The sequence below is a fragment of the Dermacentor albipictus genome, chromosome 9 (assembly GCF_038994185.2).
Source record: "Dermacentor albipictus isolate Rhodes 1998 colony chromosome 9, USDA_Dalb.pri_finalv2, whole genome shotgun sequence".
In the NCBI taxonomy this organism is placed as follows: domain Eukaryota; kingdom Metazoa; phylum Arthropoda; class Arachnida; order Ixodida; family Ixodidae; genus Dermacentor; species Dermacentor albipictus.
The window spans coordinates 36,665,311-36,809,489 of record NC_091829.1 but is presented as its reverse complement, the minus strand read 5'-3'; the positions used below and the strand labels follow the sequence as shown (position 1 = coordinate 36,809,489).

The following is a 144,179-nucleotide window of genomic DNA, read 5'->3' as shown; positions in this document are numbered from 1 at the left end:
TGAGAAGGAAGGCTGCTTGTTTTGGCAAGGGTCATGATACGAAATGTACTAATCACTACAATCATTTTGTCAATAGTGGATGCAATGTAGTTTACTGTGTTTTTATCTGTCGCTAAACGTGTACATTGGGCATACTTGGTGATACGTCGATGTATAACTGCAAAATTCGGTGTTATGCTGTTATGCCATTTCCTGATTGGAAATTAACGCACTTTCCCGTCTTGGCAACTTCTTTTTAGGCCTAGCAGCGTCAAACAACCAATCTCAATAATGACAAGTTATTGATAAACCTTTGTGAAATGAGACTAAACAATGGCTGATTTAGTCATTTATTTCTTGCTATTGCAATGAAGAGCAAGTAACGTGAAAAAATTAGGATCGAACTGGACAGCCTGGGCACGTTCGTGTCATTATGCAACTACAGTAACCGACAGTAGCTGTGCTGGTAAACTTGCCGGAGCCCAGTAAAGATGCATGCTTAGTCATGGAAGTTGGTAACAGTAATGCTAGGAGAAAGCTTTCGTACCATGAAACATTTATTTATTTATTTATTTATTTATTTATTTATTTATTTATTTATTTACTTACTTACTTATTGTACCCTCAAGGCATACAAGCATTATAGAGGGGAGGGGGTCAATCATTCAACATAAGTTCAGTTATCTGCACATACACAATCAAAAATTTCAAAAAATGGGAATGAACGTAATTTCTAATAACAAAAATTCACGCTGTCATGCACGGCTTATACAATGATTACGGCAAGAACATACCATTGCAACCGATTGAGACACTAAAGATGAAGTTTCCAACCAACATAGAGAAAAAAAAAATGTTGGAATGCGTTAAAATTTCGCTGGAAAGAGCTTCACGAAAATGGTCACAGTTGGTAATGTTAGCTAATGAGGCGGGAAGATTGTTCCAGTCGAGGCTGGTTTTGGGCAGGAAAGAGTGCAAGTATGTTGCAGTGTTTTGGTGAGGGACATGGACTTTATGGTTGTGATCAAGTCGAGATGAAACAAAATTAGGCGGTTTAATCAGATGGGTCCTAAGAACATGATTATGATGATAGATCTTATGAAACAATGCAAGTCGAGATAGTTTCCGTCTATTTGCAAGGGGGGCAGATTAAGTATCGATTTCATGTTAGTTACGCTGGAAGTTCGATGATAGTTACTTAGGATAAAACGTGCTGAGCGATTCTGCATTGCCTCCAAGTTATTGGTAAGAGTTGCAAGGCCAGGGTCCCAGATTGACGATGCATATTCGAGATTAGATCGGACATAAGTGATATACAACTGTCGCTTGAGTGATGAAGGTGCGAGAGAGAAATTTCTTTTCAGGTAACCAAGCATGCGATTGGCCTTTGATGTTACGTGCTCGATGTGGTACTTCCATGAAAGGTCATTAGTAATATGTACACCGAGGTATTTATAGGTAGTTACAGATTCTAACGCCGTGCTGTGAAGAAGGTAGTTTGGGCAAGGCATGTTATTACGCAATATTCTCATTGATCTACATTTAAGAATGTTAAGCTTCATTTTCCACGTTTGACACCAAGCAGAAATATTATTTAGGTCACTTTGCAGGATTATTGTGTCAGTTTAATTAGAAATGTTGCGGTAGATAACACAATCATCAGCAAAAAGACAGACAGAAGAAGCTATGCTAGTAGGTAAATCATTAATATAAATCAAAAATAGTAATGGGCCTAAAACTGAACCCTGTGGCACTCCGGCGGAAACAGGTGCCTCCAGGGAATCGGTTCCATTCACCGTGACGAATTGAGTCCAGTTAGAAAGAAAATCGCGTATCCAGTGCAGTACTAAAGGGTCAATGTTTAGGCTGGTTAGTTTTAGTATAAGGAGCTCATGGTTTACACTATCAAAGGCTTTCGCAAAATCCAAGTATATGCAATCAGTGATGAGGCCGGCATCAAGGAACGCGTGAAGGTCATTAGTAAATGTAAGTAGCTGTGTTTCACAAGAAAAATGTTTACGAAAACCATGCTGGGATGGATGAAAAAAGTTATTCGACTCCAAGAAGTTAACTAAGTGAGTAAATATGACATGTTCTAATATTTTGCAGGGAACAGATGTTAGTGATATCGCACGATAATTGCTTGGGTTGTGGTGTGTGTAAACATTGATGAACCTGCCATCCTTTCAATGATGCAGCCAACAAGACCTCGCACTCTACCACCACTGCTACCGACTGGACCTCCAGTGACATCGGGGGCAACTACACAAGGAGTATATGCTCCATTCCCAGGAACAACTCCAGCTCCAGTTGCACCGCCGCAAGTGTACACTCTGGTTCCAGGTGCAGCTCCAGTGATGTTGTATCCACAACAGACTTACTATCTGCAGACAAATGTGCCACACCCACAGGGCGGTGTCAACGCAAGTAACACCATGGCATCTCCGGCACAGCTGCCGTCTGCTACACCGCTGCCATCACAGCCTGCACCACGTGAGCCACCTTATGCCAATCAAACTGCCCTCTCTAGAACCCATTTCAAGGGCTTGTAGATGAGCACAGCTGTGAATGGTGATCAGACACACATTAAAACATTGTCATGATAAGGGGATGCTCCCTTAAATTCACTCACCAATATATTTGCAGGTATTTTACTCGCATTTGTCAGTACTTGCTCATGTTTTTACTCGGCAACACCTGCTCGTGTTCACAGTCACTTCCTTCACATTTGCCAGCATGGACTCATGCTCATATGTTTGCATCCAGTCACTGGAACTCACTCGCATAGTAACTTGATTGATTGATTGGCGACTGTGCTTATTTACATAAAAGGTCGAATTTCAGTGGTACAAGATTTCGATATAATGAAACAAATAGCTGATTTTACCAACATTTTTCTGATATAGTCACTGGGCCAATTTTAATGAAATTTGTTGCATTGAGCGAGGCAGTTAAATTTCTCGTGACTGTTTGGAGCGGAATTTTGATTCTGGGCCTAAATTTTTTTAAATAAATTTTTTACAAATTTGTACGTTTGAAAAAATTGAAGGACGAAGTTTACAAATTCATAGCTTTGCACCAAGAATGGATATTGCTGCTCTGTAAACTGAATCTGTTAGAGCACACAAACTTTATTATCAATTTATATCTTATGTGAATTTGTTACATTGTTTAAAAGGGTTTTGCAACGGGCCTACTTGCATATTAGTGGTTTATCTGAGAGTCATGTATTATACATCAATATTGTCTGCTTTAGTTGTACTATCAGATGCAATTTGCAGAACTGTGATATGATTAGTCATTGCTGAGTTAGAGCTGTAAGCTTTATAGTAGTTTTGTTATAGGCGGCCCGATCTGAGCGTCACGTTTCGCTCTGGCGGCATCGTAGGCATCTTGTTCCGATGTCGCCCACCAGTTCGACTTCGTTTCGGTTTCCTGTCACAGTCTCAAAACACTAAAACTAAATGCATAGGCCACCGAAGCCTCACCAGCTCGACGTGTGTTGTCTCGTGCTACAACCATTTGTGTGTAGAGACGCATCCGCGCATTACGTAGAGGCAACTAATGTTGAGTCTGTCAGATATTTTAGTTACTTCGAATCATATGTTTTCCGGGTTAGTACGATTTTCTTGTGTTTTTTTATTTTTATTTTATTTCATCATTCATCATTAGTACAGAAGGAGGTCCCGGAGTTACAAGAACTGTCAGGGGGACCTCCTATTAGTAATTTAACATTGCATGATTTAATACATTTTGGCAACATAGCAACGACAGACATCAGAAAACATATGAAAAAACATATGAACAAGGTTCTACTGTATTTTGCTCCCATGCAGCTTGCATTCTTATGGATGGTTATCTTTCTGCAGGCTCTCGTTACGGACACGCAAATTCCAAGGATATCTCCAAGGTGCCGCTGTGCCATGACTGGTGAAGCTGCGAAGCTCTTTCGTGGCTTTGCTCTTTACCCTTGCATTACCTTTGCACAGAAGTGCTTGGTATTGTTATCACATGTCGGACCTGCCACAGTGAACCAGTTGCCATGGATTTGTGCTGCTGAGCTCGAGATTGCGGGTTCAATACGGGCCACGGCGGCTACATTTCAATAGGGGCTAAATGCGAAAACATTTGATCATTTAGATTTAGGTGCGCGTTAAAGAACCCCAGGTTGTCAAAAATCAATCCAGAGTGCCCCACTACAGCACACCTTTTAATCATATTGTGCATTTTGCACGTAAAGCTCCAGCATCTAATTTATTTTTAATTACATGTCTGGCAAAAGTTTGCTTTTTGCAATGTGGATATATCAAAGTTCAATTTGCAGGCAAAGTGCAAGACAATGCCGGGGCTGTTATAGCATTGTGACTTGCCTATATTGGCAGGAATTGTAGCAACCTTGTTTTGAAGTTGGAGGAGGACAAATGGTTTTAATAACAAGCATGGATATAACAAATTAAATCTAAAATGTTTCTCGCCAATATCAGTGTATAATGAATATACGCTTATACAGTGGATATTGGACATAATGAACATATTTATCTTCATGTCATTTGTGAGATTATAACTATGTTCATTTGTATTTCTCTGTAGATCAGCTGCTCCATGCTGTTGTTGCTTTTATCAGAGAATGGAATCTCTTTTCAGTGTCACCAGACCCATATACATTTCACTGGCCAGGTTTATGAGTTTGTCGCCATGTGTCATCAAGCTTTAGTAATTAAGTCGCATACTATATACCACGATATATCAAACCCACATATAACAAATCATTGTGTAGAACGAATAGCTGTTAAATCCTGTTGAAAATTTTTGTGTATGTTTACTTTGTATATCGAACTACCTATATACAAAATTTTTTGTGATGTCCTTCAGATTCGATATATCCGGTATCGACTGTATATCCATAAGTTTGTTGCTGTGTGTCGCTAAGCTTCAGTAACCTTGGGTCACATACTATATAGTAGTGTATCCGAGATATATACAACACTTTTTTTTTTCAGGTTGCTGTTCTACAACTACAGTCCTGTTAGCATACTTGGGAGTTTCAGTGCCAAATAATATTGTGAGCACTGTTAATAACTTTCATATCACAATTGGGTGTGTTGGCTTCCTCTCTTTCTCTGGAAGGTTTCATAATAAAATGGTTACCACGCATGTGATGGAAGTGCGAATTAGTAACTGTACTAAGTAACTTATGACATTGTACCTGTATGTTGTACCATCATCCCAGTTATGGACTGAGTTGCCAAGTGAACTTATGTGATTGCTCACAACTTACTGTTGTTATTTTACCATGAACAAGCTCGGTTTTTGTCATTCACAGTGGGAACCACAGTGCTTCTTCAGTGTGGCTCTTTCGAACATTTACCGCCCAAAAGTGTTTGCTTCACATCTGTGTTTAATGCAGTAATTCACTGGGATCAACTTGATCTGCGTCTCTTCCAGTGATGGGACATATAGAGCACACTGTATTAAGGAAAAATAAGGAATGCGTAACACAAAATTGCGTGTTTCTTATTCTTTGTCCTCATTTTAATACTCTCTTGGTCATTTCCTAATGCAGCTGTGGTTAGAAGCACCACTTCTATTTTTTTGCATTTCACTTTTTAAATGTTAGTGTAAACCATGCGACAGAGGTGTACATGATATTATGGTAAAATGAGGGGTTGAGTACAAGAGGGGGCTGGAGGGGTTGAGAGGATGCCATTTCATGTACCCTTCAGCAAACCATTTATGAAAAGCAGATCCCGCACCACCTTCTTTGAACAAGGCCCGGTCTTCAATCTGTCCGTTGACATCTGCGTTGTGTGGGTGTTCATCTCAGCTGGCCTCCAGACTTTCTCAACTCTCATGGATCTCATTTTCACTCTTTCTTGAACTTTACATTAAAAACAGTGTTTTACAATTATGCCTTGTAAAATTTTTGATGCCACAAGACAAATTAATGTTAAAAGCAGTATCAAACATTATAATCTGTCCCGATTGTCTTGTACTGACAGGAAGGTATCTATTCCTTCGCTGAATAATTCCTTCGATGTGCGTGTCAACCACAGTCAGTCCTTTTGCAGGTTGCAGAGTGTTGAACTTGCTACTATACAATAAGCAACATTTTTATTGCCCTGTTTATCTTCAGGCTTTTAAGACAAGTGTGTATGTGTCAGTGCTTTTACCTGTGCCTTTTTTTTACACTGTGATATGTCAAGACTTTTGCATCACCATCTCACTTGACTCTTACACAATGTGCCTTTGTTCACCAAACTGTGCATGCCGACCTGTACACCGGTATCTCAGTTGTTCCCGAGTGATCAATAAAGATAATTTACCATTACGTACTATCATTCTTTGTGAGTGTTTTCATTGCTTTGTAGGTGCCTCAACCTATGCTGAATGAGCATTAGGTACATGACCATGAGATAGTTGGTCACCTAAGCTACATTTGAAGTTGACTATCATACTGCAAGATTAATACCGCTTGTCTTTCACATCCAAGAGGAAGGGAGAGGGTAGTCGTAACTCAGGGTGGGAGTAATCTCTTGCCTTGTACATCATAACTGACTTGCTTAATGTAGGTACCTGAACAATTCCGCAGCAAGAGAGATGCCACCAGCACTTGGTACTGCTATTTCACTGTGCATATAGGAAACCTAGTGGCCTCATAAAATGTGAAAACAAGCTAAAAAAATGGCTGTGGCTTAGGTAAGGTTAAGGTTAAGGTTAAGCCCAGGATGCGAAGCATACTAGCCTTTATTTTAGTTGTTGAACCACTGTTTAGCTTGGTGAACTGCTGTTGCTTGGCTATATTTGGTTCGGCTAGACGAAGAAACAACTCATGCGTTACTCTGCTTCGCCTTGGACGCCCCGCATTGGACGCGGTGAGCGTCGAGCAACGCAGCGTTCGGCGCGGCAACGAAATGTGCGCCTGAGCAAGCGACGCACGCCTGAGCCTTAGAAACAGCTCGTTTCTAAGGCAACACCGCATTCACTAGAGGCGCTTTTGTACCGCTTTGAAGCATCGTACTCGTGGCTCAGTGGTAGCGTCTCCGTCTCACACTCCGGAGACCCTGGTTCGATTCCCACCCAGCCCATCTTGCAAGAGTTGAGCCAAAGCCACTTCTCCTCTGTCGTGACGTCACGGTGTCACGTGGTTTCAAGGCGACACCGCCGCGCCTGAGGAGCTGGGTTGAGCTCTCGTAATATGCTTCGCATAAAAACCAGTATACAGCTTGGAGTACCATGATGCTGAGTGAACAACTGCATCACTTGTTGCTCTGTGTGCCAGATTTTCAAAGTGTGCGTGTGTGTCAATTATTCTGGGTTGTTCGTGCGTAGTACCTTTTGTACTAGGCTTTTTATTTTCAAAATTTAAACTTGCTATAAGGTATCACTGGCAAATGTTTCTAAGTTGGTGCCATAGTGCAATAGTGAGAGGGTGTGTAATGTACACTGTGCAATTCAACTTGAAGTGCACTCAAATGCCTTCGTACCAAAGCAATGGGGACCTCCAAAATCCTTTGTCGTGCAGGTCACGTTATTGTAAAGATTGTGCACCATACTATGTTCAGTAAAAAATATATATATATATAAAAAGAATTCAAGAGATGCCTATAGTCGGTGACAATTTAAGAATTACAGATGTGCTCCACCCATAAAAACACCATACCTTCACCTCATCTCTCAAAAAGAGCTGAGCCAGCTGGAGTTTGCTCACAGCTTAATGACATTGCCCTGCTAATGTGAATGCCAGGCTAATTGAAAAATAAAAGCTAGTTGTCTGAAGCTAAAATGTTACCTTTGGCTGAGCACTGATACTATATAGGATCAATCGTAGAGCTTGCTGTAGACATTTCATTGTGAAACCAGTGACACAAAAACTAATCTGTACGGAGATAACAGCCGTTTTAAAGACTCGAAACCACTTGACGTGAGCTAAATAAGCAAACCTAATTAACTAGCCTATCTATGCAAAATTTTAAGTAACCTTTTGATTCTTAGGTTGCTGCCAACTATAGTTTAAAAAGTAGCTAATTTTCCTCTGTGCTTCCTCTCCAATTTTCCTCTCCAATGAAACATACATTTGATCAACTTTATGGCATCGAGCTTGATGGCATGCTCTGTGTCTTTGATGTGGTGTCGACCAGTGCTGCCTATGAGCACTGTGGCTTAGTGGTGGCTGCAGAAGGCAGTGGTGGCGCCACTATGCATGTTCATTGTAATGTAACAAACTAGCTGCTGGGGGACACCTAAATTCCTTGTTGGGCAGGCAGTTTCGTTGTAGTGGTCTTCGCTGAAGAGGTGCCCCAGATACAGTAGACTTCTGTTAATTTGACTTTGATTCATTCAATCTTGACTGAAAGTTCTGGTCAGCATCCATGCATTTCTATGGGCCAAAACTTTCGTTATTTCAATCCTAAAGTTAGCCTTTGCCAGATAATTTGAACTTGACCAGTCAACACGCACACGTCTGACCTCTATGGTGACCCAATTAATGCACCCCTTTGGTGGCAGCGTCTGTCTTGGCGGAGCTTGGGGGGACAGTGAATGCGTCGAGCTTATGTCACCTCCCATTGAAATTGCCTATTCTCAGCTTGCCCTAAAAGCATTTTCAAGCGATAACTGCAGCTCACAATAACTGATTATGGTATTTACCTTATTCTAATGAGTGAATTTTTTTCAATGTTGTTAGCATTATTGGGATATTTCAGGCACTTTCTGGGGGCTATCTGTCTGGTGACGTGTCCGACCATTTTCCCGCCAACTTGGGTCTCTCGGTAGTCATTGTCTAGTCGTTGGAGCATAGCACTGCTTTGATGAGGGAGCTGGGTTCAAAACCAATTGTCGGGCCAATTTGTCTCATGGATATGCGACAGTGAATATGTGTGCATCACCAGTTAACCCGTTTCAAGTCAACCGGTGCTTCTGGGAGTGGGTAGCCCATGGTCTTATGGGTAGTGCATCGGGCTGCTGGGTTGATGGAACAGGGTTATAACCCAGCTGTCAGAACAACTTGGTTCATTGGGCATGTGGCACTGGCTATATATATGCCGCTGTTCAGTGAACCCCTTTGATGCCAACTTGGAGGTGCTGAGAATGTACTGCTAGGTCTGTGCCGCTCTTCAATGAACCTGATACTAAGTTGGGCCACTAGGTATGTAGCATTTAGTTAGGTTGTACAGGTCTTTAATATGACATAAAATATCATTTAAAATATCCCCGGTGCTGGGCTGTATCAAACCTGCGTCATATATAATCAGACAAACGTGTCTGAATGTTATATTCACCCAAATGGCAAGCGCAGGCTTCGCGGCACCTCCGCTAAATGACGCAGTATACAGATTGAGGAAAGCTCCAGCTAGATAGGAGAGCCCCGGCTGCATACAGGCCCCATACGCATGGCGCGTCTCCGCGGTGACAATACGGTGTGCAATGTCATTGCTAATCGCATTAATCCGTCTTGAGATGGGTTCTGTAACAATATTTTTTTTCAAGAAAACTTGGGCGAAAATTGCTTACGTGGTGCAATCGAATATGAAACCGCAGTCGCGACGTTCGTATGCTTTACTGCACAACACCTATGTATTGCAGCGAAGCTGACTAGAAAAAAAAAAGCCCATTTAAAACATCTTCCTCTAGGTCCGTTACTGCTTCAGGAAACCCGCCGTGGTTGCTCAGTGGCTATGGTGCTGGGCTGCTGAGCACGAGGTCGCGGGATCGAATCCCGGCCACGGCGGCCGCATTTCGATGGGGGCGAAATGCGAAAACACCCGTGTGCTTAGATTTAGGTGCACGTTAAAGAACCCCAGGTGGTCAAAATTTCCGGAGTCCTCCACTACGGCGTGCCTCATAATCAGAAAGTGGTTTTGGCACGTAAAACCCCAAATATTATTATGCTTCAGGAAATTAAGGGTGCTTCCTTTGGGAAGCATATTTACGATGTAAATTTATCGAATCTAGTTCGAGCTATCGAAACAACTTGGTGCTTTCATGTTTGATTATCTGAGCGCAGTAGGCAAGATTCCAGAAATAGCGAACTTACAACAAATTAATTTTCTGTCCCACCCTCCGTGGTTCCACCTATTCGCCAACGGCGGGCGAGAGCCAACCCTAAGGCCAAGGTTCATTCATGAACGTGAACGTGTGGGTGCAGGACGATACATTCTCGAAGGTAGTCGCCACAGGCGCGCTGGAGACAAATTTCCTGCGCTCAAAGGCATAGTGATGTGGTCTTCTAGTTCTCCGTACGTCGATTTTTGCCAAAACAGTAAAGGCAGAACGCGATGTTGAAGTACAAGCATAGAATATGGTACAAGTACCTGAATCTTGGTTTCGCATTCGGCAGAAGATGCCCCTAAAGTCTTTAGGTATCCTAGGGACTATTCTAGGGACTCTAGGTGCCCCAAGATGAAAGCAGCAGTCACCACGCACGCCAGCGCCAGAGAGGCGATTGGACCGGCGGCCATCGTCGATAACCGGTGAAAAACGAACTTTGTAACTGTTTTGGGCATGGTTTTAGGTGTCGTGTTGACGCTTTCTTTACAGTGACTAAGCATGCGATATATGTAACCGCTGCGCAGGTCGTCATTTGCCAATGTTAATTGCTCTAATACGGCTGGTGCCTGTTTAAAGTCGCGGCTTTCGCTTTGCCGTCCCGTTCATTTGGGACCTTCTCTGAGTGTTTGGGCGATGCTCTGACCTCTGGCAGAAACCAACAGCAGCGCTACTGGGCCGCTTTGCTTTCGACGTAGTTGGGCGCCATTAAGTATTACGGTAGTTTACAAACTTTTATTCTGCGTTCCTAGCAGTCAGGCGCGCTGCACGACATACTTTCAAGCAAACGTGCGTTATTTCTGTTTGTGCAAAACATTACTGAAGTTTCGTTTGAGCTAAACTTGTTAGGTGTTAATTTCGATGACACCCGTTGATATGCGGCGTACGACGAGTTTGTTTATTGCTGCTTGCGCTTGCAAATTGACAGTTTAGCTGCTTGGGACGTACTTGTTCTTAACGCTCGAGAGATTGTGGTAGCACCAGCTCTAGCGACATTTCGGGATGCGCATCTGTGCTTATAACGTGGTGTACTCGGTGCATGCTGTAGGCACTGGACAGTTGTAGGTGCACTATGGATCGCGACACACCCACTCGCGATAGACTCCTTTCCTCTTTTTTTAGAAAGTTCAGTTCGATGATTCTCAAAGCCCATTCAGCGCGACTGCTTTGAAAGTGCGCAGAAGGTCAGAGAATCTTAACATGCTATTTTACTGTGGGCGTGTCGACGCGGGAAAGCGACCTAAGTCATAAAACTTTTTCATGGTTTAGGCGTTTGGGTGGCTGCCTTTCTTTCTTTTTTTCATTTTTTCATTCTGCATTTTATCGCTAACGTTAGGACGGGAACAAACATCACTTAGACGGGACGAAATGAGGGCGCCGACAAGAGATTTATCTGCATAGCTGTGAGATTCACTATTTGTTAAAAACGTGACAGCATGACGATGCACGTGATGTGATGATTTCATTTCTTTGCCGGCGCAGATACCGGGTTTTCGGTCTTCTGCGTTGAGCCTGTACTTTTGTATATATTAATTGCATTCTCCATAATAAACCAGTAGTTGTTTGTTCAGCTCCTTGTCTCGTCCTCGCTTCGTCCTGTCCAAGTGCTGTTTGTTCCCGTCCGAATGATGTACCAACCAGCCCCGATCAGCACACATCCTATCACTGACGTCTTTTTTTCAGATGTGTATCTGTGATATATGTCACATTTTCCTTTATGCGCAGATCGGCCTTAATAAATAAAACGATCAGAGGAGGGGCAGATAGTTGCGCATCCTCTAGCCACCTTCTGGCTACAGAAATTTTGTCCATCTCACAACGACATCGCTGCTGTGATGGCTATTCTCTGGCATGAGGCATCATTTGTCAGCTAACCGCCTGTGCTGCACTCCTGTGACTACGGGCAGTAACGCATTGATTACCATATTGAGAACAATTTGAAGTTGGGCTAGTTTATGCAGGAATGTCTTTAGAAGCAAATGTGCAAAGCTCAGACTCGGTCCTTGTTCATAACCAAAGCACAAATATTTTTAGTCATTGTGCTCATGCTATATCTCCCTGCATAGAGTAGTATGCTTGGTTTGAAACAAAATCCTGTACAGTAATGCTGGATTTCTCGAACCATCAGCCTCCAAGGGTTTTTTTAGCACATGCATTGGTGCGAAGAGCCAAAATATGCTTGTTGATGTTCTTTGTATTGCCATAAGCACAAACTGGGGTTTAAATAAAACATAGTGGGCATCCAGTTGTGTTTTGGGCTAGAACCAAAAGATGTGCTAGTGCTGAATTCAGTTGATTTTGAGAACTTCTGGTTATGTGGGAAATATGGTGTGAAGGCAATTATGGTAAGCCCTCGAGTTGAGACTGGGCCCTTTCTAGGGTGAGTGAGCTGTGGCAGACCTTTCAAGTAGCGCATATTAAGTATACCTGTACCACATGGGGAAGAATAATTCCATTTAAATGGCCGAGGCCTTTGAAGTCTCGTAATGACCCTACATCTAAGATTGGTGCAATATGCACATTTTTAATGATCTTATATGCTGTGATAATTGGCAGCTGGCAGTGATGCAGGTTGTATCAAACATTAGGAGGGAGAGCACTATTCGGTGGCTGAATGAGTTGTGAAAACTTTTCATGTTGCAAGTGGTGATAAGTTTGAGTGTCATTAGGTATGTTTGGGTGGCACCATGCAAATGACATTAAAACTTGGGGCATGAATACCATTTTTTGTGTGTGTGTGTGTGTGTGTTTATGAGTGTTTGTGAACTAAGGTGCATGGAAATTTGCTCAAATGGAAGCACACCAGTGCCATTTAAGGCGTTAACCACTTAATGTCAGTTTTTAAAATTTTCATGCCTTTGTGGTACTGGTGTTATAAAAAGTTTGACCTGTGTGAATTGTACCTGTACAAGAATCTCTGCACTATCCAGTTAGCAAATTTAGCCGGGCAGATTTTTTGTTAACAGATTTATTCCAACAGAGTCTGTCCTGTGGTTGTGAAGGAGGCTTTTAGTTTCAAAACCAAATATGTTGGTGATTGCTTGTGGTATGCAGGCTCAAGCAGCTGTTTAACTCTACTGCAATATGGACCGTCTTGCACATGCCACTGGAAGCATTTGCTTCATTCTCCTAACGAATATGGTGAATGGAGATGACTTTCTTGAAAAAAGTAAGTTTTCTTTTTTCTTTTTTTTGGTGGCTGTTGTTGTGAACTAGTGTGCAAGCTTTTGAAGTCCTCTGATGCAACACACCTCATTTGACTGTACACCATTGCAGCAAATAGGGTGGGACAAAGATGCATGATGATCTTTTTACTTTTCTTTAATTTCATGTGTATGCATGATTTATACAGAGATATATTACAAGATTATGAAGACCCTGTTTGCTGTGCCAGCGTACGGTTCAAACATGGTATAAACTTGGTCAGTTTGCGAAGTACACCATAATGGTTAACTGCATTGAAATTTTGGACCACGTAAAAAGTTTAGGTTCCGGTAGTGTAGATTAAAGCAGCCTCCATGCAAAATGTTACTTTTGAAATACAAGTGTATGATGCATCACAAAAAGCTAGCAAAAATGGACATTTCATATACTGAATCTAGAAAAAAAAGAAGTTAATATTGTTCAACAGAAATGACACACCACTCAGAATGTTGAGAACCAGAACAGTTGCAACATGGCCTTTGATATTAGGTGGTGCCCACAGCATGCTGAAAATCTTGGAGGATGCTGGAATTTGTGTCATATCCGCTAACCACCAGGTGCCTGCATTGTCTGCTGAAAGGGAAGCTGAAGGGTTTTCCAGAAAAAATGAGTGAACATCTGTACATAATGGTTTTCAACCCTCCGAATTCGAATATCGTATCGAAATTGAGTGAAAGAAAGCGCAAATATATTTTATTTCGACGAAAAGTGCAGCAGCAGACACGCCCAGCTCGCGCGTCTCGTTTCCGCCTGTAATTGGTCAGTGCGCCTCGTGACGTCAACTCTAGTAACCGACCGCTACCGCTACACATGAAGCGTGGTGCCAGGTAGTTTGGTGCTGTTTTTCTGAGACGGTAATGGAAAATTTAGAGAGACTGCGTTTTTCTGAGGAGTTCGGCGTTACTCCCTACATGTACGCGCCGATTGCGAAGAGCCGGCCTCTCGAAGAAGCAAACGATGCTGGTGCAAGCAGTGCTTTCGACGCGAACGAAAGCAAAGTCTTGGGATCTCCTCGTGTTGGAAATGCTCTTTGGTGAGTATGTTTTTTGCAAAGCGATTTAGTGATCTCGCCGATCTTTCGCCGATCTAGTGAGCTCGTTTCCGGTCAAACAACTGTAGTGTTCCTGCATGCCTCCTCGTGGAACGTAAGCGGGGATGCGATCGTCAGCATTTGTGTGCTGTCCAAAGCTGTCGGCAATCTACAAAAACAGTTTAAACCCGTGAAAAGCTTCCTGGTTCATGCAGTACATGTGGTGACCTTCATCTGTTGACTACCACTCACGTTGACTACCACGCACGTGGACTACCACTCTACTTACACGTAGACGCACCAACAAAGGTATGCAGGGTCGATCGAAGCAGATTACGATCGCACGCACGCAGAAACAAGCGCGGTCAGGCACGGTCGCGGACGCTGCGAAGGAACGAAACAGTAGAGTTGACGTCACAACACCGCGGTTTCCGGTCTCCGCTCCACTCGCTCACTCAACGGGAGGCGGAGCTACGGTGCAATTTCAACCGACGATTACGTCGCTCCTAATTGAAAAAAAAAACCCAAATTTTACCTACATCGTTTATAAGGTTCCCGCATCTGTATATGAGCGTCTCATTGAATTCGACAGACTCTTCAGCTTCCCTTTAAGTGCTATTTGAAGGCTTCTAACAAGAGAATTAGACAATAAACTGCCCAACACCTTTGCAAACATTGCTTCACTAGTATATATATATTCTATTGCTTGCTGCACCTGCAAACAAGGCGTTTCACATGTGCCGCCTTGCAGTAGACAATGCAGAGAAGCTGTGTAGCAATGGCCTTTGAGATTGCTACCACTATTAAAATGATCTCCGTCTCTTGCACCCATGAGGTGGCACTGCAGCCATAGCCAACATGCAGCCTGGGAACACGTGCAGAATCTTGGAGGCTATGTGTTGCGACTCTTTGTTTCGGCCATAAGGTTGTGCGAGCTGCCGATCATCCCGGCAGTCATGACAGGCTAGAGAAGAAAGCCAAATGCGATGCAGAAGTTAACCGACTGACAGTAAACCTAAAGCATTGATTCCTACATAATAGAAGCTTTGTATAACAAATTATTGGATACAACAAAGCTAAACCTGAAACTTGGTTGACCATGTCTTATGTAGGCATTAAACTGCTAAAATGAAACCACACATGCAGGGCCTGATGCAGTGTCTCTTTCTTTCAAGCTAAAGTTTTGCAGAAAGCTCAAGGTATGTAGGTAGGAGCAAAAAGCACCGGATTTACAAAAGTAGCATTTAGATTGCCTGATGCACTAAAGTTGCATTCTTTATCTGTCTGCACCATTTATGTATGAACAGAGAAAGAAGAAGCTTGTTTGAGCAAGTGCTTGGCTTGGCCTTGCTTGACCTGCGCATTGCAAAGGACAGCAGTGGCTACCCAAGGCCCTTTGTGGTGCAAAGCGAATAAGTAACTTGCATGCTTCCTAGCTCATATTTGTGTGCACCAATCTTTGTGTGAAGTTGTCTAATTAATCTGAGACATAGAGAAATGGAAGTTTGCTTTGTAGCGACTTCATAACCTCGAGGATTGGCTGCATTTCAGTAGTTTGTTGACAAAGAACCTAATTCTATTATACATTTTATGGCTTGGCTACAGATGCTGTCATTGGTTGTGGCTTTTAGGATATCAAGTGACAGCCTTATTCGTAAGCGCTTGACTTGTTGGCTCACACACTTATCTCTTTCTCATGTTCTTTATACAGTAGAATCTCGTTAATTCGAACACGCTTAATTTCAACTTCTGGTTTATTCGACCTGATGCTGCAGTCCTGTCAAAATTATGTGTATTTCAATGTGCGAAAATATCCAGTAATTTGAACACACAAGCATTTGCAACGGACAATCAGAACATACTGTGCTGTGCTGGCGACCATGTTCTCTTCAGCATGCCAACTTATGCAGCAGCGTCCCTGACCTGGCAGTGCGTTTGAATTCCAGCTGCTGCTCCCATTTCTCATTGCAAATACCATGCTTTGGCGCGTATAAACCTGGGACATGTTATTTTTCAGAAATTAGCAGTTGGGGTGTGGGTTATATGTAAATCCATTCTTGAGGTGTGGCTTCACAGCAGCAAGAACTTTGCCTAAATACGTGGCTTCACGATCAGATGCGTCACGCTGCCGTGAAGCTACACTTTTGGAGCTTGTCATTCTTGTGTAAGTTCAGTGCACACGTACTGCCGAACGCAGCATTGCGTGTAAGTTCTCCATTCAGTTAGCTTCCTTTAATTTTATTTCTGTTTAGTACAAACAAATTTTTTGAGTCCCTTCAAGTTCAAAGTATTGACATTTGATTGTATATTACATTTAAAAAATTATTCTCTTAAAACATTGAGTAACCTGCACTGAGAGGTCGAAACAAACAAAAGGATGCACCAATGTACTCCGTTTCATACTTAGCAGGCTATGCTGGGGAACCTGTGCAAGTCGTGCAGTCATTGAAGCCTCACTTCATGTTTCCCATTGCAATCGTTTTTGATTTGTGATTCTTAATGCAAAAAGCTGCTTAATATGGGGTGATAAATTTTAAGTTTTGCAGAACTTTTAAAAGTCGCCTGTGGCAAATAGCATAATTTTAGTCCTTGAGGTGGACACGCACACACACTATAAAATGCAGTATATATGTTGATACAGCTTGGATAGCATAACCAGTGCCACGGTGTAAGCGGTGACTGTGTGCTTGTAGCATGGTAAAATTAATGTTACTTTTTTGGGGGGCCCATCCATAATATTATTTTGCATTAGATTAAAAAGGACCTGCTGCTGTTATGCAGTTTCTAGCATTGGGAAATGAAGAAACAGTGACTTGGAAAATGAAAACAGTGATTTGGAAACAAAGATAGCGAGGTATATTATGAGCAAGATATTGCACGGTGCAAACCATATGAGCTCCTTCCCTTGCGACCAACGTTGGTCACGAACTGTCGATTGTTCTCTGGAGAATGCAGCAGGCCTATTTAAGACCAATCAGGCCCATTGTTAAAGAAAGACTACCTAAACTGCTAACTTTTAACAATGTCTCTTACCTGTATTACCATACTTCACTTGGCTGTTATCTTCATGTTTCTGTGGTGAAACCCAACTTATCCAGCTGAGTTGTATCATTGGAGCTAATGTTTCAGTGAGAGGACTTGCAATCTCCTTGTCGAAACAATGGCTTCAATCAGAGTGTTCTCTTTATTGCCCTCTTTTAATCAAGCCTTTATCTTCCTGCAACCCTCTTGTTCTGTATTTGCATATTAATAATGTTTCTTAATAAAATATTGCTAACTGCCATGTTGCTGATTTCAGCTAGCATTTGCATATCCAGCCAGAAATGAATAGCACTATAAAAACTTTTGCATTGCTTTTTTATGCAGTGAGGAAGAAGCATGCTAAGCCTGCACTCCCTTTTTGGGCTATCATCACTATAATCCTAATTTTATCCGTATTTGTGACAAGCTGTATCATGTTTTGCTGTTTCTTCTACCTAAGAAGACGACAGGCACTGGTGAGTGCAAGTTGATTGAGCAGTGTTCACATCGCAGGTGCACATTTAAAGCTATACATGTGCCCGGTACTGCAACCACTTGAAGATTATCTTCAAGTCATGGCTGTGAAGCACTGTCTTTGAAACCTTTTACGGCACATATTTTTTTTTATGAAGTGTACTGACAGGTTTTAGAGGCAGTGAAGCTCTTCTGCATGAGGTCACCTCGTTGTCCTTCTTCCTCAACGCCGAGTGATAGTAGCAGGCCTCCTTATTTTTCCAGTGCTGTGTGAAAGTATGTCCGAAATCTTTCTTCAGTACATTCTTCAGATATCTCTTACATGTTATGTAAATGTTTCATCAATGTTCATAGCAGTCGTAAAGCTCCAGCACCTGTGATAAAAAGTTCTAGAGCTAGCACATTTCTTTTTATTATATACCCATTATTGCAAAAGCCGGCTTTTATGTTCGATAAATGAGGTTGACATAGTAATAGTAATCATAGCTACAAGTCCTAGCAATTAGTGATATTATTTATTTATTATTTATTTTCAAATACTGTTGGCCGTCTTGGCCGTAACAGGGTGGGTACAGCAGGTTTGCACATAGCGTAAAAAATGTAAACACTTTACAAACGTAAATAGGACATGAAGCAATGAGTGTTGGAAATACAATGCAAAACAAATAACGAAATACAAATACAATAGTTTGGCTAAGAAATACTTGTTTCTAACATTGTGACAGTGATATTGGAAGGAGCATAAAAGAAATACTATTGCATGTATTTGTAGAATAGTGTGACAATGTTTGCACGGCACCACTGAGATTAAATTTCATAAAAGGTTTTTGACGCGTTCCTGAAAGATTTTAATACTACTCAACTGCAAAACAGACGCTGGCAAACTGTTCCATTCCGTAATCATTCGCGGAAAAAATGAATAAGCGTACATGTCCAGATATGCTTTTGGAATTGAGAACATGCAATGATTGCTTGACCTGACGTTTCTAGCCTGCCTGGGAGCAAGATAGGGTGTGGTTTTTTTATATTGAAACATAAATTTAAGTCTAGCCAACTTCCGCTGTTGAGCCTGTGGAGGCAAATCAAGCAACCGAAGCATTTTGGAAACAGAGTCAGTATGATAATACCGGGAAAGAATGAACCTTGCAGATTTTCTCTGTATCTTCTCATTGCGGTTTATTAATCCTGATTGAAACGGATCCCAAATGACACTGGCATACTCTAACGTTGGTCTAATGTAAGTCAAATATGCTAGTAGTTTGACGGGTGTTGTTGCTAGCTTTAATTTTCGGCGAAGGAGCCATAACTTTTTTTCTGCAGCTCCACAAATTCTGTCTGTGTGATTTCCAACTTAAGTCTCGAAATTGTTAAACCTAGGTATTTTATCGTTTCAGCTTCGGTTAGAATTATTGAGTTCATCTCATAATTACACTCAATAACATGCTTTGTTTTGTTTGTAACTCTGAGCATGACTGATTTAGAATCGTTAATTTTCATTTTACATTTTGTGGCCCAGCTTTAAGGGCTTGACTAAGTGACGCCTGATCGTTTTCGTTATTGATTTCACTATATAATAAACCATCGTCTGCAAATAACCAGATGGTTATGTCGTTACTTATGTTATGAGCAATATCATTTATGTAAACGAGAAAAAGAAGTGGTCCTAAAACGGATCCCTATGGAACGCCTGAGGTTATTTTTAATTGGTTAGATTTGTTACCATTTATTTCAGCGTATTGTGCCTGATCTGTAAGATATGAGCGGATCCACATAACAGCATCATAATTTATATTCATTTCCATAAGTTTTTTAATTAATTCATTATGTACGACCAGAGCGAAAGCCTTCAAGTAATCTAAAAATATAGCATCGACCTGCTTTCTATTGTTCAAGGAAGCTGAAAAATTGTTCATGGTTTCTATCAACTGTGTGACAGTCGAAAGGTGCTGTCGAAATCCGTGCTGGTTGGGAAAGAAAGCTTTCTTGTCTTCAAGGTAGGTGTAGATTGACCTTGAAACTATGTGTTCAAGTAGCTTGCAGCATACACACGTGAGTGAAATTGGCCGACAGTTTCCAATATGTTGCCTTTCACCAGACTTGTGAACCGGAACCACTTTTGCGACCAGCCAGTCATCTGGGACTCGTTTTTGTTTCAGTGAAGAAATAAAAATGATCTCTAGATAGTGAGCTACCCATTCTGCATATCTGCGCAGAAAGGCATTTGGTATGCCGTCTGGACATACAGATTTCTTATCGTTAATTTTAAGCAAAAGAGCTACAATGCCTTCATGTGAAACCTGAATATTAGGCATTGGTGATGTGTACGGGGATTATAGAGAGAGGGAGAAAGACCATCTGCAGAAATGTCAGTAAAGAGAGATTGAAAAAAATCATTAAAACATACTGCCATACACCATTCGCCATTAGCGACAATGACGCTTAGACCTTCGTTATTACGCGACAAATGGCGCCAAAAACGGTGCGGATCGTGCTTCATAAAATTAGTTAATGTTACGTCATAGTAATTTGTTCGATATCATGACGTTAACAACATAGTAATAGTAACCACAGCTACAAGACTTCGTGCTGTCATAAAACAAGCCATTAAAAAAAGCTAAGCCAAGTGACAGCTATCATTGTTAAATATAACACCAATGTTCTGCTCTCTCTCTCTCTCTCCCTCTCCTTTTTTTCTCTTGTGTTCCTTTGCTCCACTGGTACCCATCGTAGCAATTTTTTCTGCTATCTTGATCCTGTTCAGAGTAACAGAACAGCAGAGCAGTTGGTATTGGGCTGATCTTTCTACCATTTCCCTTTGCATGTCCCCCCTTTCTATTCAACTTTAAAGCTAAATTTTAATAGTATATTCAACCATTGTGTCAGGCTTTGCAGGTAATGACGCAACCACCGTCGTTGGGTCCAGCTTCAGGTCCAACGGTGTCAGGTGCACCTGCCCATTCCTACCTAGAAGCATATCCTCTCATACCAGGTGCAACCACATCTCTGACTTCACTGAATACACAGCGGAGGGGCTTTCAAGAAGAGAGAAGTCCTCCATATCCCAAGAGTGGACTCTACTCCGATCACAGCAGTGTATCCCTGCCCCAGCTACCAACAGCATCAATGCCATCTTTGCCGTCTGCGCCACCTCAGCCATTACCCCCTTATGGCAACTGAACATACATGGAATTGCCATGGTGGCTTAGAGGCTATGCCAAACTCTGCTGCTGTGTTGGAAGTTGCAAGATTTGACCCAGATGGGAGCACAATGCAAGAATGCTGCTGTGGTCGTAGCAGAATGTCCCTGCCACAGCCACCTACAGCACCAATGCCATCTGCCATTCACAATTCTGACAAAAATTGTGCAGATCCATCCAACGCATATGTTAGAATCTATGTGAAGCGAAGATTTAGTGAAGCGGTTATTGGTGTGTCATACGGCTAAGTGTGGTTCATTCTCATTAATGCTTATGCACCGCACAGGCCACAAGCCGTTCCGATATGCAAACACCAAATGAAGCAGATGCAGTGTGAGACATCGACCCAGCGATGGCCCGATGACGAAGGCAATTTATACTTGTGGACGACATGTTTCGAAATACGTTTAGGGTTTCTATACTCCTTGTGCAACAGTGGTACATACCTGTTGCAGAAGATTGCCCAAGAATTCGGGCATGCCTCGTGATGCATAACCAGTGGTACATACCAATGGCCCAGGAACGGGGTAGTACAAATGTAAGAATAAGAAACTCAAAGGAAGCCATTAAATACTGTGCGCTATTCCATTAAGATGTCTGTGTGCTTTAGAGATGCCTATGAGCTGACATCATATGTGCAGATTTTGTGCTGCGATTTATTGTTTTGTTATGTAGAACCGAGATCCATTCGCTGGCGTTACTTTGTCAGTCAACAGGCAGTGCTATATAAGCCAGTTTTCTAGATCCTAGTTCTCATGCCTATCATGTGAGAAACTGATGACCGATCGATGACTCACGCCAAACAGCACTGTGGCAGGGAAAATAGTTGTGCTTTGAAAATTCCTTACATATTTCTAAGCCGCATTGCTCAAAACCATGCCAAATGTTGTTTTAAGGCAGGCCATTGAAAGCACCTCTGCATTCCTGTTGAGCACTCTTTATCACCATGAAGTTTGCTCATCGTCAATCATCCCCACAAATTGGGTCCTTGGAAGTGACACAAAGTAGCCTCAAATCAGGATCCTTCAAATTGCCCTAGACCACATATGCAAGCAGTATTAGTGGGTGACCCATATTTTCACGGGTGGTCATCTTGTCAGAGTTGCTTGCGTGGTCTTTTTCTACCCTTTTCATGCCAGCAGTCTTTTTACCAGCTTGGACAGGTGATGTCATTTTTATTAGAACTTTGCCAAATCAAAACTTTTTTGTATCCATTGGCAGCCATTGTTACATTGAGTGAGACACTGCTTTTTTTCTTTTCACAGCTGTTTTTGTTCTTATCTCCAATGCCGTCACCACCCAGGCACATCTCTTAGCTTTTTGATGAAAAAAAAAAAAAACCCTCTCTCTATCTCTGTGCCTGGACTGGAAGGGTAGGGGCTATACACTGAAACAATCCTTTGTGACAATGATTTCACTTTCCCGAGTTGCTTGGTTCAGCACTGTTACGGTGACAACTACCTGATGACTTAGGTTTCTGCCATCCTCCTAATCAGCACATTCATACAATATGCCAAAATAACAGTGATAGAAAGGCAGTAAGCACACCCACATGCTTTGTTTTCATCACTTACAGTTTTAGATAATTTGCACACACATAAGACACCTAGAATTCTAGAATCATTCTTGAATGCACTCCCAATGCCCAAGATTTTTGTCTGTGCACTAAAGTGATGCTGACATTGTAGCGACAATCATACTGCAGCAGCACCAATAGTAATGTACAAGTCCCAAAGCAATGTCTGACATTACAAGAAAGAAAAGAGTGGTGCAGTTACAGCAGTTGTTCCCACGGGCAATGAATATGTCTGCTTTTGCATGCGCTCTTGGTTGGCGATGTAATAATGTGATCGTAACAGTTGTCCCTTGATATGCACCCTACACTTCCAAACATTCCAGAAACTTTTAAAGCAGCTGGATTGACATGGAATAATGTGGTGCTTTCCAGTTCCATTATTTTCTCGCACTGCAAAATTAACTGTTACGTTTTAATATCTTGAAGCTCCACCATAGGCTATGAAGAATGCCATAGCAAGCAGCAAGTGAACACCAATGATCAATGCGGAACATCTAGCTCACTTCTGGTTGGTCTCTAAAGCAAAAGACAGTTCCAGAAGCTGAGGACTGATAAGTTTGTAAATGTGAAAGTGATGCAGCAACCTTTTTTCCAAGAATGAGATAACGACACGACATTGGAAGCCTGTAGGGCAGAAGTGGGCACAGTAATTTCTTGCAAAGGGGCCACATACCAGTCGTCTATTATTGATAAAGGAATCCTGCACTGCTGTTACCACCTGGCTATAGATAAAACGTTTCCACAGGCAGTGGTTCCAAAAGGTGCGTGTGACAAAGTTTTGACTTTGGACAAGAAACTGCGATTTTGGCAGCTTGGCATTCTCTCCTAAAACTGAAATAGTGTGCGAGCATTTTCGTATTATGGCCCCCATCAGGATGCCAGCCCATGATTTACTTCTTGGCAACAGTGGTGTGGCCTCTGAGCCCATGACAAGTCAATTGCTTTCCTGATGTTTTAGGTGATGTCAGTATTTGTTCAGTTTTTGTAAGTGGGAGATAGTGCAGATAATAGGGTTTCCTAATGAACTTATGGGAGAGAACTCCGATGCTGTGATTTTTCGGCTACCATGGGAAGGATGGTTAGTGCATGGATTTGTCTTGTGTTTGTTCTTGCGGCTTGAAACGTTCTTGCGGCTTAATTTACACTTTGTCTGCCTTTATAGGTACTGTCTGAAACCTGGCGTTGATGACATATTTACAGCTCCGCAATCGCTTCCGGTGTATGCACTTAGCTAGGGCATAGCCTTTAAGATCTGCTTTTGTTACTGCAGAGAGCAGTCACTGGGGCATATATTTGAGCCCCACCTATTAGCCTGAATTACAAATCATTCATATTTTTATAAGTGCAGAATGCAATAAGACACTTTGTGCATGCGTAATCATTGCAAAGTGTTGCATTTATAGCACAATATTTCGTTGCGAATTATCAATTTTGCAATATTGTAAAGCCATTTGAAGTGAGGAAGGTGAAGTTTAGGCATATCCATGTACAGTTAAACCTTGATATACCGAAGTAGGTAAAATCGGCGATTTGCTCCGTTATATTGAAAATTCATTGTATTGAAATCCGACCTTTTATGCATGTAAGTACAGTCACCGATCGATTTTTCTTACTCGGAAAGGGGCCACAGAATTTTATGAATTATCGGGCGATAAAAAAAAAAAGGAAAACTTGAGTGAGAAAACAATTTATTTTGGTGAATTTGGGAGTCTGCAATGAACGATATAGTTTAATGCCATGCCAATGATATATTCACATCAGCGTTGTGAGTTAAGTGAAGCCAGCCACAGTTTCGCGTGCACTCTGCTCCCATGGTGGATAACATCATCCGCACTGGGATCACGCTATCAGGAAAAGCGTCGGCAGCGGCGAGCGGATGCTTGCTCTGCCTCTTGCTCCAACAGGTCACCGAAACTCGAGATTACACAACCTCCAATACTAAATGCGCATGAAGACAGCTTACATGATGCCACGTTATCTCGGCACGCCGACTCTCTGCACGCGTGGTAAATTCTCCAAAGCGGAGTGCGCTGCTGCGTTTGCGCTCAGCCGCGTTTACAGCCATGCGTTACCACGGCCGAGACGCGTGCCAGAAATTGCAACGCATGCAACCTTAACCTAACTTAACCGCCCCTAGTGCGCGCTTGATCGCGCTACCGCGAGCCTGTTCCCCTCCTCCTCTTTCCCTTTGCTTGTGCGGGAAGGCAGCACTCCTGGAGCCACCATATTTCCCACTCGCCAACACTTCCATTCACACCTATAGCACAAAGTGTGCGCGTGGCATGATAGGATCTTATGGCACTTGGTCTTTATAGGAACATGATGCGGCTCTACTTTGGCAGTCGCTCTCATCGCGCCGCGCGCAATTTGAGAGGTGCGTTTGCATGCAGCCTCTTGTAATTCAGTCATTTGACCATCTGCATCCGTGGAAGCTTCCATTGTCTCGGCATTCCTTTCCGGCGGAAGCGAAATTTCGTTTTACTGAAATCGCTTACAAACACTTCGTTACGTTCAGGTTCTAAATACATGGTGTTCTATGACAAAAGGTTATGAAAAATTAAATACTTTGCTATATTGAGAATTTTTCTATATTGAAGTTCGTTATATTGAGGTTTAACTGTACCAACCATCATTCCCATGCCCTTTGAACTACCATGCTTGCAGATCCTGTAGACACTAGTGCCACAGTTATCTTTAGCAGTTTTTGCAAGAGACTCAATGGTGCAGATAACACTGGCAGTACTGTGGGCAGCTGTGACAGGGACATACTGCTATAACTAGAGTAGAGTCCATCATCTGAAAATGGAGGACTCCTCTGTTTCTGAATGTCCTGTTGTGATGCAATGCAATCGCACCCTGTATGAGAAGATGTGGTTCTTGGGAGAGCAGGGGCGTAGGCAAGTGCACCAAACGTAGCTGGACCTGACGAAGGCACACAGGTATGTGGTTGTAGCATTGCCTGCAAAGTACGACATGACGACCGAGTAGTCTTGCGAACTAGCTCTGTGGTTGTTGAGAAAGAGGGATATGTAAACTCAAAGGATAGAAAGATCAGCCTGTTGCGAACTGCTTGGTCCTATTTTGCACGGGAAGAAAAGGAAAGAGCAGACAAAGTTGCTACCATTTGATGATGGAAACAATGAGCACTAAAGGAAGGAAAAGGTGTGATTAAATTTTACCGCCTGTATTGAACCTCAGTACCACAGCTAACAGCAGTAGCCTCCTCTGCTCAGCTGCTTGAAAGAGTTCCTTTTTTTTGTGGCTCATTGCTGCGACTTTTCAGAACAATTGCATTGCTACAACATTAGCCTTATGCATAGCTTGAAGCCAGGCTGAGGTTGATGCTGTTAATTGTGTAACCTAGGCTCTGCCTTATTGGTTCCTTATATTTGTGTTTTTTTCCAAACTGCCTTTCAGCAGTGTCTGAGGTATAGTTAGCGTGACTTTCCAGTTCACTGTATATAACAGTTGCTATGTCTACAAAACTAGCGCATGTTCGTTTATGTTAAAGTCATCCATGCCAGGCCCCATCACAAATTTTGATTATGTACACTGGAAGTTTTAAACAGCTGTTCAGGAAGCCTTGTGCCACAAGAAAACAAAAGAGTGCGTATGGGCAGACAGTTCAGATCGTTCTCGTGAAAATGACGCGGAGACTTCGCCGTGCAGACCCTTCAATACGTGCTGCTGAAAATGTAACTCCTGTGGAGCCGCTTCTACAGCTTGCGAACAATTTTTCTGCTCTCTTCTTTCTTTTCTTGCTGCATCATGCATTTCAGCTAGCTGTTTTGCATTCTCTGCATTTCCCAGGAATCCCTGAGATTACATTGCTGCTGGCTATCTGTTTGCCTCAGGCAGCACTTTTGGTGCAGAGGGAATGCTAGTGACACTTATCCTGGCAAGGGAGGGGAGAGTGGTTCCTCTGCAGAAGTGCATGCTGGCCTTTCATTCTTGTTTTCAGATTTTAAAGCCTATAGCTTTCTTTGGCCACCATGAATGTTGGGCTCTGGTCACGTAGCTTGTTGAGACAAAGGGCAGCATGTGAGCTATCCGACCGAGTTGGAGAGTGCATTCCTCGCTGAACGAAAACTGGCTCTTTGAGATGGATGTTCTTCTGCGCGAGAGCTGTGTGAAATCTGAAGACTTACATGCGGTGTTGCGTTACTCCACTACCTGGGCACGAGACATTTGTTAGAGCTGCGTGTCTCTTGTTGAGATGAGCTGTTTCGTCCTGCTGGCTCACCAATGTTTCGCTTGAATCTTTTCCCACAGTGCATGGGATCTGCGGTATTTTAAAGTGAATGGTGGGAGTAGCATCCGGGTTCTGTGAAGTAAACGAGCAGAGAAGGAAGTGCAAGTGCACAGCTGTTGTCATGCTGTAGTCGCAATGTCGTCATTCAGTTGCCACCATGCTGGTGCGGTCGTGCTTACAGTGGCAGTTGCAGTGCTTTGCAATTGCTGCTTGAAGTGGTTTTAAGTGGTTGTAGTACTGGGCTCATCAAAAATGTGATTTTCACTTGCGAATAGTACACTGCTGACCCAACTTATGTATGCACATTATCTAACACAGTACCATGCACCAAAATATGGCACAGCCTGTTGCAAAACTATGAAGGTTATTATGATGAGACTCCAGGGGTATAGAAAACTTGATGTACTTGTTCCTAGCTGTGTAAAAAGTATATGAAAAGTTTTCTAGCGCTCTTTATTTGCGACTGCAAGCACAAACTTTAGCAAAAATCAGCAGAACTGCAGCTAACTGAAAACATATTTATAAGGTTTGTGTATAAGCACGCAAATTAAGAACGGAGGGATCTCGAAAAGATGAAGACTTGATTAAACATGGGCAAGTAACTCGGCTTGAAGCCAGTGTATTGTCAAGAGGACTTGGAAGTCCCTACGTTGAAACATTAGGTCTGGACTAAAGTGTCCATGTTGTGGATTAGAAAGCAAAGGGGATAGTTGATATTACAATTCATATTAAGGGGAAAAATTGCTATAATAATTATGAGAATTGCCTACTTATGCATAAGCATTCTTTGGCTTGGCTGTTACTTAGCATTTGCTTTTGTTTCCCTATTTCATTTTACCTAGTTTATGCTTTTCTACCCACTGCTGTTTAGTTTATCCCAAATTTAAGTTGTGCCACCCCCAAATTTATGTTGGCCCACCCTCAAATTCCATTTGGGCCACCCTTAAACTTCAATTTAGCCCAAACCCAAATTTCAAGTTGGCCCACCTTTACCATAGGTTTTGTGCATCTGCTGTGGAGCCCTATGTATCCCTATGGGTAAGGTGTCATGCTTTTTGCGTTACAGACATGATTTTGCTTACCAAATTGCCAAGCTACTTGTCAAAGAATGCTTACACATTAACATGAAGCTTCGGCAAGCAGTGTGATGTGTAGGGCAAACAACTGGTGGTCTATTTAGAGTTGCACGTTGGGTTCCAAAGGAAGGCAACTGCAGTTAACGGCAGAGAATCTGGCGATGTGATGAAGATTCGCAGGCACAACTTGGAATTGACTAGCGCAGGAGAGATGTAATTGAAGATTGCTGGGAGAGACCTTCGTCCTGCACTGAACATAACAGGCTGATGATTATTATGAAGGTGTCCAAAGGGCCGCTTTTACAGGAAGCACTGCTATCGCAAACAAATACAGCAAATTTAGAACAAGATTGACACCGCTGCTGAGAATATTCTACGAACTTCCATGGGGAAGCACATTGCGAAAAAGCATGTTATGTTTCAACTTGTGAGAAAATGCAGTTTGGACAATTTACAATTTTACAATGGAACCCACTGATGCTGCATTGTCACACCAGTCTGATGACTCTTCTATAATTAAGTCATCTCTTGGCAGAAAAATGTTACAAGCTTTCTAGAAGTGCAATCTAACAATAGAGCTGCTTCAGTAGATCTGATTCAGTGTTTAACACGTCACCAGCGGACGTTGCGTTTGCACTAGACTTCTGGCGCTCCTCACGTGAAGAGATTTGGTATAGTGTGGAAAAAAAAAACAGGTTTTCTAAAGCCCTGCAAGGCTGTAGAAAATGACTTTATTTCTTTTAAAACTGATGTGACATCGTCTTCTTCATGGCTACAAATTTGCCATTGACAATAACCTCCAAACTTTGCTATTTAAGAAGTGAATTAGTAAATTTAAATAAGCTAGCTAACTAATTAGCATGTCTAACACTTACTAACATCCACCGCAGCCACCCATTTCTTTCTGAAGAGGTTTTCCTTTTTTCTCGAAGAGCCTATCTTTAAGAATTTTTGAAAGTGTTTGCTGAAACACCTGGTATTTAATCATTAATTAACAATGGGCGAACAAGAGAAGCCTTAGCTCAACCTACCATAGGGGCTTTGGTGTTACACTGCTAAGCCTGTAAGTGCAGGATCAAATCCCGGCTGGGGCAGCCACATTTCAATGGGGGCGAAATGCAAACATGCCTCCCATGCACTGAGTGCATGTTAAAAAACCCCAGGCGGTCAAAATTAATCTGTAGTCCCCAGACACCGCGGCATTCCTCATAACAATGTCATGGTTTCGGCATGTGAAACCATAGAATCTTTTAAGCCTTATCTCAGAGATAATGTTTCATTGAAAGGACTTGTAATTTCCATGCCAAAACATTAGCTTCAAGCTGAAGCTGCCCTTATATTCCCTGTTTTAAGTGAAGCATCTTTCTGCAGCCCCTTCTTCATAATTTGCATGTTTAATCACATTAGGCTGATTTTAAGTGAACTTCTCTCTTGCTGATTGCTGCTAAAGCTTACATCTGCACTTGCGAATGAATAGCACTTTAACATCTTTTGTATATTCTCTATGCAGCGAGGAAGAAGTATTCTAAGACTCCTATGAGTGTGACAACTGTCGTCGTATTAGCTGTCGGTCTGCCACTGACCATACTTGTAGCATGTTGCGCCATTTTTGGGGCTCTCTGGTACTATGGAAGACAGCGCGCACTGGTAAGTTGATGCAGCGGTACACTTTGCAAATGCAGATATCATTTTTTAATGTGTCCAGAACTTAGCCACTTGAATGGCTTGCCTTCAAGTGGCTTCAAGCTAATAATTGTGAGAGCACACCTTACATTACATTGTGAGAGCACACCTATATTTTGAGTGATCCTTTCTGTCTTTTTCATACTTTATACCATCTCTACATTGTGGCCCATCATGATATTTTTACAACAGCAGCTGTTTATGGTTCGTTCAGCTCCCAACGTATTCATGCATCCATAAGTCATACTGACTACCTTGCACAATCTAGGCACATGCTTAAGGTATTTGCCAGGAGGTTGAGTAAATATTTACTCAATGCTTCTATAACAGTTGTAAAGCTACAATGATAGAAGTCGAGAATTAAAGTGCTAGGATATTTCTTTTAATCCAATATAGTCATCAACAAGAAGCTGGTCTATAATGTAGCAGTACTATTCCAATGCTATTTCTCTGTGTGTTTTGCCAGTGGTCAGTCAGAGCAGCACTCTGCCCACTTATTCCTGGTGATCAATTGGTCATGAACAATGGATGATAAGAAACATAATTGTACAAAAGAAATCCTTAAATTATGATGCTGGCACTGCTTTCTGTGCTCAATATTGTCAGCATTATCATCACATTAAAAGCGATCCCACACATGTACCACAATGTGACCTCAAGGTAATAGGAGCAAAAAGTGATCATAAGGGGCCCTATTTGGGGAATGTAAACAAACCAATTGTCTAGGTCTGACATTCATGTCTGCAAAACATTGCCTAATGTATGCTGCAAGGGCAGCTGAATATGCAAGCTAAAGCCCACGCACAGTTCTTGGAAGATCCACTTTCCCTCTCCTTACCAGTAGAGAAGTCACTGGCGCAGCCTCTGCATCGCATTCACTGCCGAAAGTGTGCAGATATCCAGCAGCAACATAACTTTTGGATCCCTAGGAAACGCAGAATGTGCAAAACTGCCAGTGTAAAAGTGATGCTGCAAGAAAAGAATAGACAGAAATAAATTTGGCTGTTTCGCTCAAAGGCTGAAGCATGGCAGCAATATCAAGGTTTAATGTGCTTGAACCCCTCAGATGATGTTCTAACTATATGTGGATGCAACGTGTTGGTGCGACGTGTTGGAACAATGCCCTGGCAGCTACCAGGCGTCTTGCAACGCTGGCATGGTGAAGAGCACTGCGAGTGGCGTTGCAGGCATTGCACGCTGATGGTGCAAGATTTGAGATTGATGGGAAACCGTCGACAATAGTCAGCTTCCATTGTAGTATCAGATGATGTTAGTCTGACATTCGCTGCTCATTCCGCTCAAACCAGCACATACGCGCAGCAGCAGCTCAACAGGAACGCCAGTATGCTAAATAATGTGTGCGTGCACAATGCTCATGCCAGCAGTGGAAGGCAGCATGCTGTCCTGGCTTCACCTTCAAAGCAATTGAGTGCACCGTTGAGGGTGCATCTACTTTGCATCATATTTTTTGCAGTCAAATGCGCACCATGCTTCTGGTGGCCCTCTAATCCTCTGTGTTCATGGTGCGCATGCGCCGTTGATGAAGAGCACACAACAACCCCCATGTCAACGGTGTGCTTTGAGTGTCCCTATAATTGCTATTGCTGTAAAAAGGGACTAGGGGTTGTGACATAAATCTAACATGGCCGCTTGACTGATTCGGAAGAAAGTAAGGAAAGGATGTCCCTTATGGGTGCTGATCGAGGTAATGGGAGAGAGCCCCCTATGCTGCAGGGTGTGCAGTTCACTTCTTCGCGCCAACACCTCACATCATTTCGTTTGCTTCTATCTTCACTGTTACTAAAACCTTTTTAAAAAACATTCTTGCTGTAGAATGTTTCCTGGACGACTGTTTTAACTTCCAGTGTTTAACCAAAATTGAAAATGAAGCCTGGTGAGGGGCCCTTTAATGTATACAAATGTGCATTCATCTCGTAGACAGAGCAACTATACTATGGTATAATAAACTGTGAAAAACTCGCTAACTGTACCTCAGCCATCATTGAAAGCCAGCATGAAAAAAAAATGGCTGATCCCATGCTTATATGGGAATCTGTATTAGGTGAACCTTTCTTTAATGTTTAGCGAAATGTCTTGCAAAACTAATGCTAATGATGCAATTGCTTGTACAAAATGATACAAATGCAATACAATGTTGCGGAAAAAAAAGAAGATGCGGACAAAGAAAGGGGGTACAGGACACACGATGTGCTTTCAGTGCAACATAAATGCAAATAAGTTTATTGCATGCAAAAGACGTGTCTGTTGGTTTTTTATTGCGATAGCAATTATATGGACACTCCAAGCGTATTTGTCCCGTTGGTGTCGCCGAGAGGTTCCCTATAAAGTCTGAGGGCGATTACAGCAGCACTGCGTGCCGTAAGCTATATGTACGAGTAAAAGTGTGCAAGGGGAGCCAATGAGCATGGCTGAATCTAGCCCGTGCGAGAGGGACGAAAGCAGAGAGGAAGTGCACCGTCTTCCGTCGCACACAAGGCACCCAACGTTGCGAGACACTGGGGAGGGAGGGGGGTGCGGTGTTCTACTCCGGCTGCAGCTGTGCATGTGGTGGCTGCGCACAGTTGCATGGCCATATTTTGAGAGCGATTTGCGTTGGCGGCAGAGTCTAGGTGCTTTGGCGGCTCATAGCTTTGTGTGTGCTGTGTGTTCTCGGCACCCACTTTGGATTGAAGAGATAGACAGCACGAAGATCACTTTGCTCGGTGCTGCTGCTGCTGCGTTTCCTCACGCCAACGAGTGTCTGCAGGTGTCTGTGGTCATCGAGTGTGATGTGCTCATGTTTGCTGTGGGTGTTGTTGACACCATGCTTGTTAATTTAGCGAATGTTTACAAGTTGTTACAGCTGATAAAAGTACTGTCCTTAGTCTTTATGGCTGTCTCCTAATTTGCTACCGCAATCGATGCTTTGCCTTTCCGGCGAAACTGTGACTCTTTTATCACTGCACATCACTACCATAATTCACAAGGCAGTTTCTTCACACTGCGTATCTTGAGGAATGTCTGTGTTTGTAATCGCCAATGCATGTTCAATTAGCACCATTTCACATGGTTGCAGGGGTGTCATGCTGTGACTGCAGGCGATGCAGCGAGCTAGCTTGTGCTTTGCACCTTCTGTACTGTGTTCTTGTTTTTGGTGTTGTGGAAATTGCACAATGATGAAAAGAAGAGTGTGCACTGAGAAATACAGGTTGCAACAAGTAACACTCAGTCTCAATTGCTCTGGCGAACATGTGGTCAATCGCACCAACAGTTCTCGATGTGTGGAGTGACAACAGGGTGGGGTGACAGCTGCAAAACGAAGATGCAGCTGTCAGATGCAAAACGAAGATGTCTTCCATGAAGCTCGGTAACTGCTTGTTCTCCAGTTTTCACAGGTTGATGTAAATGTCTTTGGTAAAAGACCTACCGCACTTTCAAGTCATGGCAGTTATAGCTAGGGGTCATTACCCCGGGTGCCTACACAAGGAAGCACAAAGCAAGAAAGTACAGTAAACCCTCATTTTAATAAAATCGCTTTATTTAAAATATCGCTTTGTTCAGAGTTTCTCGTGTTTCCACGTTGCTATGGCTCTCTTATAACTTCTCCGCTTTTAAGGAAATGCCGCTCATAACGAAGTAAATTTCCTGTCCCGATGAATTCGTTACAATAAGGGTTACAACTATCTTTTGCATTGCTGATGGTCTGATATAAAGGGCGACCAATGTGGCATCCACATCCCCACAACTCATGAAACTCGTGCATCAACCACGTCGTCTAATAGGATGCACTCGGTGTCTGTGTCAGGTAGTAGCGACAACTTCATTAGGCTAATACGAGATACATGGCACAGTCTCGTTCTTGTACATTGCCATGTTAGCACACAAATCGCACTGAGGCTTCCAGCGGTTCACTTACAGGAGACCGGCAATTGGTTGCAGAACTGCAGGTCATCTCTCCACTGTCCATGGCCTCCACATGTCATTGTTCCACTCCTGCTTCCAAGTCTAATGTTTATCGCACTACTCACTGTTTGCTCAAGGCTGGAAAGCATCATTGTTTTCTCTTGCATTCATGAGCTATCATTCACGTGCATTCTGCATGACACTTCAAAGTGTAATGAAGACATTCTTGTTCTGCTTGATGCTTCTTGCTTTTGTTTTTTGCACACTTGATGCATGCTTTGGTCTCATTCTGTACTTGACGTGTTTTGACGTGCGACAACTGACCTCCACACTCGGGTGCTTCTGTTGCTGACTTCCTTCGTGCCTCTCAATGCCCCATCGTGCAAAAAATTGAAAGCTGCGACAGCATTGTGGCACCGGTTATGGTTGCCCAGCCTTGCACAGAGGCAAGACTAGTGGGTAGTAGCCTAGAGAGTAGTATGGTAGTGGCTAGTGGCCTGGTTGGTAGTCAGGTGTGTAGTAATGGTCTTGTTGCTACTTGGTCAAGGTCGCAGCCATCAGTCGCAAAGTGGGAGGAAGAAGCAGAGAAAGCTTCACTTTGAGAAACAGCTATCAAGGGCTAATAAAGCAGAGCTTCATTGCCACGAGTTATAGTGCACCCTGATTTTTCAGCCTGACTTTGAGCTATGCATAAGGCTGACATTGTAACAAAGCAATCACTGCAACAAGTGACAGCAGTCGGTCATGCAAACAAATAACTGCAGAAGCTAAGCAGAGGAAGGAACAGCTACTGCGGTTAACTGTGGTACTGAGGTTTTATACCAGGGGCACTTAATCATTTTCTTTCATTTTTTCTTTCTTTTTTTGTGCCCCTGCTCTCCATCATCACCCATGGCAGCAGATTTTTTCTGCTCTTTTGCAGAGTAGCGGGGCAGAGCTGTTATCAGGCTGGTTTCCTGCCCTTTATCTCTACATATCCCTCATTCTCAACTACAGAGCTCACTCAGCCACCATGTCATGCTTTGCAGGCAGCGATGCAGTCCGGCTTCTATGTGCCACCAACGTTGGGTCCAGCTCCGATTCCAGGTCCAGTAATGTCAGGCGTACCTACTTGCAGCCACCCAGAAGCGTATCCTCTCGTACCTGGTACATCCACATCTCTGACTACCCTGAATACACAACAGAAAGGCTTTCAAGAAGAGAGAAGTCCTCTCTACCCCAAGGATGGATACTATTCTGATTATAACAGCTCGTCCCTGCCCCAGCTGCCCACAGCAACAACGCCATCTGCACCACCTCAACCACCGCCCCCTTATGGCAACTGAACGAACTAGCATCTCCTGGACCTTTGTGGATGGAATGGACTGGCCACAGTAGCGCACTCTGCTGCTTGGTTAGAAGTTGCAAGATTTTTCCCCGATGGGAGCACAATGCAAAAGCAACTGGCAGGGGCAGCATGTCTCTGCCAGTCACCCACTGCACCAGTATGCCATCTGCTATTTGCTTATAACAACAACAAAAAAAAAGTGTCTGATAAGCGCATTTGCTTATAACAGACCGCAAGCTATGCTGAAATGCAAACACCAAATGAGGGAAATGCACATTGTGAGACAATGATGCAGCAATGTCATGAGGACAGAAGCAATGTATGATGCTTCCTTGACTTAGGCAATGTGAAATAACATAGACAGAGGGAAAGAGAACGCAGATGCAGCGCAGTATGATGCTTGTGGACGCATACATTTAAAGATGTGATACGCCTTGGGCCACAGTTTCACATACCAATTGCGGAGGGTTTGCAAAGTATTGGCACGCACCCATTGGCACATACCCAATGACCCAAGAATGGTGTAGTGCTACAAATACAACAAATTTAGGAAAATCAAGGAAGATGTTAAATATTGCGTGGCATTAAGAAGAATTTCTGTTTTAGAGATACCTATGAGACGACTTACATGTACATGCTTTATGTCATGATTTAGTGGTTTGTTAGGTAGAACAGAGACGCATGCACTGGCACTACATTGTCAGTCAACAGGCAGTGTTCTATAATGCTGGTTTGCTATATCCTAGCTCTCGTGGCTATGCTAGCTCATGCTAGCTCTTGCTTAGCTCTTGTGACTGATGAACGACAACCCTCGCCAAGTGATGCTGTTATAAGCAAAGAAAGCTTCCTTTAATTATTGCTTATTCACTTAGGACATGTTCTTCAAACCAAGAGACATTTGTTAAGCCACATTGCTCAAACCCATGCTAAATGTGGCTTAAGGGCACCCTGAAACACTTTTTGAACATAGTAAAAAAATGTGGCCGATACTTTAACGAAGCTCCTGTGAACACGTGAGCCAAATAATATTGCACTGCATACAGCAGAAAATTTACAATCTCTTGTCAAAAGCAGGGAACAGTTGCTTGCTCTTGCATCTGCAATGTCGTCATCAAAAGCAGTTGGCACACCAATGCTATTGGTTGATTTCATGATCGCGAGAGCATTCTCAGTAGTGCACAGTCACTGACTTTGAGTTAAATAAATTCAAAATATGTCTCCCTTCTCAAAATGGCAGAAATATTATTTCATCTTTGCACTGCATGCGTCTGCGTCTGTTGTGCGTAGCTTTCAAGATGGCAACGGCGTGCTGCATAGCGTAGTTTACTGCAGCTGCCAGGAGGTGCAAGCTGCAGCTGCAACAAGTACTTTTGCTGCTGCAACTCGACCTTTAGGCCGGGCATTGCCTTCTTGGCTTTTCCACTGTATAGCTTCCAGTGTGGTAGTGAAGACAAAAAGAGGGAGAAAGCCGCGTATCGGTGCGATAACACCAATTATAGTTGAAGGTTTTGAAAAGATTGTGCGGCTTGAGATTTGTGAGACAATGTACCTTAATAGTGAGGCCATTCCATGATTATTTAAAAAAGTGTATTGGGGCCCCTTTAAGGCAGACCATTGAAAGCTTCTTGCTCAAGCACATTGTATATACCATCAAACTAGCCTCGTGGTCGATGACCCATACAATTTGGATCCCTGGCCAATAATAGTCATTGTCAATAGTCATTAATAGTCATTGTGAAGAAGGCTCCCGTGCGAAAGCTGAAATGTATTTTATTTGAATATACTGTACCTTGGTCGGCATTGTGCGTTTTATCGACCATGGGTCCCTGAAACTGACAAGAACTAGCCTCAAATGAACATCCTTCAAATTGCCCTAAACCACACAAGCGAAGTGTATTGTTGTAGTCTGTTTTCCTGTTGCGTCATCTCATCAGAGTTCCCCATATGGTCTTTTCCTACCCTTTACATGCCAGCAGTTCTCGTACCAACTTCAGCAGGTGATGTCACTTCTATTATACAACCTTGCAGAATCAGCAAAGCTCCTTATTATAACTGCTGGCAGCCATCATAACATTGGGTGAGACACTGCCTTCTTCTTTTCACCTCTATTCTGCTCTTGGTGCCTACGGTCCGTCAGTCGTGTCACCATGTGAAGTAACGTGCAAGTTGTTCTACGCATGTTGGCAAACTTCTCAGCTCTTCAAATTTCCCCTCTCCCTTCTGCCCAAGAAAGTATTGGGGCTATGCTCTGGGACAGTGTTCTTTATGACGATGCTTTCAATTTTGTATGGCATGCAGTTCAGTACGATATTTCACGTAGACAACCTCTTGATGATTTAAATGGCAAATCTGGTGATTTTTCTATATCCACTGATCTTAATAAAATTCTGAATGTATTATCTTTTTTGCTCTGATTATCTATGCCAAACAGTATGGCTGCAAGTCATTTAGTTTTCCTGAAAATGAATTTTAAAGATTGGTTGCGTTCCCTACTCATGACTTTTTACTGGCCACCCTGTGTTTGTGACATCAGAGACTACGCTGCCACTGTCGCTGAAATCGCTGCTGTCTAGTTAGGAAAATCTGTAAAAACTCCCTGTATTGTCAGGAGACATCGTCAGCGTCACTTGTTTGGCGTTAGTGCTACATGTACTGTGTAGCATGCATTCTGTGTGTTTACATTATAGTAGTGTACTGTAGGCTTCAGTATCTTGTTTATTGGTTATTTAAAATTATTGATGAATTTATAAGCAAATTGAACCGCCCTACTGGTGACAGGACTGTCAATGCCATTTGAAAATCTCAATCTCCTAATATGATAAAAAAAAATGCCGGAGTTCCCCTTTAAGGTTTCAGATATCCACACGATCAAAGCATTCGCACAGTATGTCAAAATAATGGTGATGAAATTACAGCATGCTCAAGCACTTTTTTTGTCACTGCTGCTGTTTTAGTGAATTGGGATGCATTTAAGACCCCTGGGGTTGTCATTCTAGAACGCAGCACAAACTCTCAAGCTTCATGTCTTCTCTGCGCACCAAAGTGACACCGGCAGTGCGGTGACAGTGATGCTGCAATTGCAGCAACAGTGACATACCAATCCCACAGCAAAGTGTGTCTTTACAAGAGAGAAGGGTGTTCAGAGAGGTTCAGGTATAGCACTTGCTTTCACAAGTGATGATTATGGTTGCTCTTGCATGCGATCTTAGTGGGCTGTGTAGTAATGGAAGCATAACAGTTGGCTCTTGACACCCTCTTCTCTTCCAAGCACTTCCAAAGTAGCTGAATGAATGTAAAATACTCTGGCAGAACAGTCGTTGTCCATCACTCTACAAGTTAACTTTTACATTTTATTGTGCCAAAGCTGCACCATGGCTATGAACAATGCGCATGGTGCAGCTTCTGACTAATTCTTGTAGCAACCTAACGTTCTTTACTAAAGCATACATAGCACATGAAGGTAGTTGCATTGTGCCCTCATTAGGATTTGATTGTGTGACTTCCTGCTTCTCAACAGGGTGGTGTGATCTCTGAGCTGCTGTGGCAAGTCTATCGCTTCCACAGTGTTTTAGGGGATTGCAGTACGTTTCATTTAGTTTGTGCAAAGGGAAGTAGCTTAGGGGATGCAGATGTCATTGATACTGAAGGCAGCTGTGGCAGGGGCTGCTATGACGAGTTGAATCCATCTTCAGGGTACGGAGGACTCCTCCGTTTCTGGAGGCCCTTCTGTTGTACATACAACTGCAATGTGGGTGCACCTGGTGTGAGAGGATGCAGTTCTGGAGCGAGGGTTGTGTGTGTAGGTAGATGCATCAGACATCACTGGACCCAACAATGAAGACACAGAGGGGTGGGGTTGCAGCATTGCCTGCAAAGCACAACGTGATGGTTGAAAGACGTTACAAATGAGCACTGTGTTTGATGAGTAGGAAGGATATGTAAAGGGAAAGGGCAGAAAGGTCAGCTTAATGCTTACTACTCTGTCCTGTTATTCTGCATAGGGAGAAAAAGGAAAGAGCAGAAAAAGATTGCTACCATGAGTGATGACGACGACAAGGAGCAATAAAAAGCAAATGATTAGGTGCCACTGTGACAGAACGTCATTTCTACAGTAAGCAGCATTAACTGTTTGTCTGCTTAATGTCTTCAATGATTTGCTTTTATGCTCACTGGTATGACCTTTAACTATCATTGTGTTGTTACATTCTTAGTTTTAAGTTTTACACATAGCTTGAAGCCAAACAGACAAACAGCTTTTGATATCAGTGGTGGCGTCAAGGCATTGCTTTATCGGCCCCATGTTGTTTTAGTTTTCCAAACCAGGTTTCAACAAAGTGCTATGTTTTAGGTATATAGTTAGTCGGCTTTCCAGTTTTTTATATAGCATGATTGCTTTGCCTATGTGAGAAACCTATGTGCATTTATGTTAAAGGGCCCCTTACCACGAGCCTTATCAGTGGTTTTGGTTATATATACATTGGAAGTTGTAAACAGTTGTCTAGGAAGCGTGCTACAGAGAAGTTTTAGATAGGGTTTAGTAATAGCATATAATGGACACACCATATGCTGTTGCTGATGATGGATGCATTGATATGTTGAGGTCTGAAGGGACCCAAAACAGCTACTGCTGTAAATTTTATATTAGATAACAATGGAGAGATGGAATACAATAAGGAAAACACAGGAAGCAGCACTGTCATGATGTAGGCCTCCAGTGTACTCTCACAATGCACTGAAAACATAAGGAGGCTATGCTGCTATCACTCTGTGCTACGCTATAGGACGAGTGCCAGTGTTGTGGAAAGGGTCAAGGGGGACAGCACGTGGAAGGTTAGCTCCTTCTCAAGCCTGTTCTGCTCTAGAAAAAAACGTGCTAGAAGGTTCCACAGACAGTGCTTTGCTGTTGCCACTCGGACAAACTTTTCAAGCGATTATGTACTGGGCACTTTTAAAAATCTAATCTGCACTTGTGAAATGTGCACTGCTGCACCACCTTAGCAGTGCACCTCGTCTTCTATGGTACCACGCATACCATATGATGACACAGCTTCTTGCAAGCATGGCCACCATGAACGCCATTATGGTGATGGCTGGCAAAGGCAAAGATTTAGCATACTTCTTGATTGTGTGTAAAGTATACAAACGGCTTTACAGTGACATTTTATTTGTGACTGCAAGTGCAAACATTAGCAGCAATGAGTTATGGTGGTAAACAAATATTTTGTCATGAACGTGATTATAGCATATATGCGAATTCAGAACAGAGGGGTCACAGAAAGATGAAGGCTTGACCAAAAGTGGGATAACAAAGGAAGCCACAGCTTGAAGGTAGTGTTTCAATAAAGGGATTACAAGTCCTGTTGTTGAAACATTAGCTCTGTGCAGAAGTTCCTCTTGTTCACCAACTGGTTAATAAAGGATTAAATATGCACTGTATTGACTGCCATGACGTTTGAAGGACTTGCAAGAGATCAAGTTCTTTTTCTTTTGTCGATTGTTTAGTAAGTGCTAAACAGCATTCTTTAGAGAACCTAGAAACGCTCAACTCATTTTGAGAACATTGAGATGGTGGCATATGGACATCATATCACCCAGTTTCTTTATCGTGTGAAAAATAATTCTGACGACGTGTACTGTCAATTAGCAGGTCACTCGACTGTTTATAAGTGTGAAAATATAGCATCCAGGTGTTATAGACATGCCAAATCGACCATCGAATAGAATCTATATTGTTAGATTGCCCTTCTGAAAAGCTTGCGGCATTTGTTTTATGCCAAGAGTTTTGGGGAAAGCCATGTTATGAAAAAATCACAATTGACAGGGCTTCATTGTTCTTCGAAAATACAAATTTTGCCGTGACGAATTGGATCTCTCAAGTACAGTTGTGCGTGGCAATGTCAGAGTCCATGGCCTATATGCAGAGAGTACCACATGACCTTAAGAATTGCCAACAGAGTGGTGTCGTTGTCCAAGCTTCATTTCCTCCTATACCAAAATCAAACACAAAACATTTTTTCACAATGACTGGCTGACTACAATTTACTGTTTGTTAATGGGATATGCTATGCCTTGATTGTTGATAGCGTATATTCAGAGGCGGTGCCAAAGTTTTTCTATGTTTCTATCACTTATTGGCATGCGAAGGCCATGCTCTTCATAAAAGTAGTACTTTAGATGCCTTAGAATGCTGTTACTTCTGATTAACTTAATGTTTGCCTTCATTATTCCATCTGCATGATTTATTCATCACTCTCCATAGCAGTGTTGTTTACATTTTAAGTTCAGTGCCTTCTTTTTGTGTCTCTCACTTAGTTATGAGTGCCAGTATATATATATTATTGTACTCATATTTTTGTTTCTGGTCTCAAGTTATTTTTCTATCATGGTTGTAGTTATGATTATGACGTGTGTAGGTTATGCTTTGTTATATAATATTTTACAAGACCAAAGCTCTGTACCTGTCGCGAATAGATAAATTGTGACCTTGACTAGCCATGTTACCACCACCACCATCATCATCATCATATTTTGTTTTTTCACATGTCCTTGGTTGTTCACCTAATTAATGTAGCTTTACTCTTTGTTACTAAAGATGTTGCATTTGTTACCTTGTGTTTCTATTCCTTTCCCCTCTGTAATGGGAAAACCAAGAGGGTAATAAAATTTTTAGATTCAGGAAACAGTTTGTGCAGTTAATTGTGCCGCACACTATGCTGGTTTTCACTTAAAGCTAGGTAACAACAGAGCAGCAGCAGCAGCAGGCGTTAACGCGATAGCGTTAAGAGCTCCATGTCGCAGAATATGCGACGTCTGGGGTCCTGCGTCTGGTGTCCTGTGTCAACGGTCGTTTCAGCAAAAATGCTTCCGAACCACGCGGACCCTCCGTCTAGCATAAACAAGTTACTGAACTGATTTTTCTCAAAGTAACATACCTAAGATAAATCGTAAGGTATGACTTACACGCAACCTACAGACATAATAGCGTCGGATTGTAATTTGAGTATACAAGAAAACATACTTCAGTTATACACAAAAAAAAACTTTTTCCACCGCTTCTACCATTCATAGACAGGGCCACGGCATCTGAGATTTGCCTGTGTCAATGAGCACAAACCTCTGACGCCACGGAGTGGTGCACCTGGTTCCTTGCAACACCTCCAGATGGCGCTTGCCTCCGCTGCATCGCAGCCCATGCAACAGGCTACATTTCTACCAGAAAGCTTGCCTTCGTGCGTAGCATTCGCTGCCAGCGCTTCCCAGTAAACATTGCAGTTACATTAGCTGCAGTTGCCGGGAAGCGTGAGAAGTTGGAGATATTTTAATGCTGTCACATTCTACTCTTAAAGGTGAAGCTTAAGCGTCCTCCAAATTTTGTTTTATACCCAGTGCAAAATAATATTGCAGATGAGTCAATGAAATAATGAGCAAATTTCACCATTCTCGTAGCATACAGTCGTTGCCAGAGAGCCCGATGGAGTAGAGTGTCGCTCTGATCACTCATGAATGCCAGAAGCATGAGAAGACATTAGCATTGTAAAAGGCATTGTTACAAAATAGCGGCCCAAGTCTTTACTGACTCCAGTACACCATTGTGGTCATACTTACAAGGCTGAACTGTGCTGATTGTGAATTGCAAAGGCTCACTTACAAAGGTGGTTAACCATTTTATCATTTTGTGCATTCTTGGAAGTTCTGGGCATAATTTCTTAATTAGTAAATGATGTATAGTAGAAATGTGAGAGGGGCAAGTACACCAGTTGGCAACTGCCAAGTGAGGTTGTTATTTGGCATCCTACAGTATACAACTACCATGGTCTATCACCTAGCCTGGCAGAATTCTATTGCCACTCAGCATCGTACTCAAGTTCAGTTAAATCTTTATGCAATTTAGTCACCTATGGAAGGAAATTTCAGTCTTTGTCTCATGTTCAGTGCATAAAATATATGCATTTTTTGCAAGTTGTCGACACCATGGCAATTACTGCAGTCTATATTTAATCATTGGCTAACAGTGAGCAAACAAAGGAAGCCTTAGCCCTGAGCTAATACTTGAACAAAGGGCTTGTGATCCTCTTATCGAAATGTTGACTTCGCGCTGAGGCTTCCCTTGTTAGCCCACCTTAATCAAGTTGTCCCCATCTTCCTGCGATTACATTTTTTTTCCTAAATTTTCATGTTTAATCATGTTGTTTACAAAAATTTTCTTTAACTGTCGAATTACTCATTGCTCCTAGTCTTTGCATCTGCATCCACAAATGAATTGTTCTCTAAAGCCTTTTGTATACTTTCTATGCAGTGAGGGATGATTCTTGGCCCCTGCCAGCTACACTCATAATAGCCTTCATGGTGGTCTTATCTTTATTATTCTGTGTCATCTCTTTGTGTGCCTGCTACCGCAGAAGACAACGTTTATGGGTAAGTTGGTGTAGCAGTGCACACTTTACAAATGCAAATGACTTATTTAAATGTGCCCTCAACTGCAACCACTTGGAAGTTTCATCTTCAAGTGGCAACCGCACACCACTGCCTGTGGAACTTTCTCCTGCGCAAAATGTTCTTAAGAGTCCAGTAACAGGCTTCAGATGCCGCCAGATTTTCCCGCACTGTCTCTTCCGTGCCCCTTTTCTTAACACTGGAGCTCGTGCTAGCACGGCACTGACCGATAGCAGCATGGTCTCCTTAAGTTTGGAGTGCATTGTGGGAGTACACCGGAGGCCTAGATCATGACAGTGATCCTCCCTGTCTTTTCCTTATTGTGTCCCATTTCTCCATTACCACCTATGTCACATTTTTGCAGCAGTAGCTGTATTGAGCTCCTTCTGCCCTCAACATATTGATGCATCCGTCATATGCAGCATGCACCACAACACCAGCTACCTTACACAATCTGCACACTTGCTTCAGGTATCTCGTGGAAGTTGCCGTAAATGTTTCTACAATACTCTTAACAATCTGAAAGCTCTAACAGTATTGATAGCGAATGCTAGTGTAAGTGTATTTCGATTCTGAGTTCAATATCATGAACAATGTGATCACAGTTCTAAAGGAGCACCACGAGGTGACTCCAAGCTAATGGCAGTCAAAAGTGATCCTTAAGGGCCCCTCTATTGGTTTGGGCATTGTATACAGGCAAGCCCAGTGTCTAGGTCTGGCAGTCATGTTTACAAAGTATTGCACTGATGTGAGTGGCAAGAACAGCTAAATATTGGAAGGGAAGCATGCAGCACTACTTCTGCAGAGTAGCCACTCTCCCGTCTCTCCGCCAGCAGAAGTGTAAGTGCCATTGCCTCTGTCTCATACACGTCACTTGCAATGCGCAGACAGCCAGGAGTAATGTGAGGTTGGGGATTTCGGGGAAATGCATTGTTGGTAAAACTGCCAGTGGAAATGTGCGCCACAGCAAATAAACAAGCGAGAGAGAAAAAAATGGCGCTAATTACATAAATGTCACATGGGTGCCCACCGAGGAAATGGGAAAGAGCCACTGTTGTGGGGTTAGTGGTGCAACTCGTTGCACCACCACCTCGCAACATTTCACTTGCCTCTATCTCTGCCATTAGCAAACGCTTTTTAATAGAACGCTTCCTGAATGGCTGTTTTCAACTTCCAATCTACACTATAACCAAAATTTCTGACAGCCTGGTTAGTGAGGAGCCCTCCAACATGAAAAAAAAAAAATGTCGTAGCATTATAGAAAAAGCATTTATGCTATGTACTGAAGTAGAAAGGCACCCTAACTATGCCTCAGACATATCTTATTGAAAGCCATTATGAAAAAGAAAAAAGAAAAACAACAACACTGTGATGCACCAATACAGCAGAGCCTCAATGCCACTATTAACAGCACAAGCTTACTCTCTGCCTTGTTTCAAGCTATGCGTAATGGTAACATTTACTAGGGTAGGGTAAACACACAGGTAATCATTGCCATAGGTCGAGGCCGTAAGCAGTAAGCTACAAAAAACAAATCTTCAGAGAAAATAAGCAGAGGAACAGGTCCTGTTGTTAAATATAGTACTCAGGTTCTGTGTCAGTAGTACTTAATCATGTTATTTTTGTTGCTCTTTCTCTTCATCATCACCTATGGTTGCAATTCTTTATCTGCTCTTTCCTTTTGTCCCCATGCGGAATAACAAGCCAGAGTAGTCAGCAGCAAGCTGACCTTCTTGTCCTTTCCCTTTACATGCATCTTCCGTCAACAATCACAAAACTTATTTTTAACGCTGTATTCAGCTGTCATGTCGTGCTTTGCAGGCAGTGACACAATCCAGCCCATATGTGGCACCATCATTGAGTCCAGGTCCAGTTCCAGGTCCAGTGATGTCAGGTGCAGCTTCCCACACCCACCCAGAAGCGCGTCCTCTCATACCGGGTGCATCCACATATCTGAGTACACCCAATACAGAACAGAGGGGCTTCCCAGAAGAGAGGAGTCCTCCCTACTCCAAGGATGGATTCTACTCTGATCATGTTTACCGGCAGCTGCCCAAAGCACCAGTGCCATCTGCACCGCATCCGCCCTTGCCTCCTTATAACCACTGTTGAAACTGGCATGACCTAAAGCTTTGTGGACGCGATGGGCTTGCTACAGTGACTCGGAGGTTGTGCTACTTCGCTGTTGAGTCGGAAGTCGCAGGATTTCACCTTGATGGCGGGCACAGTGCAAAAGGGTTACTGTGGTCATTGCACTGTATCCCTACCACAGCCACTCATAGCTACAATGCTTGATTGATTGATGGATATTGTTTCTTGGCGCAAGGGCCAGCTACAATGCTATCTATAGCACATGAACCACTGCCGTGTTACGGAAACTGAAACAAAACAAAATGGTATGACCTAGGCTTTTGTGGAAGCAATAGATTTGCCATATGGTCCCTGTGTGGGAGATGCCCGCTGCGCGCTGACGCGCGTCCTGCTGGCCCTTTGATACAGCTTATCCAATACAGTAGATTTGCCAAAGTGGCTCAGAGCCTATGCAACTCTGCTGTTGTTTGGGAAGCCAGAGGATCACATCTCGTTATGGGCTCAAAGCGGAAATTTGTGCTGGTGTGCTAAGGTGAAAAAAAAAAAATCCCAGGTTTTCAAAATTAATCACGAGCTTCCTGCCATATGGCATGCCTAATAGTATAATAGCCCATGTTGCAGCTTTGGCACAGTGATAGACAACAATGACACTGGATAGTGGCTAATTATTCTATGCCCGTCCAGTTGCTTTGGAAGTGCCTAAAAGATTTGGAATTGTAGAAGGCATGAAGGGGCAGTTCTTATTACTGCACTGCCAACCAGAAATGCAAACTATATTCACTGCCTTGGGGAGCAAATTCTATACCTGAACCTCTCTGAGTCCCTTTCCTGTATGGTTGTGTAATGCCACACATTAGCACTTGTACATCGTTGTCGCTGCTCCTGCGGTATTATTGTCACTGCAGTATCACTCTCTCTTCACTGCAGAGACAAGACATGAAGTTTGAGAGTTTGAGAGTTAGGGCTGCATTTTGGAATGATAACCGTAGAGGCCTTAAATGTGTGCCTTAAGTAAGCTGCAGTGATGAAAGGATGTGCGGGTGCGCTGGCTCTTCGTCGCAGTTTTCTTGACATACTGTATGGTTGTGTTGATTCATTGGGTGGCAGAAATATTACATCATCAAGAGATTGTCTTCGTAACAGTTAACTGTTGTGCTTAACCATGACCCACACAAAAATGAAACATTGTTTCAGAGTATAGCCATTACTCTTCCATGGACAGAGGGGACGTTCTTCATTGAAGAGCTGAAAGACGTGGCAGCACCTGTGGAATGACTTGCTACTCTGTATGGATAAGAAATTGACGGTCTGGGGGCACCAAGAGCATATGTGTGCTTGTGCCCTTGCTCTTTTTTTGTCTAGTTGCAGTGTCGTTTTTTTTTACAGCTGTTTCATGATTGTACTTCACAGTTAATTGCAGGCATAACAGCAAGATATGCAACTGTTTCTGAGCTTTGTTGCAAACGTGTGTTATACTTTCTCTGCTTCTCTACAGTAGTGTTACACAGCATGAAAGCCAGGCACATGCTTCCTATCGCCAACTGGTGTTGATTCCGAACGAAGTGCACTGGTTAAATTGAGTCAATCCTCAAATGCTAGCTGCCAGAGGAAGGAGTCGGGAAACTGGCACACTCTCACTTTTAGAAATAAATTGTCACTGCGCCACACCACGCATGTGCCAAGCATCCATCTCAAAGCACTAGCTTTCATGATAGAAGTGCTAAGCTCATTACTCTTTGTTTCATGTGTTGTTTTGTGGCCCAATGGGTAGAACATAGAAATGTTGTAGGGGACCCTGGTCGAAATCTCGCCATTGGACACATATATTATTTTATTGAGCGACAGCTTCTGTTAAACGCCTTGCTGAGCCTATCCGGCGAGATAGATGACACACTAAACCTTGCAAAAGTAGGCAAAGAAAGCTTTGCTTTAGGACAGTGTCTCACTCAATGTTGTGATGGCTGCCAATGGAGCTTGGTTCTGCTAAGTTGTAGTAAACTGACGTCACCTATCCAAGTTAGCACAAGAGCTGTTGGCATGCAAAGGGTAGGAAAAAAAAAACCACACTGGGGAACTCTGATGAGAAGACCCACCTGGGAAAACGTGGTTCATCCATAAATGCACTTTGCTTTTGTGGTCTAGAGCACTTTGAAGATCCTGATTTGAGGCTTGTTCATATCACTTCCAGGGTGATTACAGAGCTGATTGACGGGGAGTGGGCGGGGGGAGGCGAGTTTGATGGCATCAAATATGTTCAAGCAGGAGTGCAGACATGCTGTCAGTGGCCCGCCTTAAGCCAGATTTGGCAAGGGTATTAAGGGATGCAGCTTATGAAATGCCTCGGGCTTTGCCGGGTCCTTGCCTGCACTTACAGGGGGGTTCAGTATGAACTGTTAACACTTGGTTTTCATTAAAACTTTTCATTTGTCCTGTTTTTATTGCACTGAAATCGAGCATGAAAGTGCTGATGCTTTTATACAACAGCTACTTGACAAGTATTAGTGAATGAGGTTTAAGACATATTTGTTGTTTTTCGAGTACTGATTGGGTGCTTTTCCTTCAAACTGATGGGACCTGTATAAGCCGTAAGGTTGTTGCTCTGTTTAATATATATATATATATATTTTTGTGACTTGTGTGTCCTGTAAACAAATGTCCCCAGCCACAAGAATCCTAGCTTTTGTAACGCTGCTTGCTGGACAAGTAGCTATGCTATTTTTAGAAGGAACGGATGAAAATTCAGACAACCTCAGGAAGAAACAACTTAATTAGTTGTTTAGCTGTTTGACTTCCTTCCTATATGCACCTTGCTGTGAGCTGCTTTATTATTATTGTCTTTATTATTTCTTGTGAAATTTGAACTGGGGTGCTACATAAAAATTGCTGTTTTTAGCGTACGAAGTACGTTCCAAAAGTAAGTTTCATCATTTTTTGAAAGAGAAGACGGTGCACCAGGTGAAACAAACAATCTCCATAAGAATCCACACCCATTGCTGGTTCAGTGATGGAAGGAGCATCAGTGGAGGAGGAATGACGCATGTGCAAAGCGCTAAAGAAAAGAGAGTAGCAGCAGACCAGCATGCCTGAGATTATCGAGTACAAATCACAGTGGCAGACAGACGTGTACTAACAGCATGGTCAATGGAAGTGCGTGCTGTCGTCTGGTATGAATGGGCACGTGGGACTAGTGTGTCCACCATCCGTGAATGCCTAACGATCGTGTATGGTGAAGAGGTCATGTCTCGGGCCTTGCATCGCAGGGCACCGAGTTTTACTAGGGTGGTTTCTTCAAACTGATTGCATGCTACGGTAGATTTCTCAACGTAAGTGGCAACTATGTGGAAAAATAGTGCAAGGTGTATAGTTCATGATGCCATAGTGTATTTCTTTTTATCAATAAATTTTCCGTGTGAAAATAAATGACGAAACTTACTTTTGGAACGTCCCTCATAGCTTTTTATAACGTGAACAAAAAAAGGGATGTGCCAAGTGCTAGTTTTGTATTTTGTGATGCAGTTATATTGACTTGAGCGTGGGCCGGATTTCACAAGTGAAGGTTACGTTGCTGTGTCTGCTTGCTACTCATGAAATACTCATTCTGTTGTATTGATTACTACAAAACTGGGTGAGGCTAGTCTAAGAAATCTATAGTACAAGCTTTGCCCCCAATACTGTGCTACACTTACCCTCGTTGCCTCCATGCGTTTAAACAAAGTTCCAGGAATATCCCGATATTGAAAGAAGTTCATCTCTGCCGGCACATCCTGGGAATGAGCAAATGTAATTGGCTGGCCCGTATATACAAACACAAATATAAGTTGGACAGTGGTGCATTCTTAGGTTGTCGCAACCATACGAGTTCTCTGTGATGCCTGTGTATTGCATGTGGCTGAGCTCAGTGATCTAATGTAATTTTTACCTACACTTGCTTTATCCGCAGCTTGCAATTGGCCCCCTGTGTACAGCTGGATGAAAGCAGAGGCATTGTTATACATTACAACCCTGCTAATAGATTCCATGCTGATACATTTTCCAGTTGTAAAGTGTCTGAAGCCCAGTCACCGTAGTGCTAACAATGTGCTTGCACAATATGTAAACCAGCTACTAATATCCTCTTTCTTTGTCTCAAATTGAAAATGTAATGCAGTTGCTTCAGTGTATAAGGCTGCAAGAATATAAGGCCATCACAATGTTTCAACACCTCATGTTAACATTTGTGAAGTGGCTGTCGTGCATCACCAAACCAAATTTTAGGTTTATAATTTGTATGTGTTTTTCGAGACCCGAAATCATAATTCTTCAGCCACATTAGTCAATAGAGTTTGACTTTTTCTTCAGGTGTGGCACATATAATTTAGATGGGCTGTGTGGTTGTCTCATAATATGGGTGTTTCAGCATTTCACATGCATTTGAATATGGAAATTCAAGTTGCAAATGAGCTAAAGCTTTGTCCTCCTAGATGTTCTGCATCGGCTTTGCAGCAAAGTGTATCTTGCCTATTAGTACTTGCTTTAGGCATAAGAAAAAATTTCCAGCCCTTTGACATTTCCTCTAAGTCTTGTTTTATGCATTGTATCACCTTGGCATGTGTATGTATGCTGCAGTGGCTCGTGCAACATTCATTTTGCAAACTAGGTTGTTTGTACAGAATTTCCATGCTACATCTCTTGTACATGCACACCGTGTAGTAATTTGTGAGCACTAGTTTCAGTGTAGGCTGCTAAAAGCCATTTGGAAAAGTGCCTGCTTGAGCTGTCCTTGTAAGGAACTTTGTGCCAGTGTAATGTAACCTCATAAATGTTCCTTATACTGCAGGCGGCTGTGGCCTGCGAGTCTCGCTCACCACTTGTTATGGTGATTGTTATTGAACTCTTCCCACGTCATTTTATTCATAAACACCAAGTTTTTTAGCGAAGCTGCATTGGCACACATGTTGTTACATCAAGAAGGTTTGTTCACAGCCTCATAAAGAAATGAATCTCTCTTCGCGAAAATGTTGCTGTTTACTTTTAAACTTTTGCAAATGTGTGCTTCCGGTTGGCTAAGCAACAACAGTAGCTCAGCTTATGGTGGCATGCTTGACGATGGGAAATTTACCTAACTTTGTTTGCTGGGCTTTGTTTGGCACAGCATGATTGTTTTGGTGCTTAAGAAAGTTCGTTTATTTTGCTGCTACCAGATTAAAATGTATACTTTGTGGCCACAAATGTCTAGGGATGTGGCTTCTAGCAAAAGGCAACGCGACTGTCGAATGAAGCCATTTTAAAGGAATTGAGACACCTGTATTAGGAAGGGGGAGAGGGGGGAGTACTGTTCTGTCATTTGCAGCAGCTTTCCTGCAATCTGTTCATGGACCAATGGCTATCTTCATCAAACATGACTATTTATTATATCAACTTTTTCAGTGGAACAGTTTTCTTCCACTGACATTCATGCTTATTATATGTGGTTGTCATATTTTCTGCACTGCTAACTTATGCAGTAGCTACTGTTCTTTGTTCCTATGTGCAGCTGAACAAATCTAACCTCTGTTTTCAACATTTTGACACATTTCATATATGTATCTTTTTAAAATTTTTTTGCACATGCCATGCATTCACCAGTTTGTGAGCATGATAAGCTTGCTTTGAGCGAAATTTATTCCATACTACTGCTATTACTTCTGCCTTATATGCGGCAAGCTTGGTGGATATCGTAAACAACTTGTCTGCTGTAGACTCAAGTTTCCACAGTTTGGTTCCTCTCTGAAATGTGGGAGTACTTTGTGTGCATTAAATTGTTCAAAATGGCTGTCACTGAAAAATGCATGAAAGAAAGAACCAAATTTTTTGCTAATCTTGGGACATTTACGGATATTAGAATTAACTTGTTCAGAGTGGTTGTGTGTGTTAGTTAAGGGTCATCTTGAAAACGTGGTTCAAACATGTGGGAAACATGCAGGTTACTTATACAACAAGCAAACATTCATAACTCTGTCCTGCTTGTTATCTTTTTCTGGATTCAGTGTTTCTCCACGCTGTTGTCTGGATTTAAGCTGTGATACGTAATGTGACAATAGTGTTGTCAGCTTTAGATTCGGTGACAAGATTCTCGTGCCTACAGACTCTGCCTGCTCTTGTTCGCTTGCAGTTTATGCATTTTACTGTTGCATTTTTACTATGGCTGCAGAATGCTTGTTGTAAATGTTCAAGTCCAGTCAATAAAGCACATTAGTGTTATTGTAATTGGGCGAGTCAGTCTCATCGTATCACATGCTGCCTTACCAAATGGTTTAATTTTTAACATATAACTTTGCAATGGGTTTGCTCTGGGATGTATGCTATCAGGCTCAAGAGGCTAAGAAAGGCTGGATGTAGTGGAGAATCACACTAATGCAAACCAACATACTGAATACTCTGATGTCAGTCCTATTATGGCACCACCTTAGGTAAATAGCACAACACAGACACGAACAAGAGCGAAGGAAGTGATGGGACAGGCACTGCCTGTTATGTCAGTTTACACACTGTGAAGGCCCACACTCCTAGTGGCATATAAGAACTACATTTTGAACTTGGCATCACAGTGCCTCTTTATATTGCATTTGTCATGCAGCAGCTACTAGCCACAGTTGCCACGCGAGCTTTGACTACTATGGTGCTACTTAGCAAAAATATTAACCGGCTGGCAATGAATCAGCTCAACAGCTGCATTGCTCTTAAAGGGACCCTGAAATGATTTTGATGATTTTGTACAAATGTACTGAGTTGTTAGAGTAGGTCCTTCTGATCATTAATAGACACATCTAAGTGCTCTGCATAAAGCGTGTAATTTATAAGGTTTTAAACATGTACATCACTGCCGATAGCAGCACACTGCTTGGTGGAATTTTCAGCTGCCCCTACCCATATGACGTAAATCACCCAATTGACATCACTAGGGCGAGCTATCCGATTGGCTGCCCAGGGCACATCATCGATAATTTTTCCACCATTAAGGTGAACAAATGATGTTTGCAATAGTTGGAATGTTAGTTAGTTTGTTTCTATAAAAGGAAGGTAACAGAAAGAGAACGCACAAGAACAATTTCTCATTACACTTAAGCACTTCTGGCACACAGCAAGCGTCATCTGCTTGTGTTAATGTGCTCCATTTTGACGAGAGATCCGCGGTCAGAGCCGGCCTCAGTCTTTTCGTGATCACTATGATTCGACTTTGTTGTGTTGTGGACTGCAAACGTAGCGACTGGTAATATGTCAAGCTGCGACATTGTGTCCCTCTACAAGGCAGCAGACAAGCAGAATGACTGCAGTACATAGGACTGCCACTCTGATCGGCGCCAGCATTTGCGCATTTGTGGCCGTCACTTTATATCGGATGATTACTAATGCAATAGCGTTTCGAGAGTCTGGTATTAGGGTAAGTGCAAGGGGACAAGGCCTGGCCGTTTGTCCGTGTCGTTTCACGGCATGAGCAGAAGCGCAAATGTGAATGGTCTGCACGGTGCAGCCACCTGGTGGCACAAAGCTCAGCCACAAAGTAGCAGTAACAACATGTATTCTTCTTTACTGCTGGTGAAAATCTTTTGCAGGAGTGTGATCATTAACACATTGTTTTTGTAAATGCTTAAAATGTTTTACACTTGGTTAGAGCAATATTAGCTCTTTCTTTGGCTGGTTAAGCTCTGCGCCAACAGGTGGCTAGACCGTGCAGACCGATCAGGCCGCTCACATACGTCTAAAGTTCCTTCATCAGCTTGAGTTTATGCCTCCGTCGAAACCCCCAGCTCACCTGTGGTTACCGGAATACCAGACATGTTCGGCGCTGTGTCAAAATGCTCGCAACGCACGCTGCTTCGATGGCTCTTGCTTGGGGTCGACTGCTAAGCAGCTGGCGTGCCATACGACGTGCCATCATGACGCAGAGCCAGTGAAGGTGGAGCTTAGCCCTGATCACTCGGCGAACGAGTTGAGGAGAAAATGCATGACTATGGAGGAGGGTAACTTGTAATCATCTGTAGCTCTCTTAATATGAGACGTTTCACACAAATTGTGGTGTGAATTATTAACTTTAGCTGTACCCTACGCGTCTACAAAATTTGTCCAGACCGTTTCAGGGCCCGTTAAGTATGACAAGAGAGGTGACGTGTCCAATACCATGTCTAAAGAGAAAATTGTCGAAAATGTATGCCATGTTACTAGTAATATATCCTTAGTCTATAGTGCGAAGGGGTACAGATAAAGACTAGAAGCAGACAGGACGAGAGCAAACTCTCAACTTAAATCGTTATTGAAACAATCTATAAGTGATAGCAAAAATGTAAGCAAAGAAACATCACATGATCAAACGAATAACAGTAAACAGATGAACATATCAGAAGTTTACATAGAAAGAATACTGATATTCTTTAGACCATATGACGTTTCTTTGCATGGGTTTTGACAATCATATATATATATATATATATATATATATATATATATATATATATATATATATATATATATATATATATATATATATATATATATGTGTGTGTGTGTGTGTGTGTGTTGATCGTTTCAATACGTTTTTTGAGAGCTAGGGCTCATCCTAGTCTTTGTCTGTGCCCCTTCACATTATAAACTAAAGGTATGTCACTGTAACACTCCCAACTTTCCATCCTTTTGCATTATTAGTACAGAGCCACTAGAAGATCAATAGATACATGTGTTGCTTTTGGCAATTTGTACCGTAGTTATTCGTGACTATCGCTAACGCTCCATGTACAGTTAAACCTCGATATAACGAAGTCGGTAAAATCGGCAATTTGTTTCCTATTATATCAAAATTTCGTTGTATTGGAATTCGACCTTTTATGCAAGTAACTATAGTCGCCGATCGATTTTTCTTACACGGGAAGGGGCCGCAGAGTTTTCCAAGCTATCGGGCAATCGAAAAAAGCAAATTTGAATGAGAAAACGATTCATTTTGATAAATTTGGGACTCGGCGACGAATGATGCGGTTTCATGCCACGTACGTTGGCGATATCTCCTCGGCGCTGCGACTTAAACGCAGCCTGCCACGCTTTCGCGTGCACTCCGCCTCGTGGCTGATAGCGTCGCCCCCATTGGGACGACGCTATCGGGAAAAGCGCCGGCAGCGGGGAGCGAATGCTTCGTCTGCCTCTCGCTTCAACGGGTCACCGAAACTCGACACTACGCAACCTCCAATACTAAACTTACAGTAAGACAGCTTACATGGTGCCACGCCGTCTCTGCACGCCCACTCCTTGCACACGCAGCAGATTACCACTAAAGTGGGATGCGCGGCTGCGTGTGTGCTCAGCCGCGCTTACAGCCATGCGCAGGCATGGCCGAGGCGCGCCAACTTAACCCCTCCCCCGATCCGTCCGCTCGCGCGTGCTTGATCGCGTTACCACAAAGAAAGAAAATAGCGTTGCCCCCATGCATCTTGCACCCCTCTCACTCTTTCTCTTTGCTCGCGTGGGAAGGCGGAACTTGTGTGTCTTTCTTGTCTTACCCTCGCACACCTTTACTCGCACCTAAAGCACACAGTGCGTGGGGTGCTATAGGATCTTATCGCACTTGTACTTTATACGGAACATGATGCGGCTCCACTTCGGCGGTCGGTCGCTCTTGTCGCGCGGCGTGCGATTTGAGAGGTGTGTTAGCAAGCAGCCGCTTGTGATTCAATCATATGACCATCTGCGTCCGCAGAAGTTTCCGTTTCCATGTCTCGGCATTCATTTGGGACGGCGGAATTTCGTTATATTGAAATCGCACACGCACTTCGTTATATTGAGGTTAATACATGGTGTTCTATGGAAAAGAGGTTATGAAGGTAAATACTTCGTTTCATCGAGAATTTCGTTATATTTAAGTTCGTTATATCGAGGTTTAACTATTATGGCAGGTAAAGTGAAGGAGCAATTAAGTAAACAGAAGCAATTAAAGTACGAAATAACAATGGCAGTTCAGGTGTAAAATAAACTGCATACATTATGGCAATGTATGGGTTGGTAATACCTCTAGGGTTTAGAGACTGCATGCTAATACTATTAACTGCAGTAACAAAAACGAAGAAGGTATTGTAATATTTCGAAAAATGGCGCTCTTAATGAATTGTTGATTCTAAATTGTGCCTATCATTTGCAACTAATAGTAACAATATAATAATGTAGGTTTTCTGTTATTAAGAGTCATGAATGTACCACTCAGATGTGCACTAGTCTGTAGTGCTTCTCAAGCAGGTCTCAAGGTTACATATTTATTTGTGGCATAGCATATGTGCGGTCATAACTGAAAAGCTTCATATTGAAGTGAACACATGAGGTTGTATAGACTCTGTTAGTTGAAAATTATAATAATGTCATAACTCTTACACATATGGTGTTTCTAATGTCACTGGCATCACTGATGAATTAACCCAATCAATTTCTACAAATCACGTTTGATATTTAAGGTAATCTCTGACCCACTCAAAAAGTGTGTGCTGTTTCCCAGAGCAAACTCAAGATAATTCAGTTTTTCAAGATGCTTGATCGAAGGCTTCCGAAAATCCACTAAAACAGGGTTGATTTATTTCCTTTGTTGCTGCTCACGGAAATATAATGAAAATAAGTTGGAGTGCACTAGCCCATCACAGAAGCGAACAACATTGTCGTCATGCGAGATTCAAAATGGCGTCGTACTCTATACTGAGTTCCGGAGCGTCTGCTGTTCTTGAAGAGTCTTTTCATCGACGGAAGCGATGAGGTGTGCAATAGACATGGACAAAGTGTATGGAGTCTGAGCATTTCACTCTTCAAAAGTCCGCGATACAGTTCACTTCATTGCTGAAACTCCATTGCCAACGGAAGTGGAACTTGACCATCAATAGTTGCTGCGAAGCAAGCGTTTTATTCCAGTTCAATGAAGAATTAGGCTCGTTCCACTACATAATATACGAGTGAAAACATATAAAATTACGCGCTAATAATTTTATTTTTGTGGTTAGTGCCTTATTTAGGTAACAGGGAAAGTGTGAAGTACAATTTATTTGCAGCCTCGCGGAGGAACAGTGGCTGGCGGTCTGAGGACGTGGGCGAGGCTTCTCTGCATCCGATATTTATGACGTACTAAGGTGTGCCTTAAAGGGGCCCTGAACCACTTTTTATCGAAGTGGAGAAAGACATTTGAAGTGAAGATAGGCTATTTCAGAACCAGTTTGCCGCAAAAAGTACTTGCGTTCAGCAGAAGCGGGGTTATCGGCAATCAAACACGGCCTCAGCTGTGCTCCCCTTCCTCCTCCAATGCCTTGCACTGCGAAGGCTACGGCGGAGACGTCAGCGTGGCGCGCAGTTCAAGTTTCTGATTTGGTGCCTATGCCGCGCTAAACGTAAGCCAGACACGGCTGTCCTCAGAGAGCCGCAGTGCGCTTAGCCACTGGACTCGTGGCGGCACGTCGCGGAGGCCCGGGTGGGCGGCGCCGGGTGGGGCGCGGTGTAGCCGAGCGCAGCGACCAATAACAGCCGCGTATTGGAGTGTGCTTTATGACGAAATAAAGCACACAGAAGAGAGCGAGGATCGTGGAGTTTTCGAAACGACAGCGTTTGAGAGAAAGGTGACTTCGCGCTCCGCTTGCGAGCTCCACGGACCGCGTACGACAGTAGAACTTGGCTGAGATGTTCACAACAGCGTATGCTACCCGCGGACTATGTTATTTCACCAAGCCCGAGGGGTGGTTCAGGGTCCCTTTAAAAAAGAAAAAGGCTAAAGCAGTGTGATAACTCAAACTTCGCGCGCTTTTTGCGGCGCCATGGTCGCCATGGTGTTTTCCGCAAAGCTGCTGAAGTCGCGTACATCAACTGGGTTTACGGCAGTGTAAAGAGCTTTGAATGTGTAACCTATTGAGTTTCGTGGCTTTAGGTCCACAGTCGGCTGCTTTTAGTTGGTTCGAAACGCTGTTGGCGAAAATGTCGCGCACGTCGATGCCAGCAGAGGTCGTTGCGCCCATGGTACACTCTACCCATAGAGTTACTATCATAGAGTTTCCTACAAAAATTACTTTTTGTAGGAAACTATGGTTGCACCACGTGCATTTGGAAAGTTCTGACGCTTTCATTCACAGAACAATATCGGCGTTCTCGCAGGCACTTTTCGATTTGACTAATTCGATGCGCAGCACTCAGTAATCTTGCCGCTTGGAGACGACGCACGAGGCTGTGCACACACAGAGTTTCTCACTCTATGTGTGCACATTGGCGCGAGTTTCGGAGGCAGTAACGTGACGTAACATAACCCGATCGTAACGTCTAGCATTGAACGCATCGTCGTTTGCTTGAAGAAGACAAGATGGCACCAGCAGTCGCGATGAGTTTAGCCATACGAGTTTAAAGTTGTGTGAGCAGTTTGCTGTGACTTTTGTAGCAATCGATATAAATAGTGGCGGCGCCGGTCTGCATAGCGCGTTTAGTTAAGACGCGTCCAGCTTGAAGGCCTGTGTTTTTCGCTGTCGTGGCTCGTACGTGTTGTTTTGTCGATTGCTGGACCAAGTGCTGCGGCTTATCACCAGAGGTAATCAGTGCTTCTGTGGAAACCCGGCCGGTGAATTTACTCGGTGCGCGTTGGCTGTTCGTGGACAAAGTTGTGCAATGCTGCTAGAACTGGAACATAGCTGCGTTATAGCTGCATAGAAATCGGAGCAGACGCGTTTCCATAAGTATGACTGCGATCCGAAGCTGAATGCATTTCTGCTTGACTGACTCCACTGCCAGCCTCAGTATCGGGAAGTCGTGGTAAATACAAATTGCACTGCGAAGGTCACTGTTCAGCGAGACACGCCCATACGCGCCGCTCCATGGTTGTTCATACTCGGCAGCTTTTTATATCGTGCGTGTGTATGTGCGTGCGGCGGCGCGCGCGGAGTTTTGGAAGGGGAGCAGTAGCGTAGTCAAGTAGGAGGGGGGCACCCCCCCCCCCTAACGCAAATTATTTCTGGCTACGCCACCGAGTGGGGCATTGAACTGTATTATAAAATGGCATCAAGCCATAGCTGTCCATCGCGCGCAGTGCATGTTGCGATGTGGGTGTCTCAGCAACGGTGTTGTTGTAAATGCACAGTCTGCCCCGCATGTGGGAGGTATCGGGGCAGGCACTATATTGATATAGATGCTGCCGGAAAAGTGCCGTTTCGAGTGGCCAGACAGTCCATTATCCTGGTGCTCGGAAGCTAGAATTCAGCGTGAGCATATGTGCCTACATTGTGCAGGACCGGTACTGACAGAACGGATGTAGAGGGGAATATTGGCCACCAGTGTATCAAAAAAGTTTTAAATGGAGAGAGTCAGTAAATTAAATGCAAAGGATGGCAACAAAAGAAGTCCATTTACAAAGACGGAAAACACGAAATGGGGAAAAAGAATTTAAGAAAATTTTCTCGTGCTGTCGGCTCTGGTCAGCTGACACAGGAGCAAAAATTCGCAACAGGTTGATACCTGTGTCTGCTGCAGCAAAAATCATGACTAAGGACATTGTAATGGAATGTGAAGATTTTGATGGAAAAAAAACAACGCAGGGAAGGGATGAGGATGGGATCATTATAGGCATGGGTTAATTTTCAAGCTAGGTGAGATACCACCAAGGTTCTAATCACTTTTTTGTTTACCTTCAATGCTGACCAGTTGATTCTCCCATACATTTAGTTTGATGAATAAATGGCAATATGGGTTTCGCAAAGGACAATCCACTGAACTCGCTCTTTTAATGCAGAAAGAAATAATTCTAATGGCATTTAGTGAAAATTTGTTGGTCTTTCAAAAGTGCTTGATTGACTAAATTATGTTTCACTAATACTAAACAAACTTGGCTGTTATGGAATCAGAGGTACACCACAATTGCTGTGACTTTCTGCCTAAACTACCGAAGACGTTAGGTACCTTGTAGGTGTCCCTGTCTTCTCTTAATTGCTAAGACTTGTAGCTATGGTTACTATTACTATGTTAACCTCATGATATCAAACATATGACTAATTGCTATGACTTTTAGCTATTATTACTATCACTATTTCAACCTCATTTATCGGACATAGAAACCAGCATTTGCAATAATGGCTATATATTAAAAAGAAATGTGCTAGCTCTGGCACTTTGATCACAAGTGCTGGAGCTTTACAACTGCTTTGAACATTGAGGAAAAATTTACATAACATGTAAGAGATACCTGAATAAGGTAGGACGATTGTGTAATGTAGCTAGTGTTGTGGCACGGCCTACGGAGAGATGCATGGAGACATTATTGAGAGCTGATGTTTAACCTATATGTGAATGATATTGTAAAGATGAGTAGCAAGCCAAGTTATGCCATGCATTCAGGCAATATGACTTTCTTTATTTTCTAATTCCGATCTCGAAACTCTCCAGTCAGACATAAATAAATGGCTCAAAGATTTAAGCAGATGGAGTGAGCTAACTTAATTGCAAATTAATGTAATTGAAACAAAAGCCATATCATTCTTAACAGAAGTGTCACATGCGGTAATAAAGCATAATATTATTCTTGGTCATTCAACTACCGAGGTTGCAGATTCTATAAAAACATTGTGTGTATATTTCCACAAACATGTTCTGGGGCACGCATGTCAACCATGTAATCTGGCAGCTTTTGAAAACTGTTTGTGTCATGGTGAAACTGCATTCGTTAGTACAGCCAAATATAAGAATGAAAATTTATAACACATTGTTTATGTGCAACTTAGACTACTGTTCTTTAGCCTGGGGCAAAACATATCATCAAGTCTAAATCAGCTGCATGTATTTCAAAAAAAGGCCATTCGATGCATAGCGCACAAGGGAACTTTCCATTCACTACAATCTAATTTAAATTCTGAATATTTACTCATGCATTGTTTATAAGGTACAAACGAAACAAAGAATGATGAGCAGATGTTACTTTATTTGGCAGAGTTAATATCTAGGGAACCTGTTCATGCCGCTCACAATAAAGAGTACTGGAAAGTGCCCTACTGCAGCAATAAATATGGTGAGCAGAATTTTAAACATATGCTCCCAGTCTTGTACAACAAGGTAGACACATTACTAACTTCGCAAAGTCTGTCTTAATCAATTTGTTTGTAATGGTACGACGGGATCGTTTTGTTTTGACTTTTAGGTGTTTTTGTGAATCTTTATTGCTTGTATCAGCATCATTGTAATGCTGCATATCTGTTGTGTGCATCAATTCCTAGAATAATGCTTTATGAGCATTTATGTATGGCATATAAATATATACATGTTCTTTGTTTAGCGCTTTTCGTGTATGCTTTTAACGTATGTGTTGTACAGACACAGTGCATACACACCATGGACTAATTTTGTGCTCTGTGTTTTAAAATGTATTGTCCCTGACATTGGTATGCTTGCTGTTTGCCTTGCAAAGGTGGGCCGAATCTCTGTCAAGTGGAAAAAAACTTCCACCTTTTGTTCGGGACTTTCTTCATTCTTTATGGAAATGAAATTGACATATGGAAATCAGCGTTGACCCCAGTGCTTCCGTAAAGTGGACGTCCCCCCACAGTCAACCCTTTTTCGCTTATCCAGTACAGGGTAGCCAACCAAAGATAGCTATCTCTAGTTAACCTCCTTACCTTCCTTTTGCTTTTTTTCTCACTTTTTCTTTCTTTTGTGTGGAGACTTGCTGCTCTGAGAAAAAGGGCATTCCAGCATTTAATTTGAAATTTCAGCCGTTTTCGTGGTGCACATAGGCACAATATTTTGTTGACAAAATCGTCACCGCATGATCTACGTGACTTGCTTGTTTGCTTGCGATACCAAAACTTGGTGAGGGCTTTTTATGTTACAGCTGCCATCCACTTGAAAGTTGCTGTGTTGGTGTTGATTACTGTTGAAAGATCTAAGTGACTTTCGTAAACCCACTTCCAGCGAAAATATGCTACTTTTTGCCTGCAGACCTGGGTGAAGCAAATTTTTTTCAATCATAGAGCAGCATGGATTCTATGACATGGTGTGCTGTTGTCTGCGTTGGCCTTCTCTTACGCATGGTACATGCTGATGATGACCGCAGTGAGTTGCTTTCATGTGTGATCTGCTTTTCCATCTCCCTCTATTTAAATAGCAGTAGCTTATATAGTCTCTTCCCGACCTTAAAATTGTGTGAGTCATCAGACTTGATATACATAAGCCACAGGTTGGAAGGTAAAATCATTCTCGCCCCACGTTGTCGGAATTCAATCCTCAGATCACTGTGTGCCAGCTTAGTGTGCCGACTGTTTGACCATGTTGCTCATGCCACAACTGCCAAGTATTTGCTAAACTGAAAGTTGTATGTCAAGTAGGGAAACTGGCAGGCAGTACATCCCCTATGAAATGTAACGATGTTACAAATGAGCACACATTTGCAAAAAAAAAAGTAACTGATTGCATTTGCACTGGGTATTTTTAAAAGATTAACTCTAGACAACGAAGAAGAGAAGAGGAAAATTGCAATTCACTAATTAGTAACTGAACTTTGGTTAATTGGTTAATTTCACAATGTGGTTAGACATGCAAGTGATGTTTGCCTCTTCAAGGAGTACAGATGAAGTGGCACTGCAATTTCCCGATTGCAGTATGGGCCCTTAGATCATTCATGCAAAGGGTGGACAAACTGCTACTTTGTGTTTAGTAACAAATGTTTACATTGTGATTTGTTGCACAATCAATGTCCATTTGTTCAAGTAGTCCAGTTCAAGTGGTGGAATCGCCCTGTATGCCGCAAGTTAATTTGAAGGAATCTGCTCGAACTCAACAAATTCAAGCAGTATTTGTGATTGAATGAAATGAAGCCATCACTGCTGTAGCCACTAACAAACACCATTATTGAACCACATATTTTTTTATTGCAACTATTTGTTTTGCTGTCATTATGCCTCATCTCCCATATGCCTCACTTTAGAACCTTTCCTACTGCATGCAGTGAGGAACCAGCATAATTTTGCTTTTTGGACCATTCGGATGCCTATCATTGTGTCAGTCTTCATGGTGTTAACGTTCCTGTTGACCTGTGGCATCTGCGGGTACTTCTGGTATCGGCGAAGGCAGTGCATGCTGGTAAGTGTGCGCAGCTGGTCTGCACAGTATAATTGGGTTAAGGATTCACACCAGTGAAAACGCTACGCTATGTGTCTATTACTACAACTATTTGTTTTGCTGTCATTATGCATCATCTCTAAATGCCTCGCTTTTATTTTATTCTTTTGTTTATTGCATAAAATGCAGATACAAATTACAGTTTTACCCGTTTTCCAAGGCATAACACAGCAAATAAGTTAAATTGTGAACAGCAGAGTGCATGATTTTTGCACAGTCTAATGGCCTATGGAGTCATGTGTCACGAGTGGTGGTCATGACACAATTGGTAATACCCAGAGTTGGTCATAAATGCTGACCGTCTATTGCTTTTTTGCAAGGCTACGCAAAAAGCACATGCTGTGCTGTTTGCATTTCAGTTGGTGTCAGTGCCTAAAGTCAGGGGGGGCCCAGGGGGAGCCCTGCCCCCCCTTCATTATTTAAGGAGGGCCTCGGGCCCCCCTTGGCAGGTCAACTGTAGCACTGTGGCACCCATTCCACAACTGCTGAAGGCGATTTTATTGCCAATAGTGCCTTGTGTGGGGCAATTCTAACTCTCCAATTCTTTGATATATGATTTAATTGCTATTAATTGGTTGATGTGACACGAGCAAAAACAGGAAACCAGGTATTGTCATACTGCTGCATGCATTTTCCTGAGGCAGTGTACATGACGGTCACTACCCTTGTTGACTGAGATTCTTGGCACAGTATATGTAGGGTGTTTCACGTGACTTGAACAAAGGATTGTAAAAAAGTGGTTAACTGCAGCTGAATGAAACCAATGGCATATTGTTTGCCATCATGTGGTGCTCCTTAGAGTTTCTTTCATATTCAGCTTAATTAGTTAATTAACTAAGATGAATTATGCAAAATTTTTAATATTCACTTTAGGGCCAAGTGCATTTTGTTGTGTTTTAGAGGGGACCCAGAAAGGACTGGTCCAATTTTTTGTGGCAACGTACAAGCTGCATGGTAATTTTTTGTCAGTGTTTAAAGAAAGCTTGCGAAATATGAAATAAAGCCACATGAGTACTGCAGCACGTGAGTACTGCAGTATTGCAGCGCTTTCAACCGTGCTTCACACGAAAAAAAAATGTGCGCGCAGACCGCGGTGAAGTCAGTGGTCGCGGCTCTAGGCATTGGCTTCAAAGTGCGTCAGCATCTTTGGTGGTGGCGCACGGAAAGGAAGTGCTGTCGTCCCTGGTAAGCGATGGGCTCGACGCTCGGTTGAGGGCAACATACCATATGTCGTTGGTTTCATGCAGCTGCAGCTAACCTCTTTTTCAGAATCCTTGGTTCAAGTTACATGAAACACCTTGTGTACTGTTTCACGAGTCATATGAGCGTGAAGCTACCTGCTCATGAATTAGTGAAGGTTCACCTTGGTTTCTTTAGGTTACCAGTTAATTTTCATTAATTTAGTTGTGCATGATGAGTGCTGTGTTATGCCAAAGACACATGTATTTGTATGTAGACACAGTTTTGTTGGTAAGTAGGTGTGAAACCACAAAATATGTTATTGTAGTGTCCGGTGTTGTCAATGAAGCAAGCCCACTAATGTTTCATGTTGCAGCTAGACTTATTTGCTTTGAGTTAACATATATTTAACCCTTTACCTGTCGAGTTATTTTGGAAAAAGAAAACCATTTCTAAGGTGTCAGTTTATTCCAAGTGCTTGGAATCAGCACATTAAATAAATGACCGAAACATACACTCAGAATAATATATTTATTTGCAGAACACCCATAGAATTTTTTTTTATTCTAGAGAAAGTTGGCTTCACTACACTGCTTGAAGTTGGCTTTTTCATCACCATCAAAGTAAACATAAAGGGAACATCCCACACACTACTACTGTGGCCTGTGAGAGTTGTGACCAAACTGACTGTCACATAGTAGAGTCACATTTAGTCATGTAGGAAGGCCCTATTATCAAACCCAATATCACAAGGAGTGCCATTCCACTGTCTTCACAGCATGTATGCGGTTCCTTCTTTTTATACATTTCTTTGCCCCTAATTCTATCGCCTTCGACTCCAAGTTTAGGCTTCCTCAGAGTTTGAATAATTCCCACTGATTGCCCTTTTTTCGCAGTCTCCTCGCACACAGCTGCTGGTACATGTTCCATCCAATGACATCATTTTTCTTGTTACCAACTTTAATAGTAAATTCGGGGGGTTGATTCAGTCCTCCGAGTCAGATTGCAAGGTGCTCCACATCTGAGTCAGAGAAAGCACGCTCCTTCATAACAGTTGGCACACACACAGACACACTATTTGTTGAGTGTGTGTGAGCATGCGCATGCATTATACTGGTTGTCACCCTAGGACCCTCCCCGTCCACTGAAGGGAGACATTAAGCCTTAGTTGGTGTGTATGGTTGCTGGTATGCTATGCTGGTATGGTTGTACTGTGCTGTTGGCATTACGGCTGGTGCTGATGGTACCTACTTCAAATATAGTCTAAAGTAACAATAACCTGCAGAGGTAACTTTAAAAAGAATTTGGATTTTCACTGTGCAGAACCTCTATCAGTCTTTATATTAATTAATGTCCTGAACTGCCCTGAGCATATTAGTGCACTCTTTTTTTTTCATAAGTAAAGAAGTTTTCTTAGGATTTTTAAATTAGTCTAAAACATTCAAAACTTCTATATATAGCTAGAATAATGACGATGTGATGGACACAAAGAGTGACGAGGAAGGGTAAGAGTTTGGAACAACCACATTTTTTGTGTGGTCAGTGGGGAGAACATTACAACTGAGGCTTGGGACATAAGATCAATATGGTCAGACTACATGATGCCTAGAAACAATAACTATATAGCTAACAAAAGATGAGGCTAGAATAAGAAAAGGCAGCGAGGTGCTCTCAAGGTCTTGCCTTGAGAGGATCCAAAATACAGTGCATCAATGTGTTTCGAGCAGTGGGTGAGGAGAGGAGGGGTTCATGTGAGGGGGCAGAGTCGGTGCCAGAGAGGAGAGTGGGCGGCAGGGAGGGGACATGTGGCGACACCGTGCATCATGGTTATATGGGGAAGTGTGTCGTAGGTCATGTGGTAGAAAGTAAAAGTGAAGGTAATGGTTGAATTGTTGTACCAGCAACACGGTGCATATACAGGCTTATGAAAGTGGCTTGTAAGTGCTCGTAATTTGAATTCCGGTTAAGCTGATGAAAACAGACTGTAAATACAAGTTCCTGTAATATGAGCAAGTATGTGGCACATAAGTAAGACTGCGAGTTACATTGTTGAAGTGGGAGAAGCATTGTTTATGGGAGAAGTAAAGATACGAAAAGAAGGCTAGAAAGAAGAATACATAGGAAAGAGGAAGAAGAAAGAAGCAGATAGATAGATAGGAGGAAAGGGGAGGGAGGAAGTTTACAGGGAGCTACAGATAGGACGATGAGCATTTCTCTTTGTGTGTATTGAGCACAGTGCTCTTTCTTGTTTTTGTTGTGATCTGGCTTACTTCGTTGTTTGCCCTCTGTTGTAAACATGTATTTTTCTTATCCTAAATAGGAAAAGTTGATTCCAATTTTGTCTTCCGGATTCCACCACCTTTGAGCATAGGTGGTGCCCAAATTCAAGCCCCAGTGGTGGCTCCCTCTCAGGAACCGATATCTAAGGATGTGCTTTTGCTGACTGCATGCATATAGAGGCGTTTGCAGAGAGTTAAAAAAAAGTGGAATTCTTCTCTGTACTCATCAGGCACAGGACTTCTGAATTTACAGTGTGTACAATGTTTATGCTTTAGGGCAGTTATAAGTTCAAATGAGAACCAGTGGGGATATTTAGAGCATTTAGCACTCTACTGGAGGACGCATTTGCACATACTGCTCAAAACTAGTTTTGTAAATTGATCTACTTGGTCATGAACATTGGTTTTGTCTTTGACCACTGACCAATTGGTGGTGGACAAGAAATCATATGAACCAACATAGTTACCATGCTTGAAAACAAAGTGAAAGGATTCGTTAATGCCACTGGAGGAGCTCTGCCTCAGGGCTGACACAGGGGCAGTTATCTTTAGTGGCGGGTGAAACTTATCAGGACACGCAAGGGAAATGTCAGAAAAAGACTCATCTATAACTTGAGCATTCGAGAGGCAAAGGTCTAAGATGTTGCCACAGGAATAGGCGATCAAGTTGCTGAAGTGAACAGAAGGGCAGAAAGTCCGACAACAGGCTGCATTTGTCCTCTATCTAATGATGGTGATGAGATTGTCTAAGCCTGTTCGAATCATTTCCAGGGGTATTAATATCACCAAGAAGACTTACTCTGTGCTTGCTATGGGAAGATAAGACGCTTTCAGTAGAAGAGATTACCTCATCAAACAAGATGGGAGAAATATTCGGCGGTACACAGAAAGTTTCGATTAACAATTTTTCACAGTGCACTAGGCTGACTTCTAGCCAATTTGACTCTTGTGCACTTTCTGTGTCGTTGCACCTAACACATCTCAGTGAACTGTCAACAGCAATCAGTTCGCCATCACCTTTTTGTTTAAATCCACTGAAGTCCTGGTCACTGTGGAAGATGTTATAGTGTGGTGGAAAAAAAATCAGAAGAGGAAATTTCTCTGCAGAGCTAAGTTCAGAAATAACAAAAATAGGAAAAAAAGACGAAATGATACTGGAGAAAAATTCACGTGCTTTGGTGCTAAGTTCACAAGCGTTTTGGTAGAATATGTCCAAATTATGCACCACTTTGATCTTTGGGTGCTATCTCGGAAGCATGAAGTATGCCATCATGTAGCACCTCACGGAATGGCTTGAACAGGCATCTGATTGGCCAAACTGACAGGTTGTTCAGGCACTTAAGGGCTTCGTTATCGATGGCTTCATCAGCGCAGACATGAACTGAAGCATACAAATTATGCCTTGTCTTGAAGTGTTATTATTAATTGCCATTATTATTGCCTTTTGTGTAATTGTAACTTTCACCTATGGCACAGCTCATTTTATAACCACAATGACACATTGAACGTTGCTTCACAGGATACGCTGCAGCCAAGTCCCTGCATGACAGCACCTTGTGCTCCGATAACGTCAGGGGCAATGAACCACAGCCAGCCAGAAGTGCGCGCTCTCCTACCGGATGCAATTACACATTCAGCCTTGCCAAATCCACAACAGCTGCCTGAGCACCATCCAGAGGTTGGGTTCAACATTAACAACAAGGGCATACCTCTGTCACAGCCATCTGCAGCACCAATGCCATCAGCACCCCTTGAATCGCCACCTCCGTATGGAAACTGAACACTCTAGCCTCAAGAAAACATTCACGGAAAAAAAAAGGAGAAACGACTAAGGCAGTGGATGGTGCTGTAACATTGAGCAGTGCATTACTGCTTTGCTTGCTTTGGCCTTCTCGCCGCTTCTGCAGTTTTGTTATGCCAAGAAGTACTACTAGGGCAGGGAAAATGCCGGCATTGTGCAAAGCTATGCTGCAATCCAGTGCTCTCACACACACGAGCACACGTGTGCGTGCACACAGCTGAGTGCACGGGCAAAGTGTGTGTATTATAAGAAGTGCCTTATCTAAACAATTGTTTAGTAAGAGACATTCAATTTCAGCAGATGGACTGCTTTATGTATTTTCTTATAAAATTGTCTTGATGGAGTAAGTTTATTTCAGAAAAACGTTCAAATTACTTCAAAGCATTGTTTTTAGTGACATCTTTGGAGCCTCGTGATCAGATCGTGGTTTTGGCACATAGACCTCAGAATCTAATCTAAAAAAAAAATTTTTTTTCCACATGCATCAGTGAAACTCATTAAATGATACCATCCAACTGCGCAGGAGCTAACATGCGAGTTGTGCTTCAGAGAAATAGCAGGAATGGTTGTATAAGGTGCATTCACAAATTTACACATCTGCAGTTTTTCAGGAGTCAATTAAGCCACATGCACTTTTGTGCTCTGTGATGTGTTCTTTAGACTGTGCAAGACGTCGTGCACATAGGGTAGCACAAGCAACTGGCTCTCGTCTATGGTGTCGCATTTATGGGGATTGTCCTATTGTGAAAACCAGCTTGATCAGTCTTGTGGCTGCAGCCGACAGCAGAGTTCTTGAGTTACCAGTATCCAACAAACATCCGACCTGTATTCTAAAGATGTACTGCTCACCGTGAGGGCAAGTTTTATTGAGGGTATTAACAAAGCTATGTTTGTGATACCTCTCCTTATTAACTTTGAATCTGCCTAGTTGTAAGGCAAAATGGTTTTCTGCTTTTAAGCTCCTACATCCAACTTGAATGATTACATGAAAGGAACAGGTTCAAGTAAAAAAACCGTAAGGTGTTATCAGAGTCCATTAATGTGCAATTAACACAATTCATTGAGTTATAGAAGTGACTACAATATCAGATAGATTCTGAAAGTTGTAAGAATCACAGTTAACTAGTATTAAAGGTCACTTACAATCAAACGCACCTTAATAAATACTGATTTATTAAGCCTACGGGATGAAATCTTGATAGGCAAGATATAATATCACTGAGTGTGTTGGCCAGATAGGAATTCTAGTCTTGCACTAATTTGGTAGATTATCAACAGCTTGTTTTACTTAACCCCTTAGCCATTTTGCTTTATCAAGAAATTTCTTACCCAGAATGCTTAATTTTTTATTGCTGGTTGTGAATACCTTTGTTGTAAAAAGTAGGGTTTTCAGGCAGAAAAAGGTAACTGAGGAGTCATAGAATAAATAAATGTAGGTTACTGAATTTTATTCTATGCCATAGTATAAATGCACCAACCACCTGCGTGTAATCAACAAAAGTTATGGAACAAATATACACAGAATTGTTTTGTCATGGTCATACCAGCTGCGCATGCTAACATTGCGTTATTTGGCTAAGGGAGCTTTGGCAGTCTGTGCGTCAGCTCAAAACAAGGGATTACGCAGAGTTGCTTTCTGATTTGTATCATTGACCATCATCAAAACCAGCTCATCATCTATAAAACCCCCAATATATTCAAACAATTGACCTGGCGAGCTTACAATAACCTTCTTACAGGGTACACAGAAAGAAGGAAACAGCGGAGGCTTCGTCGGAAGGCTGTTCATGTTGATTTTAGTCCACAGATGTGCGCTTTCAACGTTGTCCTGTGAGTTTCCTTTTTGTCTTATTCGTCTGAAGAACTTCTAAATTTAGTAATCATCAAGTTTGTCTTCACTTCCTGAAACAATGTACACCTCAATGCCTGAACCATCATCGTCGGAAGGAGACAAACAAAGACCTATTTTTCTGAAAGACCGATCGGCGACACACGCCTAGCCTCTGTTGGACGCCATTTTGGAAATGCTAGTTTCAACATGAAAAACATGCTCGAGATGTAGAAGAAGAGAAAACACCGGGCACGTACTGCCATCTGCCGACCGAAACATAAGTTAAGCTGCAGACGAGTGTCTCTCGTCCAAAATGCTCAAGGAGAGAGCAAGTACAACAAGGACGAGCCACACTCATCCTAAATACTTTGGGGACACGAGGGCTTGGATGAGCAGGGCTTGTCCAGAACGGTTATGGGGTTGATGCTACCTCTGCCATTGTTTGCTTCTTTTTCACTTGTGGGTGCTTTTGTTGGAAAATGTTTGTGAAAGCACTTTGAGTTCCTGCTTCCAGTTCTTGCTTGACAAACATTTTCACTTGTGATTGCTTTTATTCCGTGAGCTTTTGTGGAAATAGCTGTAGATGCTTTCACTGGAAAAGACACTGCCTGTTGCACCTGTTGTAAAGCAGTAAACAGTGCAACGTTTTCTGTAGGTACTTTTTTCCTTGGCGCAAGCAGCCTGCTTAAATTTTCAGGTGTTCAATCTTGTCATTTGTGATGAAAAACTCAGTTCTTATTTAAAGGGACCCTGAAATGATTTTGACGATTTTCTACAAACATACTGAGTCGTTAGCGTAGGTCCTTCTGATCATTAATTTACACATCTAAGTGCTCCGCGTAAAGCGTGTAATTTATTATAAGGTTTTCAAAATGCACATTGCTGCCGATAGCAGCACACTGCTCGGATGAATTTTAAGCCACCCCTACCCATCTGACGGAAATCACTCATATGACGTCAGTGAGGCGAGCTATCTGATTGGCTGACCAGGGCGCGTCATCGATACTTTTTCCACCTTTATGGTAAACAAATGATGTTTGTAATAGTTGGAATGTTAGTTAATTTGTTTTTATGAAAAGAAAGTAACATAAAGAGAATGCATAAGAACAATTTTTCAGTACACTTAAGCACTTCCGGCACACAGCAAGTGTCGTCTGCTTGTGTTACAACGTGCTCCGTCTTTGACGAGAGCTCTGCCGTCAGTGTCGGTCTGTCTTTTCGTGAGCGCCATGATTCGACTTTGTCGCATTGTGGACTGCCAATGTAGTGACTGGCAATATGTCAAACTGCGACATCGTGTCCCTCTGCAAGCCAGTAGACGAGCTGACTGGCTGTAGCACATTGGAGTGCTGCTATCCCGTGGGCGCCAGGCTAGGATTTGCGCGATTGCGGCCGTCACTTTACACTGGAAGATTACTTACGCAATAGTGTTTCGCGAGTCCGGTATTAGGGTAAACGCAAGTGCAAGGGGACAGGGCCTGGCCGTGCCTCCTTTCGTGTCGTTTCAGCGGATGAACAGAAGTACAAATGTGAATGGTATGCGCGGTGCAGCCACCTGGTGGCATAGAGCTCAACCACTCACAGTATCGGTAACAAAATGTATTCTTCTTTGTAAATTTTTCGCAGGAGTGTAATCGTTAACACATTGTTTTTGTAAATGTTTAAAATGTTTTACGCTTGGTTAGAGAAATATGAGCTCTTTCTTTGGCTGGTTAAGCTCTGCGCCAGCGTGTGGCTGGACCGTGGAGACCGATCGATCAGGCAGCTCATGTACGTCTTCGCTAAAGTTCCTTCATCAGCTTGAGTTTATGCCTCCACCGTTACTTCGAAACGTTCTGCTAGTGTGTGATTACCGGACTACCAGACACGTTCGGTGCTACGACAGATTGCTCGCAACGCACACTGCTTCGATAGCTCTCGCTTGGGGTTGACGGCCAAGTGGCTAGCAGAGACTTTTCGCGTGGGCGGTGGCGGGGGCGGGCTCCAAAACAACCGGAAGTGGACGATGTGTTACGTCGCATCGTGACGCAGAACCAGTGAAGGCGGAGCTTAGCCCCGATCGCTCGGCGAACGAGTTGAGGAGGAGAAGCGTGGCGAGGGAGGAGGGTAGCTTGTAATTGCTTGTAGCTCCATTAATACGTAACGCTTCACTTAAATTGTGGTGTGAATGTTCTACTTAAGCTGTACTATACGCGTCTACAAAATTTGTCCGAACCGTTTCAGGGGCCCTTTAAAAATGTAAGAGTTCTGGGGGAAACCTTGACGGAGGAAAATGAAGTGCGCACCAATGATCTTTGTTCTAAAGCACATCACCTTAATCCAATTTTGTTTTTTATGCGCGAGAGTGGAAACAGTCCACAATAATTTGACAAAACTCTAGTTGATCTGACATGCTGTCTACTCAGTACATGTTAATATAACGTTGCACCATACAAGATAAGCGGCGTTGCGTTTACTCTAACCTTCTCATAATGAAGTTGAAGGGGTAGCCGAAATTACATCGTTATATTCGTTGCTTTGTTATATCTGTTATTGCCATTTACTGCAGTATACGCTCAATTGAGTGCACAACTGTAAACATGGAAATAAGAAGACGGCTTTGCGGCCCAGGGAACTGCTACACAGCCAGGCATACGATGAAATTTGAATAAAACAACAAAAGGACCTTCACCGTGTGCAACACGCGACTTAGCAGCTGACGAGACAGCCTTTACATATCTGCTTTCTACTTCATTGTGAGGGTATTTCGCGCGCGCTTTCCACTTGGCTCATCACGGTCGAGCAGCACATGTCACGCAACACAGCACTGCGCTGTATGATTGAGGAGACAAGCGAACTTTGCCTCACTGGCTTGGCTTGGCTCGGCTCGGTCGGCTCGTGGCCTGCGAGATTGCACTGATGCAATGCAATCCCGGAGGCCACGCCCAGCTGCCAGCTCGCACGGTACGCCACAGCGTGCGGGGGAAGTGAATGCACGGCCTGGGCGTTACCCCCGAGATTGCGCCGGAGAGATCTCCGAGGCCAGGCTCAGCTGTGGCTGCTTGCGCGACGTGCCATAGAGAAAGAGAGAAGTGAATGCACTAATCTTTTGCACCACCACGCTAGCCGCGCAGCTTGGCGTGACCATTGACGTCGACTCGACTCGCACTTGAGGACAGGGTTGCGCCTGACCCCCGAGATTGCGCCTGGGAGATCTTGGTTTACTCATAATGGCAAAGCCTTTAGTGCAGTTCAAAAAGACAGGGACATGACAGAGATACAGGACAGTGTTAACTTTCAACTGACGTTTATTGAAACACAAAGGCAGATATATAGCCAAGCAGGCAGGTGGAAATATACAAAAGATACAAAAGATAAATCACACTCTACGCATGCGCATGCCATTACCATCCAGGAAAGCGATTTTCTTGTTATAATGAGATTTTAAATACATGAATCTCTATGGGGATTTCCAGGGGGATATTTATTACTGCGTTATACCAATTATTCCGTTATATCCAGTTTTGTATAATGAGGTTCCAGCGTATTTCCAGTCGTTATTGGGCCTCCAAGCTTTCAAGCTATTTGTTAATAATCTCGACACTACCTAATGTATTCTGTACCCTTTTATCTTAATTACATTGAGCTAGCTACTGCATATGCACATGCTAAGGAAATTGCCAGAAACTTGAGATAGCTAGCTTACCTGTTTACCTTAATAGAACAGCCTTTAAAAATATTTAAGTGAGCAAAACCATTTTAATGCATTAACTACATTGCGCCGTGCAATGATTAGTTAATACCAGACAAATGAATGAGCAGGCGTCAGTGCCAAATTATCGCAGTGTCCTGCTCCTATGTGAACCCCTTCTGTGTCATGCTGTCATAGCACATATACAACTCCTGGGAAACGAAACGAAAACTGGTTTGCAGAAGAACTGTCATTGTAAAATATATAGGGCGCTCCGAGTCTTGTCAGTGCTATTTTTTCTGGGGTTTTGAGCTCCAGGATCTTCTCATAACGCAAAAAATGAAAAGTTAAAAAGGCAACGTCAGTGCTCCTATATTCCTGGCTAATTAAGAGAACTGTCAAAAATTTGCTTGGCCTGCCTTGTTTGAATATGCTTATTATAAACAAGACTCTCAACTAATTCAAACTTTTTGGCTTTCCAGGGCAATGCAGCGCAACCATAAACTGCTGATAATAGAGCAATCATCAGGCATGAATAGGCAAAACAGGCCCCTGTTTTTGTTCAGGCTTCTGTGTATGTTGATGGGTGCCACTATGAGATGACGCTGCTGACTCATACATATTTTCTTTGTATATGTGTTCAAATGTGATGGGATATGTGTACCTATGTATTCATGTAGTACTCAATATTCTACTATGAACTGCATGTTATTTAACCTCAGATAATTTCCAACTTCTGATAGATCAAATGAAAATATATGATCCCCGAGACTTTAGATGGAAGCCGACTACATCCATGTGTTGGATGTAGTCTATATCCATGCACTGACCAATCACTGCGGCTCCCGCAACATTGTCATCTTTGAACTCTGTCAACTGGCAAACTAAATGACATACTAAATTTGTGTTAGGAGCTATATATTTGTTATCGTATAACTATATTTTCAGTCTGTACGCACATAAGAAATCCTATTGCATTCTGTTTCCACATGCAATGACTCCCCATGCTGTCTGCTCGATAAGAGTTCTTTCAGCAAGAGTCACTGCAGACCACCACTGCTGCTTGTGCATGTCTGTGATATGTAAAGTGACGTGAAATTTTTAATTCCTGGATACTACAGTGGGTAAAGGTTGCACAACCTTGGATTGTTATGGCGTATGTATGTATGTTGTTGTGTTGCAGTTGCTGTGTTGTATAGCCACTTAGTATAATCGAACTCTAGAGAAGTGCTGCAAGTGCGATATGCAAAGTGGAAGTTTTATTTCTGGCTGCATCTGCTTGCATTCCTGCCGTGTGTGTGCCTTTGCCAATTTGCAATTTATAGATTTTGCTAATTCTGTGTACAGTATGCTTCTATAAAAGTATTGATAATTTGTGAGTGTGTTACTTAAGTGAATATCAGAGGTATCCATTTCAGCACCAGACTGCACCAGCTGTTGGTGCTTGTGGATGCATGTTTTTGTACTTGTTGAGCTGAACTATGTACATGTGCATCTTTGATACAGTGTTAATCTGTATGTGTGGTTTTAGAGAAGTGTTACAACTATAATGGGGATATTAGTACGAGATGAGTTGGCTTTAGCTCCTACTTCAACAGCTCTTGACCTCTGGAGCCACAAACGTGATTCGGTTGTGGTTCTTATTGCGCTTCTGCATTTCGTGGTCTACAGCGTGAATGCAGGAAGGCAGACGTGGGGATAGCGGTTGCCATGAATATCACGATGGGCAGCTGGCCACACAGTTGAGTAGATGAGGTAGCACGGGTTAAAAAAAAAAGATGATGAAAAAATGCAAAAAGGGTGAGGGTATAGGCTAGCACTGAGGAACACTAAATTGGACTAAAGAGAGAAACACTAAATCTGTTTAAACTAAATCTCTTTTCGTTTTTTGGGACAATGGGTTTGAATATTTGAAGATAAAATGAAGATAAAAGTTGAAGTTTTAGAATTTCACGCTGAGATCTCGGCAATGGTACCACAATGGCGATAGTGTGGCATCACGGATTTCAAAGCATATTCTCGTAATTGGGCTGCGCGGGCTCAGTGAAAGTTCCCAAAACTTGCCAAGTTCAATCTTTCACTCTTTTAGAATACAATGCCCATTTTTCCGACATGCAGTTAGCCAGGCTCTTGCGGACGCCGTAAAAATCCATGACGTCAAGGCAAGCTGGTGCAGCAACTTCAAGACGGCGGCGCCGTCTTGTGATATTTATTTTATTGTGATAGCAATTATGTGGACACACGAAGCGAATTTTCGTCATCGGGGCCACTGTGAGGTTCCGTATATGCTTAGGTATATGTAGGCTATATGCTATCCCATGCAATATGACATGCAGTATATACTGGTTATATATGTTCACACCATTCTATCACTAAAGTTGCTCACACCAGGTCTTACAGTCTTCACAAAATTATTCCCCAGAATTTTGAGAACGGTAGCCCACAAACAAATGTCATGAAACGAAACAGTGACAGTACATGTCTTTTATCTTCAGTCATCTCAGACTGAAATATTAAAAGTGTGAAACAGTGACGTAAGTCAAACCTGAAAATGGTCTAATTTTATTGCCACGGCTGTGCGCTAACTACCTCAGGGATCGGCCCAGGATAGAGGTTTGAAACATACCCAATACGTAAAAGTGGCGCTAAAGTTGCTAAGAAAGACGCTGACTTTAATTCATAAACGTAAATGAAATTGTCCAATGGCAGGATTCAAACAGGATCCCTAGCGCAACAGCTCGTTTTTACTTAGGCAGCTTATGTTTACTTCAGTTAATTCATCAAATGTAGCTTCATTGTAGCTTCATAATCATCGCTTCAATTCATTCAGCGAGCCTTACACTTCGTGTAATATTCTAACACGTTGCTATCGCGTTCATTGTTTTGGCCTTATGGCGAAACTGTGATATATTTGCTTCTTTTCTCGCATACCAAGCCTCTTCTCATGGTATGAGTTTCTTTTTTTATTGTAGAAGGGTAATTTACTAATACAGGTGAAATCATTTCTCTTTAGTATACCTTTATTGCCAACACTAAATCAGTTTACACTGTGCGACTATTCTTTCAAAAATATGGCTTGCACAAAATAAAGAATGAAAAATGGCATTAAATCAATTTATAATCGTGTGGTATTGCTTGAAGACGCTGCCTTCATTTACTTGGTGGAAATGCGTTGACTACTAGTGCAGAAAATGAAGGCCCAAATTTCACGTTTTGAGCTGCGGCGCCAATACGTCGGTGTTATGTCACGGATTTCAAGCTGTGTGCGTACGTTTGGTGCCGTTTCGGTGTAGAGAAAATTCTCGAAGCTTGAGTCTTAGCAACGTAATGCAATAATTTATTGACAAAGTGCTAATTAGTCCCGCACAGAATCTCTCAATATCCTGACGTGATCTATAATACGGGAACTTCAAGATGGTGCTGGCCGCTTGTCTTCCAAGCTTGCGTCTTTCCCAGCGTACCATCTCTCTGTGCGTGGTGGGACGTTTATAAGCTAACACAAGCGTAATTTATGAATTTAGTTCAACTTATTTTATTTTTATTGTTCATTGTGTTGTGTCCATTGTGTTTAATGTTATTGTTCCTTTAATAAACAATAAAGACCGAAAAATTTTAACTTTAGGGCTGAAGCATCTCTGGTATGCAGTTTGACGTCACAGATCTCGAACACTTTTTCTTTCTTCTATTTGGGCCATTTTGGCTCGCCAAACATCCTCTTGACTTGCTAGGTTGAGTGTTTGGTTTCTTTAGAAGTACATGAAACGTAGTCCTTGTTTGCACATATACTCAGCATGGACAATATAGGGCTTCTTTGTATTGCGAATAGGCTGCAAGGGCAAATTAAGTTGGCCATGCATTCCCGTACGTTGGGCGCTGGACACAGTGGTGATCTTGTCTGTTTAATTTTAAATAAATATTCGGTATTGCTGGCATTGCGCTGCGAGCTTACGATTGAGTGGCCTCCTACGACACTTACTTGACCCACGGGCTAGCGCTGCTCGTGCGTTCCATGCAATGAAGGGACATTTAACCTTCGTAGAAGACAGGTGTTAACAAGATAGTTTAATTAGTGTGAATGTTGCGTGTTGGGGCGTGTTTCGAATACCTTGCGTGTCTGCTGTGACGTACAATTAGCAGCAAATGTTTATGGGATTAGGTTTCCCCTGCAAATGGGAATTCCTGCACTGTAAGGCATGACACTTCTAATATAATGAATCACTGTGTAGGTAGCGAAGGCTATTCTGGAACATTTAATTCGAGGCTGTGTGACCACGCTTCACCAGAATTCAGTTTCTTGGCAGATCCTGCATCCCGGAAACATTTGATGTTGATGGTACACTGTGCGTATAATTTTATTTCTCATCATTCCAGCCTCTGCCGCCAGGCAAAGTGCTCCAGGATTCATTAAAGGGGACACCAACTTAAAATATAAAGCTGAGTTATGTCGATCGATTGTTCGCCTAGAAGCAGATCATCCTTTTCTGTGTGCCAATATGTGTGACTGTTCTGTATAAAATTGTCACCAAAGGTTGTGCTGCTGCGCCCTGATTTTAACCGCCCACGCCGAAACGGATGAATTGACGTAATCACCAAGCTCTGATGCGAGGTATCTTTGAACGTGATTTTCTTCATCCGTATGTCCATGAATCGGCCACTGTTGACGTCACATGAAATGGCGCCGCTGCGATTTTCCATTTTCGTCATTTTCTCGCTTATGAAAGCTTTGTTCTTGCTACGAACAATGATTTCTTTATAACCGAATATACACAGACTTATCCAGCTGTCAAAGCCAATGAGGTCATGGCGATTTATGCGGGGACTCGTTGACAGCATCACGCCAACCACGTACATACATGCCAACCTGTGAACATTAAAATTTGTAACTGTTTCGTGGACATCATGGAAGGGAGGTGGGTTGAAGTTTTCCAAGAGCGCAAACATTTTATGGGATGCATATGCACCTTATTAACAATAATTTATCTTTAGACTGTCGAGAAACACCTAATTTTCAGATCAGGGACATATTCAGAGAGTTTGTTGTTGCAGATTTCACCCGCTGTTTGAGGAAATTCTAAGAACAAGCTTGCTCGAAGCAAGTATTTTTCTAGTATATGGTAGAGTTGACCTGTGCTGCCACAAAATGGCGATACAGATACTATCACAATTTATTCCTTGTATGCATTTTATTTGGTCATCTGGCACCGCCCCATCCTTCGACACCTTTAAAATTTTTCGCGATCGGAACCTATCTTTATAAAACTAGACGTAGCATTTGTAAAACTGTAAAGCGAACTCAAATTCGTAAACTTTTTGAAAAATTTCGGAGAGTTAGCAGGTATGCATGTGTACCTGGTGTTTCTGCGAATACTTTAAGTAACGTTTAAAATCGCCCGTTTCAGATAGTGCAATTCTAGTTCTTGAGCTGGTCTCCTCGAAGTGGCAGCATTACTTGCCCGAGAAATTGAAATGCATAATCTACTAATTAAAAATAAGTAAGTTTTAACTAATTACTTTACGCCACATATTGCACTTTACAAATTGTAGCCTGTGAGCCTGCAATGACCACATGACCTCTTTATCGCACCACAGCATCTCGCGATGCCTCTATGTATTGCTTTGAAACTCCAAATGAAACCCCATCGTTCAGTCATTTTGTCTTCCACATATGATGACATGCAGTACATATATTCATGAAATCTTGCCCCATCGCTGAAGTCCGTATAGCATGCAGGCTTTATGCACTGAGAAAATTCATCGAGCATATTCTTCCATACCCCCCTACCATACCCCCGCGCTACCATACCCCCCTAGAAGATTAAGAAGTTTGCAGGGACAACATGACCACAATTAGTACATGACCGGGGTAGTTGGAGAAGTATGGGAGAGGCCTTTGCCCTGCAATGGGCGCAACCAGGACTAGTCCAATTAATTGTGGCAACGTAATGCTGCATGGCAATTATTTTCGGTGTTTAAAGAAAGCTTGCGAAATATGAAATAGAACCACGTGACTACACTTATGCGCTATCGTATTGCAGCGCTTTCAACCGTGCTTTACATGAAAGAACTGCGCGCGCGAACCGCGGCGAAGTGAGCGGTCACGGCTCTAGGCATCGGCTTCAGAGTGCGTTAGCATCTTGGGCGGTGGCGCAGGGAAAGGAATTGCCGTCGACCGTGGTAAGCGATAGGCTCGACGCTCGGTTGAAGGCGGCAAACCATATGTCATTGGTTTCATTCAGCTGCAGCTAACCTCTTTTTTAAAATCCTTGCTTCATGAGCCATTCGAGCTTGAAGCTACCTGCTCATGAATTAGTGAAGGTTCACCTTGGTTTCTTTAGGTTAGGTGCGTAGGGTGCCATCAAGTCTGTCATTCTGCGCTCGCTTTCACGTGCCTCTGTGCTAGGTCTTCCAGTATCTTGAGCTTTCAGGAGCTCAACCTCTAGGCGCTTCATTTCGAGTGCGTCGTGTGCAACACGGTCGCGCTCTTCTTTGGCCTCACGTGCTGCCCGCTCGCGCTCTGCTTTTTTCCTCTAGGCACTTACGCTCTTCCTCTTTCTCTGCAATGTTCTCTAGGCATCCCTTCAGTACGTCGTCGTCTGCCCCGATCGCTTCGATCGCCTCAATGACCTCCGGCTTTCGCTTTGGTTCGGCAATTTGGAGGCCCAACTCTTTGGCCAAGCTCAACAATTCCGGCTTCTTTAGTGCCTTCAAGTTCATGGCTGCCCTTAGTGCTGCTAACTCTTCACTCTATAATAACCTTGACGTACTCAAAACTTCCGTCAACAGTTGAAAAAAAATCACTGCACTGTACTTTCCAAAAATACGTAAAAGCCAAGTGATATCTCAGTGAAGAAAAGCCGTGCACTCACCATATGTAGTCATGAATCTAGACACCTTCCTTCCGAACTTTGTCGCCAGGACGAAGAAGCTACGATCTCGTAGTTGTCGTCCAAGTTGTGGTCTCCAGGGTTCCGTATCCCAACCGCTGCCAGTCAGGTTGCGTACTCCATGGTAGCGTATCGTACTGCTGCCGAGAAGCGACGCCTGCCTAACGAAGCTTGACTGACGTTGACGTTACTTATTGGGTAGCGTGGCGTTGTCGCTGGGCTGCAGGCATCCGGTAGACCATGGCGACCAAGCAAGGGCGAGACGATTTTTAGTGCGAAACTTGCATGGTTTATTCAAAGGTAGATGACCGAAAATGAGAACAGCATGAAGAGATAAAAAGTACATTCCGGAGCCCCTTAAATAGGCTCTCTACAATCGTGGGCGGGATCTTGCTTCCATCGACGTCACGTGACCGGCACAGAAAGAGCGTCCCTCCTCAGGTTATACTGAGCCCGCTGCAAGGAGGAGGTCGTCACGCCTCCTGGAATTGTAGACGCCTGTCCGTCTCTTCTGCGCGTTGTGGGTTCGTGGAAGTTCTCCTCTAGGTCCAATTCGAGGAAAGGGCCTCTCTAACCCCCCCCCCCCCCCCACACACACACGCACGCAAAAGAGGCCTGTACACTGCGGGGCTTCCGGCAGACAGGCGGACACTCGAAATGGTCATGGCGAATTAGGAAGTCACGCTTCATTTCGACGAGGCCTGGTGGAAGAAGGTCGGATGAGAAAGTTCTTTGTGCACGAGGAGCGGTACGCCAACAATAGCAGGCGAAGTCGCGCCTCATTTCGACGATGCAGGGTGAGAGATGGTCGGTTGAAATTCCTTTCATCACGTGGTGCCAGACGCCAACCCTAACACCTGATGCACATCCTATGGGATTCACCAAGTTCCCCGACGAATCTTCGACAACTACGATTCCGCCGCAACTCGCGGCTGCGACGGAATGCTACGACCACGAGATCCAAACCTGGGCTGTCCAGCAGGTTTCGGCGGCTCTTGAAAGACGAAGGCCGAGGAAACCGACGGAACGTTGCCCCTCAGGGCGACCGACCGCGGGAGTAACACGCGCTTGAGTTGAGTAGAGACGACCCGCTGAGAAGACGTCAGGGCCCGCGTCGCGGCGCCATTTAGTCATGGTGCCGTTCTGCAGGTGACTGAATAAAGTTGTTTCTCTTTCTCTCACACCTATTTCGCAGCGCTGGCAGCCAGCGTCCGAGCGTAAACAAACTCGACCCCACTACGCAATGCCGGCACGCCTAGGGACAAACGCCTACAACACGCGCTAGGAAACCCAGGTAGAGTCATATTGTTACGCGTGAGAAAAACGAAGACCGGTGAACGTGCTTGCGGTCCCAGGACAAAGAGCAAAAGCACCCAGATTTTCCCTCTCGCGCCCCTGCGCACAAACGGCTGGCGATCCCTCAAATGGATGTCTCATAGTCGCTTGGGCTGGTTCCGGCCATAGAGTTATGGTTCTGGCAGCCTGCGGGAAGCCACAAGTGTAAAATTGAAGATGCCCACTCTGAGACTCAATTTGGCGATAGGTTCACTGAAGAGCGACATATAGGCATGTGCACACATGGCGAAACTTGCTAAAATGTTGGGAGTGAAAAGCATTATGTATAGCGAAACACAACCCCACACATTCGCGGCACAGCCTACTAATGCGTCCACTTACTGCCCTTGAGGAATGTTTTTATGCGTTGCATATTGCAGTCACTCAGTTCAGCCCTTGGGCGCGGCCGGGCAGCCACTATTGAGGGTATGAGCCATTGTTCAATGCTGCGCGTTTCATATGTGGGTCTATTCTCTTTTAAGTTTGCTATGTTTGTTATTAAGTTGCTTCTATTTTTATGCGTTGCATATTGCAATCACTCAGTTCAGCCCTTGGGCGCGGCCGGGCAGCCACCACTGACCTTCAGCGCAACCACGTGACGTGACGTCACGACATCCGGAGGAAAAGCTGGGCCCCAACTCGCGCAATATGCAACGCATTCTTGGCTTAACCAAGCTAAGCCTGGCCATTCTTGACGTGGGTTCGATACGGCTCCGCATCCGAGAAATTTATTGGATCTTTTTCATCACTGTAGGGCGGCACGTAACTATAGTTACTCAAGTTGTCGTCACATACGTTCATTGAAGAGTGGCATACGCCTACTGGGAGTGACACAAGTTGGCATCAAATATGTTCCTTGAAGACCAGCACGGACCGATATGGCAGACAGCTGGTGTTCCAAGTCGGCATGAAAATATTTAACTGAAGAATGGTATATATCCAGTCCCACATTTACACTGACCCATGTCGGCGAAAAAATTAAGAGGCTCTTTGAAGAGCGGCACATAAGTACACTTTGCCTCATACTCAATGACACAAGTTCGTCCCACGGTTGGTTTAAAAGCCTGTCTTTTTAGAACAGCTGTCCGAAGCTCTAACCACTCGAGCATGGGCTACACCAGCGTTACTAGAATCTGTTCTAGTAAGGTTGGGCTGTACACGGGGACCAAGCATGGCGGCAAAATGGAGAGGTAGAAACAAACATACACATATGCATATATGGAAACGTAGGTAGCCCCGGAAACTGTGTCAGACACCCCAAAAATGCTAACGCATGAAAACACTGCTAGATAAGCACCAGTGCCGTGCGGAGGCTACATTTTAGTCGAAAAACAAAACGACCACGAATACATATATAAGAACTCATCGAGTCTTCGACAAATGACCGTGCCGTGGCCAAGCAATGCGAGTTCGACTGCGGTGTTGGTAGGCAGTGAGTTTCATGTGCCTTCACTGCCGGTGGTTCTTTGTGGCCCGAGTTGGCCGAGCTTCCTGCGGGAAATCGGCCAAGGGGGATATAACGATGAAGCTTCGAGCAGGTTGGGCGCACTTGCACCAGTAACACAGGAGGCCACGAGCCTTGAACGTACTTGGAACAAGCAGCGGCAACTACAGTGCTGCGACTCTGGTTAAAACTATAGGATTGGCGGAAAGACGCGAGTTACGTGTAACCAGAGACGTAACGAATTTTGGGGCCGATATTAATTCCCCTCCAGCTTTCTCGAGTCTGCGGGATTGTGGTTGAGAATAATGTTGGGTCCCGAAGCTGTCAGCGACACAAACCCATTTGTCTTCTTCATAATCGCATTGTTTAATTTTCGGTTTCGGTATACGTGCCGTCTAGGGAGCGTTCTCGCGCAATAATTTTTCAAACTGGTTCATTCCAGATAGAAATATTTCAGCGCCGCAAACCAATACTGGATTTTGTAAGCGAAATTCCTTTCCGGCACAGCTTGAGGATCGCGTGGCAGATACGCCAGGTGACCCGCCTTCTTGTTTCTCTCTCGCTTTTTTGCTACGCGGCGCACTTTCGCTGATGGCCTCGCGTGTGAGCTGTTTTAACTCATTCTGCGCAATGCACACGTGAACAGCTGACTGGCGGTATGAGTCAGTGCTATACGGACACTGAGGCAGAAGCAAGCGGATCACAGAGCATGATCGCGTGCTGGAACCCGGTAGAAAATGACAAGTTTCGCTCTCTGCGCGCGCAACTGTATGACATGGGAACAAGCAAACCAAAGAGAAATACATGTCTCTTGATGCGGTACCAAAGAAAACAAAGGTACACAGACATCGCGTTTTCAGGTTTTATTATTTCTCGAAACATTAGTTCCTCTATTGAAGCAACAGATTAAACAAATAACTGATGTTGCCTCAAATAGTTCGCTCAGTCACATGTAACTATGAGCGATGTCACGGCCCTGCCTATGCATTTAGGTTAAGGTGATTTGCTAGAAACGTAACACCGCGTTTTTGTAGTAGTACTGAGAGTGCGTAGCTTTGTCCATCCGTGCTTTTGTTAGGCGCTGCAAATATGTTGTGCAAGGACATATCAAGCTCTTCACTACCAGTGTAAATCATTTTGATTATGGTTAGTATGTAGGCTTTCTCCGCTTCGCCGTCTCGGCAGGATAAAATGGTGCACGAGCTTCTTGGCTCATATTGACTTGGAACTGCGTAAAGGAGGAAGTGCTCATTGATGGAAACCATTTCTATGTGTAACGTTCGTCCTGCTTTGTTCCGAAATTTAGTACAGGTTCCACTGTGATGTTTGCGCTTGAGAGCCTACCGCACCATCAAATCAAGATTTATTCAACTCCATTTGGTACAGAGGTTTTCACTTCCCGTCCAACCTAAGCACAGCGTGCTTGTTGGTTGTTCAGGCAGCACGGTGAATCACCGAATGCGTACCACAAAACAATGAAGGCATACTAGTACGTATTATGCATATTATACAAAATCATAGAGACATAATGAGTACTCATAAGTACAACTCAAGCAAAAATATAAAATAAATAAATAAATAAATAAAGGACATCATAATAGCTTGAAATCAGCCATATCACAACTCACAGAACATCTTGGGCGCAAAAGAAAGAAAGTAACCTTCAAAACGCAAGAGGCCATCAGTGATTTATGTGCAAAGATGAGCACCATTTCTTTATTGATTCAGTCATTTTTCATAACTGCGAGTCGGCCTAGTTGGAACAGATTCATCTTAAAACTTTTTGTGTGCAAACAAACAGGGAGGAATAATGGGGCAACACAAGGACGAGCGCTTTCCGTGTGTTGCCCCTAATCTTCGTCCCTGTTTGTTTGCGCACAAGAAGTTTTAAGATGAGCCATATTTCGTTTAGTTTTGAAATTTTCAAATGCTTCTCCAAGTTCATTGAATACCGGTGGCACGTAATATCGTCTTATTTTTTTTTCCATAATGTGTAAAGCATCGTGGCTTAATGTATATATTTCTGTCTTTCTTAGGGCGACGTTTTTCTTGACAGGTACTTTGAAATCCTTTCCATAATAACGACGTGTGAGCACAGTGTAATAAGATAGTTCACGCATTTCCAGTATGCCAAGCCTATTGTATTGTTCCTCCTTGTCAGCTTGTTCCAGCACAGTTCCGAAGTTTACATTGTTTACTATTATTTTATATTACGCGGTTTATGACTCCCATTTTTTGATCAGAACAAGTTCCATACAATGTAATAGCGTAGGTTATAACAGATTCAGCCAGGGCCATGTATATGGTGCGCCTCAAGTACATCGAAGTTTACCTCTTAGGTTGTACATCATCGCAGACACAGCTCTATGCCTGTTGCATATATACTGCACATGATCATTCCATGTTATATGCTCATCAAATATTATTCCGAGATACTTGATCGCATCTTCAAATGGTATTTGTCATAAATTTGTTATTTATGCGTGTTTGACCAGTTTGTCATAAAAGCGTAGGACCAGTTCCTCTGCATAAAGAGATGCCAGCATCATGAGGAAAGGACGAGGATAGCTGAGATGTTCCGCGTTGATCGCGCGTGTTTCTGCACGGTGCTCGCTTTATTCAGGCGGGTGTGTCACGCGCCTTGCGTTCAGTCATTATGGTGCTAAGATGATCAAATTATGAAGCTGCACATACGGCAGTCGATTGGGTACACGCACGTAGACACATACACACTTCGAGCAGCGCAAATGCATACAAGTTGTTGAATCGGCAGTTACATAGTGCTGCACACAAGTGAACACATCGCCTTTGGCATGTACCGGCGAAATGTTCGTCGCAGCCATTTCAGGCTGGGAAAGTGTCTTTAGAAAGCCAAATAAAGGATCTGATCAATGCAATAGAAATAACTCGCGAAGCGGGTTGAACTGTGCAAGCCGCGGCAGTGTTCTTGCTTACGAGTACAATGCATGGCAGTGGACGACATAGCATTCAAACAAATCTCGGGCATGTATATAAACAGCGTGTACATTACGTATACGTTATTGGCGAGACAAATAATTCTGATTCTTGTGCTAGTACTCGACACTGAAAGGAATTTGTCAACCAAACTACCCTCAAGAGCCTTTTAACTTGAAGCAGGCAGCCAATCCGAAGCCACAAAACAAGCGTGAAGTTACGCACTGAAAAAGGACAAAAAAACATCTGCTTCCACCTGTTTCATAACTTACCATCATCGCTGCTAGCACAGCACACAATAATCAAGCCTTTACTGCGGTAAAGATTCATGCGCAAACACCCAACAATAATTGTTAATGTCTCACCTCGTGTAACTCGAAGGGCGGCTTTTGAACGAACAGTCAAAATGCGAGCGCGGGCTACGAGAGAAAGAGCGAGCTGCGAGAAGGCGAGGAGAAGGAGATTCATTTATTCAGGGACCTTACAGTAAACTACTGCCTGTATATAGACGACCGCACGCCAAGTTTCATCCTAGACACCAGCGCTCGTTTCTCCCCTGGCGGAGCGATTTCATCTCCAACGGGTGTAGGTTTCCGCCGCCGCTTCCCTTCGCGGTCGCGCCCGCGCTCAGTACGCGCTGCGCGCGAAACGTCTCTCGTTTGCGACGGCGCCTCTTCGGATGACCGGAAATTATTATTGTGTTGTTAACTGTCACGACATCAATGTAAACACGAAAGGGATGATGCCACCAGTGAAATTCTGCCGATTCACAAGAAAATGGTACGAAAGAAGCAGACGGCAGACATGGATTACTGCGGTGCGCCGAGCGAAGAAAACAACTGGCAAACGAAGCGAACTCGTTCATTGATCGCTCCTGAGTGTATGACGGTTTTTATATGTAACCCACGTGAATTTAATAATTACTCGGTACATAATCGTTTTATTCATATAAAACCTTTAAGTTGTTCGACGAGCGCTTGTCCTGTCTTCTTTCTCGTGTTTCGTTTGTGTGTGCGCTGCCCAAGAATGGAAACCACGTCTGTCGTATGTGCTAGCAGTGGCCGAAGTTCACGCGTGCCGAGAAATTGAATATGTGCATGATGCATTGAACATGACCGGAGTTCATTCCCGCTTCACCACTGCACCGATCGATCGGGTTACTGGACGATACACACCCGCGTCTTGGTCGCGCCGGCATTGCTGAAGCATGAATGATTACTAATACTTTCAACTTCCGTCTCTTGAGCAATGTTAAAAAATGGGCAAGCTGTCTACATTGCTGCCTCTATTCCATATTGTAGGGGACGCACTAGTTAAAGTTGTGTGAGCATGTCGTACTTGTGCTATGCAGCGATGTATTTTGTTTATTTCCGCACAGTGTTGGTGGAAGTCCGTTGTCGCCATCAGAGACAACACGGATTCGTAGCAAACACATTGTGAGAAACTGCAAAAATGACTTTAGCTCGTAGGTGCCGTATGTATGTGCCGCATTGTATGTGCTGACGATTTTTCCGGCGGCACATACGATGTCGTTTCCAATTACCTGCTCAGCGTCCCTTACATGGTTAAGCAGACGCTGCCCTTTCGCCGCATTGCAGCCATAAAAATAATCGTCAAGCGTACCGATCTTCTTAAAGGCAAATATAGCGTGTGCAGTTTGTTTCACACTAAGGGGAAAACTCGGAACGTATTGCGTTGCGATGCGGCAAGCAATGGAGTCGTACGGCGGCAGCAGCTCGAGCAGGCGCACACGCTTGAGGGGCGGTGTCGTGATCTGCGTCGTCTGCTACGGCGGCGCGCGCTGGCCGCATTTTCGGGAAGCGTGGTACTGTCGGGGGCAGTGCGCCGATTTCATCGGCACTGCGGGAACTGAGCTGATATTCTTTACTAAACGTTGAGCGTCGCCACACTCTGATCCTTCATTGGCGATAATGGAGTTCCACAAACTTCTTTTGACAACATGGTTCATTTGTTCTTTCGAAAGGCCGGAGTGCTGAGCGTGTGCACGTATTTTTCTTCACTGTGTGTGCTACCGTAATAAGCAGCGACAAGAGGCACCAAGATGTGCGCGCAACGTGCTCAGTCTTTGTTTGACTCGAAAGGAAAACAAAGCACTCAACAATGATAAATGTGGGGGTCGAACACGATGAAACAAACGGATACGAATGAAGGAATGTTTTACGTTAAGACAATGAGCTGGAAGTGATTTTTCTCGACAATCATTCACTACACCAGACAGACCCTGCCCACCGGCGGGGTATTGGACACGTCACGCTCGGAACTTCAGTTAGTATCTCGTCATGTCCCCAGCGGCAGCGATGACAGCGCTCATCCTGAAAGGCAGTGGTGTAGAATGACTTGATCAGGGATGTGTTCATTCGCAGCACATCTCAGTCGCTGACGATGGTGGATCGAAGCCTATCCTCGGGCGACTGATCGAGGGGATGTGGCGCCAGCGATACTTTCAACGAGCCCCAGACATTTTAAATGATGTTGGCGCCCGGGGATTGAGGCGGCCGCTCCAAGAGAGTGACTGCGCGCTCTTCTAGCAGTTCTTGCACAGCACGAGCAGTGTGGATCGGCGTCCTATCGCGTTAGAGTATATAGTCGCCTTCCAGAAACGGGCCGTCAAGAATGTATGGAATCAGTACGTCGTCTATGACTGCCATGCAGCGATGAACTTGCATTCGAGGCGTATCAGTGGGCGTCGCGCAACGCTTAGCAAAGAATAACGGCTCATTTCACGCAGTAACGATGTGATCGGCGCCCTGCACCTGACAGTAGAACGTTTCTCGACAATGCGGCCAGCGCGCGCCGCCGTAGCAGACGACGCCGTTCAAGATCCCGTCCCTCGAGCGTCTGCGCGAGCTGCTGCCGCCGCCTGACTCAAGCGCTCGCCGCATCGCGATGCAATGCGCTTCGAGTTTTCCCCTAAATGTGAAACAGACTGTACACAGCCCTTCGAAGGAAATGTCCACGCGCACACACCGCGCGCGGCACGAAACGTGCCCAAACACGCGCTGTGCAGGAGACAATCAAGGCGGCGCGAACGAGAGATGGGAGAGGGGTACCACCCGCTAATAGAATTTTGCTTCGCATGCGGCGCTCTCAACGCCGGCGCAGCAGCGCCGCTCTCGGTGCCGTTCTTGTCTATATGCTCCCGCAGGGAGCAGAGTTCCGCGTAACTTTTCGGGCGGCGCTCGCACCGCTATTTGCCTAGCGCTATCATGTGGTGGAAAAATGACGTCAAATGTTCAACGTTGCTGCTGTAAAGCCAACTTTACGGGCGCGACGCCGACTCGTTTCCGTCAGTGCCATCGAAATTGCGATCAGCGGAGCGTCGAGCGTGCGTTGCACCGCTCGGACAGTGGTTCACTTGTGCAATTTTTGGTGTATATGTGCACCGCGACACAGACGTGACACAAAGAATGGACGACGCGTCTGTGTCGCGCTGCACATATACGCCAAGAATGTTAACTTACCAATTCGTCCAATTCAATGTGTTGCTCATACGATTGTTCTGACAATGCGGTTCTAGTACAGTGTGTTCAAAACAAAGTAAATACTAGCAGATGCACCTGCATGGCTTTCTCTACTCTCGTTTTTTTTGTCACCGTTCTGATTTTTCATATGAGGTCGATTGATGTACTGGTATTAATTATTTTGTAATACGCGAAAACATCGTGCGCTCGCGCTGATGAGACAGCTGTGATAGCTTCAGCATTTACCGCGTGCAATATGTTGCTTGTTCGATCAGCCTTACTCCATGTCAGGAATGTGAAATTATTTTTGTACCTTTAATAATCACTGTGTTAGAGTAAAGTAGCCTGACTAGAATGAAGAGATAAAGAAAAATTTGTTGTCCTATTACATTCTGGAATGTGTGAATAATTACTTTGCAAGTTTGCCATCTTAATTATGTGCTCAGTGCAATAAAAATAACTTGTTCTTACTAACTTGTTTCCTTTCCAGTGGCTTTGAATTCTGCCCCCTAAGGCTGCAAGAACGAGCACTCATCTCCTGTTGCCACCAGCCACTGCTCATCCATTCCTTTCATTCATTCAAATAACTTTATTCAGTGCCCTGCGATTTGGTAGTGTGGGCCTGGACCCCGCCTAGGCTTCAGCCAAGGGTTGTTGGCCCTTGGCAGCTTCCTCGGCTCGCTGGACGGCCCAGAGTTAGTGCTGTAGGTCCGAGCTGAGCAACGCAGACTCCCAGCGCGCGCGGAGGCGGTCGCTGTTTGAGGCTGCATCACCGTTACCATGGATTACAGCCGTACATTCCCATAGTATATGCTCCAGGGTGGCTCTAGAGTTGCAATGTCTGCACTTGTCCGTTGGGTATAAATCTGTGTATATCAGGTGCATAATAGCTGGACTCGGATAGGATCTGGTCTGTAACTGCCATTCTACAGACTGGTTTTTGCTTAATTTTGGGTGCGGAGGCGGGAATGTACGCCTCTGCAATCTATGGTGTCGTGTAATTTCGTGAAATCTGGTCATTCGATCTTCCCACTCCCACTCATCGGTAGTCGGTGAGGCGGGGCTAACCGAGGCTCGGTTCGTAAGCTCTCGCGCCACCTCATTGCTACCGACTGGTAGTGTGTGAGCGGCTGTCCAGATGAGATCGACACTCTTGTCGCGGTTATTAGCTAATTTTAGGAGTCGTAGTGCCTCTGGGGAGATTCGACCGTTGGCGAAGTTTCGTATGGCCGTCTAGGAATCACTGATGATTACGCCCGCTGGTGTTTGTGCTATGACTAGCGCAATAGTTATTTCTATGGTTTCTGCATGTGGCGTTTTGACTGTAGCGCTCGTCGTGCATTTTCCCTCGTAATTTATCACCACTGCTGTGTAGGCGCGCGTGTGTCTGCATCTAGCTGCGTCTACAAATGTGGTGTGCTAGCTGTTGCCGAATTTCTTCTGTATATTGCGTGCTCTGCTTTCCCGTCTACTCTGATGGTGCGTAGGATGCATATTCTCGGGTATTGGAGGGATGGTTATCATGTCTCTTATGTGTCTGGGCATATCTACTTTGACGCCAGGTTGAGTATGATACCTTATACCTAGGCGATCCAATATTTGCCTACCTGTTTTAGTTTTGGACAGGCGTTCGTATTGTGCTATTCGTTGTGCCTCGATTAGCTCATCCAGTGTATTGTGGAGACCTAGCTGCAGTAGTCTATCGTTGCTGGTGGTGATAGAGAGTGCGATTGCTTGCTTGTAGATTTTTCTGATTAAGCAGTCTAACTTGTATTTTTCAGATGGGTACCATCGTAGGTACAGTGCCACGTATACTATTCTGCTTATTACGAACGCTTGGACTAGTTGAATCAGATTGCCCTCTTTCATTCCACTATGTTTGTTGGCTATTCGTTTAATAGCCGCATGACTTGAGATGTTATAGTGTCTAATTTGCGTATGTCTCTCCATATTGTAGCCGTTACTTTCAACGATGAGGCCCAATACTCTGATCTTGTCAACCTTGGGTATAGGCATCCCTTCTGCCGTAGTTAGGTGAATTTCCGGATTGTTTCGTTCCTCGTAGTTGCGTGGTTTTCGGCCACGTCGCGACTGTACATAAATGAGGAGCTCAGGTATCTCTGCCGAACACGCCGGTCCGGTTCCTGCTAGGTATTGTTCAACTGCTTCTATGGCACGTTGCAATGTGTTTTCGACCTGTCCATCGTTGTCATCGCTCACCCAGAGGGTGATATCGTCAGCGTAGATGGTATGATTGAGCCCATCGATTTCCTGTAGCTTTGCTGGTTCTCCAATAAGAGCCAGGTTAAACAGCATCCGGGATATTGCTGAACCTTGGGGCGTACCTGCGCTTCCGATCTGTAGTTCTTCGGAGTTAAGGTCTCCTATCTTAATGTGTGCCTTTCTGTTGGTAAAGAAGTCTCGTATGTAACTATATATTCGCTGGCCTAGGCCTAGCTCATTTATTCTGTTTAGCATTGCTTCTGATGTCACCAATGTATTTCATGTACCACAGTGTTGAATGCCAACAGGAGCGGGGGCCATTTGTCAGGTCTTTGTAGCCTTTTGCTCCTGTTTCTGTAATAGAAACAAAAATAAACCTTTAAGTTCACCTTCACCAATGTCAGCCCCTTTAGAGTCGACTCAGCCAGCTGGATAGTCGACATTTCACAGAGGTTAGAATCCTGGGTGCTTGTACACACCAACGAAGAAAGCTATACATTCTCTAATGACTTTCTAAAATAAATGAATCTGAAAACACACCTATAGACACCCTCTGCCTTCTGTGCAAGTGAACTCTCTCCACTTGCCTCCTTTTTTTTTTCTTTTAACCCCTCTTACGCTCGCCCCCATGCAGGTTAGCCAACCGGATGTATGTCTGGTTAGCCTACCCGGCTTTCCTTGTTCCTTTATGCCTATCTCTCTCAAATGTAAACTGCCATGCAGGAAAACTAAAAACCACACAAGAGCTGGCCAGTCATACCTGTTAAAACTAAGATTCGACATGCTTAAACCATTTCAGAGGTGTACATGCACCTCAAATACAAGGACAAAAGAAAGTACAAGAGACACATAGCACATGCACTTCATCTTTCTTGTCCTTCTTTTTGTCCTTGTACCCTAGGTCCATTTACAGGTCTGCAATGCTGAACCAACTCACCCAATTAGCTACATTGCTTAAATTAACTCAATCAATCCTTTGGTTAATGTGCACTCAGGAATTTGTGCAATCATTAGGCAGATTCTTCTCTTCCAGAACTTCATCCGACCAAATGCCAGAAAAAGAAGTGATGCTGATATAGACTCACAGGTTTTGTTGGCATCGGAATACGTTAGCTGGACAAACTGCTGCACGCGTTGCAAAGCAACATGCATTAAGGCTGGTGAGCAAAGCTGAAGTGTATGACCAGCAAATTTTCTGCCAATAATTTGCATTTTCAGACATCTGTGACGAAGGTGAAGAGAGGACTGCTGACATCTGGACCAGGTTCTTCTTAAATTCGTAGCAAGTGCTATTACATTGGTGGACAAAATAAAGCAACCACTGTGCCGCCTGAAGCAGTGTTCTCGCTTGTTGCCTAATCCAGGAATTAAGGAACGAAAAAGAGTGGAGAATGCTTCCTTGCAAGCATAATCACAAGCAAAGTAAAAGCAACCTTGGAAATCGCATCAAGTGCATCATTGTTAGTAGAAATGGGAGAAATAAAAACATATGACATGCAAGAGGGCAGAAATGTCTGCACATTGGCCTAGCACACATGAACTTTATATTGTTGCTGTAAGTGCAGGAAGCCATGCTAAAGAAAACTGCAAGGCTTGGATTCGAGAAACTGCATGCTACTATCATAAGGAAAACAGCTTTTGCCGTGTCGGGCAGGCACTATGTCAACATGTACAAGCATCAAGTGTTGCGCTGTTAAGCACGAGGGCGCGGGAACAAATCCCAGCCGGATTTCGATGGGGGCAAAATGCAAGAACAACCGTTTCCCGTGCATTGGGTGCGCGCTAAAAAAAGAAAAACAGATGGTCAAAATTAACCAGAGTCCTTCTACACGTGCCTTATAATCACATCGTGGTTTTGGCACGTAAGATCCAGGAATTTATTAATAATTCATTTGAAAAAATGTGATCCTGCGCACGTTACTACATTCTGTGACTCTTACATGCACTGACTTCTTGCCTATACTTTTCATATGTATTCTGCGTGGTTCAATAGTGACGAGCAGTGTTTTTCAGCACTTGGGTATCTTATCTGAAGCACATTATTGTTAATGTTTATTTTTTCCTACCACTGAGCCAATGAAAGTGCCTGGTGTATGCAATTTTTACCACCAATTCCGTTTTCCCCAAGCTTTCTCACAGCGTGTTTACAGGAGGTATTCAGAGACCTGGATTGGGAAGAATTGGGGATATGAGTTAATGGAGAATACCTTAGTAACTTGCGATTCGCTGCTGACATTGCCTTGCTTAGTAACTCAGGGGACCAATTGCAATGCATGCTCACTGACCTGGTGAGGCAGAGCAGAAAAGTTGGTCTAAAAATTAATCTGCAGAACACTAAAGTAATGTTTAACAGTCTCGGAAGAGAACAGCAGTTTACAATAGGTAGTGAGGCACTGGAAGTGGTAAGGGAATACATCTACTTAGGACAGGTAGTGACTGCGGATCCGGATCATGAAACTGGAATAATTCGAAGAATAAGAATGGGCTGGGGTGCGTTTGGCAGGCATTCTCAGATAACGAACAGCAGGTTTTCATTATCCCTCAAGAGAAAAGTGTATAACAGCTGTGTCTCACCAGTGCTCACATACGGGGCAGAAACCTGGAGGCTTACGAAAAGGGTTCTACTTAAATTGAGGACGACGCAACGAGCTATGGGAAGAAGAATGATAGGTGTAACGTTAAGGGATAAGAAAAGAGCAGAATGGGTGAGGGAACAAACGCGAGTCAATGACACCTTACTGGAAATCAAGAAAAAGAAATGGGCATGGGCAGGACATGTCATGAGGAGGAAAGATAACCGATGGTCATTAAGGGTTACGGACTGGATTCCAAGGGAAGGGAAGCGTAGCAGGGGGCGGCAGAAAGTTAGGTAGGCGGATGAGATTAAGTTTGCAGGGACAACATGGCCACAATTAGTACATGACCGGTGTAGTTGGAAAAATATGGGAGAGGCCTTTGCCCTGCATTGGGCGTAACCGGGCTGCTGCTGATGATGATATCACATGTGTGACACTGCTGCAGCTGGATATTTTGCATCGACACGTCTCCTCTGACCTTGCTTTCAAAACACACTGAGTCGCGTGCCAAACTTCTTTCTCGCCCAGTGTTCCTGCTCTAGAGCAACAAATGACACTTGCTGCCTGTCATTCAGTGTTGGCTGAAGATATTAAGCTAGAAAGTTCGTACTCAATGTTAAAACTCGGCCAGTAAAAAATTTTTTTCTGATATGTTGCCTGTAGGCAACAGGCATCAATAAAGGGTTAATTATTAATTTACACAATTATAAGTATAAGCTCACTTACCTAATTCAATTGGTAAAATAAAGAAGAGTAATATCCGACAATGGTCTTATTGCCGCCAGCGCCAACTCTGCAAGGGCAAACACGTCACTCACTGAAATAAAACAAGAAGAAATACGATAATTTTTTCAAGAAAGTATCTCATTCACACTTGTTCATTGCCATGTAACGCTGATGTATGCAGGCACTGCACCAAGAACAGATATTGCAGTTCTGTAAACTGACCCCTTACAACAGTCAAAGCGGACAAATTTGATGTATCCATTTATATTTTATGTGAATAGTTAAGATTGTTTACAAGGGTTTTGCAAAGGTTTTACTTGTGTAGTAGTGGCCTATTTGAAAGCCATGTACAATACATCAACTTTCTCTGCTTTAGACATACTATTAGATTCAATATACAGAATTGTGACATCGTTTTTTTGTAGCCGTGTTGTACACTTGATAGTTTGTTTCTGAAAATGTGTGACTGTCAACAATTTTTATTTAAAATGTTGAGGGCATAAATGAGAAATTCGCTACCAACGGTGTCTAGATTCTAACTTGTTCTTTTAAATGCAAGAACCTTATCAAATTTAGTGCAGCTATTGCGAAGAAAAAGTTTATCCTTTGCTGAGTATTTAGATTGGAGCCCCCGAGCTAACACTTCCTTTCAATAACATGGGTCCACTTCGCCTTGTAAAGTGACGGGGTTGAACACAGCGGCTCAAGTCAAGTTGTTTTTATAAATGCATTATGTTCAGGAGTGTCAAGGTAAAACAAAAATTTAAGTGTGTGAACTCTGTCAAGTTGGAGAGGTGTGTGTGTGTGTGTGTCGCATAGAGGAAATTACTTGTACTTATTAATTGAATTAAATAAATTAATTGATGGCAATGAAATTGAATGAATAAACAACTTGCTACGGGTGAGGCACGAAACCAGAACTTCACGTCACACAGTATGTCTAACAAATGGCTTATGAAACTTAACGCTAGCAAGTGTAAGTTGATGTGCATATTCTGCATGGTCAGCAATGGCAGTAAGTGTAGATATGTACTTCGAATGACACTTTGCTTGCACCAGTTAACACAAATATCTTGGCCTTCACATAACTAATGATCTGTCTTGAAACATGCATGTTAATTATAGTACTGCTAATGCTAATTGCATGTTAAGATATCTTTGTTTTCCACAGTTCCTACTTCTATAAAACTAACACTTTACAAAATTCTAGTTCAATCAAAACCAGAATACGCATCTGCCATTTGGGATAACAATCGAGCATCACCACTAACCCTTACTCTTGAAGTCATTCAAAATTGAGCAGCTCGCTTAAATTTTTCCAATTATTCTTGACATTCCAGTGTAACATGACAAAGAAAGACGAATATAAACTGTCTAACATGTACGGTAACATGTACATGTAAAGTGTACGGTACGTAACATGTCACACGTATGTAACATTTTTTTATACAGTGCAACCTATATGAAAAAAAAAAACAGTGGACCTGCCAGAACTTTCATTACGCCGCGAATGTGCCTGCCTTTGTCTATTCCGCAATGTTTATCACTCCAACTATGTGCTGAAGAATCAACTTATCAGTCCACCTCACTAAGTTTCCTACCGATCTCCGAGTGAATGTTGAGTACTGAGTGAATGGAGTTGTATCACAGATACATCTTCATTCAAAACAGCAGTCCACCTCACAATCACTCAACATTCTTTCTTTATATAGTTGCGTGCATATTATTTTACTTTCTTACCACTCCTTTCTGCAGCGCCTTCAGGCATTGAAAGTATGAATAATAAATAAATAAATATATATATAAACAAATAATTATTGTAAAGAAATAGACAGCTGGCCGTCCACCAGAACGCCTGTTTTACCATCAATTTTTCTTCTGTTCTTGCGCTCGCTGTGTGAGCGCCGAAGCCCAACTGCACTTCGTCTTCACACTCAGCCATGCTGCAGGTTTGCAGCACGGCTTGTAACCAGGAAGCTTAACAAGGAGGCAGCTTATCCAGGGAGTGAAGTCGTCATCAACGGGGCATGCAACCAGCTCCTCTGGTGGGTGGCACTTGATGTATTGTGTTGGTCGCAGATCTCTCCAACGATTATCCCATCACAATGGGGCACGTGCAGAAGGAGATCCTGTACAATGAACAGCCATTCTGCTCACACGTCGCATACTTTGCAGTGCTGCCACTGACCGTTCAATGCTCACAGGTGCACTTGAATCAGTCGAGCTGGATGAAATACCACGTGCCTTGAATGTCTGGTCTCTTGTGCGTCTGTCGTATATGGGAAGGCCTTTGATGACAATGACCTCAGTCATGTTATAGTCTCCTTTGATTCCTTCACTGAGGCCTCCCTCAGGGCAAGGTGAACAGCAGCGAATTTGGCGAACAGCTGCAATGGCACCCAAAGATATGGCTGCGACGGGCCAGGAAACATCTCCTGCTAGGATCCATGGACAGATCGGGTTCCTGGAGTGGTAGCGCCAATGCCTCAATGCACCTGACATTAGGAGGAAGCGTCAGCTCGGGTGCTCCTATCTAAATACATGTAAAAGAAGAATTCGTTTTTCTCGGCAACCACTGTACCAAACTTGATGAGGTGTATTGCATTTAAAAGAAAAGCTTAAAATGTAGCGACTGTTGGTTTTGGATTCTTTATTTACATTGTAAATTTTTTAGTAAACATTGGAACACATCACAAATTTTCAGAAAATGAAACTATCAAGTTTACAACTCCGTAACTCAGTAATGATATCACAATTCTGTTAATTGCATCTCATAGTACAACTAAAGCACATAAAATTGATATGTTACACATGAATCTCAAAAAAATTTGTTATGTGTATATACAGCTTTTGCAGAAATCTTGTAAACGTAACGAATTCATGAAAGATACAAATTAACATATTGAATTTGCCTGCTTTGCGTGATCTAATGGACGCCGTTTGCAAAACCGCGATATTTATTCTTGATGCAGAGCTATTAATTTTTAAACTTTATGCTATTTTTCTCAAATATTTGAAAACTAGTTCATCAAGATTCAGGACCTAAATTGAAATTATGCTCCCAAGAGTCACTAGAACTTAACTTTCTCTATAAAATGACACAAATTTCATTAAAATCAATTCAGAAGTTATCTCAGAAAATAGTTTTTGGATTTTACATGTATTTTAGTTCACCACGTAGGAGTTGGGCATAAGCTAAAGCTTCCTCTTAATGAGTTAGGGAGCCACGTCACCAGCTGCAGTGGATGAAAAGAGGTTGACTATATAAGTGATGGCATGTGCAGCTTGTGCAGCTGCAGCGGCAGAATGGTGCTGCTCCCCAGCATTGCAGGGTTTTCATCGTGCTTTGTTTGGCACCACCTGGAAGCCACCCTGCTGCTGCTACCAGCCATATCGTGTTGTCTGGCCAAGCATGCTGAGCACCGAGCGCATTGGCTACTTGCAGCCACAGAATGGGATCCATAGTTCCAAGACTGCCTATGGTAGTAAGGCTGCAGGAGAGAAACTGAAGGCGGCAGAAATGACGTAGGCCAGCTGCTTCAACACCAGCGAGATGGATAGCACGATATTCGTCAAGCTGCCTACTGAACTACCCGTTGAGCAAGGAGGGGAATCTGCGCATGATGAGGCCGCAGCACTCACACCAGCCGGACCCATGGCCAAAGGGGCGAGAACAGCTGGAAGCACGACCATGGGAGCATGAACAGCCTCCCTTGCTGGCTAAGAGGCCGATGGTGTCAAGGGAAGTGTGGATGGCCTCCCCTGGGAGCAGGATACCCATGATGGTGTGGTCCCCATGAGGATTGTCCTTAAGGCTGGGTAGCTCTAGGCTGTGTTTTGTCGACTGTGCCATTGTAAATAACCAGACAGCCGGCATGCAACCTCAGAGAAAAGCGGCTGTTCAGTGTACAGGATTTCCTGCCGTACATGCCCAGCTGCTACCGGGCAATCGTAGAGATCTGTGACCAGTGTGAAGCATCCAGTGCCACCAACCAGAGGAGCTGGTTGCGTGCCGAGCAGCTCATCAATGACGACTTCACTCCTTGTAAAAGTTTTCTCCATGTTAAGTAATGTGGTTGCAAGCCGTGCCGCAAATTTGCAGCGTGGCCGAGTGTGAAGATGCAATGCACAAGGCCTCAGGTCCTTGCACAGCGAGCGCGAGAAAAGAAGAAGAAGCAACAGTAAACAAGACTGTCTGGTTCTCTCTAGCATATATATATATATATATATTGTACTGTAAAATAGGGAGGGAGCAGTGGGGTTTTGGCTAGGAGAGAGACAACGACGATGAGAAAGAACAACCTTGTTTCGGTGCTCGGTCGGCTACACTACCTCTCGCTGCTCAAACGTTCTAGTTGCGAACGCTTACTGCTCAAAGTGCTTCGCGACAATATATATATATATATATATATATATATATATATATATATATATATATATATATATATATATATATATGTATATATATATATATATATATATATATATATATATATATATATATATATAGGACAAAAGTAGTTGAGCCGATCTGGTGTTTAATAAAGTGATAGAGGTGCAGGTGCACATATAATAAGCAAAAACAAACATTTCATTTCTACGTTTCGGCTGCAGTCCAACCTTCATCAAGAGTGCAATAGCAAGCACGCATGCATTCAGTGGCGTCATGGATACCAACATGCGCACATTCACCCATGTAAAGAAAACAAAGAAACAAAAAGCATATGCCGTTTATGAATACAAACTCGCACATATGTTCAGTGGCATTACGAATGAAAAAACACTCAGGTAGCCTATGCACACCAACATGGGCAGCTTCAGTGGCATCCACAAGGGAGAATGACGAAGCGAGTGGAATGTACGAGAGAGGGGTCACACGTTGTCATAGAGCATGCAAGGGATTGCAGCTGCCTTGAGAGTTTCTTTTGTTCCTTGTTTGAAGTTACTGCAACTTCACGAAGATGGTCAATACACCCCCTCCTGGTTATACAATACTCGTACAGTGACCTTCATTGACCTCAGAGTTCCATAAACTGCATTCCATTGCATTCATTGCAAAGGTGTTATGTTTTCCATATAAGGGCAAACTGTTTTTTATACCAAATCTATGCATGTATGAAAAAAAGATAAAAGATAAATTACCTGAAGTTATATGACAACACAGCAGAAGGGTGAGAAGAATCTCAAATAAATTCTGAAAAAACTGAGATGGAATCGGTGCAACTGATCTTTTTTTATGTGAATAGCTTTCTTTGGACCTCTTGCCCATATTTTCAGTGGTCGGTGGTTGATGGTCGGCGGTCGAATGTTCGCCGCCGCCAAAAGGCACTGACGAAAAGGTAGTGTGCTCTCACGCAAGAAAGTTGTGGCAGTGAAAATTTCCCCTTTATTAATAAACTAATACAGCTCTGCGAGACACACTCACTGCACTGCAACAGCTCGGGGTGCCTGATGGTTTCGATACTTTTGGTGGAGTGCGCAGGAATGACTGCCCTCATCACCTCCTAATTGAAGTGAATAGCTTGCGAGAAGCACTCAGCTATTCAGTCCCATTGACTATCATCATCTTTGTACAGGCACACTTATTTCCATCTCTTCAATTTTTATATTTTGAGAGAATCAAAGAGTTTGCAAACAAGAAGTATTAAAAACGGTAATATCCATGTTCACTTACACACTGTTATTGCAACAGACGACCAAAGTTGCCCACTTGTGCAGCAAGCGAGCGCTTCTTTGACCAACCCTGTGATTCCAATGATAAGTTGCAGCGTGTGAGAGGTAAAATAAATTTTCTCCATGGTTTGAACCACCTGTAATAGAAAACAACAGGTAAATTTGGTCAATGTGTCATTACTTCATAATAAAATATTAAGGTTCATTATTAGCTTGTATGTCTGCATATGTTACATTCGTGCTTCAATGCAAAATACGACATTTGTTAAGAAATTAACTTCAATGCCAATGCATATCTCCACAAATTTTGGGAATTATTATCTCAAAACTAGCGTCATGCTGAGAATTCATTTCAGGCAGATCCACCTTGGAAACTTCATGCCTAGAATTTGTAAGCTGCAATATAGGCCATAATATAATTTGTTCAAAACCTAATGATGAATTTTTTTTAATTAGTTGATTATGCATTTCAATTTTTTGTGCAAGCAATATCCGCCTCTTCAAACCAGCTCATCAACTAGAATTGTGGTTTCTGCCACAGGCAACCTTTGAAAATTTTTGAAAGTGTGCACTGAAACACTCTGTATGTGCCTATATGTATATGGATATGCCTCCCCCCCCCCACACACACACGTATATATTCGTAGTTCCGGTGGTGAATTCACAGAGAAGCGGGCAAATTAAATGGGGCGCGAAAAAGGACACTTAACTGAACGCCCTGCATGCTGGTCTCAGCTCCAGAACATGGGAGCGCCAAAGTGTAACGGTTCTCACCAAAGTAACTGTTAAGGACAACGTCAAGGGTCCAAATCTCGCACAGAATATCCACAGTTTGAGATTGGTGAAATGTGGAATGCCTCTAGAGCATCATTTGTAAGTGCCTCAAAGAGCACCAGGGAGCAACTCGTGTTAGATCTCCTCTGCTGTGACCATCAACAACACTAGGAGTTCCACGTTCCACGTTTCACCTGAACTTACGGTACAATTTAGGGAGCTTGCGTCACCCCTTTACCTGTCCTTCTACAAACTGCTTTGTAAACCTTTTCGAGTATTCCTGCGGCTGCTGTGCCATCAACGACACCACCCCTTATTGACATAAGGACGGACTCCACATTTTGAAGAGCCGTTAAATGCCAAGAATCAACTATACCATCATGCTTTGCCCCTGCTGACCTTCCACGTATGGCCCCATGGGTAATGTCCAAGATATGGGTTTTGGCTCCATACTCTTGGAATTTTCAAAAAAGAAATCACGAATACCTACTGGGCCTCGGCCATCGAACACTTGAATGTAGAAAGAACACGGCTCCTCTGTGAATGCGTATATAGACTGATCAGTCTTGTCGTATGCATTTTCATCGTCGCTGTGGATAAAGTCATCTGACAGCTTTGTCTGTGTAACAAGATGACACCAACATCCACAGAACTCGTGGCAATCAGACAGGCAGTTCACTAGACTACTCAAGTATCAGCTGTCTTCAGCGATGCAAAATTGGCTCCGCAGCTAGTTACAATGAAAGAAAGCCCTTACAGAGTGCTGGCTCCTCAAACTGCTGAACTATACATGCTAGTGAAAGGGAACGGCTTCCACATTACATTTCAATGAATTCCCAGTGAATGTGGCATACAAGGCAACAAACTGCCTGATGTAGAAGCGAAGAAGGCACTTGAAGAACAAGAGCTATTGCTTGCAATTCTTTGTTCAAGAGCGGATGCCAACTACCTTCTCTCAAGCGTCATCCCAAAAGTGACAGAATAGCACGAGGATAATCCGGATAATCACCACAGACACCTTCCAAGATTGGACTCTACAAAGAAATTTAGGCTACCACCAAAAATTCAATGCAGCTGTGCCAGCCTTTAGCACAGACTAAGGCCGGAGGTAGCGTTTACACGCAGGTATGAACACGACATGTGATGCACCCGCGTCACCAGATAGCAAGGTGTGCAATGTGAATTAAGACTATAGATCACGTGCTGTGTGACTGCCTTAAGTACGTGGGAAAGAGAAAATGAGCAATGACCTTACGCGCCTCAACAGCCCACTGCTATCAGAGGACGTTCTTTTAGGCCCTTGGCAAGCCAGGCCTTACTTTTTTTTAAAAAGTATGGGCCTGAACTGTAGGCTCCAGGTAGAGCAAATTGCTTGCTTTATGTTTTACGTCCGCCTTCTCTTGTGAACGTCACCCATGATACATCTCTTCTTTTTCCTCTTCCCCAACACTAGGTGCAAAGTAGCGGGCTAGAGGAATGCATCCCGGGCCGACCTCTCTGCATTTAGTATCATTAAACTTTCTATCTTCAACAATGCTGGTATATGCCTGGCACATATGTGTTATGCTACGATATCCACAATGCCTCCTATTTCTCATTAAACTGCCAAGGTATGTGGCTACCCTGTTTGCAAGTGCCAACACACGAACCGGGTTTTATTAGAAGTATTTGAGCGCGCAGTCATTACGGTATTTCAGTTAAGTATTTCAATGAAAGCATGAGCTACAAACTTAATTTACAAGTCCCTTGCGGAGCAATATTTGCTAGTATGTCGAGTGTCTGTAGAACGTCTCTACCTCCATGTCGAGAATTAGCCTAGGAGCATGATATTATGATGATCAATCGTTTTCCTCCACATGACAATCTTTTCTTCTAACACATGTGCACTAATCTCTCACAAAATTATACACCAGGGTGTTTACCAAGTTGACATTTCCGAATTCCTCGAGTTTTAAAAGTTTTCCCCAAGTGACACAGAACTTAGTTTTATGTCAACACGGGCACACCATGTCACCCGATGCTGTCACTCTATAGAAAGCACGCTAAAAAATAAAAACTACTTCATTCAGTTTGAACAGCAAGGAGTAGTTTATCATATTCCAAAAGAAAACAGAAGGCAGGGGTTAGTAAAATGCACATCAAATAAAATATTTTCAAAAGAAATGGTAAAGCCTATTGCAAATCAAATGTCCGAAAAATTGGGCGGTTTGAAAAAATTAATGCATGTCTTTTACTGCCCTTAAGAGATCAAATCACTACAGCCACTGCCAAAAAATCTCTTAAGGCATGCCAGTACACTTCTTAGGCATATCGGTGTTCGTATTGTAACAGGTGATGGCAAGTGCATGCATGTGAAATTAAGGAATACATACTGTTCACCATGACAAATGACCCTTCTTATGGTTCACCGCAATACTTTAACGTATGCTTCACAGCGTAATAGTGCTGTATAGAGGCGAAGCTGACTTTCGGGAACCAGCATTATGCAACGCATCGTGCTTTCTGAGCTTCGAAGCCAATCGCGAGAACCACAAAGGCAGAGTCTGTGCCATTCTGACAGCGGCGAATTCTTTAAATGCAAAACATGGCACCTAATGGCAAGAAGCTTCATAGCGAATGTCGAAGCAGCTAAGCCTAGCATTGCCGCGGTGGTGGCTACAGCTGCCAGTGGATCTGTGTGCGTGAGAACCGGTTCGAGGCGGTGAGGTAATCAAAATGGCGGCAGTGGTGGCTTTGATTTAATGCCGTTTCAGACCTGCGGTACCGGCAAAAAGTCTGGAAAATCAGATCACAAAGAGTTCTTGTGTCCGAAATTTCAGACGTTGTTACACATTAACTCTATGGGGTACGTGGTAGTGCCGCGAAGCCGTCTGAATTATCGGGCATCCGGAAAGTCGGTCGTTGACTGTCCACTGGCAACTCTTCCAGCCGACAACACGGTGTCAAAGACGATTCATTATGATTCTTCTGTTACTCAAGCTAGCATTACCGCGACTTTCGTCCCCTTTCGATAAAACTACAGCTAATTTTCCCAGATAGACGCACAAATTCCCTAAGGTTTCGCAGACAACTCAAAATTCCTGAGAATTTCCAGTTTTCGCGGTTGGCATACACCATGACATTACACACAAGTTTATTGTGAAAATACGTACCAATGATTCATGCGTAAAAACGGCGACCAACAGTTGCTTCGTTTTTTGATCAAAGTCATGTGAAAACAGGCAATGCGCTGCGACAATGCCGCCGTGTGCTGCCAGGTACCGCTTTGTGTCAAGAGCCGGAAGGAATGTCAATATTAAATGGGTGTAAAACGCCCTCCATTTTAGCTCTTGACATTGGTTCTTGAATTTTGTGCGCAAGCTGACTCCCACATCTTCTTCGTGTGCTCTCAAGTTGTTAACAAACTTGAGGTCGAGAATGTGCCCTAACAAGAACACATTTAGTAAGAGCAGCGTCCAGTCCTCAATCTTCTTAAGTGGGCAGAAAGACATCTGGGAACTCAACGAGGGTAAATGTATCTGAAAATGAGAAGCAAGGAAATGGTAAGAGCAAAGGAATAAAGACACTTATTAAAAACAAAATCATGCAAAATATTGGTGTAATACTCTCGCTTTACGTGGAAGGCGTGACCACAATGAAAAAATAAAGTAGTGAAAAAAAAATTCCCACCATGGAGCTGTTTGTGTTGCAATTTACAGAGGTAACAAAAAGATTGAATGGGTTCCATCTGCAAATCTGTCCAAACGTTGTAAGACAATATTAGCACAACAATAAGCTTAATGCTTTCGTGTTCAAGATTGTGCCTCTTCGTAACAAGCTTAAGTTTCTAGGCTGAGTACGAGCACCCAAAACTGACAAATGTCCATTCATCATACTTGTAAGTCCATACATTTAATGTCTTCATACTATTTGAAATCCTCAAATTATTGGTACTGCACACAACATCCATAAGCAGTTCTTTTCAATCGAACTGCAGCAGCTGCAAAAACAAATGAGCAGAAGAGCCTAAGACAGCTGCCACTTGAGATGGCAGTGTTCTTTGTGAACAATGCCCACAAGCAACCTACAGTTCACACTGCACCTTCTAAATATTGCTGCATCACGTTCGTCCTGTCCAAATCCTCCATAGACGCTCCTCACCAACACAAACCTAATTGAAGTAGACATAGATGGCGTTCCATTGACGGCATTAATTGATACTGGAGCCCAAGTGCCCATAATGAGCGCTAACCTATGTCGACGCCTCAAAAAAGTTCTTACGCCTGCCATCACTTGAGCCATACGTGTCACCAATGGTGCCACTGTTGCCGTCAGGGGAATTCGCATCGCTCGCATAGGAATTGCTGGCCGCCAAGTTCCAGTCCTGTTCACCGTGCTGACCAGTTGCCCTCGTGACTTAATCTTTGGGCTCGACTTTCTGACGACGCATTCTGCTCTCGTCAACTGTTCCACCGGTACGCTGTGCCTCGAGCTTCCTCTTCTTTCAGACGTTCGCCTCGAACAACCGAACACCCTCTGCACTACAGTGTTTGTTCGCTTACCTCCAAAAGCCCTCACCTTCGTCGAATTGGCCTCAACGGCAACTGCGCCTAATGGCGACTATATCGTCGCACCTATTCGTGATGTCCTCCTGGCGTGCGATATCTCTGTGTCACACTCCGTCGTAACCCTTGCCGCTAATCGGATGTGTCTCCCCGTTATCAATTTTGGCTTGATGAAGCAAGCGTTACGTGAAGGCATAGTGGTGGCCACGCTGCGGTCCGTGACAGATGACCACGTCACTACTTTTGCAGCCGACGCGTCTCCAGATCGTCCCGATTACCCACAGGATGCCTTGAACCTTGACGAACCATTACGTCCCATGGTCGCTCTGGACCTCGCACCTGACCAAGCAGCCGCCCTACATCGCCCTTTGCTTTCCTACCGCGACATATTTGACACTGACAATTGACCACTTGGTCAGACGCCCCTTGTTAAGCATCAGATAAACACTGGTGATGCTGTTCTTATTCACTGCTGACATTACCGTGTCCACGGCAGAGCGGCAAGTTATTCAACAGGAAGTAAACAAGATGCTCGCCAGAGGCATTGTTAAGCCCTCGTCAAGTCCTTGGGAGTCACCGGTCGTGCTTGTCAAAAAGAAAGATGGCATGTGGCGTTTCTGTGTTAATTACCGCAACCTAAACCGAATTACTAAAAAGGACGTCTACCCTTTACCATGAATCGACGATGCTCTTGTCTTCACAGCGCCAAATACTTTTCTTCCATCAACCTTCGATCTGGATATTGGCAGATTTCTGTTGATGAGCAAGACCAAGAAAAGACTGCTTTCGTCACTCCAGATGGCCTCTACCAATTCAAGGTTATGCCGTTTGGTTTATGCAATGCCCCTGCCCTGTATGGACAAATGATTGACTCTCTGCTTCAAGGTTTCAAATGGTCAACCTGCCTTTGTTACCTCGACGACGTCCTTGTGTTTTCTCCTACATTTTATACGCAGCATGAGCGCGTTGCAGCTATCCTTGATGTCTTCAGCAAGGCTGGGCTCCAGTTAAACTCATCGAAGTGCCACTTTGGGTGCCGACAGATTACAGTGTAGATCATCTCGTTTATACTTCCAGAGTACAACCCGACCCGAAGAAGGTTCAAGCAGTAACGGCTTTTCCTGTACCTCAGTCTGTCAAGGACGTCCGGAGTTTTGTGGCGCTCTGTTCTTATTTCCGACGGTTGGTGACAGATTTCGCAGCAATCACTCGACCACTCACTGAACTTCTGAAGAGAACGTGCCTTTTACGTGGGGTTCCCCTCAGGCTGCTGCATTTTCCCACCTTATCACGATTCTCACCAATCCACTGGTCTTGGCCCACTTTGACCCATCCACACCTAGGTCCAAACCGATGCCAGTGGTTATGGGATCGGCGCCATCTTATCACAACGCCAACATGGACACGACCGCATTATAGCCTACGCTAGCCGGCTCCTGGCAACTGTAGAGTGCAAGTATTCGATTACCGAGTGCAAATGTCTTGCTCTCGTTTGGGCTGTTTCCAAGTTCCGCCCATATTTATATGGCAAGCCCTTCTCAGTAATCACAGACCATCATGAGCTGTGTTGGCTTTCGTCACTGAAGGATCCTACTGACCTGCTCGGTCGTTGGGCCCTCTGACTACAAGACTATCTCTACACAGTTACTTACAAGTCGCGACGCCAACACCAGGACACAGACTGCCTCTCTCCCTACCCAGTCGAAGATGCGACCTCTACGTCTGATACTGACACTGACGCCTGTGTTCTCCATTTTTTCACTGCTCCACGTTGCCGACGGGCAGCGCCATGACCTGTCCTTGCGTATCATCATTGACTGCCTGGAATCGTCACTTGCCAACAGTTCCCTCTGCTTATTCACACTTCAAGATGGCATACTCTACCACCACAACGCTCACCCCGACGGCCCTGCATTACTCCTTGTGATCCCTAAACACCTCTGCTCGGCTGTTCTCCACGAACTTCACAGTCCCCGTCGCGTCAGTTCAGCCTGATGAAAAACTGCTGTCTCGTTACACAGGCCCATAGCGAGTGCTTCATGCCGTGACTCCTGTCACCCATGAGATCACCACTGACGCCCCATCTGCTTCCCAGTCCAGTGATATTGCGCACATTACATGACTGAAGCAGTATCACCTTCCCAGTGATGACATTTAGACGCTCCGGGATGTCGCTTCTGCTGCCGGGGGATTATGCTACAGGCGCATGGTATTTGATTGCTTGAACGACATGCGTGGTCGCCATCTCTCGAGAAAAGAGGAGGAAAAACAAACTGGGCTCGTGCCGTGAACCTAATCGGTCAGCGCTGCAACCGCTGTTGTAAATATAATCTGTAAATAGTTGCTCATCTTACTGACTCGTCCTTTGCGTAACAATATGCTATGATCAGGCACATGCTTCAACAGGCATGCACAGCCACCTAAAGAAGACTTTTACGACATCATGAGCTGGCCTCTGTCCAATCTGATAGCTTGTCCTCCACATTTAACCATAAGAAAGATAGCACTGTTTAAATCGCATGGTTTAAAGTATTTGCTTAGAAACTCCCCGCTGAGACACCATTAATCACAATTATAATCCATAATACACTTTTTCATTCAAATGGTCCTCTTTCAGGCAGGTCCAGGCTATAATACGTGAATACACTGTGTTGTAAGGAGTGGCTGTTACAACATTCTGCACATACTAAAGAGTGAGCTGCATGCTGCAGTAAAGATAGATGTAGATATGAGATGTCAATCAATTTTTGTTCAGCAATGCTAACTTGCATAATACTTGCGTGGGCCACATATACAAGCTCATTTACCATTGACTGTGGAAAGAGCATTATTGCGAGATCACACTGTCATGTGACACGCTTCATTCAATGAAAAACTTCATTTAGGAATGCTGCAATGTTGCTTGACTCCAAGCAGAAGTGGGCACAAAGAAAGTACATCTGAAGAAGACATCAATGGTAATAAGAACCAAATACAGGAAACCAAGGCATGAAGCACTGCAATTCAAACATTACAAGAATACAAGTACACCTTCACCCATGCATTTTCTTCAAGTTTGTAATAAACACTTCAACACCGCGACTATCAACAATATGACCTGGCAATTTGTTCTATGTGTTTATGGTTCTGGGAAAAAATGAGCATTTAAAAGCATCATTAGAGCACTGCATTCCTGGATCACTTTCCCATGATTAAAACATGAGCTTGTATACGGAGTGTGGCGGGTAATGAAATTGTGATTGTTGATTTGTGTTAAGTTAATCTGCATTCAGCATGCCTAGCTTTAAGTGTACCAAGACAAAAATAATCATTTCTGTCACACTATCAATGTGTTTATATTCACTGCAAATGAATGTGACCACTGATCTTTGAACTTTTTCTAACTTGACGTTTTTCTGTCTATAAGGGCCCCATAGGCATGAAGCATACTCCAGATATGGCCGGACCAACGCTTTATATGCTGCTAGTTTCACTTTCATAGGGGCTTTTGAAAGCCTGCTTTGAAAGAACTGGAGAGATTTAAAAGCGTTGGTGCAGATTGTATTAACAAGAAGATCTCAACTCAAATTATGTGTAATAGATATTTAACAGGTGGCCATTCCTTAAGTACAATGCCGTTTACTGAATAAGTATGTTGCAAAACAGTTTTGTTCATGCATATATACAGAGCACAACATCTACAGGCTTGGAGTGGCACTTGACACAGGCAAAAGACGCCAAGAGCGAGTGGGACTATACTAATCCAGGTACAACCAAATTAGGAAGGCTCACTAAGCTTCTACAAAGACACTCCCACACCAGAACAGGAATTGTCCTCCCTGGTGCAGTATTCGGCCACCACCTCCCAAATGATCCCTACAATTCACCCACAGCCCTTAGTCCCCAGCAGCTGCGGAGCACCTGACCAAGGCACCAGTCAGACCTGTAATGCAGCAGAAGGCATAGAGTTTCTCACTATAACACCCAGAGGGAAATCTGGCACCACCATCTATGGGAGTTTCCTAAGGGGTGTTGTGCCGTCATGGGAATGGCGGTATATGTGTCTGCGAGGCTTCTGTTGGCTGGTGTTGTAAGAGGCTTTGTCTAAAATGTGGTTATGGCTAAACAAATAATGCATTCTTAAAGTAAAATCTTCATAAAATGTTTCCATTCACGCACATTACATCTTTACTCACCTACTTATGCACGACCAAGCGAAGAAAAGCAAGAAAAGACGACAAACTGTTTCAAAGCGAGCGCAAATTTTGTTGTCTGTCCTCATGTAACTTTAGCAGCCCACTCATACTTTTTACATATCATATAACGTACATGCAATACAAGTTCTCATAGTTAAGCAAAACATGTTCTTGCGTAATAATAAAGCTAAAACAGCTTTTTACGTGCCTGTTTTAGTAGAAAATGAATCATTGTGACAGACAGAACGGTACTTGCCAGGCGTTCAAGGTGTCCTGGCTCTCTGACAACGACGCCAATCCGAAGTCAAATATACCAGCATTCTCATGCATACCACAGCAAAGCAGTGCCAGATTTCCCTCTAGGTAATATAGTGAGAAACTCTACGGCAGAGGGTGCTAAGATTCTCTGGATTCGGACAGGCTGCCAATGGAAACTGATCCTGTCAACCTTTAATTGCCGAACTCTGTCGAGTGAGGCTAGCATAGCAGGTCTCTTTGGCGAACTATCAGACATTGTTTGGGATATTATCAGCCTTGGTGAGATTAGAACTGGTGAGGCTTATACATTGCTGAATTCTTCGGCGTAAGCAGCCGCCCTAGAAACAGTCATCTACTCTAAAGCCTCTGGCCGGTAAGGTAGAATCGTGTCCATAGTGCATGAAGGTTCGTGTCTTTAAAGGAGAAAGAAAGTGGAGAACCCAGTGGCGCTTTGTGTGGCAGTACTGTAAGCGTAGGTGACAAAAGGCAGAATGCGATCCTAATTCGAGTGGTCAGATGAAACGTATATGACCAACATGTCGCCAAGGGTGCAGTTGAAACGTTCTGTTATCCCATTAGTTTGAGGATGATATGCCATGGTAGCGTGGTGAATGATGCGACACTCCTTTAGTAATGCTGAAATGGCGTCGGAGAGGAAAGCATGACCGCGGTCGCTCAGTAATTCTCAAGGTGCTCCATGGCGTAAAAAAATCAGGTTTTGAAGGATAAAACTGGCGACGTCTTTTGCTGTGGCAGATGCTAGTGCCGAAGTTTCAGCGTACCGAATGAGGTGGTTGATAGCAACAATAACCCAACGGTTGTGACTAGGAGTGTTGGGAAGTGGACCGTAAAGGGGCATGGTAAAGGTTGCAAGGGGCCGGTAATAGGTTGAGGCGGCGCGTTGCGTCATTGGCATATGTGGCATGTCCAGACATACTGGCGAACGAAACGGTATATACCGCGCCAGTAGTACCGAAGCTGGAGGCGAGAGTATGTCTTTAATACATCAGCGTGGCTGTATTGTGGGTCGTCGTGGAACGTGGCACAGATGCCAGAGCGGAGGTGTCGGGGTATAACAAGCAACCACTTGCAGCCGCTTGCATTGTAGTTGTGGCGGTACAGCAGGTTATCCCGAATTATGAAGTGCGCGGCTTGACGAAGGAGCATCCGTGAGATCGGCGCTGGCGACTGACTAGACAGGAAGTCAAGTGAAGAGATCCATGTGTATTTGCGCTGCTTTGATGGCATGTCGGAAATGTTGAGGACAAAGGCACCGCAGGTGGAAACAGACGAGTGAACAGGACCAGAGGGCAGGGGTGACCGGGATAGAGCGCTTGCAACTGAATGCTTTCGGCCTGAGCGATGAATAACGCAGTAATTCACCAGGTGCTTCTTTGATCATGTTGAGGCGCAGCCTGGCTCTCATTATTTTGTGCTATGCCACCGTCTGAATCTCTAATGGACTCCACAAGCCTGAGTCTTTCATTCTTGTCCATCCCACACGTACATTACCAGGTAGAAAACTAGCTTACCGTACTTTAGATACACAATTTTCTGTCATACAACTGTGTTTAACGGTTGACCATAGTTGCTTTCCTATTTTCTGAATTCTGAATGAAAAGTCCACTGACAATGAGTAGTCTGTGTTCTTTAGTTTATTTACCTTTCTCTGAAGCTGCATTTTTTCATTCAAATAAAAGAAGCAAATTATCACTGGGCACATTTTGTTTGTTCCCTTTCCGCACAAACGGTATATGCACTAAAGGCTGCTTACATTTATTCCTTTTTTTTTCTCAAATATTTCTCTCAAAACAGCACCCCTGAGCGAATCCACCATTTCAGTTTCAAATTCATTGATTCCTTAAATAAATTATTGCGCCGATTTCTACATTTAAGGCCATCCTTTTTCTTGAGGAATGCAGCCTGGTCCTGCAACTTAAAAAAAATATTATATTATGGGGCTTTACGTGCCAAAACCACTTTCTGATTATGAGGCACGCCGTAGTGGAGGACTCTGGGAATTTTGACCACCTGGGGTTCTTTAACGTGCACCGAAACCTAAGTACACGGGCGTATGCGGCCGCCGAGGCCGGGATTCGATCCCGTGTCCTCGTGCTCAGCAGCCCAACACCATAGCCACTGAGCAACCACAGCGGGTCATTCAACTTTGAAAGAAGACACCCTTCTAATCTCTATACAATTTCCTGGGAATGACAGCAGGTTCTGCTCAATTGAAGCCAGCCTTCTGTTAGGTTCAGCAATGCAACATTCTAAGCTTTACTGCATGGACTCAAGCTCATTTGAGGACACCTTTTGATTATCTAGAATAGCTACCAATTGCTCAGTAAACGTGGGGCCACGGTTCTTGCGACAGTAAAGGTTCAAGGGCCAAGGGGCTTGGCACACAGCGAGGAGAGCGTGGAGCACAGACATTGTCTTTATCTTGTTCAGGTTCCCGTCACATATCACACAGTGACACACAATAAAACAATAGAACACTTAAGCCTGTAAGAGAAAGCTCCATTACCCTCGCCTAACCATCAATGCATACACGGTATAGTTCGCTAACATATGTGTCCATTCTCACTTAATAGTTGACTATCACGGGCGCAGCCTCGCAGCAGTGCACACACGGTACGTAGATTTGAACCGGAACGTCAGCTGTTCATGCCTTGTCAGCAGGTAGGTGCAGCTACCCCTCTGGGGGCTCAGTCATTGCAGCCAAAAAGCTCCGCTGGCTTTGGCCAGCACAATTGTGCCGAAGGCAATGCTGGTGGCCACTCGAGCTGCAGAGCTGTGTGGTTGCGGCGGTGGGACACACCGTCAGCCGCCGGAGTAGTCCCCAGGACCCCATGATTCCTGGACGGCTGCCCGAGTGGACCGTTAGCCACTCGTGTGTAGGCTGGCCCGGTTGTGTTCCATAACAGGCAGGCATCAAGGCGGACCGGTAGCAGAGTGAATCACCCCGCTTGAACATGTCTTGCCAGGTCCTCGCTGGTCCAACCTCCTTCTCTGGAGCGATCCACAATTGAATCTCAGCATGTGCTCTCCTTGCATGCCACACGGTGGCGCATCACCACGCACACTTCTTTTACTTCATTGTGCTGCTGCTGTGCATTGCAATTATTCCAGTCCACTCATCACACTCCCCCTCACTTTCAGTTTGTTGTGTCGAGAGTGAGTCCGGAGGTGGTGCAACAGAAAACAATTGAGCCCAGATTGCACACAAGCTATGAATTGCGAACGCTCTAGAACAATTTAACACATACACTGTACGCAGCAGTTCGGAGAGCGTGTCTCGATTCATGTGGGGGGCGTTAAAAGTCAAATTTTTTGGGTTTTCATAAGTTAGTGTAGTGTCTATGCATGTAAGTCGCTCTTAGGCACTTTGCCTTTGAGATTGGGTTGGCTGGATTGTAGTAAGGGTTGCCTTTGGATTGTAGTATGACTGGTCACGTGACTATGCCCCTGCCCACAAAACACATTGCTCCTGTAAATCCGTGTGGTTGTCTATAGGTCATTCCGTCTCTGAAAAGTGAGTGTAAGGTCTTCCTTCCCATTGAACTTGTTGGTTGTAGCCTGTCCGGTTGCTGGGCCACATCGACGGCTCACCAGGGTTGTGCCTGGTTCAGTGAAAGGCGGAAACAGTCTTCAGTAATGAAGGTGTTTTGTTGAACGCTCTTGTTCCGGGAAGCTTTAGCTGACGCCTTCAGAGGCCCGAGTTCTCCATTCATAGTCTTTATTTCGACTCTGTCTTTGACTGTTTTCACGCAAGAAGATGGCTCAAGGTGATGAGCCTCGTTTCCGGTGCGACAAAGCAGGACACAGGATGGCAGACTGCTGGTTACGGACAAAAAGAAGTTTCCCCACACATGAGTAGATGGGTATCAAGATGGGTCACAATGGAGATATTTGGCCAGCCTGTAATGTGAACAGGAGGGAAGCCTCCTGCATGGTGATGTTGGACAACTCGGAGGATGAGCCGACAGGGAATGGTTACCTCATTCGTAAAGATGGGGAAAGAATATCTGTTGTCAGTGAAACATTCGGCTGGCATGTTTCATGTGATGACCAAATTGGGGACATGCCTGTGGCAAAAGGGTTCCTGGGAAACTGTCCCGTGACAGTTTCCCATCCAGTGCAGTTGCCATCCAGTGACAGTTGCATCCAGTGCGTGACACTGGATGCAACACCTTTGCGGTGCAGCAGTCTTTGATGCCTAAGGAACGGTTTACCAGGACCTACAGCCCGGTAGTCCTATTGCACAGCACGGTGCATTATCTACCAGGAGCTATGGTCCTCCTAGATATGCCATTTTTCGTAGGAGAGGTTCTCGCTAAGTGCACAAGGGACCTGATTTATGACACACTTGGAAATATGAAAGGAACCATCGTCGGAAAGACTGCGTCAAGTCGGAGGTAACGTCTTCTGACAAGGACACACAAGGACATGCGCTCCTGATTGCCCCCGTCAAAAACCCCTCAGGAGAAGCCATGGTCAATGAAAAAAAAATGTGGTAAAGCACATTCACTGTGGAACAGACACATTGAGATAAAGACTGCGAATGGAGAACTCAGGCCTCTGAAGGCGGCAGCTAAAGCTTCCCGGAACGAGAGCGTTCAACAAAACACCATCATTACCGAAGACTGTTTCCGTCTTTCGCTGAACCAGACACAACCCTAAAGAGCCGTCGATGAGGCTCAGCAGCCGGACAGGCTACAACCAGCAAGTTCAATGGGAAGGAAGACTCCACACTCACTTTACAGAGACAAAATGATCTATAGACAACCCACACGGATTTAGAGGAGCAATGTGTTTTGCGGACAGAGACGTAGTCACGCCGATCAGCCTTACTACAAGAGTTGAGCATGCCTCCACCCAATATCAAAGGCAAGCTAGTGCCAAGGAGCGACTTACATGCGAAGACACTACACGAATGTATGAAAATCAGAAAATTTCGACCGTTAACACCCCTCACGAGTCAAGACATGCTCTCTGAGCTGCTGCGTACAGTGTATGTGTTTAACTGATCTAGAGTGTTCGGAAGTTATTGCTTGTGTGTGATCCGGGCTCAGGTGTTTTCAGTTGTGCAACCTCTGGACTGAAACTCCCGACACAGCGTACTGAAAGTGGGGGGTAGCGTGACGACTGGACTGGAATAATTACAATGCACTGCAGCAGCGCAATGAAGTAAAAGAAGTGTGCATGGTGGTATGCACAGTGCAGCACAACGGCGTGGCACCCAAGTAGAGCACGTGCTGAGATTTGATTGTGGAAGTTCGGGAGAGGGGGCGAGGACCGGCGAGGACCTGGCGGAACAAATTCCAGCGGGGGTGATCGACACGGCTATCGGTCTGCCTTGGTGCCTGCCTGTTCATGTAACACAGCCAGGCCAGCCTAAACGCGAGTGGCTAACGGTCCACTCGGGCAGCCGTCCGAGAATCATTGGGACCAGGGAAATGCTCGGGCAGCGGACGGTGCGCTCAACAAAACCTCAGTCGCGCCGCCACAACCACACAAGCGCTGCAGCTCGAGTGGCCTGTCTTTGCTCAAGTCTGGCAAAATATGAGCTTCTATGAAGCTGTCCACATTCTGGGAGCAGTCCTTCACTGTTCGGCAGCTCCTCTCCTTCAAGAACACCCGTAGTGACAGAGAACAGCCATTGATCAACTGTCCTGTAATAATCATGTCTTTAAGGCTATCATAACTTTTCTCAACCTTTCGCAATTCTACCTATTGATCGAAATAGCCAGCCAGTCTGGCAGTCTCATTGTCTTCAGGCATGGCATGGGAAAATTTTTTCATGGTATCCCTGCCAAGTGTACCGAAAATGCTGCAGGAGTGCAGTCTTGAGTCGGTCGTAATCCAGGGCAGCGTGTGGATCACGGCGGCCAATGACCGTTTAAGCTTCCCCCGTCATGCACAGGCTCAACGAGAGCGCCCATTTCACTCGTGACCATTCCTGGCACATTGCGACACGTTCAAGACGCTGCAGATAAGCAATAGGTCATCTATGGATTCGTCGAAAGGTGGGATCAGTCAGTGTGGACTAAAAACCATCGTTATTACGGGCGCACTTGAGCTAGCCTGAGCGATGGCCTCGGCAGCCTGTGCGTTACCACCACTTTCGTGAAGTTTAAGCTTAAGTTCCCAGACTTCCTGCTCTTGCTCTAGCAGTTTCTGACGCAGGGCCATTTGCTCTTTCACTGCATTGTGTGCCTCTATTCTCTCCATTGCGCAGTTTTGCATGCTCCACCTCCAACCGTTCTCTTAATGCTGCTTCTTTCAGATACAGCTCTCGACCTAGACTGTATGATTTGTCAGTTTCCATGTCTCCTCCCTGTGTGTAAGCGTTGGCTGTGGATGGTATAAGCCAATCCCAGCAGGCTCGCCAAATGTGATAGTAAATGTTCGTGGGCCCAGGGGCTCAGCACACAGTGAGGACAGCGTGGAGCACAGACATTCTTTTTATCTCGTTCAGGTTCTGGTCACACATGACAAGTAGACACACACACAAACAATACAAAGTACACTTAAGCATAGAAGAGAAGGCAACGTTACCCTAGCCTAACTGTCCGTGCATGCGCAGCATAGTTTGGTAACATATGTTTCACGCGTAGGTTAACGCCTGGTACGCTTGCTTGAGCGAGCGGAAGGAACACACGAACACAGGGTGCAGCACACACATAACATTCATTCAATAGGCTGTTTTAGTAACAGGAATACACGGTAAGATTGAACACTTATTACACACGGAATGCGCCCTCCCTTGCTAATCTCTAATCCTCAACATCCGTGTTATAATACCATTAACGAGATGACATATACTACACTCTTTCGCACTCGTCCCTCCGTAAGACAGCCTTTCTCGCTGCGTGTGAGGGAGCTTAGTCATGAAATGCATGTTCCACTCCTCGAGCTTCGCCTAATGCATCCAGCCAAGCTGCTACCTCCTTGGGAGTGGCAGCTGATACAATGTGATATATCTTTCATGCAAGTTACAAAACACGCTCCAGAGATTGAAATTCAAATGCATTTCCGGGTACTCCAGCACAAATACTCCTGCACGGAGTTCTACACAGACGCATCGAAGTCACACGACGGGGTGTCCTATGCAGCCGTCGGTCCATCCTTCTCGGAAACCGATGTACTGCATCCAGGAACTAGTATCTTTACGGCTGAAGCTTACGCACTGCTGTGGGTCGTAAAGCATATAAATAAATCAGAACTCCAGAAATCAGTTATATATACGGCCTCCCTTAGTGTTGTGAAGGCCTTGATGTCTTTCTGTAACCACAAAAATCCGGTAATTAATGAACTACTCTGTACTGTATAAAGCATATACATCTAACCAACATGTGATTATATGCTGGGTCCCTGGACATAGGGGCATCGAGGGAAACGTTCTAGCGGACCAGATGGCCACATCAATTTAATTGCATGCAGTTAGTCCTGCTGCTTCGGTCCCTGTCACAGACCTGAAGCCTTTCTTAAGAAGAAAACTGCGAAACCACTGGCAACGTATGTGGGACGCAGAAGTAAATAACAAACTGCACGTGATAAAGCCACAGTTAGGTTCTTGGCCCTCCGTAACAAAATCGCGGCGAACAGATGTCCTATTCTGCCGTCTAAGAATAGGACACACTTTTGGCAGACATAACTTCTTACTCACGGGAAACGAGCCTTCAACCTATGGTAGATGCGGGGAGAGGCTGACCGTCCTCCACGTCCTTCTGGAGTCTCGGAAAGCCGAATCTGAAAGAAAGAAACATTTTCCCATAGCATACCGGCAGCACATCCCCCTTCATCCAGCAATGTTACTCGGCCCAGAACCGCTAGCTGTTTGACACCAACGCAGTCCTGGGCTTCCTGAAAGATGTTGTATTACATGTTATTAGCCCCACACACTCGTAGCGTCTCCTCTCTTTAGAGGATGCCGCTGTGATAGCTGTTTCATATGGCACATGCCTCTAGGCCCTTGTGTTTCAATGGCTCCGGCAAGGCAGTGGTGCTCCAGTTAATTTCACCATCTAATATATTTTCTGTATTGCATCACTCTTTCACGATGGATTTTATTGCACATGGAACACGTCATTTGTCATCGACATAATCTTATTACAGATAGATTTTACGCGCTCTAGAGCGACTATTTTTAAAGCCCCTATACAGCCACTTTACATTAACCCTATAGGACTCATAACTACATTGCGAACTCATCACCACTGCCTTGGCGCTCTTTGGCCACACTTGACCCTTGCGCCAATAAACACTACATATCATCATCATCGTTTTCGAATGTTTTTATCAAAACACAACTGCCATCGTCCACGTCCATAACTAATCAGTGTCATTATTTTACTAGTTATATATTTACGTCATTTACAGCGAAAGTTTCAGGCCCTTATACAGCCATGTCACACCTACCATAATAAGTTCACTGTCCACGCCATTCAGAATAAATCCTTTAAATTACCATTTGTCATGGCGCTCTTTGGCCATAACTGGCCCTTGCGCCATTAAAAAAACCACATATCATCATATCATCCCTTGCTAAGCTTTCCGCTCGCACCATCGCGTTTACTAATGTATGTGCGGTGATCGTTCGCTGTAGTAGAGGCGCTTACAGTACCGGTTCTGTTTGAGGCGGGTATAGGCGTCCCCCGGTCTGTGGTCCAGCGTTGTAATCTGGTCGTCTTCAGTCGTTGTTGGTGTCCGGCGTCACCGATGCCCCGGCCGACGTGAGGAAGGCACGGTCGCTGAGGAGCTGTCGCAATCCGGCAGAGCGGGGCTCGTGCCGGCTGGCCCTCCCGGTGCGCGCCGGCCCAGCTTAGTTCTCTATTAGGGACGGTGACTGGCAGTAGCCAGCCTCCGCGCGCCTACGTTCAGCGGCACAAACGCTGACGTGTCCTGGCAGGTAGGTCCGGGCCAGCGGCAGTTCCGGCGACGTCAGACATCTGCTCGCCGAGCCTGGTACTCGGGCGGGACGTCGATGTGTCGCCTAGGAACTGGGGCAGGATCCACAGAGGCAATCTCCGGCCGTCTTCTCCTGGAACGCTGCGCCCGGCCACCACGTCCTTCCCTGCGCGCGCCCCTTCTCCAAGATGGCGGCTCCACGCGCTCGCTTCACTCCTTCTTACTCGTCTTCCTTCTTTGTTGGCGCTTGTCACTCCTGACAATGGCCCCCCTATTTTCCGAGTTCTCGCTCCGCGAAAACTTCACTCACTGCTCGTCACCTCTTGGGTTTACACGGACACTGCACTTCCACTTCACCACACCACATATAACTTCACTTCGCCACTTCTTCGTTCACACATCACTGCACTTCACTTCACTGCACTACATCACATATAACTTCACTTCGCCGTCACATATAACTTCACTTCGCCGTTTCTTCCTTCACACCTCACTGCACTCCACCTCACTTCACTACACCCACGCTCACATCACGTAAGTTTCTGCCGAGTCTTAACAATTCGTCAATGTCAACGGCAGCACCATTAGGCATTGTATTCCGCGAGTGTTTGAGCAAGACTCCTCCGAAGCTCTAAACACTATATGCATGCGTAGCAAGCTGTTCCCCAGTATGCGAACATATTCACAAAGTAAACACGTAAACGAACATATTGTCACGTAGGTGACGGTGACCTACCTGGCACGCAGGCAGACAGGAAGGGACACTGCGTCGGCGTTAGACGTAAAGAGAGTTTAATGGGCGAACTTGTGCCCGAAATCAAGCGAACAACGCGGTGACGGCGAAAGCAGCAAGCGCGTCTGGGGCGTTCGTCGGACTGAGCCAGCGCAGGCGGTGGTCCCGTATTTATACGTTTCGCGTGCATGATCGAAACGCGTCAAGCGACGCCGCCTGCGCCGCAGCGACGCCGATTGCGTCGCAGCGACGCGAGCTGCGTAGCTCGCGTCGCTAGAAGCCGAAATAAACGCACGTGGCAATATTCTGCAAAGTCAGTGATGTCTTTCGCGGCACGTTCACTCACGTGGTCCGCGAACTCCTGCCTACCGGTTCTTGTCTGACATGGATACAGCCAGGCTGGAAGCTGTGCACGGGTCCTGACTCTCGACGCCGGCGCCTCATCGAGACATGACCTCGGGCAGCATGATTTCGACGACACCAGGAGTTGGCGCGGGACCCAGACTTGCATGCCAAGGGCTTCTCAAAGTTTTCGGACACAGCGATGATACGTCCATTGCTCTTCAGTTCTTGAGCCGGTCTTTTCTCACATACGCTTAGTTTAGACAACATGCTCGTCATCTTCACCTTCTGAGGGATCAATTCTGTTGTTGGGATGTCTGCTTGGCATGGACTTTCAGCAACCAACTCTCTGATGACCATTCCTGTGTCCTTTTGAAACGGATGCTCAATAATAGGCGTAGACTTTAGAAGTACCTTTGATACCAATCCTTTTGTTGTGGTTCTCTGGCATATGTCGCAAGATCGCACAAACCGTTTAATGTCACTTTGCATGCACGGCCAAAAGAATTCTTCTGATACTCGGCTGGTCGTCTTTCTTACTCCTTGATGGCCAGCCATTATAGTGTCGTGCGTCAACTCGATGACTGCTCTTCGTAAACTCACGGGCACTATTAGCTGTCGTGTTTCTCTTCCATCGTGAGTTCTGGCTATTCGGTAAAGTAATTCTCCGACCTTCTCAAACTTATGTACGACCCGGCTCTTCTTATTCTGAATCCATTTCCCTAACATTTCAAAATAATGTCGCAGCGTACTGTCCGCTTCTTGCCGTTTTTTTCCTTTCCGTCGCGGTTATATCCATGGCGCTGCCTGAAGTATTCTTTATACGAACATCTTTCTTATCCTGATTCCTTGTGCTTTTCTCCACTGACAATATGGTATCTTCTCTGGTATACGGATTCGAACTCCTTTCGTTATCTCTGCCACCGGCTTCGGTGGATTCATGCTCCGTTCTACTTGTAATCTGGATATTGGGAAAACTCCAGAGGGGATCTGGATCATCCACTCTTCTGACTCCTGGCATATTCCCAAGAATGACGTCGTACAGCGGTTCTTTGACGCACCGGGCTTCAATTCAACCGCAATAATAAGGCGCAATAAGACGAGCCACAAGCATTCGTCGTACTGTACCATCCGCCAATCGAACTGGTGTTTCTGTACCGGCGATATCTCTGTCCGACACCATGGATTGTCTTACCAGAACAATGTTGGACCCAGTGTCTCTGAGTACAGACACTTTTCGTCGCTGCAGCATTCCCACTACTACTGGCATCGAGGTTTCTGGTTCTTCTGATCTCGGAGCCGTTGTGACAACGCTAGCCTTGTCGCTGGACTCCGATTCCATTTGCGTACTATCAACATCAATGGGACTTTCGTTTGCGATAATGCAGGCAGTCTTATTTTCTGACTTAGCTCGGCAGGTTCGTATTGTATGTCCATGTCGTCCGCACCCCTCGCACTTCAACGTCGAACTGCGAGTACGACCCAAGGGACAATTCACAGCCCGATGCCCTATCCTGTCACACATAAAACATTTGATTGTGCTCCGAGTATTTTCTCTCTCATCTGGTATCTTCTTATGTTCCTTCCCCTTTTCCAAGTTCCTTTGGCCTTGGGCATAAATACCGATCGGCGTGTTCGGATAGTTCAGTCACCGTCCTCAAGTTGCGCTCTTTCAGGAATATTGCCACGCCCTGATGACATGATGCTAGGAACTGTTCTGCAATCATGTTGCCCCTCAAGTCTTCAAACGACTCCTGTATGTTAGCCATCTCTAACTAACGATCAAAGTAGTTGGAGATTCGAGCGGCGAATTGCTGGCCCGTCTCATTTTCGTGTGGCTTAGAGTTTCGGAATTTATCCCTGAAACCTTCGGCCGTTAGTCAGGAGCGTTGTAAGAGAGCCTTCTTCAACTTGTCGTAATCTAGTGCGTCAGTCGCTGCCCCCCGACTGTACACGGCCAACGCTTCCCCCACGAGACACATACTCAACCCCGTCGCCCAGTCACTCTTCGGCCAGCCTTGTCCAGTTGCTATTCGCTCGAAACGCTGCATGTAGGCATCTAGGTCATCTCGCCTTTCGTCAAAAGGGGCGATAAGCTTTTGGGGACACACTGTCGCTATTCTCTGAGGCAGCACGTCTGAGTTATTTCCTGCCTCTTCTCCACTGTTACTCATGCGCAGCTGCAATTTCTTTTCTGTAAGCTCTTTTTCCAAAATCAAGTTCCTATATGCACGCTCGTCCGCATCCTCAGCTCCCTTGGCTCTCTCTTCCTCTTCCTTCGCAGCCTCTCGCGCCTCTGCGCGTTCTTCTCTTAATCGCTTCTGTTCCTAGTGATACAGCGCTATTATGGCCTCAGCCGACATGCCCGCAGCACTCCCTGCCGTCATCAAACGTTCAAGGTCCACTCCGCTGCTGAAGACTCCCCGAGGCGCGTGACGAAGTTAAAGGGATCCTGGCAGGCTCGCCAATGTTGTCACGCGTAGGTTAACGCCTGGCGTTAACCGTAGGTTAACGTAGGTTAACCAGGCGTTAACTTACGCGTGACAACATGTGTCCGTTTTCACTTGATAGTCCACAGTTACCCTATGCTGCCGCTAGTCAAAAGCGCGCCGGAATACCATATATCCCGTCCACAAGTGAAGCTCTAAGCCGTATTCTGTGTTCGTACAATGTTCAAGTGGCACACATTCCAAACCAGAAATTACGACAATCACTAGTCAATGTTAAGGACAAATTACCAAAAGAGAAATTTCAGGTGTTGTGTACGTTGTCCCAACGCGCGGATTGCGATGTGTACCGTATTTTCGCTATTCTAAGCACGCCCCCTCTATTTTCGCGAAAAAATTGGGAAAAAAGTTTGCATGCGAATCTAAGCACCCCCCTATTTGTTGGAAAGCGCGCGTAGCCAAGGCCGTCAAGCGCGCTTGCTCACTCTGTCATCGAGCCGGAGCCGTCGGAGTCCCAAGGTGGCACGGCGTCCGATAGGGGCCTTCCTTGAGGAAGGCCCCTATCAATTAATTTGAATTTAGAGGTGATTATAAATTCTAAAAGCCTGTTGTCTGTTATTTAAATAATCGTGAGTGCCGTCCGGTCATACAACACCGATCGCACCGTATTTAGCAATTAATATATTATGAAGAGTTGAATCAAACGCTTTATTGAGGTCAAGAAACACTGCTCCAGCATACTTACCTTCCTCATGCTTAATCTAATCTAGCGGCAGTTTTGCGCATTATAGTACATGGATTTGTCTATTCTTTGCACTTGTGGCTTGCGACGGTCTTGTATCTTTATATATTATGCCTTATATGTTTTCATTGGCCTAAATTTTCAAGCAATAATATTTTTATGAACACATCAGACCAATAAGACTGTGCGCGAATACATATTAATTGCTAGTTGTCGAAGACATCCTTGTCCAATATCTCAGACACTATAACTCACGTTGCCTTCAATAATTTTCAAAATTACTTCCAAACTGATTATGTAAAATATTAAACCCAGCTATAAATTCGGACACTTGCAGAACTGAATGAAAGCTGTTTAATACACTCGTCCTGAGCTATCGCTAAAGGTGAAAAATTTGATCTGAATGGTTTTGTCGTCACAGAAGAGGAAAAGCATCCGTGAGGTGCTTATCGAATACTGCGAATCGACTGGGAAATTCCGAGATATCGCAACGATATGCCATCCTTCCACACGATGCTGCAGCTTCACGCAACATATTTAAGGAAGACAAGCGGCTTTTTGTGGGAAGAAAAACGAGGAGGCGGTTACTTAATGCCGTGCGACTGACCGCTCGAAACAGTGTGCGTGTATTCGCGGGCTTCTTTCATGCTTGGAAAAACACTTTTAGGCAGCACGTATAGAGCAACACGAAGCTTAATCGGGAGTTTTTCATGTTGCTGTAAAACTTTTTTATTAAAAATTTTCATCTGTATAATTATAATATTTGAGAAGTTGATCAATTTATTAAGACTTTGTTATTAGGCAGTATGCAAAAAAAAAATCTCAGCATATCCCAGCGACGGCAAAAACATTACCTTGCTTCCGTCAAGCTACGTGGCATCTTGGTGTGTAATAGTTGGGATATCCTGTATAAACGGAATCCAGTAGCTATAGCTATACGAAGAAAGCCGTATGGGTTTCGCATATAGCTCCGTGCTACTATTGGGTCCCCGACAACTATCCCTTTCATGATTGATTCCGCCACCTTTTATGCTTCCGCAGAACTGTTTTGCCACATTCAATGTCAGTATGCTTCGAGTTGTCCATTAAATCGGCCTCAGTCTGCAATCTACGAGCTTCTTGATTAACTCAGATGGTAAAGCAACGGTCCCGGAAAAGTGTACTGCTCTGGGTTTTGCTCCTTTGACCTGTTAACGTTTTTTTTCAGCTGCGAAGTTTTCCGCCTGAGAAACCATCAGGGATTCCATTCGTAGCTTCACGCTACAGTCAGATAGATGACAATACTAAAAAAAATGACACCTCTGTATCCGCGTTTATTGCGACTGGATGTAGGACGTCTGGAGGTCCGTAGACCGTCCATCCACCTATGACAGGGGGTCTGAGACGGTGTATGCCAAGCTATGACTCATATCTTTCCAATTTCAATGTTGCCATACCTATTGTGAATACGTCCTGCGGTCCTTGTGGTTCGTATTAGGGGCGAGGTTTCGTTGGCGTCACGACAGAAGGGTTTCCATATTTTAAGATCCCATGTTTACGTGGCCCTCTAAGTCGATTTTGGGAACTAAGAATATTAAGCTATAACATAAGTGGTAGCGTGTCGGTATAACAGTTAGGGGCTCTTGGAGCCCAGCTAAAGAAGGGAGCTCTTTTTTTTTTCGTTCTTATGCTTTTCGCAACAAAGTAAGTGGGCGCGGTTAAGCACAGAACTGCCATCGTGCTTAAGAAGTTGGAACGCGCCTCCCGGAACTTCCTGCAAACCGTTTAGGAATTGCAGCGTTCGACGAAACACCCGTTGGCACAACACCGATAGCGAGCCTGATGGCGAGCCGTATGCTGTGCGCGAATTTCCGCTGCGTTCCGATTATCGCTTTGTGACTTTTTTTCTTCCTTGAACTATGTACCAACTGGCCCGGATTTCAACCCTTCTGTATCGCTCGCGAAACCGGGGCATAGGCAAGCTTAAGAAATAGAAGAAAATAGAAACATAAAAAAAATCGCATAACATTTTTTATAACGCACGCGGTGTTATCAACGCCGGCTAAAAAAAAAAAAAACCCTACTCGGCAGTAGCTGGCGTCATTGCACTTGGTCCGGAGGACTTTACAGATGTCTTTGAGTCACTGGAAGATAAAGAGGACGCCGTTGCAGGAAGAGGCGGGAAGACAGGACGAACGGAAACACGATAAATAAGCGGCCAGCGCAAACTTTGTCGATGCGTGCAAGCGACGTTCTACTTCAACCGCATTCGAGTCCCGGCTTCTGTGGACGAGTGTTTGGGATCAAAGCCAGAAGAAAACCCGGTTGGAAGGAGCGCCCAACGATCGGCTGAACGTGAGTACGCTCCTTGATTCGTAAAAGGAAAATACAGAGAAAAAGGCTCGTGTCAGCAGACGTTGGTCAGGACGCAGCTGAATGTGTAATCTAATGCATCAGAGAAATTGAGAGTAATTTTGCAGAGTAAGATCCTTTCGTATCGTAAACGTTCTTCGAATTGCGCCCGCTGCGATACGCGAAGAGCGAAGTTCGTCGCCCTTCCTTGAAATTGTGCGTTCTGCTGTATTGCACGCCTGTATTGCGGTGAAGCACCACCCGCGTGGTGGCTATGGGGTTTTGCTGGGGAGCACAAGGTCGCGGGTTGGGTTTCCAACCGCGACGGCCGTATTCAAGTCTGAGAAGAATGCAAATAGCGATCGTGCGCTTAGATTTGTGTGCACGTCACTGACCTCTGGCTGGTCAGAATCAATCCGAAATTTTTTCATTACGTTTCCTCTGTCTTGGCCACGATCTATCATTGTGTAAATAATTACCATATTATTGGTCGCTTAAACGCGTTTTGGTTTCGTTCGCTTGTTCAATATATTTTTGTTCCTGCGCTCTTTAGATACTTAGGCCCTTGTTTTCACAAAATAATATTCGTTTCGCGTTGACGATCTTTGCGTGTTCGCTTCTTCTTTCATTTTTCTAAACGTTGTCGCCGCAAACATCGACGTATATTATCACGTTGTAGCGGCCCTGAATAAAAGAAGCACTGCCAAACGGTGAGTCAAGTATTGAGGAGTCACCGTCTAAACGCAAAATATCGAACGCGCCATAATATCAGTATGACAGCAGTATACAATATACTTCTGTTCCCCCCCACCCCCACCCCTTTGTATCTGTCAGATGAAATGCAGGTTACAAAATTTTAATATGGCCTTCCTTTCTTCTTTCCTTCAATCTCTGATCCTTTCTTCCAATGTCTTGTTTCTTTGCTTCTTTCTTTCTTCTTCATATTTAAACTGGTATTCTTATTTCAGCAACTCGAGAGCCGCTGCTTCCATTACCTTGAGCCGTCTGCCTTTACCGTCCCCACCGCCGTGAACCAGCAAGATGACAGGGCTGGCAATGATCGCGGCTGCGATGACTGCAGCGGTGCTCAGCTCCGTCCACTGCGCAAGCATCACAGAGGGCCCGGAGTTTGCCGGCGGCGAGCAAGACGCAGAGCTCGAGACGCGGCTTTCCGCCTCGAGCGGCGTCCTGAACATCGGGGAGAGAAACTGGCAGGACGAGAATGGCTGGGGGAGAAGCACGCACAAGTCGTATGACCGTAAGTGTAGAAGCATTGTATAGTGTACGGTAATACACTCGTATTGTAGAGCGAATCAATACTGCAAGCGTATCGCATGAATGGATGAATTCACGAATACAAGCCTGAAGCGTACTGTACAAGTGAATAGGAAGTTCCACCCCACCCCCACTTCTCCCCTCCTCCTCCTCCAGCGACCACCCAGCGCTCAGCAGTGGCACAAAAAGCGCCGACCACCTACTACCGCCATGCGGGCAGATTGTCGCGTTTGAATCGTTTGAGCGCTGTTAGCACTGTACATTGTGTTAAGGCGAAAGCCTTATGTGCCCGATGAAGCGAAAAATTTGGTGTCCCTCCGGCGTTAACTTCCGATGGTACCAAAACCCACGTGACCAAGTGATGACGTCACGTTCCCTGCGCTGGGCCTGCTGCGGCTCGCACTGCGAAGTCCCACGGTGAAGCAAAGTGAATGAAGGTGTATTACAGTGCATTGAGGTGGATTAAAGTGGATTAAGGTGAATTAAAGTGGATTAATGGCTCATTCACATCAGCGACTTGAGGAGGTCGGGCGACCATTTGCGACTGGCGACTAGAAAGCGGCCGAGGGCGACTGATGTTCACACCGGCAAGCCAGGCTGAGCGCGACCCGCAAGTCGCAATCCCGGAGATTATCATTCTCAGCGAGAACTCTCGGAATCTACACGGATTTGCCGCGACGCGGGAGGAGGCCGGATGTAGACACATGAAAGATCACTTCCGGTGCGCCGCTGATTGGTTGATCAGTTTTGCGACCACGGTCGCGCGACTCGAAAAATCGAGCAGTGAGCGACTGGCCCAAAATGATCACTTTTCGAGAAAAACGACCATTTGCGACCATTTGCGACTGGTCGCTTTGCGACCAACTTGGTCGCGCGACCACTGTCAGTCGCCGGTGTGAATGAGCCTTAAGGTGAAATAAGGTTGGCACAAATTAGAGCAAGGTGGATTAAGGGGTAGTTTTAATTTAAGGTGGTAATCTAGAGAAGCCGTAGCGCTTTCACATTCGAGTCGTGCGAGGATACTTAAGTGACTATCAACTTCTTGATTTTTGACGGTGAACGTTTGTCACCGTATTATCGATGATATCGATTTCTCTCTTGGCTCTCGTACCATGCCAGATTGATGGACTCTAACGGACGATGTGTGCGTGCTGTGCTCTCTCTCTCTCCCCTTCCCCGTCTTTCATCGCCTCCATCCCTCTCCCATGTGTAGGGTTGCAAACCGGTTAAGCTAAACTGGTTAACCTCCCTGCCTTTCCTTCTCCACTTCTTCCTTCCTTCTTTCCTTCTCTCTTGGCTCAATACGCGCCAGTCCCTCTGTCGCGCTTCTTGTTTGCGCGGCTTCTCGACGTGCTAATACCCCAAGATGGAGGCCACGATGACGTCAGTGCGAACCATCATAATCTTAGTGGGATAGTTAAGTTGGATGTTATAATTCTGCCTTTGGCGTCCGCGACACTATCAAGATGTTCCGGCGCGGAGCAGAACTCACTGAAGTCGCGTAGCTTCACGCGCATGAAAGAAGAGAGCAGAATAGGCGCAGAAAACTTCTGCGCGTATTGTTTGCTGGCTTGGATAGCGTGTGGGAACCGCTGCGATCGCGGCAGCTGAGCGAACTGGTGTGTCACGATGCCACACTGCATCCGTTTCCTGTGGCACCTAAACCGAAACTGGTGCATAGAAACACGCTTTGAATAAATTGTTTAGGGTGCTCTGATGCATTGCAGCATTATTTTGTCGAGTTCGAGCGGGCTTTAACCTTTGTTTAACGCGAAAAATGGCAAACTCCAAACCTCATGTCAGTGCTCATTTAAGCGCTCCACGCCGCTTAGGATGCTGAAGTTGTAGTCAAGCAGAGAAGCGGTGATTGTCGCAAAATTTTCGATGTCCGCTTGGGGAAGGAACGCGTTTCTTGCCGTGCTTTCGAAAAAAGCATCACCTAAAGTATAGTGTCTGAAACATCCGGTACTCTTGAGTGTTTTGGAGAACAGGGGCTTTGCTGTTCTCCGAACCGCTCAGTGGGCAGGAAGTTTTGGAGGTCGCTTGCTACGTGAACTGATTCGTTATCGCGCAGCCGAATAACCAGATTCGTTGCTTTCTGACGACACGCAGGCGCCGTCGAGATCACCACGCACACGTTCAAGCAAGTCGGCTCGCTCTCCGGATGGATCATCGCTGTCGCCGTCATCGTTCCCCTTGCTGTGCTGATCGGAATCGTCGTGCTCTGCGTGTGCGTCTGCAGAGTCTGCGCGGGGCAAAAGGTACAGTACGCGAGAAAAATGTCGTTACAAACGACGAAAAGTTCTGTCAAAAGGTTGCGGCTTCGTCACGACGGTGAGCTTTCGCTCTCGTAACGGCGGAACTACCTTTGTCCTGCCAACCACTGATGTCGACGTCGCAACGGAAAATCCTACCGACGGACGGCACTTTGCTGCGACGGGTAGACGAACCGCGCAGTACAATAACGTCTGCCACTATGTTAGATACATTGCTGTTGTGACGGATATTGTGTGACCCAATAGGATAATTTTTTTTCTTTCATAAGAAAAGAAAGTTAGGGGTACTTCATTTCTGAAACAAACTATACTCCATCTCATAAGTCGTTTGCAGCACTACCTGTACGAGGCTTGCGCCTGTAATATCCTCCCGCAGCACAAAGCTGACTGCTGATAGCTTCGTGTGCACTGTGTTGTCGCCGTTTTCGCGTTGAAGCGAGGGGCAGCACGAAGGTAAATTCGCTCGCTGCCACTGCCGCGTTTCCTCAGTCCACCGTTTCGACAGCGAGTTTACGCGGTCATCGAGTTAGATGTGTTCTTGTTTGCTTGTGCGCGTGTGACGGTTGGCAACTGAGTAAGCGAATGCTTACGAGTTTATACGGCCGATAACTCTACTATCCTTACTTCGTGTAGGCGTCTACTGATTTGCTATCGCAAACGATGCTTCGCCTTTCGGGCAAACTGCAACTTCTTCCCCTCCCGATTTTTTGCTTACCGTTTTCGTAAATCTCCGTGGTATCTTTTGTCTCCATCATTTGCACCTAATTTACCGTCATTTACTGCGATACGTGTCATGTTTGGATATTTGCGCACGCACGCCGTATACCGCGAATCACTGTGGCGGTATCCGTCCCTCAACTGCTGAAGTTCCTACGGTTCTCAAAAAAATTGCCGCATAGTGTATAAAGCGCGATAACCATTTCTGGGTAGGGGATGTACTGCCATGAACTTAAGAATCTCCATTCGCTTCATTCGAAGGGGGAGTGTTGAGTGGAGAGGCATGCTAGAATGCGGTGGTACGCGTGGTGTCCTGCGTTGAAGGATGTCGGTCGACGACGTAATTTCCGTGAAACGGAGATCTGAGGAAGGTGTCAATTCAGCGCTCGACCTGATATTACTGCAACGAGCGAACTAGCCCAAAAATATGTACGTCTGCGGGAGACGTAAAGAAAAAACCGGTTCTGCGGTGTAATAGGCTGTGGTGCCCTGCGGCAATGCAAGACACTCGTTACACTTTGTAACGGTGCAGCGCTGCAGGACCTTCTTGATAACAGAACTGACTTGAAGATGTGAAAAAGCTTAAAAAGCGACGCTGCATCAAAATGAGGGAATAGTCTCGTGTCGTACGTTCATGCTTAGAAAAGAATTTATGCGGTCGTTTCCGACAGGGCGGAGTTTGTCGTTATGACAACACATACGGCATGCGACAGATGCCGGTGTCGCTGCGATGAAATTGACTCCGCCACACAGTGGCAGAACGAAAAGGCCAATAAGCGATACCACTGCATTATGCTGCCGCAAACACTTCTGTATCGACGTCAGCGTGTGTGTGCTACGATTGAGGTCACCGGCCGAGTCTGCCATTGTGGTGCAGGAGCTGTCTACCTATACTTGTGTGACGTCACAGCTCGAGCATGCGCAGGCCGTGTGCTGTCTAGAAGATACTGAACAACCTGTACACCCCTTTGAGGAGCCCAGTCTCGATACGCCTATACGATCGAAACAGCTTCAACACAAAACGCAAGATACGGAAGCACACGCATACAGCAATCGCTTTATTCCTTTATTCTCACAGAGCTAAGTTGTGCATTCTCAATTGCACTCTTAAGCAAACAATTTCAAACGTAATTCATGCATTTAGGTATTTGAACTGGTTAGTCGCATTGAAAAAGATAGGATACTTACTCGCAGTGGATAATGTGTAAGTGAGAGATAATTATCGCTACTGAAAAGTTTCACTTAATTAGCCAAACGCTTCGCTATAAAACTGGCTTGTCAAGTTCAGCAATATTTTCATTGCGCATGTAGTCGAAAACAAACAAACAAACAAACAAACAAACAAACAAACAAACAAACAAACAAACAAACAAACAAACAAACAAACAAACAAACAAACAAACAAACAAATAAACACATTTCTTGATTAAAATGACATATACTTCGATAAACACGTGAGCTCAAATTCTCGATTAATATATATAGGCTTGGGAAGTGCGGTTTTAGCTTATACGCTGGTCTAATTCTTCATACTTAACTTCCTTGTCTGCGGTTCTTTTCTTTCCTGCTCTATTTCACAGGGAGGCACCCCGCACGTTTATCAGGCAGGACCACCGCCTTACCCAGTTAGCCCCGGAACGGAAGCGGGACAAAAGCTTTGAGCCCTTGCACGGATCTTCGCCCGTGGAAGCCACAAGCCTCCGCTTGGGAAGACTTCTCAAATATTTGGAAACGCTGCTCACAGCCTGTTGATTTCTTGCTGAGTGCAGGGCCGGTATGATGTACCGATTCCTTTCACGCGATTCTATTCCTTTGCTACAGTACGCCACTCACGCGCGGGTGATCGCGGGAATAATGTACGTGCGCCGTACACGGCCTCAGAGATTGCGATCTCGCGCATAGCGCGCGCGCTATCTCGGAGGCGACGATGCGGTGCGCCACCAAGACCGCTGGTGAAACGCGGAAAGGAACGGCGTAGGAATGGAATCGCTACATTACCCCGGCCCAGGATTCGTATAGGGGTTATTCGCTGACGTCATGGCATACCGAACAAAGCTATGCAGAAACAAAGTTCCGCCATCTTGCCTGCTTTCTTTGTTTTGCTGAAAAGACGATATCATCCTCGCCTGTCTGCTTGAAGGAGCAAGAACGGCGGAATTATACAATAAGGTAGAATTCGGCTTTGCCCGCAGTGGCGCTTCCGCCTGATGCAGCATTTGATGTTTGCAGGGTTTGGGATCGAATGAGCAACTAATCGAGCTCCCTTGTCTTTCTGTCACCCGAGTTGAAAGGAGAAAAAATGAGTATATAATCGTATGAAATAAACTCTGAACGTGCTGTTTTTTGACGCACCGACATATCGGTTAAGTGCACAGCGGGCGTTTCGAATAAAGGTTGTTTAGATAAGGCTGCTGAAGGCTTATGCAATGAAACAGCCGCGTGTTTCCATGCGCAGACAACGTGTGTTCGGATGGATAGATGTTATGAGCGTCCCCTTTGGAACGGGGCGGTGGGTTGCGCCACCAAGCTCTTGCTACTATACTGCCTAATATTATACCTAGGTTAAACAATGAAAAAAGAAAAAAAACACTATGAACTACCACGCCCAAATTTTCTGATCCCCTATTGCGAGCTGTGCTTTTGTACGTCTCCGTCTTTTGTCGTTTCCCTACTTTTCTTGCACCAATGCTCCAGTCGCCTCTTACTAATGTCTATTGCGGACATGTTTGCTTTACCACTGCTCCCTCTGAACCCAAGGGCTTCAAGGAGGCCAGTGGTGCCTAAATCGACCGCTGGGTAGGCCGCTGGTATAACGAAGCCGTGCGCGCCCTATCGGAGTCGTGGTGATAGTTGAACTTGAAGTACGTCGTGTCTATCGCGTACTCTGTGTAATAAGGACGCGTATGGGTTATTGCCGTGGCTTGTGGATCTATTGTTCATGGTTTTTGTATCAGCCGCATACCATCGTTGCACGTAGGAAGGACTGCGACACGCATGCTTGTAAGCAGGCAGATTTACGCTGGCTGCTAATTATATTCTCGTTCGCATGTTCATCACCGCATTTCTTCCTCTCTCTCTCTCTTTTGACTTTCAGATGTTCGAGTGTTTATGAAGGCCAAAAATATTTGTTGATTGAAGGCGAGAGGAGGAGTGAGCAGATTGATTAACCGTAATAACGCTAAGCTTCCTACCCCATAATGTGGGATTGGGGCGATGCATCCTAAAGACAAGCCAGAACAAAACTAACGCTCCTCACACAAGACATACCGCCGAACAAAGGGAGCAGACGTTCCAGTGCGATGCCAAGGTCTTTCCCTTTACAAACTACTTGCACAAACTGCAGTGGACACGATCTTCCCCGCGTAATACGAGGAGTGTTTGCCATGGCATATCATGTTTTTTGTGCGCTTGCACGCACTTTGCCGCCACGATAGATATTTTCGAATCTCAAACCTTAATCGGCGGCTCCATTAGAAAGTATCATGTCCTTGTATACCGCGTCGCACTATTGTAATGCTTTGCGCTCAACGAAAGTACTCTTAGCCTTTTTTTGAGACTGGCCTCAACCAGACATGCTTGGCTACTTGTTACTGCGTATTCTGTGTACTCTGCCAAAAGGGAAGGGAAGCGCAGTCGAGGAAGGCTGAAAATTAGGTGGGTTGGTGAAATGAGGAAATTTGCAGGCGCAAGTTGGAATCAGCTAGCGCAAAAGAAGACAAATTGGAGATCACCGGTAGAGGCCTTCGTCCTGCAGTGGAGAAAATAGACTGATGATGATGATGATGATGATGATGATGATGATGATGATTGAGTGCATGTGTAAGTGCGTACAATAGATGTGTCATTTTATATGTCACCCTCTTCATGTGCAGTATAGCACGCTAGGCGTATGGTCAGGCAAGCATTCCAGCATTCATTAAAGAATGTCTCACTCATCTCTTGTTTTTGTGTTTCTCAAGAGCTACAGCGCTCATTCTTGGCCTTTCCCCGAAGGACAAGGTCTGGCAGGATGAGGCTCGGTCTGGCCGCTCGGGGGACGTGTAAACTGTGTCGCTGAAATGGAGAGGGAGGGGGGAGGTGACGCAAATTGCCTCCTCTGTAGCCATCATGTCCGAATACAGGATGCAGCATCCCGTTAACTTTTGCGGAAGCTTACAAAAACATGGCTGAGCTCTCTGTCTTTCCGTCTATTCCTGATTCCTCCTCACAAAAGCTTGCTTTCTTCTGTTCACAGCTGGCGAGAGCTCAATATATCGACGAACTTGCGAAGAGGAATTGCACAAGCGGTAATGAATTGAGACTCCTATTTAAATTTGGTACTGTAACCTCTGTCTGTCTGCATGTAGGAACTGTGGATGGTCGTGGTGGCACTTCTGCTTTTTCAGTCGGGGCTACTATGCCGGGAGCGTTTGCAACAGAACTGCTTGCAGGCGCTAGTTGGTGCTTGCTAAAATACGTTTTTTTTTTGCCGCAAGTTAAAACACACACAAAAGGAAGTGTTGTCTTTATGTGTCTTCCTTTTGTGTGCGTTTCAACTTGCGGCAAAAAAGATGTCTTTCAGGGAGTGTTTCCGCCCGAACGTCTCTTCCCGGGTCACGAAAGTGTGTCGCCGTGTGTCAGTCACTTCGATATACGCAGATTGTGTGCATTAGGTGTGAAACATCCTAGCGTCACATTAGCGGTCCTTTGGGGAGCGACAGCTGTCAGGGGCGCGCGAGACGAATCCATAACCAGAACATCTCTCTCGCTCTTTTGAGAGACTTTCGCCATCGTAAGACGCGTCTCTTGTGCGGTGCCAGCCCACCCTTTTGAACCTTCTCGGAAACTGCCGGTGGCCCAGGGATCGTAGAGCTGAGAAACGCTGACGCAGGGCAAATACGCATATAGAATGAGACGAAACTTCGTGCACTAACACTTCGCATACTTTTGTCCAATTCTGACTTCTTATTACGCGTTAAAATTTTAGTTGCCTTAAGCATACCTGCCAACTCTTCGAATTGTTTTTTTTTCGTAATGTTTACGAATTTCGTCCCGTTCTGCAATTTTACGAATTCTGCGTCAAGGTTTAGAGAAAAACAGTTTTGTTTGCTAAAGTGTTCGCGCGTCTTGCCTTCCGAGAGCGAAGGTATCCAAGAGGGATACTTTCTTCGAGCAAATTTATACAAGTGCTTGAAAGGCTGTTGCTTGTCATAATTTGCTGTTATAATTTTGCTGCTGTTTGGTGCGCGGCGTTTAAATTTAACTCGTCGCTACTACACTAAATTGCGCACGCACCTTTGAACATATATATATATATATATATATATATATATATGTGTGTGTGTGTGTGTGTGCGTGTGTGTGTGTGTGTGTGTGTGTGTGTGTGTCATGCGGCATTTTTTTAAACTCCGCGGGCTTTTGTTTTTCCCGAATACACACGGCCGCTCTAAGTCTATCTGGTTGGAAGTACCTGGGTTGTGCAATATTTGTGAAGCTCCGCAACTTTCCCATTGACGCCTGAACGTTTCAAGCTACATTTACAAAGTTAATTAATTTATCTCGGATAATTACTAAAAAAAGACGAGCCAGGAAATGGTACTGTAAGCTTATATAAGCTTACAGTGGAAAGCGGCGGCGGTTGAAAGATAATGTTTTGCATTTATGAGGGTTAAGTTCCATTAGCCAATCATCGCACAATTGCTTTACATTGTTAAGATCACTTTGAAGGGTTGATTGATCAGAGGCGTTGGCAACAGTGCGATAAATAACACAGTCATCGGCAAACATTCGGATATTACAAGATACATGCGTTGGTAGGTCATTAATGTATATAAGGAATAAAAGTGGGCAAAGTACGGACCCTTGCGGAACGCCTGATGTTACTGGAAGGGAAGCAGAAGTAGTATTGTTCACAAAAACAGCCTGAGAGCGGTTATTTAGAAATTCACGGATCCAATTTATGATGTCGGGGTGAAGATTTACCAGTGAAAGTTTGAGTAGAAGGCCTTTATGGGGTACTTTGTCAAACGCTTTCGCGAAGTCCAGAAGAATGGCGTCAGTCTGAAAATTGCAATCTAAGTTTGCATGTAAGTCGTGCGCAAACATGGCCAGTTGAGTTTCGCACGAGAAACCTCTGCGAAATCCATGCTGCGCAGGATTGAAGAAGTTATTCGAATCGAGAAAGTCCATGATATGTGTGCAAATGACATGCTCCATGATTTTGCACGGGATACTGGTTAAAGAAATGGGTCGGTAGTTTAGCGGTGATTCTCTGATACCTGACTTGAAGACTGGAATGACCTTTCCGTATTTCCAATCGGCAGGAAGCTGGTCCGTGGAAAGTGACTGTGAGTACAGTAAACACAAAAATGATGCGCAAATGTTTTGAATGTTAATTAGAAATATTGAGTTAATGTTATCAATCCCGGCTGATGAAGATAGTTTAAGTTTGTCAATTACGGCAGAAATTCCAGATGCGACAAAGAAAATTGGCGGCATAACAGTTCCGAAGACATTGTATTGTACAAGGGGTGGCATGTCGGTTTCTTTACTAAATACGGATGAAAAGGCGGTGTTGAACATATTAGCACATTCAAAGTCGGTGGCCACTTCACCTGATTCTTTCGTAAGACCGACAGTGGATGCGTGGTTTGGGTTTATAATCTGCCAAAATTTTCTTGGGTTGGTAGTCAGCATTTTCGGCAGGTCGATCAGGGTGGAAAAAAGAATGCTTAGCGTTGCGAATATCCGTTAGGTATGTTTTTTCAGCTGTATAATATTTCAGCCACGCGTTTTCATTATCCCGCAGCTAGGCGGAGCGGAAGAGGCGTTTTTTCTTGTTTTCTAGTCTTTTAAGTGTTTTAGTAAACCATGGTTTTGGAGAGCAGGCACGGAAACTAAATTTAGGGATGAATTTGTCGACTAATATATCTATTTTATCCTTAAATAGCGTCCAGTTTTCATGCACTGAGCGACAATGAAAATTTTCTTAGAATATTGGAAGAAAATGATTTAGTTCTTTTTTTATAGCGGTGTAATTTCCCTTGTCGTAGAGTCGTATGGTCTTTTTGGTGGTTTGTCGTTTTAGTGGAGTAATTATAAAGTCGGCTTGAACTACTTTCTGGTCACTTATTTCTGGCAAGTATGAGATGGATTTTAGGGTTTCAGGGATACTGGTTAGTATTAAGTCTAAAATGCTTTCACAATCTTGGGTTACACGGGTTGGTTTGGATATGATTTGAGTAAGGTTAAAATTAAGGCAAACATTTATAAACTCGATTGCCTCGCTGTGGCATCCTCCGGCAACAGTTAGGTTAGGCCAATCAATGTTTGGAAAATTAAAGTCACCAAACAAGATTATATGTGTATTAGGGTGCTTGGTTGAAAGTGCATTTAGTACGGAATTAAGTTTGCCAGGGAAAGTGGGGTTTCTTTGCCGGGGTCTGTAGCACACGCCAAGTAAAACGGATTGGGGTGTAGCTTGACATTTTATCCATAGCATCTCGAGATCGGATGAAAGATTTGATTAATCAATGTGGATGGTAGTTCCTGGCTAACTGCTATGAGCACTCCTCCTTCCTTTCTGCCATCGCGGTCCTTGCGGAATCCTTGAAAATTCGGCAAGTCAGCCAGGATCTCGTGATCAGTGACGTCACTATTAAGCCATGTTTCTGTTAATACTAGTAAGTTGCTGCTTGAAACAAGATTAGAGACGAGTTCACGTTTTGAGACAAAGCTGCGAACATTCGTAAAAATTGCGGAAAGATATAGGGTAGTTTGCGGTGCTGATTGGGGTGTGCTTGAGGATAATTGACATCGTGGTGATTGCTACGTTAGTTCCTTTACTGTCTGGGAGGATTGATCAAATACATAATGTTTTGAACCAATGAACAATGTTTTGAAGCTCAACTTGAATGCTGTAGATTTTGTTTTGGCGAAGGTTACTAGATGCTTTCGGGCATGCCGGACTGAGGGTGAGAAATCTTCACCAACGCTGTAATTTGTGTCTTTTAATTTCTTTCCTTCCGATAAAATTGACTGTTTGACTTTAAATGAGTTAAATTTCACGATCAAAAGCCGGACGCGATCAGGCGAATGGCGTCCAAGGCGGTGTGCGCGTTCTATATGTGAAGGGTCGGTTGTTCGTTTAAGGTTTTCGCTGATGTGACGAATGACTATTGCTTCAGAATCAGTGAAGGATTCTTTAGGATTGGGATCATGAATGCCATAAAATATCAGATTGTTTCGGCGCGAGTGGTTTTCGCTGTCGTCTATACGGGATTCAGGGTCATGATACCGGCGGGTTATTGTAGCGCTTAAAGTTTTGAGGTCATCTAATTCAGTGCGCATGCTTGAGAGCCGATTGTAATGCGATTCAAGGTCAGTCAAACGCTTGCATATGTCAGCCAATGTTACGTCCGTAGATAGCAGGTGATCTTTAACAGTCTGAAGTTCAGAGATTAGTTTGGTTTGGCCTGCGGACACAATTATTAGTTCAGCGAGCACAGAATCTAGCGTGGGTCCCGGGTTAGCTTCAATATCCCCTGCCAAAAGTATTAAAGAACGGACCACTTGCAAACATTCGACAATAATAACAACGCAGCACTGCGGGCTCGGCAGCTGTACTAAGAAGTAATTGCTTGATTTTTTACAAAGCAGAACCTGCGAGTTACCAACCTGCATGGTAAAGATGAACGGATTAGTAGACCGTGCTTTCACACAGCTACCGAGCCCACAGAGCGGCGCAGACGGGTGGCACTCTCTTATAGCGGCTGAGGTTGACGTTTGTTTCGTTGTGATTGGCCAGGCTGGATTGAAGATTGCGACATCTGGTGGCGGGACAGTAACGCGCAGATTGGTCAGTGGATAGCGCCAGTTGTGACAGCCATCTTCGAAGTAGTTGGGGGCCGGATTCGGTGCAGGTACGGCGTAGGCAGGCAGGAGAGCGACCAGGAGCGTGCTGGTGATGGCGGTGAGTGTCTGCACGGTGAAGATGAACGGATTAGTAGACTGTGCTTTCACAGAGCTGCCGCGCGTTTCTGCACGGTGCTCGCGTTATTCAAGCGGGTATGTCACGCGCCTTTCGTTCGGTTATTATGGTACTAAGATGATTAAATTATGAAGTTGCACATACGGCAGCTGATTGGGTACACTTACGTAGACACGTACACACTTCGAGCAGCGCAAATGCATACAAGTTGTTGAATCGGCAGTTACATAGTGCTGCCCACACGTGAGCATATCGCCTTTGGCACGTACCGGCGAAATGTTCATCGCAGCCATTTCAGGCTGGGAAAGTGTCTTTAGAAAGCCAAATAAAGAATCTGATCAGTGCAATAGAAATAACTCGCGAAGCGGGTTGATCTGTGCAAGCCGCGACAGTGTTCTTGCCTACGAGTACAATGCATGGCAGTGGACGACATAACATTCAAACAGATCTCTGGCATGTATGTAAACATCGTGTACATTACGTATACGTTATTGGCGCGACAAATAATTCTGATTCTTGTGCTAGTACTCGACACCGAAAGAAATTTGTCCGCCAAACTAGCCTCAAGAGCCTTCTAACTTGGAGCAGCCAGCCAACCCGAAGCCAAAAAACAAGCGTGCAGTTACGCGCTGGAAAAGAAAAACATCTGCTTCCACCTGTTTCATACCAACGCCTTTACCATGCCTTGACCAATTGCCTATATTGAAGTGCCCAGAAGATGCCGGCGTTGGTAAGACGAGGTTCCCAGCTGGTGTGATTGCTGACAAGTTTGTTCGACTACTTCTAGTAAATTACACAAAGATGATAACGGAAAGAAATGAGAAACCAGTTGCTTATGTAAATAAGCCACCAAGAAAATATTTTATGGTTTAATGTACATGATGTGAAGTTTGTTGGTACCAAAATGTACAACAGTGTACTGTATTGATCAGTAAATAAATACTTTGTACCTTGTAAAATTTTTATGTTAGTTTTGCCTCGCAGTATATGTACTTCTCTTATAATTGAAGTGCGTGTACTGAAATAATAATTTGCCCTAAGTAACGACATGTGTATTCATTAATTATGGGTGTTGGCTTAACCTTCTTTAATCTTTGCAGCGTCGTCTGCTACAGGCTTACGGCTTGAGGCAGAAGCTGTAAGCCGTTTCATTTACATATGAAGCTATATGACGTTGACTACTGGCACTGAAAATAGTGATCAAGAGGAAGCTTTAGCTCGGGCCCAACTCCGACGCGGCCTATTCGAATACATGTAAAAACGCAAAAACGTTTTTCTGAGATAACCACTGGACCGATTTTAATGAAATTTGTTGCATTTGACAGAGGAAGTTAAATTCTAGTGACTGTTTGTCACGGAATTTCTATTTACGTACTGAATTTTGTTAAAAAAATTTCAAAAATTCGAAAGTTTGAAAAAAATAGAAGCACGAATTTTACAGATTCATATCTCTGCACAAAAAAAAGATATTGCGGTTCTGTAAACGGAATCCATTAGATAATTGAAAGCGGACAAATACGGTACGACACTGTATATCTTATGTGAATTTGTTACTTGAATACGGCCGGCGCGGTTGGAAACCGCACCTGCGACCTCGTGCTCGGCAGCAAAACCCCATAGCCACCACGTGGGTGGTGCTTCACCGCAATGCATGCCTACAATACAGCAGACTCGTAACACGTAAAGCGATAACTACGTAAGCGATAACATGGTCGTGGCCACGCTGGCGTTGTGCCAGTACTGCGCCAATTCCGTGACCGCTGGCATCAGTACGGACTTCGGTAGGCGCAGAAGGATCGAAATGGGCCAGAACGGGAGGCGTTGTGAGAAGATCAATGAGAAGCGAGAATGCAGAGGCCTCGTTATCGCCCCACTGGAAAGGGGCGTCTTTTTTCAAAAGCTCGGTTAGTGGTCGTGCTATGGCCGCGAAATTTTTGACGAAACGGCGGAAGTACGAGCAAAGGCCGATGAAGCTGCGCACATCCTTGACACACTTCGGAACAGGGAAGTGCGTAACAGCATGGATCTTGCCTGGGTCCGGTTGCACTCCGTTCGCGTCAACGAGATGTCCAAGGACGGTAATCTGGCGACGGCCGAATTGGCACTTCGATGCGTTGAGTTGCAGACCGGCTCGCCGAAAAACGTCCAGGACTGCTGAGAGGCGCTCGAGGTGCGTAGCGAATGTTGGGGAGAATACTATAACGTCGTCCAAGTAGCACAGGCACGTGGACCATTTGAAACCGTGAAGAAGGGAGTCCATCATGCGTTCAAAAGTGGCAGGAGCGTTACATAGGCCGAACGGCATGACCTTGAATTGATAAAGACCGTCGGGTGTTACAAAGGCAGTCTTCTCGCGGTCGAGATCGTCCACGGCAATCTGCCAATAGCCGGAGCGAAGGTCAATAGAGGAGAAATAGCGAGCACCGTGGAGGCAGTCAAGGGCGTCATCAATCCGAGGTAGGGGATACACGTCCTTTTTGGTAACCCTGTTAAGGTGCCGATAATCCACGCAAAAGCGCCATGAGCCATCCTTCTTTTTTACCAGCACAACCGGTAGCGCCCATGGACTACAGGATGGTTCAATAATGTTCTTGGCAAGCATTTTGCGAACTTCGGTGTGAATCACTTGACGCTCAGCCGGTGATACTCGATACGGGCGGCGATGAATAGGAGGGGCATCTCCGGTATTAATGCGATGTTTAACAGCTGTTGTTTGGGCCAAAGGACGATCGTTAAAGTCAAAAATATCTTGGTAGGAAATCAGAACGCGGTAGAGCGCACGAGCGTGCTCGGACGGCATGGCGGGTGCAATCATTTTCTGTAAGTTGGCGATGGTACAAGTTGCCGACTGCGATGGTATAGGAGGATCGGTTGAATTGTCTACTGAAAGCGATGATACAGAGTGATCCTCGAATGAGCAAAGATGGGCCAGAGACATCCCGCGTGGCAGCACTTGTGTCGTCAAGGCAAAATTGACCACTGGCAGGCAGACGCAATTCGCCGTAATAGATAAAATAGTATGAGGTAGTGTGATCCCGTGTGTAAGGAGGACGTCTTGCATAGGAGCCGCGATGTAGTGACCGTCGGGCACTGGTGGGGATGACACGAAGTCAACGTAAGTCAGTGCCGAAGGTGGCAAGCGAACGAAGTCGACGGAACTGAGGCGAGGAAGTTGTTGTTCAGCGGGATCCAGAACAGGCAGGTCGAGGCGGAGAGTACTGGCGGAGCAATCGATGAGAGCAGAATGTGCGGAGAGGAAGTCGAGGCCGAGGATGATGTCGTGGGGACAGTGAGCGATGACTGTGAATAGCACGGTAGTGGAGCGATCGGCGAAGGAGACGCGGGCGGCACGCATACCAACTACGGGGGCTGTTCCGCCATCGGCGACACGGACAAGAGGCGTCGTGGCGGGCGTGATTATTTTCCTCAGCCGGTAACGAAGATCCGCGCTCATTACCGACAAATGCGCCCCAGTGTCTATGATAGCTGATACAGGAACACCGTCGACTTGCACATCAAGAAGGTTCAGATGAGTGGGCAACGTCAGGAGAGGATTTGGCGGCGTAGGGAGCAATGCAGCGTCACCTCGAGGCGCTGCATCGTCTAGTTTTCCGGCTGGGAGCGGCGTCCGAAGGGAGTCGGCGAATAGGAACGACGGGGCTGGGGAGAGCGAGATTGTCGGCGTTGGGGCGAAGGCGAACGAGAATAGGGGCGGTTCGGCGCAGGAGAAGCGGTGGCGGCATTATCTGAGCGGGCAGCATAGGGACGAGAAAGGCCACCTGGGGGGCGAGAGTAGGCAGTATATGTAGACTGGTTCAGGGAACTCCAGCGACTGCGGCAGTGGCGAGAAATGTGCCCAATTCGATGGCAGTGAAAACAAATTGGCTTGTCGTCTGCAGTGCGCCATTCAGAGGGGTTGCGGAAACGTGGTGGGTAAGAAGGTGCGGGACGGGGTGGAATCGAAGATGCCGGGTGGGGATCAGGGCGATGGGCCGAGCAGATGGTGTGAATACCCATGTTGGCGAACTCCTGGCGGACAACTGCCTGGATCAGGGAAACAGTGACTGCAGGTGCATTGGAGGGGCTGGAGTCGAACGCAGCCGGATAGGCGGCCTCGATCTCACGCCGGACAATCCTGGTAACATCGCCAGCGTTGTTGGGAGGAGGAGCGTCGGCACAGGAAGATGTCGCTGGGGTGTTGGGCAGACGGGCAAACTGTTGGTCGATACGTCGGCTTTTAGCGAATTCCAGGCGGCGGCACTCTTTTATAACTGCATCCACCGTCGCGACGTTGTTAAATACGAGCAAGTTGAAGGCGTCATCGGCAATGCCTTTGAGGATGTGGGACACCTTGTCGGACTCAGTCATGTGTGCGTCAACTTTGCGGCATAGAGCCAAGACGTCCTGAATGTACGTGACGTAGGGCTCCGTTGACGTCTGCACACGACCGGAAAGCGCCTTCTGCGCGGCAAGTTGGTGACCGTAGGGGTTGCCGAACAAGTCTCGAAGCTTTTGCTTAAGCGAATCCCAACTGGTCAGCTCATCTTCGTGCGTCTGATACCAAACTCGAGGTGTGCCACCGAGGTAAAAGACGACGTTGGCGAGCATGATAGTTGGGTCCCACCGGTTATTGCGGCTGACGTGTTCGTAAAGGCTGATCCAGTCCTCGACGTCTTCCCCATCTTTTGCCGAGAATACGCCAGGATCACGGGGAGCGGAGAGGGTGATGTAGGTCGTCGAAGTGGCAGCAGGTGTCGGAGCTGGTGGAGTCGGGTTGGCGTCGCCGGGAGCCATGAAGGTAGGCTCGACGTACCGTCCACTGCGAAGCTCCGTGACGAGGTACAGGGAACGTCCACCTCCACCAAATATGTTACGTAAGAAGACACCGACGAAACGCTATTTACAAGTATATTTACAAGGCAATACGCCGCAGTTGACCAAGAGGCAACAGCACGCGCTAGCTTCCAAACGTCGTCTTCGTCTTCTTCCTTCTCGGCTCTTCGTCATTCGGAATACTACCCCGTAGCAATATATTATGAAGAGTTCAATCAAACGCTTTATTGAGGTCAAGGAACACTGCTCCAGCATACTTACCTTCGTCATGCTTAATCAAATCTAGCGGCAGTTTTGCGCATTATAGTAAATGGTTCTGTCTATTCTTTGCACTTGTGGCTTGCGACGGTCTTGTAGCTTTATATATTATGCTTTATATGTTTTCATTGGCCTAACT

At 44.5% G+C, this 144,179-nt stretch overlaps 5 protein-coding genes and 1 long non-coding RNA gene across 35 annotated transcripts in view; 5 read left to right on the top strand and 1 right to left on the bottom strand.

Annotated features, from left to right (window-relative positions):
- The window catches only part of LOC135906470 (uncharacterized), a 10,047-nt gene extending 3,736 nt beyond the window's left edge, over nt 1-6,311 (top strand). For both annotated transcript variants that reach the window (XM_065437856.2, XM_065437857.2), the window contains exons 4-5: nt 2,178-2,472; nt 3,849-6,311. In XM_065437856.2, the coding sequence (XP_065293928.1) occupies nt 2,178-2,472; nt 3,849-3,913 (360 nt within the window). In that variant the 3' untranslated portion in view covers nt 3,914-6,311. The remainder of the gene's footprint in view (nt 1-2,177; nt 2,473-3,848) is intronic.
- A 3,559-nt stretch (nt 6,312-9,870) lies between these two features.
- Nucleotides 9,871-51,515, top strand: LOC135906472 (uncharacterized). Of its 20 annotated transcripts, none has more exons than XM_065437858.1 (6): nt 9,871-10,448; nt 13,078-13,192; nt 29,364-29,500; nt 34,468-38,877; nt 43,063-43,181; nt 45,021-51,515. In XM_065437858.1, exons 2-4 carry the CDS (start codon nt 13,108-13,110, stop codon nt 34,762-34,764), a joined length of 519 nt encoding a protein of 172 aa, XP_065293930.1. In that variant the 5' UTR covers nt 9,871-10,448; nt 13,078-13,107; the 3' UTR covers nt 34,765-38,877; nt 43,063-43,181; nt 45,021-51,515. The 20 variants fall into 20 exon arrangements, 9 of the variants coding, with proteins under 9 accessions (XP_065293930.1, XP_065293937.1, XP_070381095.1 ...); XM_070524994.1 differs by having other exon boundaries at nt 10,438-10,489; XM_065437859.2 differs by lacking the exon at nt 9,871-10,448 and adding an exon at nt 10,496-10,743.
- Nucleotides 51,516-57,389: 5,874 nt separating this feature from the next.
- LOC135906473 (uncharacterized) lies at nt 57,390-77,091 on the top strand. Of its 9 annotated transcripts, XR_010565747.2 has the most exons (6): nt 57,415-58,049; nt 61,218-61,331; nt 62,224-62,357; nt 67,374-67,697; nt 69,395-69,485; nt 73,639-77,091. XR_010565747.2 is itself a non-coding variant. In XM_065437869.2 (4 exons), the coding sequence occupies exons 2-4, from the start codon at nt 61,256-61,258 to the stop codon at nt 67,632-67,634; spliced, it is 471 nt and encodes a 156-aa protein (XP_065293941.1). In that variant the 5' UTR covers nt 57,417-57,828; nt 61,218-61,255; the 3' UTR covers nt 67,635-77,091. The 9 variants fall into 9 exon arrangements, 4 of the variants coding, with proteins under 4 accessions (XP_065293941.1, XP_065293942.1, XP_065293939.1 ...); XR_011508342.1 differs by lacking the exon at nt 69,395-69,485; XR_010565746.2 differs by having other exon boundaries at nt 69,395-77,091.
- Nucleotides 77,092-91,684: 14,593 nt separating this feature from the next.
- LOC135906475 (uncharacterized) lies at nt 91,685-119,982 on the bottom strand. The gene is made up of 6 exons (XR_010565749.1): nt 118,835-119,982; nt 117,878-117,960; nt 104,381-104,746; nt 100,456-100,591; nt 94,782-94,872; nt 91,685-91,833 (listed from the first exon to the last, which is right to left on the bottom strand). It is a non-coding gene; the product is annotated as an uncharacterized lncRNA (long non-coding RNA).
- A 5,493-nt stretch (nt 119,983-125,475) lies between these two features.
- On the top strand, nt 125,476-134,061 carry LOC135906543 (uncharacterized). Its single transcript, XM_065437992.2, has 4 exons — nt 125,476-125,716; nt 126,682-126,971; nt 129,101-129,249; nt 131,562-134,061. The coding sequence occupies exons 2-4, from the start codon at nt 126,755-126,757 to the stop codon at nt 131,640-131,642; spliced, it is 447 nt and encodes a 148-aa protein (XP_065294064.1). The 5' UTR covers nt 125,476-125,716; nt 126,682-126,754; the 3' UTR covers nt 131,643-134,061.
- Nucleotides 134,062-138,101: 4,040 nt separating this feature from the next.
- The window catches only part of LOC135906476 (uncharacterized), a 17,458-nt gene continuing 11,380 nt past the window's right edge, over nt 138,102-144,179 (top strand). Inside the window, exon 1 of one of the 2 annotated variants that reach the window (XM_065437873.2) lies at nt 138,102-138,931. The gene's annotated coding sequence lies outside the window, so the exon portion shown is untranslated. The remainder of the gene's footprint in view (nt 138,932-144,179) is intronic. The other variant, XM_065437872.2, reaches the window with a different exon arrangement.

Bases quoted from the DNA above. Each gene is read 5' to 3' on its own strand.
- LOC135906473 (XM_065437869.2), top strand. From the start codon at position 61,256: ATGGATTCTATGACATGGTGTGCTGTTGTCTGCGTTGGCCTTCTCTTA. The intron at 61,332-62,223 runs GTGAGTTGCTTT...TACTGCATGCAG, and splicing joins ACATGCTGATGATGACCGCA to TGAGGAACCAGCATAATTTT. The intron at 62,358-67,373 runs GTAAGTGTGCGC...GTTGCTTCACAG, and splicing joins GGCGAAGGCAGTGCATGCTG to GATACGCTGCAGCCAAGTCC.
- LOC135906472 (XM_065437858.1), top strand. From the start codon at position 13,108: ATGGACCGTCTTGCACATGCCACTGGAAGCATTTGCTTCATTCTCCTA. The intron at 13,193-29,363 runs GTAAGTTTTCTT...TTCTCTATGCAG, and splicing joins AGATGACTTTCTTGAAAAAA to CGAGGAAGAAGTATTCTAAG. The intron at 29,501-34,467 runs GTAAGTTGATGC...CATGCTTTGCAG, and splicing joins ATGGAAGACAGCGCGCACTG to GCAGCGATGCAGTCCGGCTT.
- LOC135906543 (XM_065437992.2), top strand. From the start codon at position 126,755: ATGACAGGGCTGGCAATGATCGCGGCTGCGATGACTGCAGCGGTGCTC. The intron at 126,972-129,100 runs GTAAGTGTAGAA...GACGACACGCAG, and splicing joins CACGCACAAGTCGTATGACC to GCGCCGTCGAGATCACCACG. The intron at 129,250-131,561 runs GTACAGTACGCG...TCTATTTCACAG, and splicing joins GAGTCTGCGCGGGGCAAAAG to GGAGGCACCCCGCACGTTTA.